The following is a 142,756-nucleotide window of genomic DNA, read 5'->3' as shown; positions in this document are numbered from 1 at the left end:
TTATACATTTTCTAAGTCCCGTCTTAACAAAGTATACCTCTATATAAGAATAATTACATCTTAATAAAATATATACATGTATTTTGTAAATTTATTTATGTAAAACTAATAATTTTATTTTAAATTATAATACATGTATGAAATTATATTTACTCTAAAATATTTCTATTATGATATAGTATTAATGATTATTTATTGTAATTATTATTACATTGATATTTTTTAATTTTTAAATTTTTTTTTTCTAGTGTAACTCTATTTAGTTATAACCTCTCAATTAGAATATAATTTACTTAGTCTCAAGTGTATTCTTTGATAGAGGTTCTACTGTATATATATTATAAGGGTCTCCTTCTCTTATATATATATAGTACACAGCTTACACTACAAGAAATGTCACTTTTATCAGTACAGTTCGTTACTGCGCTGGTAAAAGTAACTTTTATCACCGCATTTCGCAAACTGCGCTGACAAAAAAATCAAAGTTTTACCAGCATATATTTGCAGTGGCTAAAATCTAACTTTTACCAGCATATTTACGTGCTGGGAAAAGTCTTTTTTGCCAGCGCTTTTTATTTTATGCTGGCAAAAGTTCTAATACCAACATTGATTTCCCAATCCCCTTTTGCCAACACATCATGGATAAATTCTATTTTACCAACGCAAGTGCTGGCAAAAGTATCATTTCTTGTAGTATTATATATATACATATATATTAGAAGGATTTTTTTTTTTTTTTTGCAAACCTATAGTGTGTTTAATATATAACACATCACAAACTAAAAATTTTGGGGGCCATTCCCCTGCGAGAGATAGTGTGGTTCTACCGTATTCAAAATTACTACAAAAATTTTTACTTTTAGTCATAATAAAATTTGTAATTAAAGATAAAAAAAAATTGTGGCTAATTATAAATTATTATTATTATTGTATTGTGACTAAAAAATCTGTGACTAAAATAATTAGTTATAAAATTACGATTTGTTGTGATTAAATCATGTGTTTTTAGTCACAATAAATAAACTAAATTAATGACAACTTATAAATAAATATTGTGTTTTAGTTACAAGTAACTTTTTGTTGTGACTAAAAGTCACATTTACTCACCAAAAATTTATATTGTAACTTTGTCACTAAAAGTAACAGTTTTTTATAGTGAATTTGTAATAATTTAAGATGTTAAAAATAAAATTTAAGTAGTTATGCATATGCGTGGTTATTTTATTTTATATGCATGTGAATTAGACAATTCAACTTTATTTTTTGTATGAGGAGTGCTACCGTAATCAATCTCTTGTTACAACCTCTTAGTCAACTTCCATACCCGAAAACACATGTCGGAATATTTTTTTTCAATTTTTTTCATGGTATATACTCGTTATGCTTACAACATTATCCCTACAAATTTTTGAAAAATTTTGAATATTTTACAATCCCGAAAATACGTTTAAAGTTTTTTAAACACACGTGGTAAACTGAAATATCAAGAACTCTATTTTAAGTACGGTAAACTATTCGGAATTTTTCAAAAATTTACAGAGATGATACTGTAACTATAACGAATACCGCTATGGAAAAAAAAAATAAAAATATTTCGACATGTGATTTCGGATGTAAAGGTTGACTAGGTTGTAATAGGAGGTTGTAATTAGCACTCCTCTTTTGGTATTATAAATTATTTTAAATTTCTCTAAACTTTAATTAAAACAACTATAATACATATTATTACATAAAAAAATTAAAAACTTTAACTATTCAGAAAATACAAAAATAGTATATCAGCGCAGTACTCATTGGGAGTCATAAATATTTTTACTTTCGTTGAAGGAAATGTGCAAGGTTTTCTTGAAAATTAATTTGATATGTATTATGTTCAATTCGTCTGTCCGATATCGGCTATATCTCCAATATATGTAATGTTGATTTTTTATTTATCTATTTATTTATTTGGCAATGTGATATGTCATCTACGTGTAGATCAATCATATATATCTGTCACGTTCACTATGCTGATTATGATGAAGTTTGTTTATGTAATATATTTATGAATACAAATGATGATATTATAGGAGAGGGCAAGGATTATGATGAAGTTTGCAGATTTGATTGAGGAAAACATTGAGGAACTAGCTAGTATGGACTGCCGTGACGGAGGAAAATTATTTAGTGTGGGAAAAGCTATAGACATACCTAATGTGGCAAACACCCTAAGGTACTACGCCGGTGCCGCCGATAAAATCCACGGAGAGGTGCTCAAAATGTCAACTCCATTTCATGCCTACACATTGCTTGAGCCCATTGGAGTTGTGGGACACATCATCCCTTGGAATTTTCCAAGCACCATGTTTTTCACCAAGGTCAGCCCTGCCTTAGCCGCTGGCTGCACCATGCTCATCAAACCCGCCGAGCAAACTCCTCTTTCAGCTCTCTTTTATGCTCATCTCGCTAAGTTGGTACGTATATTTACATATTTAAATACAATTGATATGTACAGTTTAAGTAATAGTATGTGCACCCATTACACAAAGTAATAGTTTGAGTATGTAATATGCATATTTTTTTCTTGCTGGGGTACCACATGATAAAGTTTTATGAAGCAGTTATTGTCCCTTTAATTCATGTCATGTATTTCAATTATAATCTTATATATTTAAGCACCATTATCTTCAATAAAAGTCCTATGTTGCTCTTATTATTTGTTTTTCTTTTTGGGTAAATTTTATTTTTGTCCTTACATAGTTTCATTTTTACCAACATCAAATTTTTACTTAATTTTTATTTTTACTCTCATAAACGTTATATATTTTTTCAATAGAAATACTTTTCATTAATACCCTTTGAAAATAATAAATTTTATTTTATATAAATACTATTAATGGATTTGAGTGTATATTTTAAGTATTATTGCTCATTTATATATTACCATGTCAAGCATTATAATAATCCAACTTATCGATTATATATAACAATAGTAATAATATTAATATATCATGTGAATTATACCATTTATTATATATATAGGCAGGTATCCCAGACGGGGTGCTCAATGTGGTAAATGGATATGGACATACTGCAGGTGCTGCCATTAGTTCTCATATGGACATTGATAAGGTAAAACATAACTACATATATTAATTGATTGAATATAATATGTATATAAATACAATTAATGATGGTTTCATGATGATGAATAGTGTGTATATTTTTATAGGTGAGTTTTACTGGGTCTGGAGAGATTGGGCGTGAAGTAATGAAGGCAGCAGCAGCAAGCAACTTGAAACCGGTATCACTAGAATTAGGAGGCAAGTCACCACTCATTATTTTTGATGATGCTGATTTAGAAATGGCTTCTGAGCTTGCTCTTGTAGGAATCCTATTTAACAAGGTATTAATTTCATCACTTACACTTGCATACAATTATACTATATATTTTGTATGATCTTTAATATTTCATTTTAATCAAAGGGAGAAATATGTGTGGCAAGTTCTCGTGTTTATGTTCAAGAAGGGATTTACGATGAATTGGTGAACAAATTAGTAGAGAAGGCTAAAGCTTGGTCCGTGGGCGACCCTTTTGATCCTCAAGTTCGTCAAGGACCCCAGGTATATATACTGATCGATCTTAAAGATAATGCATTGTGTATAATGTAATTTTCTAAAACAAGATAAAAAAAAACTCATTTATTAATAATGTATACTTTCACCATTTGTAAATATTGTAGCCGAAAATACCAACAAAAAAATTATTAAAAAACAAACCGTTTATATATGTATATATATATATGAATAAAATCAATTCATGCAATCGCAGACAAACTTTAATAATCGAATATGTCTAGCAAAGAAATCCGCAGTTTAATTTACAGGTTGCTTAACAAAATGTAAAAACTAAAATCAGAACACAAATCAAACTATAATCAGATAAGATTCTACTTCAGCTCGCTTAAAACGCTGAGTTCAGCAAAGCTTCCTTCACGACAAGCGCCTCCGCCCACCGAATTTCGCGCCGAAGTGAAAAAAGAGAAAAAAAAATGAAACAATAATATTATAGTATTAATAATCATTAATTAACTTCACAATTTCACATTCTTTGGTTTCAGGTTGACAAAACTCAGTTCGATAAAATTCTGAGATACATTGAGAATGGCAAGAGAGAAGGGGCCACTTTATTAACTGGTGGTAAGCCAATAGGAGACAAGGGATATTACATTGAGCCTACCATTTTCACCAATGTTACGGTAAGTTTGTTCATTTAGTTCATTTAGCTAACAGTACTATTATAATGTATAAAATCATCTAATTAAGTAATATTTCATGACGATCAGGAGGAGATGCTGATTGTAAAAGACGAGATATTTGGACCTGTTATGGCACTGATGAAATTCAAGTAACAATTTTCTTCTATACTTTCAAATTTTATTAGTTTATTAATTAATTAATATTCTAATTGCCAATAAATATATATGTATAGGAGCATGGATGAGGCTATAAAGTGTGCCAACAATAGTAGATATGGGCTGGCAGCAGGAGTTTTGACTAAAAACTTGGATATAGCGAATACAGTTTCGAGATCAATAAGGGCGGGTACCATATGGATCAATTGTTACTTTGCTTTCAATGACGATTGCCCTTTTGGTGGATACAAAATGAGTGGGTTTGGAAAGGACTTGGGCTTGGATGCTCTTCATAAGTATCTTCAGGTTAAGTCCGTCGTCACACCCCTATATAACTCTCCTTGGCTTTGACATTTAAGCTAAAATAAATAAACATAAAAACTCCAATAAAGGGCATTTAATGAGAGTTATTACTGAGTGTCATACTTCTGTTATATAGTTTGACTGCAGCTGTTTGTAATGTGCCCAAAAAAAAATAGAAAACTTGTAAAAAGGGTTTGTATAATTTGCTGGTTAGTTAGTTGTACTATATAACCATATATGTGTGTACTTATGCAAATTTTAGTAAAAACTAATATTTTCCTAATTTGTTGTCAATTATCTAAATATTATCATAATGACAGAAACCAGCTTGCATAGTTATTACTAGTGCTCTATATTTAAGTAAATATTATTCAACATGTTTGCCAAAAAAAAAATTATAGGAGAATTTTATATTACAATTCGGATTTTTACAATATAATTAAGGTGGCGTTTGGTTGGATGTAATGAAATAAAATAGAATAGAAACAATTTTTATTTTATTTTTTAAAAAATATTGGAATATCATTCAATGGAATGATTTTTTTACTATTTTAATGAAACTACTATTATATTTTAAAATGAAAGTAAAAGATCATTTCAATAAATTATAAGAAAATTTTAATAATTTTTTTATTAATTTTGTTATATTTTAAATTTTATTCTATTTTATTGTCTTTTCATTCCTCCAAATTAAATCACACCTAATTTTTATTGTGTTGGGTTTTATGCTCTAAATAAAACTCTATTTCAATGTAATCTCTATCATTTAAATATCAATAAAAAAACAGAAGTATTTTCATCACTTATTGTGTCATTTGGTTCATGTTATCATTTATTTATTTATTTGATTTATAAATTCATCCAAATCCTTATCACATATATGTTCTTGTTTATTGTGTCGTCAGCACAGTAGAAAGTAATCAAGATTGTGTGATTAAATATATATATATTCCTAGATTTATCAGTACACTGGGTTTAACTGATATGATAATCTACAACATAGTTTACTTGCACCTTGGATAACTATTATATCCTTTTCAGGACATTGGTTAAAGTAAAGCTTGGGTTGGATGCATGGAGTATGCATCGGAAGGGACCGATATTGAACTTTGAATCAAATATGTTAAACTTACCGTAATATCTATTCAATTCAATATCACCTAGTTGATCCTAGATCAAATGATCTTAATCCTGACATGGTTAGGTTCGATCTCAAGAGTATTATACATGTTCTTTGATTTGTTAGTTAAGCTTACTTTTTGGTCAGGATGGTACGTACATTTTGGGAACATGGTAGTGCAATTGAGTGGGAGCTAGCACTAAACATAGATATGGAATCTATAGCTTCTATCAGGGAATAGAAGTGAAATGATGACACTACAAAAAAACCCATTTTCCCTGACTACTTTGTTGGTCATTAAAACTCATTAATTAGTCACCCAAAATATTTTATGACTAATTATTTTTAGTCGCCATTTAGTCGCTGAAAGTCGGTCGTAGAAGAGATTTAGTGACTAATATATTTAGTCACGAATAATGTTATTTTCTATGACTAAAATTTAGTTACAAAATATATTGAAGTTAGTCACAATAAGATTGATAAATTGGTCACATAAATACTAATATGGACTTTCAACCACCAAAAAAGTAAACTTTAACAACTAAAATTTAGTCATGGAAAGTGTAATATTTTGTGACTAAATAGTTTAGTTGGCAATAATAAATAAAGAATTACGTAAATTAATTATTCAGTGACTAATATTTAGTCATAAAAACTAATTTATAATTTTTTTTTTTTTAAATTTAGAGTATATTCATTTAAAGTATATATTAAAAACAAATTATTCAAAGCTATTTTTAAATAACATTATACACATTTATTCATTACATAAAAAATTACAATGTCAATTATAAAAATTTCAGTTACAATATAATTCTTGAATTACATTGTCCATAAACAGTAAAACAACAAACTGAATGAATCAGAGTTACCAACAAAAAAAATAAAATAAGCTACCCAGTATAAACTAAATTAAATGAACAACAAAGAAACTAGCAATGCAATAAACAAACAAAAAAAAAAAGTGAAGGCACCTGCCCCTCAAACTCTTAAAACATTCTCTGAGGAGCTGGATATGTAGGCATGATCTGTGATGCCAATATTGCTTGAACTGCTTATTGGGAGTCACTTTGAAAGATGATCTCTAAGCACCACAAGTCCACAACCATGTTGTATTTTTATTCTCAAAGTCAACAACTGAAATTTTGAAAAAATTAAATATATATATATACATAAATCTGTTAGTAAATATCTATGAAAGAAAATAATTGTCGATATAATCATTAAGGCACTCACATTGAACAATAAATTTATAAACTACAATAATTTATCACAAAATGAAAATTCTTGGCTGTTATGCTAAGACTTTCAAAAATATTGTCTCTATACCAAGAAAGGGTATTCCTTTTTATAATGTACTAATTTTCGAGTAATATTGCCATGAATTAAACTTACCCTGCAACACTCTTTCATGCAAGAGATGCTGTCTTGACATCTCCATTGGCAAGAACTACCTGGAACAAAATGGCCTAGCATTAAAAATTTGGGTATCACAACGAAACAGCTACTCAACATTAAGCTTTAATTAAATGAAAATTAATATATAAAATCAAATCTAACTACCTTAAGACTAATGACATTGTCAAGCATTGTTCCATACCTACAAGATTAAAAAAATTCATTAAACTCACTCACTATTTAATAGCATCAAAAATGTGTCCTGGCATCTTGTTCCATACCGACACTAATTGATTTTTTGCTTCAGTTATGAAACGAAGCGAAAAAAAATTAAACCATTGCACCATCACCACCATATTACTAAGAATTATGCAATTAACATATATACAGATTTAAACCACCGTACTGCCATTCAAACCCATAATACACAGATTTATACCTGAGTTCATCAACTTTTAACAAGACCATAAACTATAGAGTGGATGTGCTTCTCTCATAAAATAACTATACATACCAGAGCATTACTTCATAATATCAACAAAATGCATGCATAAAAGAACATATATTATAAATGGATATGGGTTCTCAAGAAGTTTCAGCAAAGAAATTAAAAATAAAAAATAAACTATTTATTGTTAAGACAAATTAAACAAAGAAAAAGAAAATATATCCAAAACTAATTTATAAACAATGAAGACAATCTTTTTTAGACTTTGTAATTATAGTAGGTGATGATACAGCTAGTATCAACTTCCTTAACAGCTCAGAAAACACATTTGTTATGCTGAAATTTTCATTACTCTCTTTGTCTACTTCACTATAAAGTTGCTGAAGTTGTTTTCCAGCATGTAAAATTGCTTAAATAACTGCAATGAACTACAAAATTCAATAACTAAACAATTCTCACAAATTAATTGATATCAGGTGCCCTTCCTAAATTTTTGAAAACTAAAGCAAGATACAAGCCTTACCCGGTGCCTAAGAAGCCTTGAACCAAATATAGTAAAAGTGTGATCCATGGACTGCAACAAAGAGCCCAATTCGGACCAATCATTGTTGTTCTGCAAAATCTGAAAGGGAAAGGAATTAAAGGATGAAAGCTAAATATAAGACATCAAGTTAAGTGTTAAATAATTGATTAACATAATTTGTTTTAGATCCCAGGATTGTATAAGTTGTGAATGAGAGAAGATAATATGCATTATTATTTGAAACAATTTACTGTAAACCAAAGACAATTTTAAAGCATACCACTAGAGGCTGCAGTTAGTAGGTAGGAAGATTGCCGATATTAGCAATTCACAGTCCAAACCATCATCATGTGGAAACTTCAAAATAGAAACAATGTTTATAACATAACTAATAAAAGAGCATATACCTCCAACTGTTGAATTGCATTGGCAGATAGGGTCATCTCGAAGTTGTTGGATAAGGGCCTAAAAGAAACCCCTTGAGAAAATAACCTTTCAAAACTAAATTGTTTTAGATAACGAATAGTCAAGGGTAATGCTTGGATGACCAAATCTGTCATGTTCATGTTCCCCTTTAAACATTATAACAAAAGATAGCAAATGGAATAAAAATAAAGTTTAATAGTAACTAATATATTTGAACAAAAAAAAGACCATGACAAATTTTTAAGGCAAATAATTAAGATTTTGTAATTTCTTACACATGACAAAGAGCTATAAATGTAGTTTCATAATAATTTATAAGGATTAAACATTCAAGAGATATAATTAACTAGTGAAAGATCTGTAAAAGAGAAATTATAAAGAAAATAATAGACTTAAAAAACATAAAATTAGAGATTGTTCATGAAAATGTAAAGAATTTCTTGCCTCATTCGCTGAAATGACAGTCTCCCTTTTTTGTCACTTCTGTTTTTTGGTTTCAATCATCTAGTGGATTACAATCATCCATTTTTTCATATAAAGTGATAACTTCAGCTAGTGCACCATCATTCATGAAGCAATCTCATGAGATACGCTCTAGACGAACATTTAAAGAAGGTCTAGCATAACACAGAAATAACTACACGAACATATAATTATTCTTTGACTCAACCTTAGTTAATAAAAGATCACATAAACACAATAAAAAATGTCTAGACAAGGCATATAGTTCAATGATATGTTCCATAAAGACCATAAGACTATTAAGTTAATTACATACTATTAATAGGCTATAAGTTATCTCATCTCAATCTTATATAGTCATCTATTAATCTCATATAGCCATCTATTAATCTCATATATATAGTCATCTATTAATCTCATGAAGACCATAAGACTATTAAGTTAATTACATACTATTAATAGGCTATAAGTTATTCTCATAACTTTGAGACCTATCAGATTTATACTCCACAAATCTGTACAAGGAAATTTACAATCACAATGGTTAGTTTTGTATAATGAATATTTATTGAACAACTAAAATGCAGCCCAATATAATATAATATTAGAGGAAATTTAGCTGATAATATGTAAGATTTGAGTAAACTAACCTTACAAACTTAGCCACCTTAGAGTTCATAACTGATAACTTTACAAAAGATTGCAGCCCTGCAAAAGGGTCAATTTGAAATTTAAGATTAATATGTAAGAAAAGTGAAAACAGAACATGTAAGTATATGCAAAAACTCATATAACACAAGATCAAGCATCTTTAAATTGATTTGTATGACCATTGTCATAGTCAACGTGTGAAAGTCTTGTTTAGAAGCTGATTTAATTTTTAATTTATTCCAACCACTTTCCTCTACACCTAATTAAATTAATCCACAAAATGAATTTTTAACCATATCATGGATCACTTAGTACTACCTACCTAGCTACCTTGCTAGTTTTTTTCTACGGTCAAATTATTAATTAATATCAAATTAATTCATCAATACTGACCAAAAAAACCAAAAATAAATATTAAAGACATTGTGATACAAGAGTGAAGCTTAGTGTTACAGTTTGGGAAATAAATGAGTAGAGATTGCAAAACAAAGTTCGGGGAACTACTTACCCATGCCAAAGCTTGAGATTGGGAGCAATGGCGATGTTGATGGTGACGACGATGATGAGAAATTGAAGAGCGACCGGGTGAAGAGAGATAGATCAGAGAAACGAGACTTATGCTTTCATCAAATTAGAAATTGAAATTATTTGTCAAAACATTATTAGATATATAACAAAATTGTTGTAGTGGGCGTGCGAAATCTAAGGGCCAAGAGACGGAGGACACGGGCTGGGTGCGAAATCGACCCTAGACAGCCAAAGAATATGGTGCGAAATGGCTGTGAGAAAATGAACCTCTTTGGTTCGTTTAGGGTTCGAATGGGGTTGGAGTCTCCGAATAGAGATAAGAGTTGGGGTTGGGCCACCGTCGCCGTTGTGTGTGAAGCAGAGGTTATGGTTGGGTGGGTTGAGTCTGTCGGGGTGAGGATAGGTGCAGAGGGTGAGCTGAGCTGATGAAGTTGTGAGAGAAAGCTGAGACAGAGTTTAATTTGGGGAAGAAGACGAGAGAGAGTGCTAACTGTGCCATAGAAGGCTCATTAAGGTAGTTAATGAGGGAATTGAAAATACAGAGGGAAAATTTAGAGTTTACCGCCAACAATAAAATTTTTAGTAAATGAATATTGTGTATCAGTTTGTTTTTAATAATGAATAATTATATTTTTTAAAAAGAAATAATTATATTATTTGTTATCTTTATATATTAGTTAATATTTTAATAAAAATATTTTCATATTATATTTTCATTATATTAATAATATTAATAAGAGTGTTGTGATTTAATGCCAAGATTAATTAAAATTAAATATTGAAAATAAATTCAACTTAAAAATTATAATTCAATTTAAATTATTTTGCAACAAAATTTTAGTAGCAAAATTAATGTACTTAACTATTTGTTATGATATTTTGTTAGTAAAATTAATTTTTTTAATTATATATTTGCTACTAATTCAATAACTATATACATATTTTATTTTAAAAAATATAATTTATAATAATCGTACATTTTTTTAAGGATTAAATTTGTAGTTGATATATTCAATATAGTAATAAGTAATCTTATGTTTTAAGGTAACTTAATGATTACTTGGTACATATAAATTATTAACACTTGTAAAAATAAATTATTTTAAGACTAGTATATTAGTTGTAAAAGATCATTAGTTTTTAATGACTAACTATTTCGTCACAAATTTTAAAATTTTTAGTGACTAAATAATTTTAGTCACCAAAAATTATTAGTCTCGCTACTATTATAATTTGGCGCCAAAGACTAAAATAGTAAGTTTTAGTGACTATAAATACTATTTTAGTCACTAAAAATAACAAACAGTGACTAAAAAATTGGTCATTAATTTTTTTGGTTCTAATTAAACATTGTCTCATGACTAAAAATATTTACGACTAAATATTAGTCGCAAAATCTAACTATTAGTGACTAAGTTAGTTTAGTCACAAAAAATCTAGTCGCTGAAAACTTATTTTCTTGTAGTGTGATTTCCTTCGAGCTTGGCTAAACAGAGATGGCTAAGTGAAATATCATTTATAAGTGGCTAAGTGTTTTAAGGATAGAATACATTGAAGGGTGTAACGGTAAATTAATCCCTATACAATGTAAATCATCTATAGAGGATCATTGATTATTGGGATTATAACAATGGATAACTAATAGCGTATCTATATCGTGGAAAATATAGAGCGTTCTATATAACTGAGAGTGCAATTTCAAGTTCTATGGTGGATGCAACAAGGAATTAATAAGTCAGTGAATTTACTTGGTAAATTCTAGAACTGCTTATTGGAAGCTCAGATATAAAGGCCCATGGTCCCCATACTAGTTGAGACAATACTTGTAAGACTCAGTTAATTGATTTTGATTAATCAATTATAATTCTAGAATTAGACTATGTCTAGTTTATGAATTTTCACTAAGCAAGGGCTTGATTGTGAAGAAAGAGTTTCTAGGGTTAATTTGTTAATTAAGAGACTTTGATAAGTCCAATTAATAAATATATTAAATGACAATATTATTTAATAATTAATTTTTAGTTATTAAATAATTAGATTTGGCATTTAAGTGGTTATATTGAAAAATTGGCGTTTTTGAGAAAATAAGATGGAAAAATGAGAAAATGACAAAATTGCAAAGTGGGGCCCAATATCCAACCCATGGTCGGCCACTCTAATAGCAATTTACCATTTATTTTTTTCATTATTTTAATGCTAATTAAATCTAACATAACCCTAGGTGGTTTCCTATAAATAAGTAGTGATGACTTAATTAAGGGAAAAGATGATGCATCTCATTCCTTCAGTAAAAATTTCAAAGCCTCCTTCACTACCCTAGCCGAAACCATCTTTCTCTCTTTCCCTCTTCAAAACCGAAGCCACATAGTGAAAAGAGTGAGTGCCCACACACACTTTGCGCTCATACTTTGCGCTCTACGTACATGATCAAATAAATAAGTTTTTCTCATATCTACTTGATATATATAGGGTTGGCCCTAGGCATAGGCCAGCTAGGCCCGTGCCTAGGGCCCACACCTTTCGGGGGCCCAAGATAAAAAAAAATTATTAGGCTTTTATTTAAGTAAAAATTAAGTAAATTGTAAACAACAAATATTCATACCTTAGTTGGTTAAGGTGTATGGCATATTATACAATGTCATGGGTTCGAATCCCATAAAACTATTTTTCAAAAAAATATATATTGCTAATTATCAATAAATTAGCAATTTATTACTAATTTGAACAATGATCATTTTCTTCCCTTATAATAATCATTTTCTTCATATATTGTTACATCATAAATAGGATCATTAGAAAAATGATCCGAGTGATAACCGTCACTCGTGGACTCATCCATCGCCTCTGGATTTGGACCAGGCTTCTAAGAATACCGTTTCCTCTTACTTTTCTTACCCTTAAAGAGACTTCTTAGCATTTTATTCAATGCTCCCCTTAGTTCTTTTAGTGTTCTTTTTTTCTTTTCTTCTGTTGGTTTTTGTACATCGTTAAAATTAAAATGAGGATCATGTGATGATGAAAACTTCATATTTTGCGTTCTACGTACATGATCAAATAAATAAGCTTTTCTCATATCTACTTGATATATACACAGGATCGGGCCTAGGAAGAGACAGGCTAGGCCCGTGCCTAGGGCCCACACCTTTCGGGAGCCCAAAATAAAAATAAAAATTTAGGCTTTTATTTAATTAAAATTAAGTGTATTATAAACAACAAATATTCATAGCTTAGTTGGTTAAGGTGTATGGCATATTATACAATGTCATGGGTCTGAATCCTATAACACCCTTTTTCAAAAAAAATTATATATTTTGAAGGGCCCAAAAATCAAATTTGCCTTAGGGCCCATAAATTTTCAGGGCCGGCCATGCTCCCTTTATGTATTACAATGTATAGAACTAAAAAATATAAATTAACCAATTAAATTATCAATAAATTACTAATTTGAACAAAATTACATAAAAAAAAAAAAAAAAAAAAAAACTAAGACTATTAAGAAAATTTTAAAAAACAGCTAAAAAATACTTTATATTATAACAAAATTTTATTTACACGTTCAGTACCAAAATAATTTTCTTCGATCTTGGTTATTTAAATCACCATCTTGGTTGTCTAGATCGCCAACTGGGAATGAAAATTCCTTAGGAGTAAATTCAAAATTATGATAATCATTTTCTTCATATATTGCTACATTATAAATAGGATCATTAGAAAAATGATCCGAGTGATAACCGTCCCTCGTGGACTCATCCACCGCCTCAGGATTTGGATCAGGCTTCTCAGAATGTTGTTTCCTCTTACTTTTTTTTTACCCTTAAAGAGACTTCTTAGCATTTTGTTCACTGCTTCCCTTAGTTCTATTAGTGTTCCTTTTTTCCTTTCTTCTGTTGGTTTTTGTACATCGTTAAAATTAAAATGAGGATCATGAGGTGATGAAAACCTCATACTTTGTGTTCTACGTACATGATCAAATAAATAAGTTTTTCCCATATCTACTTGATATATATACAGGGTCGGCCCTAGGCATAGGTGGGCTAGGCCCGTGCTTAGGGCCCACACCTTTCGGGGGCCCAAATTAAAAAATAAAAAATTATTAGGCTTTTATTTAAGTAAAATTAAGTGTATTGTAAACAACAAATATTCATAGCTTAGTTGGTTAAGGTGTATGACATATTATACAATGTCATAGGTTCGAATCCCAAAACACTCTTTTTCAAAAAAAAAATTATATATTTTGAAGGGTCCCAAAATAAAATTTTCCTTAGGCCCATAAATTCTCAGGGCCGGCCCTGATTATTCAAATGGTGGTTTGGCTTGTATTTTGGCTGTGGATGGGTTTTTGGGGTGGTCGGAGAATGGATGGGTTGCTGTGCAATAATGCACAGAGGGAGAGGTGCGATAATGAACAGAGGGAGAGGGTGGGAGATGCAGCTGAGAGGGAGATGTGGCTGTGCGATAATTTTAGGTTTCAAAATTAGGTTTTTTTTTTATTTTGAATTTAATTATGTCTTATATTTATTTATTTCAAAATTTATTTTTTTCTTAATTTTAAATTATTTTTCAAATAATTATTTATGTTGAGCAATAAATTTGTGTCACGTGTACACTGTGTACACATAGACATTTTAACATAGCACTTAACACCTAAAAATGGACGGAAATGTTAAACTGCTAACAGAACACGAGTTTTGGGGGTTTTACCACCAAAATTTTAGAATGGGGGTTAGTTACAATAAACTAAGCACTTATGGAGGTTATGCCGCAAATTACTCTTTCTTTTAACATTCCAAATCCCAAACAATTAGCAAAAAAAAAGCTGCAAACCATATTCAAAATCTTGGTGCTTCTTCTCTCGTTCAGATTTGGGGAAAGGGATTGAATAGCTCCAACAACAAGAATCAGATCTGGTTTGACCTTTGTTCCCTCTTTTTTCTACTCTGGCTACGAACCAAATAGCTCCAATGATTTGGTCTCTCAATGGTGTTCTTCCACCTGGTTTTATTCATGGCGTAAAGGAAACAAAAAGTGAATAATAGGAACAAGAAAACTAAATATGCTCATGGCTATTTAGGGAGGGAGTGATGGAGGGTTTTGGTAAAAGAGAAGGGGAATGGTAAAAGAGAAGGGGAATCACTGCCAAGAATGAGGCCAAGTTTAGAGTGGGTTTTGGGTCTTCGGGTTTGATGGAGGATAGCTACGGGGAGGGTTTGCAGTGGGTTTTGGGTCTTCGAGTTTGATGGAGGATAGCCACGGGGAGGACCGACAGCAGAAGATGGCCGCTGCGTAGGGAGAGATGGAATGACTCAGAGTTGGCGCCTGCGTGTTGTGGGGCTTCGGAGTCGGTGGAGGAGGTCGAAGGAGGAGGCGTCGGGATAGATGAAGAAGAAGAAAGAAAAGAAAAATAAAAAGAAAAAAATATGAAAATATTATGAGGAAAGAAAAGAAAAAGAAAAAATATAATTGTTTTTTTTAATGGTTTATTTTTTAATTTTAAAAAAATAATAATTACATAGATCAATAAAATTGTGCATCGTGTATACTGTGTACACGTAGACATTCTAACATGACACTTAACACCCACAAATGGATAGAAATGTTAAATTGCTAACAGAACACGAGTTTTGGGGGTTTTACCACTAAAATTTTAGAATTGGAGGTTAGTTGCAATAAACTAAGCACTTATGGAGGTTATACTGACTCAAGAAAATATTAATTTACTAAAATCCTAATAAAATAGATAAATAGCTAAAAAGTGATTATAGAGGATGCCACTTCATTTCATTTGTGTTTTCCTTTATATTAATATATAGATTGTACAAAAAAAAGAGGTTCATATTGTTGGGCCCCGCTCTTCCACCTTGTCGGGCCGCTACCTTATCTTGACTCCCACATTAGTATGATATTGTCCGCTTTGGGCCTAAGCCCTCACGGTTTCATTTTTGGGCACCTTCCCAGAAGGCCTCATACTAATGGAGTAGTGTCCATCTTTATATACCCATGATTCTTCCTATTCCTAGCCAATGTGGGACTTTGGTTGCATTCCCAACAATCCTCCCCTCAAACATAGGACCACATACTCGTGGCCTCCCCTCCAGCGAAACTACCTTATGCCGCCACTATCACCAAGGGAACTCGCCGCCTGACCATCACCTTTGTCAGGAAGACTTTCGACACAGGTCCTAACATCGATCTCTCCATCTTGTACCGTCGTAATCATCAACGAGACACGCCACCTGACTACCTCCATATCAGATAGACTTTCGATACAAGGCACCATATAGATCTTCAATCGCGAGGTCATCACATTGAGGGTATCTTTCAGAAATCGCAAATGCATCACACTATCCTAGCGCTTGAACCTTTGGCTCTGATACCACTTGTTGGGCCCTGCTCTTCCACCTTGTCGGGCCGTTACCTCACCTTGACTCCTACATTAGTATGATATTGTCCGCTTTAGGCCTAAGCCCTCACGGTTTTATTTTTGGGCACCTTCCCAAAAGGCCTCATACTAATGGAGTAGTGTCCATCCTTATATACCCATAATTCTTCCCATTCCTAGCCAATGCGGGACTTTGGTTGCATTCCCAACGTACTCTATAAACTACAACCTATGGGCTTTATATGAAAGGGAAAAAAAATAACATTATCTATATACGAACACAGTTTCACTCGATAAAATTTGAAAGATAAGAACACAATATATCAATTTAATATACATTTAAGTCGAAAGAAATAATAATAAATTTAAAATTTATAAAAAAAAATAATAAAAAAAGTTATTAAATTCTTTGTATATTACATTGATGTGATTAAAGTTGTACATTTGGATCAGATTTTTTCGCACGCTACAAAATTAGTACGAGAACAAGTGCACGATATGAAAGAATATGAGATTGGACCCAGTGTGGTATGAATAAATATAGGTACAAGCACGACACGAATAATATAGGCTGGGAAATTTAATTTTTTATGCTTACATGTGTTTAAAATTTTTCCCCTAAACTCATAATAACTAATATTTGTAGGATATGACAATTTTTATGATATCCCTAAAATACCCACCATTTACATCACCCCCATTTACACAATCGGACCTCCCTCATTGGACCCCATATCAGACACAATCAGACCCATCAATCTCCCCCATCGGACCCCCCATCGGACTTACGTCTCCTACCTCGCAAACTTACAGATTCATTAACCTCATCGGACCTTGCCCGGATCACAGATTTGAGATTCTAAAAAACGAAACACGGACTCACCTTTGACATTGTGCCCGATCTGGTTGGGGGTGCATCGTGGGTCAGTGGGGGTCTACGGGGTAGTTTGCCGTGTGTTGGGATGTTGAAAGGGCTGGTTGAACGTATCGAGAGAGAGAGAGAGAGAGAGAGAGAGAGAGAGAGAGAGAGAGAGAGAGAGAGAGAGAGAGAGAGAGAGAGAGAGAGAACAGAGGTGTAGAGAGAAAAGTGGGATTTGAAAAATAAGAGGAGTATTTTTGGGTTTAATGTAAAGTGGACCTATTTTTAAAATTTTGAAATGTATAAGTTTAGGAAATTAATTTCCTCCATTAGTATGTATAAATAATCAAATTTCTATATAGGCTTAAGCACGACATGACATAAAAAGAACGAAAGCACTATACAAAAATACGAATTTCTTAGCATAGAAGCACGACACGTAAGCTCGACATAAAACACTAATTTAAATCCATAAAATAATTTTTTATTTAGGCATCCATCTACTCTTTTATATAAAAGTGCTTTATTTAAATGTATTTTGTTATTAATTCATCTACTTTTTCATATAAAAATATGACACGAACATAATTTTTCTTATCGAAATTATGTTAAATTTTTTTTTTTTGGCTAAATAAGATTATGTTAAATATTATGTACAACTTTATGTGAAAATTTAGTAATGGACCACAAGTGATATTAATTTAATTATTAAACATGTAATTGTAGTTTTTTTTTTTTTTTTTTTTTTGTGATTTTGAAGTTAATTTTAACTGAAATAATCTATTTGTGCTTTAAAATATAACTAATTTAAAAAGTAAAAAAAAAATGGCAATTTATTATACACCTGTGTAGGCCCATTTGATAAATATGAATTGGTCATTTCATATAAAACAAGCTAGCCCGTTTAAGTCTGATACATGTCTGATCCAAGAATAATTTGTGTTTATAGGCGAGGCTAGACTTACTTTAAAAATATGGATTAAGCTCTGTATTTTGGTAATTAAAATTACATAAAAAATATAAATATTGTCCACATAAATAAAGTGTCAATTTATATTTTTTATACAATAATTTCTATATTTTTATATATATTTATATTATTATGTGTTTATAAAATTAAATTTTAATTTATTGTGTAAATTAAAATGTATTTTTATTTATTTTAATATAAGATTTTTTAATTTAATTTTTTTTATAACCTGTATATTATAATTATTTAATTTATTATATATAAATTTAATGAAAATATTATTATTTTTAATTAATTTAAATAAAGAATTATTAAAAAAATATTTATTTTAATAAAAATTAATATAATAATAAAAAAATATATTTTTAATAATTTTTTACACTGTGTGACACCAAATAATTGGTGAATATATTGGAGATGCTCTCAGACAATGAAGTAAGAATTATTCTATTATATCCAAAGAGGAGAGACTTATTCTATTCTATCCAAATCAAAGATCAAATCAACGCACAAATCTTCGATTAAGATTCTGGCAAGATTACGATTTATTCTACTATATCCATATCGTTACAATCTAATTACTTCCATTAACAGAATCTTAGATCTTTAGCAATGCTTACAAAGAAAAACTATAGTTATATGTACTCGAAAAAAAAAAAAAAACATAGCTATTCGAATTTCAAGAAATTCACAATTTTGTCTTAACATCACGTTGATCGATCGTAACTCATTTTCCAATCTTTCCCCTGAGCTTGACGCCAAGAACCCTTTCCATCTTCGCCAACACGGCCTGGTTCGGCACAGCTTTACCATTCTCATATTCCTGTACCACCTGAGGACGCTCGTTGATTTGCTTGGCCAAGTCACCCTGGCTCAAATTCTTCGCCATCCGCGCTTTCTGAATCGCTAGCCTCACCTCGGGTGCCACCCGATTCAGAGCTGCAGGCTCGGTCCCTTCTTCGAGCTTCCTCACGTTGACGACTGGTGCGGCGGTGGCCTTCTTGTTGGCTCCGGCATCAAACTTCTTGATTGTCTGAACAGCGGCGCCTGATCGGAGTGCACGGTTCACGGCCTTCGGGTCTCGTAGATCCTGAGCCTTCGGCTTAGACTTGTGGAGAACAACTGGCTCCCAATCCTGAGTTAGGACTCCGGGATTTCTGCTCGGCATCTTTACTGGGCTTGTGAGAGATGGGAAAGAAAGCTTCTTTTCCTTTTTTGGGTTGAAAGAGACGAAGTTTTCTTGCAATTTACAGAGATAAAGCTAGAGAAAGGTTGAGAGTGATTGAAGAAGAGGAAGGAAATGAAAGGGGTTTATATAGCGGACGGGGAATCTGGAAGGTTCTTCAGTCTCAACTCTCTCTCGAACCTTCTCTATAATTCTCTGTTTGGGGGTTACGAAAGAAAAAGGCGCGTAAAACTATCAGTCGAATCATAGTAACGTGGCCATTTTTGATTGGCTATTTTATTTTATTTTTTCTAGAGGAAAATAAATTGGTCGCCAAGTTTTATTCTTGGATCCCAAGCTTCTTCTACTAAGAAAATAAGAGTTTATATATATACTAGAACAAGGCACGTATAGTTAGGTGCTCTATAATTTAATTGAGAAAGATTCAATAAATAATCATATAATTGAAAATAGTTTAAAAACTAATTTTAATTAGTGTGTGGGATTATTTAAAAATCAATAGTGAAAAGTCAAATTTAAAATTTGCAGAAAGAGAAGAGGAGAATGGAGATTAGCTTGGAATATATTTAAAAAATAATAATGCTACACACTTACTACGGACACTTAACTCGAGCCGGTAATAATAAAATTATAAAGAATAGGGGTAGCAGGCATATAACTGGACATATGAAAGAAAGAATATAAAAAACAAGAAATATGATAGCTTCCAAATAATATTATAACAAAGCAATGTTCTCTAAATTTATCTTAATATCATTCTTTTCTTGAAGCCTCTCATCAATCTCATAGCACTTCATGATAGATTCAACAAAATATATGTGTTTATGTATATTTGGATTCAACAAAATATATGTGTTTATGTATATTTGTTTTGAGCAAATCAGTAAACATATATTTTCAACAAATTAACCCGGTAAACTCAAGATCCACATATATATAGCTAAGTATTCAAATACAATTGTAAAATCTAAACTTAAAACAAAATCAAATGGACAATTCATGCTCAACTAAAGCTATATATATACTGTTATAACTACATCAATCCAAATATTCTTACTTGGTATAACCGAATTATAAAAATTAAAAAGTATATAATTTGAGATATATAGACTAAAATCATCCAAATAAACAAATAAATTAGTTACACATAGAATTATAAATGATACTTTTTTTAGAGTGTGTTTGAAGCTTATGTGAAATTTTTTGGATCTCTTCACTACTATTTTTAATGTCTATTTTTTTTTTTGTATAAATATATATATAGGCAGCCGATTTTGTGCCCATATGTGCAAAACACGGATTGCAATCTGTGTACGGCAGGTAGGTCCCACGTTAGAATAGTTTTAATTTTTAATTATTTAATTAAGTTGGCAACCGGTTATTCTAGGTTTGGTAACCGGTTGTACATTTGTATTTTTAATTAAAAAATAAAAAGGTACAATTTAATTACTGTTCACGTCAGTTAAAGTAAGAAAAAGTACAACAGCTTTACTGTTCGTGGCAGTTAATTGTACAAATATACTGTAGGCAGTGGGTCCATGTTGTCGGAGTGGGGTTATTTTGGTATTTTACATCATGTATGTAATTTTGGAATTGTAGTTGAGTACAAAATATCACGTACCGAGTACATTAATTGTTTATGCATGCTGTTTAGTAAAATTAGTGTACAAAATATCACGTACCGAGTACAAAATATCATGTACAGAGTACATTCATTTTTGTTTCGTAGTACATTGTTAAGAATAATTTGTTATAAATTATGAAATTATGTGTTGGTATATATTGAGTTTTACGTTGGTGTATTATTTTTATTTTTATTATTGTGTATAAAAAAAATTAATTACTATGGAAATTTTGACCTTATAAGATTGAATTTTCTTGGGTAAAATAATTTATTTGTTCATTAATTATAAATTTGAGATTTGTTGAGATAAATAGCTTAAACACGACAAACATAACATGAAGTATATAAATGTAGAGTTTTTGAAGCAATAACTAGAGTCATAAACCTTAAAACATCAACGGTTAAAAATAGCTAGTTATATATATGAATGACCATAGTATGATTCTTGTGTGGAGGAAGGCGGTTCAGGGAAATACGCGTTGGAGTGTTCATTGAATGAGTCAGTTGTTGGTTGATTGTGTGCTGACTGTTGCCCCTGAGATCCAGTATTCTGTTGACGGTTTGGGCACCGCCGATAATCATGGCCTGATGAGCGACAAATGCGACAATGTCTTGAGTTTCTTGGGATCTGCTCCCCGTTCGGTCCTTCCCTTGGATTTCCCGTACCCTTTGTTCTCACAACTTCAGGGTCTTTAATAATGTTGGGGTTGTTACGATATCTTCCAGGTTGTGGTGTCTGTCCTTCTGGATTGGAACTCATCTCAAATTCTTCCTTGAACATTAGAGTTAGCCGTTCAATCTCTTCCTTTGCACGCGTGTACGAATCCTCTGTTTTTGCTGCATAGAAAGTGAAGTTATAAGTTAATGAGCTGAGAGATCCAAACCTAGCCATCTCATAAATGTGCTGTTGTTCTTGTGCCGGGGGGTTAAAATGTAGGTGAAGATTTGTCTTCGCGGATTTACTCCATCGCTTCATGAGAAGAGTATTAGGTATTCTTCTGATGTTTAATCTTTTCATTGTAGCCCATAAATGTCTACAAGGGTACCCCTGACTTTCATATAGCATGCAGCTACAGTGTAGTGCTCGTTGGCTTCACAGTAATGAACTCGGTATCGGACTTCCGGATGCTGAAACTTTCCAATGGTGTATATCTGCCACTCTCCTTCTTGCTCCTGACTTATGACAAAATAATTATTCTCTAAATCAAGCTGCTCAGCAACCTTGTGGTACATAGTTCTTGTGTAGAATTCAGCACATTGGTTGTAGTACGTGTTCAAGCATGTAGGATTAGGTGGGTGAGGTCGAGTGCATCTGCTTTTGAAGTCGTTTGCAGTCTCGTTGTGTCTAAGCTTTGAGACTGTCATATCTATGGTTGTTACAAATTCACGCAAGCAATAATTATTCTCTAAAAAAATTTTTAGGGCTGAGTTGATCGATTCGCAACGTTGTGTGGTTCTCATTCCTGCAACGAATAAATAAGTTTCTGCCCACTGTTTTCTTGTGTCGAATGTTGTTTGGCACCATTCATTATCTGTTAGTTGTTGGGTTTCGACGACGTCTAACCATCTTGCTTCAAAATCCTCCTCCTCGTAGTAGTTGTACATTAGATCTTTAAATCTTTTCAAGAAGATCGGATCTTTAACCTTTTTGGAAGCATTTGTATTGAGATGCCAAGCACATAGACGGTGTGTAACATCAGGCATGTGTTCCATGATGGCCTGTTTCATGGCCACATCTTGGTCAGTAACTACAACATTTGGCTTCTTATCTCCATGGCATTCGAGAAATTTTTGAAGTAGCCAACGATAGGAAGGAAGCTTCTCGTGGAGGAGGAGAGCGAACCCGAAGATGCATGTGTTGATATGGTGGTTTACGCCAATGAGAACAGTGAGAGGCTTATTGTACTCATTTGTCATGTAGGTGGTATCAAACCCTAGTACATCCCGAAAAGCCACATAGTCGACACGTGAGTTTCCATCTGCCCAAAATAAGTTAGCCAATCGATTCTCCTCGTCCACCTGATATACAACGAAGAAATTTGGATCCCTCTCTACGAGACAATCAAGAAATCCCAACGCTCCTTCTGAGTGCGTCTCTATCTTTTCTTCTCGCTTGGCACCAGCAACCCTGTTGTATACATCTCGAAGTTGACATGGCATTCTCTCGTAACCTCCACTTTGCAAAGCAACATGAGACATTATGTTGGCAGTTTTAATTCCAACGGAGTTCATCGACCTAACTTGGGCAAGCAAGCCATCGGACACTACTCGGTATGATCTCAAAAATTGTACCTCACTTGATGAAGCGAGGTCGTGATTGTGTATTGTGCTGAACTCTTTGCATTTCCAAGTGTTAGACGGTTGTGTGAGTAAAATACGTAATGCTGCCTGACATCCGGTTCTAGTGACATCATGAGGTCTCTTTTTTCTTTGTCTTTCCGTTATTGTGATTCTTTTGTAACCCTCAGAACAACAAACCCACCTGCGCATTACGATGACTCCGTGAGAACGTCGTACATCATCTTTTCTTGTGCCGAAACCCATCCGTTTCGCGTACATTTCGTAGAATGCTTCCCATTTTCCCAGTTTGTCGAGACTCTTGCCTAGGACGTCACATATTTGGATCTCATTCACTAGTTTTGTGATGTTTAGCTCTGCTGTTATGCTTTCCCATTCGTAGGTTTGTTCCTCATTCATGTTCTCTGCTTGAGACTCGGCCTCCATATTGTATCTGTTTGAATTAACAAATTAAATGATAAAGTTAATAGGTAAGGAATGGTTTTCGAGAAAGATAAAAAAAAAAAGGACTTACTGATAAGTAACCAATTGTTCCTTCGACGTTAATGTACTGGAGTGGAGTTACAGTGTTTGATTGTTATTGATATCCAAGAATTAGAGATGAAGAGTAAGGGAAAGATAGTGGTGAGTCGAGTGAAATTAGATTTTATGAGATTGAATGCCTCAGATTGTAGAGTAATATGGGTTGGTGATCACATTTAAGTGTGTTGGGCTGATATTAATGGGCCTTTGAAATATTGGAAACTCTATTCCACTGTCTTCGTACTTTTGAACAGTGAAATAGTACAATTACATTTACTTTTGAATAAATTAATTGGAAAATAAGGTTATTGTATGATTTTTGGGTTTAGAAATTTTGTTGAGTTGTATGGGTTGGTGGTAACATTTAAAATTGTTGGGCTTATATGAATGAGCCTTTACCAACCTTTTTTAATGAATTAAACCACTTCGTACGCCAGGAAAAAAGTAATAGTACATTTTTTTATTTGTGGAAAATAAAGATTGAAAAGTAAGGATGTTTTTTTTTTGGTTGAAGTGATGACATTTTTTAGTAGAATGGGTAGTTTGTCCCATTTATATATGTTGGGCATTTCTATATGTTGGGCTGATATTAATGGGCCCTTCACCTACATCTTCTTATGAATTAAACCATCGTTGTACGTTAGAACAGTACCGTAGTACATTAGGTTTTTTGGGAAAACGGGATTGATGAATAATGTTGACATTTGACCATACTACGTACGCCTACACATGTATTTAATTGTGTAATTCAGAAATTTAACCACCCCTCTTTTGACACATCAGATGTGCCCAATGGAGTACATCCCAATAGAGTACAGCTAACTAAAAAACGTACTATAGGGTTATTCTCCACGACTTATATAACACACTTGAGACGTTTTCCAATCCAGCATCAAGTTTATAGAGAAATTAACTTGTAATTTAGTTATTAGCATTACATATATCAAGTATGAGTTCAGGTCCACACTGGGTTATTTTCAATGGACCAAATGAAGGTATCTATAGTAGGTACGAAGATGCTGTAAGCAAAAACACTACTTCTGATGCGTCCATAAAAATAATTCGTTATGAATCTTTCATAGAAGCTTTGTCTGCTTTATGTCTACATGGAGAAACGGGACAATGCTTCACTGGGCAGCAAGTTAGAGAACTTTGCTGTGTTAATGAGTTTCCCTGCATGTGGGATTCTGATGATGATAATGATGAAGAGGCTATCCTTAATTCTGTTTGCTCACTGTTTGATGAGGGTGAATGCTCTGGTGCAAATAAATCACCCGACCAGGACAATGTGAAAGATTCGACTGACAAAGGTGAGGACCGAAATGGAGATGATATAGAAGTTGGAGACAAAGGAGGAGTGGATACTTCTCCCAAAAACAGTAAATGATGCACTGTGTTAGTGTCCAAGTTATGTTATTTTATATTTTCAAGCTATAATGTTGTACGATCAGTATTTGTTATGAAATCTGTACTTTGGTTTATTTTGGAGTATTAATGTCACTTTCCTCATTAATTAATTGTCGAATTAAAAGTGAAGTGAATCATTGTGAAATCACAACTGCAAACAGAAAGCAAAAAAAACTTAAAATAATATAGTAGAGTTACAAACAACTACATCTATAATGGAGGTAAGTGCTTCAATTTCATTAAATGGCCTAACAAAAAGTTGATTCAACGACCATATGAGATGAGTTGTAACAAAAGTACAGTATATATGTATAAAAAATACCAAGATTGAAACCGAACGGATGTTCAATCAAGTTTTATAACTTGAGGGAACTTTCGTTGAGACGGAGGGCTATTGTCTCTGAACGGGGACTTTGGTCGTGAAGGACTTTCTCTTGGAGTAGTGTATGGTGATTCTTGTTTTACATGAAGTGGGTAGTGGGGTATGGACACCTCGGTGTAGTCGAGAATGTCATCCATGATACCCTCTAATTTTTCTCTTGAAGTGTTGGCTTCTTGCATGGCGTGGGCTGAATGGTACAAGTGTTCCGCCAGTTTGTATGACTCCTGCTTGGCCTCCGTGGCTCGTAAATGAGCCTTCCTTATAAGTTTTTCGTGTTCGTGGAGAACAGACTCGAGCCTTGCACAGTTAGGACATCCTGACATGGAGGCTGAACGGAGTCTTGGACTCCGTGACGGTGTACCTACGGGTCTTGTGGAAGAAAAAGGATGCGGTGGGGATTTTGGAGGACTTGTTTCAAAAGGATTGAAGTTTTGGTAAGGGTCCATTTGATTTAGGAAATAGTAAAACGGGGTTTCGAAAAAATGCTTAGTTTGTATAACCTAACCTTTACTTATATAGTGGTTTGGTGGGTTGATGTACACGTGATTGGGTTCATGTAATAATAATGGATTTTTTTTTCCCAATTAAACCATTTAATAGTTAATAAATTTTGACAATGGTAATATCCACTTACGACAATCTCAAAAATCCCAATTTACCCATTTAGTTAACCAATTTTAATAGAAGGAGAAGGTCAATCAAATCCAAACAAAATCTAAGTAATATCGGGAAAGTACTATGTGATGTGACATTTTTCTAATTAAAAAAAAATACGTACGGTTTTATGATTTAAATAATAATTTCCAGAATTAAAGTAAAAATAAAAATGTCACATCACCATCTTGAAATAATAAGTACATGGTTTAAATGGTGAAATAAAAATGTGATATGACATCCACTCATTTCAGTAGTCAATAATTTATTAAAATTTGACATCATAATCGTTGTTGGGACCACTATCATAGTTAATTAACTTAGTTTTGTTAATTTTGTTGGGTAATACTATCATAGGGACTACTATCGTATTAAAGCTGACCTAATTCAGTTGTCCAAATTTTAATAACAAAAATGTGATATTAGTATATTAGAGCCCAACAAATATTAAATCTCCTTAAGTAATATACGTAGATTTCGTGTTTGCATATAGTATCTTAATTAACTCAAATCAGGGAATCCCATGAGATCTGCATGTACTGAGTTTGATTTGACGTTACACTGTGACATCTCTGACGTACGTTATTTAAAGTATAGGAAATATTTCATTTAACGTCAGTGAGTACACTGTGGGACGTAGACAGAAAATTAAATATTGATAAGACAACAATTGGTTTTTTTAGTGAGTATGTAGAAATTAAAATTAGAGGAAATAGTCCATACTTGGTTAAGAAGATTACAATATTTGGACAATTTTTAAATAATTCCCAACAATATAAGAACGTGGACTATTAAGAATGGGTAGTAGTCCAAATTTAGTACAACTCCTAAATAAGAAATGGTTTAAACTGTATTAAAATAAGTATTTTACGAATAAATATGTCCGAAATTATAGTTTACATTTGACAAAAAATTCTAATTATCTCATTAAATTCAAATATTGAGTAAACATAATTGCACCATACTGTATTTACGATGTCAAGTACTGTGCACATATATTGATGTACGTTATTTTCAAACTTGAACTTATTGAGATATGGGAGATCCAGCTTCTGCCGTACATTGAAATACGTCCCAAATATATTTGCTAATTAATTTGTGGGAACCACATTACAATTTTTCACATCTTGATTACAATAAAGTATTCAACATTACGAATTTCCAATATTAAAAGTGAACACCCAACTACCATTACCATGAAGATGTTATGAATCCGTGTTGGTAAAATTAATATTAACTATTTACATTTAAAACCTGATTTGACTAGACTGTACAACCTATCAATGAAGATGACTTTGTCAATGCATTGGAAAAAGGCATGTGAAAAACCCAACCAAATGGTGATGTGAGTTCAAATTTCAAATGAAATAATATTTAAAAATAATAATTAATGATTTCGAAGGTATTACTAATTACTTGATAGTTATATGTCATTATTTTACTAATTTTTACCATTAATCCGTATAATGTCACATCAGTAGGGTGTACGATGTACTTTGAAAACCCTAGCTGATCCACTTATTTTATTATGGAATTATTTTTTAAAATCTGACATTGCAAGTGTTGTTCATAACTTATTGGAAATAGTGAAACTCAATGGCACATATTCGGTCAACATAGTTCCATTCCAAATAAAATTTAAGTTTACAGTTACAAAGACATACACAATAGAACAGAATTTGTACATAACATAGTTCTATCCCAAAATAAATTTAATTACGATGTTTTTTACACTGAAAATATAGGTTGTATTGAGATATACTATAATATCGGTACTGTTATCACATGATGCTTTATATGACTCATGACTTTAGTTTTCCACCCCGCGTGTCGATTTTGGTCCAGTGTTTGGCGCACCGACGGTAGTGTCAAATATGATAACACTCATCCCTCGATGGCCTTGTGGACTGCGGGAGGTTGGGTGAGGTTCGGTAGGATGGCATATTTGGCGGCGTCTCAATTAGTTCCGTGCAGCCTAATCCACCCATCCGAACCCTTCGTCCACATTACCTGAATATACATGTAGTACGTACATAAAATTTCTAAGAATCAATTTGTAATAATATACTATTGAAATAAATAGACAAAAATAGTTGAGTTATTACCCAGAATTGTTATGAGATGATTGATTGAATTGCTGAAATTTCCTTGATGCACCTACAACACACGGTTGTAGTGCATACCAATCCTTCTGTTTACACATCTTCACTTCGGTGCAACAACAATACATAATTTATTTTTTCATATATTATCCCTACACATATGTCTACAGGAAGGGAGTGAGTTCTCTAGGAAAGAGAACAATACTAAATTGAGGTGTGAAGGAGTAAGGACAGGTAGAGGGGTATATATAGTACTTGGGGATGTGATTGTGCTGTGTAGTCTTTTGAAAAATTAAAAAAAAAATTAATACAAACTGGTACGGCTAAAGATGGGGTGATATGACACCAATATAAACCTGATTTTGTCAATGCATTGAAAACCGTTAGTTCAACATACCCAACAAACTAATAAATTTTCCTTGAAAGACGTAAATTGAACCAACCTATTGACCGGTTTTGTTATGGTTTGGTTCAGTTTGTACGTGTAAGAAATTAGTACAATTTGTGAGAAAAATAATTGTTATTAGTTTGTATTAGAATACTAATTTCCAATAATCAGTTGACATGTGTACGATGTATTACCTTCTTTAATAAAATAAAAAATATTTATTTAAATATACAAACCTTTGAAGTCAATATGAATGAAAATAATGTTTTAATTTAAATATACATTTTGAATTTTGACTGGGTTAATATCAATGAAACTTAATTTTTGTCTTATGTTAATAAAAACTCCTACAGTACATATGATGTGACATATAACTATGTAAAACTCAGCCAAGTACGTTTTTATAATAAAATAATAATTTCAACACTTAAAGTAAACAACAAATCCTTGAAAACCCTAAAAAACGATTTTAAATAAATGAGGAAGACCTTTTTTGTATTTTAAAATAATAAACATTTTAATAATATTTTCCCATCACTCCATATACAGTCAAATCAGTAGGTTGTACTATACACTTGAATAACCTAAAATAAAAATTACGTAGAAATCTGTCAAAACTATAATTAAATTATTCAACTAATTCTGTTCGTAATAAATTTACAGAATTTATTAAGAAGAAAATCAAGTAATATAGTACTATTTATTTTTTTGATCTAAGTCAAATATTGTATGTATATTTTGTAGTACAGTTTTCTTAAAAAAAATTATTTTAATAATTAATTAATATCTCATTGATTGGGACAAGATACCGTAAAATACGGTTGTTTAATTTTTGGTATTGTTTATTAGTGGATTTAATATAAACCAGTTAACCATGTACATCTTCAGATTGAGCGTCAAATAAAAATAAAAGACAAATTATGCAACCAATTAATTATCATAATTATTTTAGTACGTAAATTGATTAATTATCATTATTATTTGATACTGTAAACATACATTGTATTGAGATGAATTTGTACATATACTATAACATCGGGACTCTTATTACATGAGGAAGCAATTTGACCTAAGACTGTAAAAAACGCTGACATTTGCCTCCCGCATATCTTTTCTTCAAGGGTCTGGCGCACCGTTGTGTCAAATATTATAACACTCATTCCTCGGTGGCCTTGTCCACTCGGGAGGTTAAGGTTCGCTAGGATGATATATCTGGGTGGCCGTTTTGGAAGTAGTTCCCTCCACCCTACTCCACCCATCCCAAACCTTCGTCAACATTTCCTGAATATACATGTACCACATACATAAAATTTTTAAGAAACAATTTGTAATATTATACTATTGAAATAAATAGACATAAAGAGTTGAGTTATTACCGAAATTTGTTATGAGATGATTGATTGAATTGCTGAAATTCCCTTGATGCACCTACAACACACGGTTGCAGTGCATACCAATCCTTCTGTTTACACATCTTCACTTTGGTGCAACAACAATACATAATTTATTTTTTTAATATATTATACACACGTCTACATATAGGGAGTGAGTTGTCTAGGATAGGAAACAATACGAAATTGTGAAGGAGTAAGGAGAGGTAGATGGGTATATATAGTACTTGTGGATGTGATTGTTGAGTGTAGTCTTGACAAAAATTTAAAAATAATAATTAATATAACCCTAGGTACGGCTACAAATAACCTAAAGCTATTTATTTGACTTTTTCAATCCCTTGAAAAACGTAATATCAACAAACCCAACCCCCTACTAACTTTTCCTTGGAAGACGTAATTCGAACCAATATGCATGCTCGGTTTTGTTCTGAATTGGTTGACTGTGGTAAACAAAAATTATTTATTTAAATAAGGTAAATGTTGTTCTCATTGTTATCACATGTAGCAACAAATATCCTAATATTATGTCCAAATAAACATGTGTGGCCAAATGAATAAGAAATTAAATTAGGATGTTTACTAATAATGAAAACTCAATATTTTTTTAAATACGATTTTAATATTTCATTAAAATATTATTCGTTGGAATAAATATTGCAATAATTTTTGTAAGATTACATTAACGTATTAATCGTTGGAATCAAGATTATAATAATTTTTTGAATACTATATAAATATAGATATTTAATAACAAAACCGTTTAATGTTATGAATACAATAGTAGTTTGAGACAAGAAGTGACTCTAGTAATAAAGTCAGGAGAATAGTGAATCCGGTACGCTTCATGATGAACTGAGTACATACTCAGCCCAAACAACCTAAATTAATAGTGTGACTTCTGCCATACTGCATCGGTGTCACTCGGTACACGAGTGGTGACACGAGTACTTACTGTGTGTCACATTAACCAAAAAACACCGCCAGTAACAGTGTGAGTGCTATGAACGGTTGACTGTCGCTCATTAGAACCCTAGCCCGAGAGGATGTTCAGTGAGTTCGTCATGAGGATAGTGACTCCGGTACACGAGTGGTGACATGAGTACTTACTGTGTGTCACATTAACCAAAAAACACCGCCTGTAACAGTGTGAGTGCTATGAACGGTTGACTGCCGCTCAGTAGAACCCTAGCCCCAGAGGATGTTCAGTGAGTTCGTCATGAGGATAGTGACTCCGGTACACGAGTGGTGACATGAGTACTTACTGTGTGTCACCTTAACCAAAAAATACCGCTAGTAACAGTGTGAGTGCTATGAACGGTTGACTGCCGCTCATTAGAACCCTAGCCCCAGAGGATGTTCAGTGAGTTCGTCATGAGGATAGTGACTCCGGTACACGAGTGGTGACATGAGTACTTACTGTGTGTCACATTAACCAAAAAACACCGCCAGTAACAGTGTGAGTGCTATGAACGGTTGACTGTCGCTCATTAGAACCCTAGCCCGAGAGGATGTTCAGTGAGTTTGTCATGAGGATAGTGACTCCAGTACACGAGTGGTGACATGAGTACTTACTGTGTGTCACATTAACCAAAAAACATCGCCTGTAACAGTGTGAGTGCTATGAACGGTTGACTGCCGCTCAGTAGAACCCTAGCCCCAGAGGATGTTCAGTGAGTTCGTCATGAGGATAGTGACTCCGGTACACGAGTGGTGACATGAGTACTTACTGTGTGTCACCTTAACCAAAAAACACCGCCAGTAACAGTGTGAGTGCTATGAACGGTTGACTGCCGCTCATTAGAACCCTAGCCCCAGAGGATGTTCAGTGAGTTCGTCATGAGGATAGTGACTCCGGTACATGAGTGGTGACATGAGTACTTACTGTGTGTCACATTAACCAAAAAACACCGCCAGTAACAGTGTGAGTGCTATGAACGGTTGACTGTCGCTCACTAGAACCCTAGCCCGAGAGGATGTTCAGTGAGTTCGTCATGAGGATAGTGACTCCGGTACACGAGTGGTGACATGAGTACTTACTGTGTGTCACATTAACCAAAAAACACCGCCTGTAACAGTGTGAGTGCTATGAACGGTTGACTGCCGCTCATTAGAACCCTAGCCCCAGAGGATGTTCAGTGAGTTCGTCATGAGGATAGTGACTCCGGTACACGAGTGGTGACATGAGTACTTACTGTGTGTCACATTAACCAAAAAACACCGCCAGTAACAGTGTGAGTGCTATGAACAGTTGACTGTCGCTCATTAGAACCCTAGCCCGAGAGGATGTTCAGTGAGTTCGTCATGAGGATAGTGACTCCGGTACACGAGTGGTGACATGAGTACTTACTGTGTGTCACATTAACCAAAAAACACCGCCAGTAACAGTGTGAGTGCTATGAACGGTTGACTGCCGCTCATTAGAACCCTAGCCCGAGAGGATGTTCAGTGAGTTCGTCATGAGGATAGTGACTCCAGTACACGAGTGGTGACATGAGTACTTACTGTGTGTCACCTTAACCAAAAAACACCGCCAGTAACAGTGTGAGTGCTATGAACGGTTGACTGCCGCTCATTAGAACCCTAGCCCCAGAGGATGTTCAGTGAGTTCGTCATGAGGATAGTGTCTCCGGTACACGAGTGGTGACATGAGTACTTACTGTGTGTCACATTAACCAAAAAACACTGCCAGTAACAGTGTGAGTGCTATGAAAGGTTGACTGCCGCTCATTAGAACCCTAGCCCGAGAGGATGTTCAGTGAGTTCGTCATGAGGATAGTGACTCCGGTACACGAGTGGTGACATGAGTACTTACTGTGTGTCACATTAACCAAAAAACACCGCCTGTAACAGTGTCAGTGCTATGAACGGTTGACTGCCGCTCATTAGAACCCTAGCCCCAGAGGATGTTCAGTGAGTTCGTCATGAGGATAATGACTCCGGTACACGAGTGGTGACATGAGTACTTACTGTGTGTCACATTAACCAAAAAACACCGCCAGTAACAGTGTGAGTGCTATGAATGGTTGACTGCCGCTCAGTAGAACCCTACCCCGAGAGGATGTTCAGTGAGTTTGTCATGAGGATAGTGACTTCGGTACACGAATGGTGACATGAGTACTTACTGTGTGTCACATTAACCAAAAAACCCCGCCAGTAACAGTGTGAGTGCTATGAACAGGAGGATAGTGACCCCGGTACACCAATGGTAACCTGAGTACTTACTGTGTGTCAGAGATACTGATAGTAACAGGATGTTCATTGTTAACTGTGCGAATATTTTTGAAACAAGGATGACATTGTTACCATAACGAACCCCCCGTGAAAAATTGTAAATTTTTAAAAAATATTCCAACATGTAATTTTCGGCTTCACGATTTAGACTATGATAGAAACAGGATGTTCATTGTAGACAACACTAAACTTTTTTTTTTCTTTTTAATAATTATATAATATTAAAAAAAAAACTAAATAATTATAAAGAAATATTAATCAAGACTTTTATAAATGTATTTGTTTGTATTTTTATATTTTTAAGTGTGGTAATAATGTATTCGGGTGTTTACAGTGCGGGTAGTGTAGTTTTTAACCTTTTTTTTTTAAACCAATCTATACATGCGGTTTTTCCAATTTCTCAAACCGCACTCGCACCGCGAAACTAAAAATCGCAGAACTCGCACTGCGGAAAATGGTGCGATGCGGTACAGTTTTTTCGATTTGGACTATTACCAATAATTAAACTATCACAAATACAACAAAACTTGAGCAACATTTGTCAAAAATTAAATTTCAATCAACGTAAATTAAAATATTTAATATTTACTAATATTATTTAATGGATTTAACAAATATTTAGTATTCAAATATGGGACGTACACTGTTCACTCGATGGACCTTGTCAATTCACACAACACTAAAATATTATTTTAAAAGAAAAGACTGCTTGTGACATGACATGATACACTTCCCAACGAAACAATCAGCCATGCCCTATTATGTTGTACGAATTAGGTTTTGAAATTGAGGTTTATTTTGGCACCAAGATTGATCAAGTTAAAGGTGAATGTTAGAAAATTTTTTAAAAATATTCATTTTCCCACCACTAACTCATTTGGAACAGCCTATATATAAACAGGTGCCCCCTTTCCTTGTGAGTAACACACATTATCTCCACCATAGTTAGAACAAAAAAAAAAAATTGTATACCTCACAAATTATAGTACATCGAACATGGTGGCTGGTGGTGGAGAAGACTCATGCGGGTTCGATGGGGGTGGTCCGCCTTGGAGAAATTCACTTCAGGGACACCCCCATTGCTACTGTGGTGATCTAGCTTATGTTTGGACTTCTAGTAGTAGAGCAAATCCTGGTCGTCGATTCTTCGGATGTCCACACTATGTAAGAATTTTGTCTTTTTAGATTCAAAAGTACTTCTCATTTATGTTTTCTGTACTTAGGCATGTTGGGTTTTATGCCCTAAATAAAACTCATTTCAATATAATCAGATTTACTTATTAATATAGATCAGAAATAACATTTAATGTTGCATGGTTCACATGATTTATTTCATGATTATATGTACATAATGTATAAATTCATCTGAAACCCTTTTCACATACTTGATCATGTTTATTGTGCCGTCAACACATTGGAAAGTAAACATGACTATGTGAATAAAGTTTCCTAGATTTATCAGACATAGGGTTTTACTGATATGATAATCTACAACAGAGTTTACTCGCATTTGGAGAAGTGCTATGTTCTTTCCAGAGCATTGGTTAAAGTAAAGCTCAGGTTGGATGCATGGAGTATGCATCGGAAGGGACCGATATTGAACTTTGACTTAGATTTATTAAACTTACCGTAATATCTATTCAAGTCAATATCGCCAAGTTGATCCTAGATCAAATGTTCTTAATCCTGTTATGATTAGGCTCAATCTTGAAAGGCTATTCGTGTTCTTTGATTTGTTAGTTAAGCCTACTTTTAGGTCAGGGTGATACGTACATTTTGGGAACACGGTAGTGCAATTGAGTGGGAGCGCTAACATAAACATGGAATCTATAGCTTCTATCTGGCGAATAGTAAGCAAAGGATGATCTCCTTCGAGCTTGACCAAACGAACATAAATGGTGGAGTACTCATTTCACATAAGCTGAAATATCATTTATACGGGGTCAAGTGTTTTAAGGAATAAATACATTGTAGGGTGTAACGGTAATTTAATCCCTTTACAGTGTAGATCATTCATATAGAGGATCATTGATCACATTAGGATTATAACAATGGATAACTAATGATGTGTCTATATGGTGGAACATGTAGAGCATTCTATATACTGAGAGTGCAATTCTAAGTTCTATGCGTGGATTCAACGAAGAATTAATAAGTTAGTGAATTTTAGTGCTAAATTCTTGATCTACTTATTGGAAGCTCGGTTATATAGACCCATGGTCCCCGCACTAGTTGAGATAATACTGCTTGTAAGACTCATGTAATTGGTTTTGATTAATCAATTATAATTCTCAATTTAGACTATGTCTATTTGTGAAATTTTCACTATGTAAGGGTAAAATTGTAAGGAAAGAGTTTTAGGGGCATATTTGTTAATTATGATACTTTGTATGGTTCAATTAATAAATATGATAAATGAAAATATTATTTAATAATTATTTATAGTTATTAAATAGTTAGAATTGTCATTTAAATGGTTGAATTAGAAAATTGGCATTTTTTAGAAAATCAGATGCAGAAAAGATAAAACTGCAAAATTGCAAAAAGTGAGGCCCAAATCCACTTGTATAGGGCCAGCCACTTTTGTAGGAAATTTAAACTGATTTTTTCATTATTTTAATGCCAAATAATTCAAACCTAACCCTAGTGGAATGCTATACATAGATAGTGAAGGCTTCAGGAAATTTACACTTAAATTTCTACACTACTGATTCAGAAAAAACTGAGCCTTCTCTCTCCCTATCTTTGGCTGACCCTTCTCTTTCTCCTTCCCTCTTCAATTTCGAAAATCTTAGTGTGAGAGTAGTGCCCACACACAACAAGTGATACCTCAATCATAGTGAGGAAGATCGTGAAGAAAGACTTTGGAGTTTCAGCATCAAAGATTCAGAGAAAGAGATCCAGGTTCAGATATTGATAATGCTCTGCTACAGAAAGGAATCAAGGGCTAGATATCTGAACGGAAGGAGTCATTATATTCCGCTGCATCCAATGTAAGGTTTCTTTAAACTTTATACGTGTTTATTTTATCGTTTTAGAAAGTTCATATTTAGGGTGTTAATCAACATACTTGTGAGTAGATCTAAGATCCTGGTAAAATAAATTCCAAAAACTGGCCTCAGATCCATGGTAATTGATTTACTTGCAAGAAATTTGGACTTTAAAACGATTGTTTGTTTGTTTTTGGATGGTATCATGTTGTATTGAGTGTTATTTGATGATTGATTGGTGTTTGTGAATTTTAGTTAAAAATAATTGAATATCTGTTTCTGGAATTATTTTTATTGGATAGTATGGAAAAAATTAAGCAAGTTACTTTTTTACAGAACTCAATTTTGATTTAATTTGAATTAGTTATGATTTTTTGAAGATTCGAAAAAATCGGAGTTGTACTGAAATTTTCCTGCGATCGCGAAAACTGTCCGTACAACTCAATTTTTTTCGTTTTTCTTCGATTTGTCATGCTTTTTCATGGAATTAACTTCCGATTTTTTGTTTAGTTCTATATTTATACTATTACTATTCCTAATTCAATTCTAATTATCATTTTGAATTAATTTAATATTTTTAAAATTTAATTCAAGATATTAGTGTAATTTGAATTTAAAAATAGTTAGTATCTATCTTATTTGCTTAATAATCTATCTTATTTTTAAATTTGATTATATCTTATCTTATTTTTAAATTTAAAGTCAGATTTTAAATATTTTCAATTTATTTTTTTTTAAATAATTTGACCTTATTTAAATTTAAAATAAGATAACTATAATCATGTAATTTTAAAAAAGATGTAAGATATTTTGCTAACTTTTAAATTTTGTTATTTTATTTATTTAAATTACATTTAAAATCTGAAAAAGATATTCATTTATCTTTTTTAATTTTTTATTTAATTTTTATTTATAAAATAACATTTAAATTTTAAAAGTAGTTAGCAAATTTTGAAATGATATTTAGGTTAGTTGAAACCTAATTTTTCAAAATTGTAGGTTTAATTTTAAATTTAAATTTTAATTTAATTTCGATTTTTTTTTATTTCAAATTTTTTTAAAATTTTTTTGAATTTTTTTTTAAATTAATTATTTAATTTCGAAATTAATTATTTAATTTAAAATTAAATAAATCCTACATCCAACTATCCAGCTAACCTTGTTGCAGAAGTATGTGTTTTAACTTGTTTGTAAGTTTTCAAAACCTATTATTACTTGATTGCAAATAGCCATGGTTACTTTTTGCCAGATCTAATGATCTGATGGCTCCCTTGGTCAAGATAATAATTTGTAACAGGTATATTTACAATCTTCTTTCATCTGTGTATGACCTAGCAACATGATAGGATCCATCCAAAGAGTGCCTGTGTGAGCCTATGTGTTTAATTTTATTATAGATGCATATAGGTTGTTGTTGCTAAAATAAATTATCATAGTTCTTCATAGAATTTATTTAGGCCCATTTAGTTTTTGGGTCTATTCAATTAATAACAGTTGTTCATTTTAAGGTTAAATTCCTCTCTTTTGGGCCTTGTGTGAGAGTTGGGAGCCATAGAAGTGGGTACGACATACTGAACCCAGCACCCCCTCACATGAACAACCCCAATTGTGAAGGCCCATTTGCCTGATTTGAACAACTGTACTAGGTTAATTACACTAGTTTAACCTAATAAAATTGATTAGCAACATAATTAATTTCATTTATTTTTTTTTTGAAATTAATTTAAGAAAATCATAGTTTAAAGAATTTTATTCTAAGCTAAACTATGTGTATTTTCTTGTATTTAATTAAATATAGAATTATAACCATCTAGATTCTTTCTGGAGCTTAATTTAAATTTTTCATTAAATATTCCTATTTAAGTTGATATTTAGTTATCTACAACTAACCAACTTAAATCTGAATATCTTTTGAATTTTAAATTTCAAAATTAAGTTGAGGAATTTTAGGCATTAGTTATTAAGATTCTTTAGATATTTTTTAAGTTAATATCTTTTCGAATATTAACTTAAAATGGAATATTTTAGATATTTTTTAGGTTAATATCTTTTCGAATATTAACTTAAAATGGAATATTTTTGAATTAAGTGGTTACAACTTAATTTTTGATATTTAATTAAATTTAAATTTGAAAATATTTAAGTTCTAGATTTTTTCTAATACAACTTAAATTAGATATTTTTTCAAATTTTGTGGAACACATACTTAGTCAAATAAGATATTTTCTAGATAGTTATTTCTAGACTACTTATTATTTCTAATATTAAATAGGAAAATATTATACATTGTGAAATTAATTATTTATATAATTAATTTTGGTACAATTTATTTTAAGTATATTTTTTCCTAGTATTAAACTAGAGATTAATAATTAACCCTTCTCTACACTTAATTATTTATTTCTTGAATTTAATACATTTAATTAATTTGAAAATTAAATATCTAAGTTGATTTTCATCATGATACTTAAATATTTCTTTTTCATGATACTTAATTAAATAGAAAATTATTTTTAGTTGAAATTTATTTTTTCAACTAAATTTAAATAATTTTCAAAATATATTTTTTCTTTATTTTATTAATCAAATTTCGAAATTGCATTTCTTAAATGCTGGAATTTCGAATTTTATTTGAAAAATAGATTAAAGTTGTAAATTATTTATTTTAATTTTGGACCAACTTAAATCAATGATTTTTTCATTTATTGATTAAATTAAAATAAATGAAGTAAAATATATTTTTCTTTATTTTATTAATCAATTTTCGAAATTGCATTTCTTAAATGCTAGAATTTCGAATTTTATCTTGAAAAATAGATTAAGTTCTAAATTAATTATTTATTTTAATTAATTCTTGGATCAACTTAAATCAATGATTTTTTTCATTTATTGATTAATTTAAAATAAATTGAATTAAAGTATATTATTAGAAATTGAATTAATTAGTCAAAGAAAAATCTAGATAGATGATATTTTTGCTTGAAGTATTTTTCTAGTGTATTTAATTAAATAGAAAATTAATATTTAAGTTTATTTTCATCATCATACTTAAATATTTGAAATTTTTCTTATATATTTAATTAAATAGGAAAATTATATTTTTTGTTGTAAATTAATTTTATTAATTAATTTTGGGCCAACATTAAATTAGAATAATTTTTCCAGGATTAATTTTTTATTTTAACATGCATTTTCGAAAATTGTCCTAGAATACTTTAATTTTTCGAAATGCAATATATATTTATAGAAAAATTAAATTTGAGTTGTAAATTAATTTAAATTAATTTTGTAACAACTTAAATTGAATATTTTTCTAAATATTTATTGGAAATTATACCTAAGATGGAAATAATTCATGTTTTTTTCATATCCATCTAAGTAAAATTTATAAATATTAAATTAAAATTTATATTTAGAATTTTTCATTCTAAATTGGAAAATTTAAATAAATATATATTTAAAATAAATAAATTAAATAAAGAGAATCAAAGAAAATACAACTCACTTTAAATAATGAGCTTGATTATTATTAAGATATTCGATCTCCATTGTTGGTCTTACAAAAGTTAAATGTTTTCAATATAACCTCGAGACGCTAGACTTCGTCCCCCTATGGATGGTTATTCGTTGAACGCATTTAACACCGTAAGATTTCATTTGATAAGTGTTTTGTGAGTTTTCGTCTTTATTTAGACTCTCCCCTACGGTGACTACTTAGAGATAAACTCATAAAACATGAAACAATGGTGGAAGCTCATAAAATAAGAATAACCTTGACTCTCGCCTACCGGGACAACGTTGGATTCTTATTTTGATCGAATAAAAGGTTGCTAGAATGGTTTCTATTTTAGATGAGCTGACAACTCTATTCAATAAATGATACTTTGACTCTCGCCTACCGGGACACTGTATCAGTTTGTTGAAAACCTTGGAAATTATTTAGGATTGTATGTTTTAGTATTTTCACTAGTCATTCCTACTTGCTATATGTTTATAATTTCTAAATTGTGTATGAATTTATATTGAACCATGTTATTTTCTGTTATTAAGTTGTAGTTTAATTTCGAATCTTCATTGTTGGTCTAACATGTTTGTTTTTCTAATGAGATAAATCCCTAATGGATTTTCACCATTAGACATACATAATAGTGTAAGATCTCGAAAGATAAATATTGTATATGCAACATCTAGTTGTTCATCAATTGATGACACCTTAGACTAGTATTTTTACAATATGAAACAAGAAGATTACATAAATAAGATTACTTTATCTTTCGCTAATCGAAGCATCGTTGGATTCTTATTTATAAACGAAATTATCCTAATTCCTCTTAGCTTATATATATCATTGGATGAATTATAATTCACGAATTAGACTAATCAATTATGATATATCATTGATGAATGGTCAATAATATATCATTGGATCCTAACCCTAGTGGAATGGTCTATAAATCATTTCATGTCATTATATTTTCTCTTAAGAAATTAAATGACACATATGATTATAATCCTGAAATTCTATTCACAATTGATATAAATCTTCAATCTTAGAAATCTCCTACTTGTATGGGCAAATCTGACTTAGAGTTTGTATTAATAGTGCTGGTCCAAGATAGAATTACTCATTATATTTGGTATAAATTTAAGTCTTTGACTTTAATTTTAGATTCCAAATAGAAATTTTCTTATATTTCTAATTCCAGAATACAATACAGTTACACTTTCTCAAGTGTTTAATATCCATCTTCTATTAATGGATTAAAACTGTATGGAATATGAGTTAGGTATTCTGTGACCAGGATCCACTTGCAGTATTCTAAGAACTCGTTGATGTAACTAAACCTATGTCATCAAAAGACAGTACCATTTTCTTTAATCTATGGCATTTGTATCTTGTTCATAGTGGATTTGACAAGATCAATCTCTGCAAAGAGTTAATGTGCCTATATCCACTGAAAGTAGTTCATCTCATTCGCAGATGGATGTACATTCAGGGGTGGATATGAGTTTTTCGTTGTATTCTTAAAACGATAACTCTAGATTATACCTTTTAGCAAAGAAATTTGAAATGTTTGAAAAATTTCATTAATTTCTAGCAATGGTTAAAACCATTAAGGTAAGTGGTTAAAGATCTTGCGAACTGATAGGGGTGGAGAAATAGTTAGTAGATATACAGTTCAAAGATCATTAAATTGATTTTTGAATTATATCCAAACTTACCTCCCCAGAAATTTCGAGTTGCATATTGATGATTAGTTAATAGTCGTTGCCTAAATCCTTCTATGGTAATACAATTTCCGAATGATGTAATGGTTGGGTACTTAATGTAAATCATTACTAGATTCATGGATGACCTAATCAAAATCTTAAGAAAAGCTAGAACTGTTAACCATGGTTTGTTAGCTATTCTAAGTGATTAGGGGTGGACCATCCCATTGTCAATAGATAAGAAAGTGTTTGTTCAAACAAATACTACTTTTCTAAGATAATGACTAAGTCTGAAAACAAGTAGCAAATAAAGGAGATATTTAATTCTTGATTCCAAAAGTGTTCTATCATCTTATTTGATATATGATGATCCCACTGCCTCTGTTGTCTTGTCACAACCGAAGAGATCAATACCATTTAGTTTTCTTAGACATAATTCACGGTACCTCGTCGTAGTGGGAGAGTTTCTAGGAACTCACCTTCTTATGACTTGGGAGACACTAGTGAGTAAAATCCATTGTGAGTTTAAACAAGTAATGGGTTGTCAAGATAAGAAACTAAGAAGAAAAGCCAAAAGAACTATGGTTTAATCCATTCACATGGAATAACCTAAAGTTTTCTATTACAAGGACATAAAAGGAAATTTTCGTATATAAGTCCATTCAATGGACTTAACAAACTTCCTGTTCCTAGTATTATAGGTTTGAGTTTATCTAAACCTATGGCTTGTGGTATACCTGGTAATTACTTACTCTAAAGCAAGCAACTTACTTTAGTAAGATGCTGAAGCGTTTTCTTTCTAATGGAAATCTATAGAAGCTTCACAACTTCTTAGGCATAGATTTTATTTATCTAAGGAAAAGTCTCAACTATTCCAGAAAAGATAAAGCCATGAAAGAATTTCTTATATCAACAGTGAGAGGTCTTAGATATGCTTTTGTATGCCTTAGACCAGACACCTGCTGTTGAGTGGGAGTAATGAGTAGGTATCAAATTAATCCAGGAGAAGAACATTCACTACTACAAATATGGCTTTTCCCAACAGTTTATAACTGTCTTTTACACAAATTCCCATCGGTTCCTAAAACCGTTGGCTATTTGGGTGTCATAAAAATGCAGAACTTTAAAAGACAGTTTATAACTGTTGGGAAAAGTCACTTTAAATGATGGTTTATAACTGTTGGGAAAAATCACTTTAAATGACACTTTATAACTGTTGGGAAAATTCACTTTAAATGATTATTTATAATTATTGACAAAAATATTATTTCAATTAAATTAAATTACTTTTTGACGTATATTTTTAAATATTAAATATATATAATTATTTTAATTTTCATAAAAAATAGTAATTAAAATAAATATATATTTTCAAATTTAAATATAATAATTCATTAAAAATAATACCAAATCAGACATTATTACACTTGATGAAAAAAATTATATTTCAGAATATCCATAAGATACAATTCAAAAAAAATATACAAACTCAAAATAAATAATAAATATAAATATTACAATTTAATCTAAACAAAAATTATGTATACTAAAAATAAAAAATCTGCCAGCAACGAAGACCAAGACAGCGTCGTGTTGTCTCTTGTGAAGTGTTGATCATGAGCTTTGTTTCAATGGATAATGAAACACCTAAAAAAAGGCAAAAAAAAAAAACCTTTACATTAACCACTTTAAACCAAAAAAGCTTGGTAATCTCTTTGAATGTTCTAATCGAATGAGCCAATTGAAATTCTAAATTTTAATAACATTTACAGAAATTTAAAACCACTAAACAGACTCTTTTACATTGGTGTGTGTGGAAAATGAAAGAAAAAATAATGAGAAGTAGAAAAAGAATTTACCTGATGGTGATGGTGAAAAGTGAAAGGAGGAAACGAATAAGATAAACAAAGGGGAGCACATAGGCAATGGAGGAAGAGGCACATGCTATGGTGGTATATGGGCTTTAGGCCCATGATCAAAAAACTTTGTATTGATGGACCTGGTTGATGAACTTGTGTGCCCCAAAGACGACGACTCAACTAGAGACGTCGAGATCCATGGATTTCATTGCCGGAGACTCGTCCGAGAAAATGAGAGAGAGAGAGAGAGAGAGAGAGAGAGAGAGAGAGAGAGAGCGAGTGACCCTGGCGATAACCCCGAACCAATCCTCACCGTGCAAAGCTCGTCGCCATCCCCTCCACCTTCTCCTGCGACCGAGAGAGAAACTTTGAGACTTAGCTTTGTTAAGAGAGAGGGAAAAAAGTGATGTGCGGCAAAATATGTTAGAGTTAGTGCGGTGACTGAGAGAAAAGTGTGTTAGGGTTAGTTTTTTAGTTCTTTTTTGTTTAATAAAAATAAAAAAAATATATATATATTATAAGATTAAAAATCTGATGTATAAATAAGATATTAACTTATATACACAAGTCTTTAAATTTAGAACTTACACGTCTCAAGTATTTTTTTAAAAAAAGTTATGTAAAAAATATTTTCTAGATTTTTCTTTTTAAATTTAACAAAAATAAATAAAACAAATTGTATATTTAACCTCCAACTTTTTTTTTTTAAAAAAGAAAACTCTATAAAATATTTTTCCAGTCTAATACAATAATTTATTATTTTCAATTTAGTTTTTCACATTAAGATTATACTTTTATATATATACTCTATTTAATTTTATCTTTAATTAATTATTTTATTATTTATTTATTTAAAATAAATTTAAAATCTGATAGTAAATAACATGCTAAAAAGAATTTTTTGCAACAGTTTATAACTGTTGGGAATACTAAGTATAGCCAACAGTTTATGACTGTTGGGAATACTAAGTATAACCAACAGCTTATAACTGTTGGGAATACTATGTATTCCCCACAGTTATAAACTATTGGGAATACTAAGTATTCCCCACAGTTATAAACTGTTGCCATTCTTTGTTAGCTTTTAAAAAATTCTATTTAGCATTGCCCACGGTTCTCCACTGTTGGCATTGGTTTTTCCCAATGGTTTCTTTGCTTTGTTTCTAAACTGTTGGGAAAAACCTCCACTTACTTTTTCCAACGGTTTTTATATTTGACCCTCTTATTAACCGTTGGGAAAAGCCAATTTTGTAGTAGTGATTGGAAGACAATCAAGTAAATCTTAAGATTAAGAAGAGGAACTATATGTTAGTCTATAAGAGTGTGTTTAAAACTCTTAGACTACACCATATCAGATTTCGAAATTTTCCTTTGTGCTAGAAAATCTTTCTGATAAGATGGTGGTTACTCTGGGGGTGGAATAATGATTTTGGAGAAGTGTAAAAAAACTATCTGAAGTCTCTAGGTCTACCAGAGAGAGACTGAATGTTAAAGTTGCAGGAAAGATATTTATTCAGTCTAACGAAAGTTCTATACATCTTTGGCACCATTCCAAATTGCCTTAAGCTACTAGTGTTAATTTCCTGATTAACCAAAAGTAGTTGCCAAAGGTATGTATAGAATCCAGTATCCCAAGAGAGTAGACATATAGAGAGGAATTTCACATTATCAATAATTTTGTGATTAAGGAAGAGTAATAGTGGAGAAAAGGTTGTGATTGACTCAACCTTTCAGATCCTATTACGAGGAGTTTACTACTACTAGACTTGATTTGTATATCAAGGAGTTGAGATTATTTGAAACACACTTTTTGTTTTATATTAGTGCAAGTGGGAGTTTGTTGGGTTTTATGCCCTAAATAAAACTCATTTCAATATAATCAGATTTACTTATTAATATAGATCAGAAATAACATTTAATGTTGCATGGTTCACATGATTTATTTCATGATTATATGTACATAATGTATAAATTCATCTGAAACCCTTTTCACATACTTGATCATGTTTATTGTGCCGTCAACACATTGGAAAGTAAACATGACTATGTGAATAAAGTTTCCTAGATTTATCAGACATAGGGTTTTACTGATATGATAATCTACAACAGAGTTTACTCGCATTTGGAGAAGTGCTATGTTCTTTCCAGAGCATTGGTTAAAGTAAAGCTCAGGTTGGATGCATGGAGTATGCATCGGAAGGGACCGATATTGAACTTTGACTTAGATTTATTAAACTTACCGTAATATCTATTCAAGTCAATATCGCCAAGTTGATCCTAGATCAAATGTTCTTAATCCTGTTATGATTAGGCTCAATCTTGAAAGGCTATTCGTGTTCTTTGATTTGTTAGTTAAGCCTACTTTTAGGTCAGGGTGATACGTACATTTTGGGAACACGGTAGTGCAATTGAGTGGGAGCGCTAACATAAACATGGAATCTATAGCTTCTATCTGGCGAATAGTAAGCAAAGGATGATCTCCTTCGAGCTTGACCAAACGAACATAAATGGTGGAGTACTCATTTCACATAAGCTGAAATATCATTTATACGGGGTCAAGTGTTTTAAGGAATAAATACATTGTAGGGTGTAACGGTAATTTAATCCCTTTACAGTGTAGATCATTCATATAGAGGATCATTGATCACATTAGGATTATAACAATGGATAACTAATGATGTGTCTATATGGTGGAACATGTAGAGCATTCTATATACTGAGAGTGCAATTCTAAGTTCTATGCGTGGATTCAACGAAGAATTAATAAGTTAGTGAATTTTAGTGCTAAATTCTTGATCTACTTATTGGAAGCTCGGTTATATAGACCCATGGTCCCCGCACTAGTTGAGATAATACTGCTTGTAAGACTCATGTAATTGGTTTTGATTAATCAATTATAATTCTCAATTTAGACTATGTCTATTTGTGAAATTTTCACTATGTAAGGGTAAAATTGTAAGGAAAGAGTTTTAGGGGCATATTTGTTAATTATGATACTTTGTATGGTTCAATTAATAAATATGATAAATGAAAATATTATTTAATAATTATTTATAGTTATTAAATAGTTAGAATTGTCATTTAAATGGTTGAATTAGAAAATTAGCATTTTTTAGAAAATCAGATGCAGAAAAGATGAAACTGCAAAATTGCAAAAAGTGAGGCCCAAATCCACTTGTATAGGGCCAGCCACTTTTGTAGGAAATTTAAACTGATTTTTTCATTATTTTAATGCCAAATAATTCAAACCTAACCCTAGTGGAATGCTATACATAGATAGTGAAGGCTTCAGGAAATTTACACTTAAATTTCTACACTACTGATTCAGAAAAAACTGAGCCTTCTCTCTCCCTATCTTTGGCTGACCCTTCTCTTTCTCCTTCCCTCTTCAATTTCGAAAATCTTAGTGTGAGAGTAGTGCCCACACACAGCAAGTGATACCTCAATCATAGTGAGGAAGATCGTGAAGAAAGACTTTCAGCAAGAAGGAGTTTCAGCATCAAAGATTCAGAGAAAGAGATCCAGGTTCAGATATTGATAATGCTCTGCTACAGAAAGGAATCAAGGGCTAGATATCTGAACGGAAGGAGTCATTATATTCCGCTGCATCCAATGTAAGGTTTCTTTAAACTTTATACGTGTTTATTTTATCGTTTTAGAAAGTTCATATTTAGGGTGTTAATCAACATACTTGTGAGTAGATCTAAGATCCTGATAAAATAAATTCCAAAAAGGCAGCCATGATAAACTAATAGGGTTATTTTCAACTCAGGAGAACGATGAAAGTCGAGGATGTGATTACTTTTGTTGGATCGATAAATCACATGTTAAGAGAAGTACAGATGCTACACCTGGATTGCGAAACCAAATCAAGATTTTGGAAGAAGATAAGAAACGCAATGAGAATGTTATTAGAAAATTAATTTTTATATCATTTTTATTTGCCTTTTCATCATTGTCCAACTTATATTGCGTTAAAGATATGGGTTGTCGGAAAATGCAAATGTTTTGTATATCTTATGTTTTCAAAACTTGTTTAACTTAATTGTGTAGAACTTAATAGATGTGTGTGGATGATGGCGAAAATTACATTTGGTATGAAGTACCCACTACGTTCTCAAAATTAACATTTGGTATAAAGTACCCACTACATTCTCGAAATTATATGTTTTCTACATTTCTAATTTCTGTAGCAAATTTCCTCAATGGGTTCAATGTGAAGTTGCAAAATTATATGTTATTCACATCTTCGTATTTGTTATGTGAAGTAGCGCAATGAGAATGTTCTATATTCCATATTTTTCCTCATTATTATGTTATGAAAAACCAAATTTAAGGGGGCTATTGTCTATTTACATTTGGTTAAAGTAATGGGAGTTGATATGGTATGGTTTCAATCTTTTTTTTTAATATGTTCTCAAAACTCAGTTTAAAGTTGAATGAGTACAAAGATTTGGTAAGATTTGGTAACTAACATCAAACAATTAACAAGTCACCTTTGTCATTATTTGTAATGTCATAGTACATGTGTTTTGAAAATTCGGTTTAAACTTTAATGACTACAAAGATTTGGTAAGATTAGGCAACTAACATGATTTCCTTCAAATAATTAAGAAGAAGTCACCTCTTAACCAAAAAAACAAATAAAGAAAATTAAGAAGTCACCTTTGTCGTGATTTCTAATGGTATAGTACAAATCATAAAGTTTTCGGGTTAAATAATTTCTGTGAAGTACAATCAACTACTTCTGAAGTATGGGTACATTGTAAGATTGTTATGGTGTGAGTACAAAGATTTGCTAAGTATGGTTTAATATATTCTCAAAACTAAAATAAACACAAGTCTGTGAACATAATAACAAGTTCCAAACGTCAACTAATAAAAACAGATGTCTAAATCCAAATGCTCCCAAATCCAAACTAAACAACACACAAATAACACAACCTATGCTCCCAAATCCAAACTACACAACACACTAATAACACAACCTATTAATAACACAAGTGTTTTTTACAGACTATTCACCATATGAAATCTTAGTCTTGCTAGACTGAAACCTAGGGGAGGCTCTTGACGGGGGAAACATGTTTGCATGGCGAGACTTCGCTGTACTGAACCGAGGATCGCGTGGAGACTTTGACGGACTACGCAAAGGGGCCGAGGATGATGCAAATGAGCTGCCTTGTGCAGCCCTACGATCTTCAACCACTTTGGTACGAATTTCATTTTGTTCATCAGTTATGATCCTCGCAGCGATTTCCAAACGTGCCTCAACCGGGTGAAACTGTGGCACAATACAGAAACAAAAACAAAAACTTAGAAAATGTAATTAACTCTAATCAACTTGACAGTAAAACACCGAATAAAATTTAAATTACACAACGTTAATCTCAATCAAACTTGCGTACTACATTCTGAAATAACTAAACAGTGGTATACCTCATCAACTACTTCTTCCTCATTGGCCACAGCCTCCATGTACTTCATGACGTATACACCGCAATCTCGGTCATTGTCTTGTTGAGGAAGAAAGCGATCTTTCCTGTCAATTCCGAAATCCACGAAAGTCACATTCTTCGACCTATTCTCCTCAAACAAAAGGTCCAACGTCGACAACTGCAAACGTATACAATTAGTTAGATTCAATGAAGAACGAGTTCACATCAAACAATGAAACTTTGCAAGTTTACCATTTCTTTCGTAGCCTCCACACGATACTTCTCATGCATTGCGGTGTGTAGGGAGTCCAGAAATGAGACAACCTTGGACTTCATATTTACTTCGGCACCAAACCAATGTGGTGCACCTACTAGAGTCAACACCGGCACAAACATCTACAATTGAATAGAGGAACAATAAAGTCAAAAATAAATTGAAATTACAGACCATATAGATATTCGACACTACAATGACCAATATGCATCGCTAACATATCTCAGTTTTCAAAATTACAATTAAGAACGACCATGTGTATATGATGAAGTACCTTGACGCATTTTTCGAAGTTGTCTTCGTAAAACAGTTTTGACCACTCCCGGTCTTTCGCAATCCTCTTCACATTAAACGAACCGAGAGTTTTTTGCTGCAAAAGCATTGTTCATCTTGTCAAGTAACAGAAATTACAACCAAACTGAATTACAAAATTAAGCAATTACCGAGATGCGAGTGGGCATGTACCAAACACGAGGTTGGTCAGGTAATCGACTATCACGTTCGTACTTGTTCATTAGTATAGAAAAACAGTCAATGATCTGCAACAAAATGAGATATGATTTACACATGTACAATAAATGATACATATTTAGTTAATACTTTGACACTTACGGATCCCTCAACTTCTCGCAACGGTCGCAACGATGCCATGCACCTCCTATCCACTTCAAACTTTCGAAATTTTGCAAGCACATATCTGATTCAATTGTAATCAATGTAACTGTTATTAAAAATTTCAACAAGTATATCATAATGAGAAATACGAAAATAACATTTACTTACCTCGGATCTAATGTGTTGCTAAAAATAAACTTGTAAAACCCATATTGGTTACGGGGGATCGCTTCCTTCGTCTTGAAAGGCCCGACAACAGTTCTGCCCGACTCAACAAATTGCTCGTACGCCTTATCGTTGAAGTCATCCTCAATTAAAGGCACATTCTCTGACTGTGTCTTCTTTGATTTGACGAGGGTTTTGCCTTTATTCCAGAAAGATGCCACTTCGACTATATCAAAGTCCTCATCGTCGAAGGTCTTATGTGCAGCACCTTCATCTTCAACAGATTTTGTAACAGATAGTGAAGGCGTACTTACAGATTCCACCACATTTTCGTCGGATAGACCAACAACATTAGTCTTCGAATGGACAGGGGACTTCAATGGGGACTCCTCCACGGCCTGGCTGCACTCCGCCTTCTTCCCCGTTTCCGCAGCAGCATCCTCCTCCAACTCTCGGTCAATACCACCTACACCTTCTCCTTTGTCCATAAATTTCAAAGAAAATGATCTCAACTGAGACTTTAACTCATTGGAGAAGTACTCCTTCAACTCGTTGATAGAGCTGACAAAGTGGTCACTGCTCTTTCTTCCTTCCGAGTCGGAGTAGTAGTTGGGCAGTATTACAGGATTCGAAGTGAGCGTTATCTGTTAAACATAACAAATTTAACAAATTTAATTTATCAAACCCAAAATAATTAATATCAACTGAAATCACATTACCACATTATAACCAAAATTCGATGTACCTTGTCGCTGTTGGGACCCCCATTGTCTTTCACAAATTTGTAAGCGGACTTACATTGTTTACTACCCCAAAAATCAACGGGGAGCACTGTTCGGTCGACATATCCAAAGTTCCACTCCACGTGAGTCAAGTACACCAACTGTGACAAACAAACAATGTATTAGTAATACATTCGACTAATAAATCACAATATTATATTATAAACTTAATAAACACATTTACATAAATGAAAGATAACAAAATCAATGTACCTGGAGGAATAAGGTGCAGCCAGACACATTCTTCGTGGCCTTATTTCGGAATCTGAAAATTGAGTTCATCAGATACCTGAACCCGGCAGTTGCCCCGTTCTTGTGGCGAATGTCCCTGGTAACCATAAGGGAGTGCAAGTACCCCGAAGTGATATCGCAGCCCGTTTTCAGCGCAAGGACTGTCCCTATGACCACCAAAGAAAATTTAATCAAAAATAGGTTGTCTGCCTCAACGCACTCCAACAAAGATTTCTCCAACCCTGTCAACGACACGGTGTACTCGACAATGTTCAATATCTCCTCCAGATATCGAGTGTCACTATCACCCTCGGTGACTACAGGATCCCCTCCGTCGTCCACCCCCATAACATCTCCGGACATCGCGGCAGATAAGTGAATTTTCCTCCCATACAAATCCAGTATGCTAGTGGTTGGGTCAACATGTTGTTGGGAATTATTTTACCAGGATCTTAGATCTACTCACAAGTATGTTTATTAACATCCTAAATATGAACTTTCTAAAACGATAAATTAAACACATATAAAGTTAAGAAAACCTTACATTGATGCAGCGGAATAAATGTCTCCTTCCACTCAGATCTCTAACCCTTGATTCCTTTCTGTAGCAGAGTATAATCAAGATCTGAGCCCGAATCTCCTTCTTCTTCAAGCTTTGATCCTTCACAGTCTTCCAATCTATGATTGAGTTACTGCTTGCTGTGTGTGGGAACTTACTCTTTCACTAGGGTCACGAAAAAGATGAAGGGAAAAGAGAGAGAGAGATTTCGGCCAAGGTAGAGAGTGAGGAAGGCTCAGTTTTTCTGAAGAGAGAAATTTCTGTCAGAAAGCTGATCTGAAAACTTGTATTTTGACTGAGCCATCACTTTCTATTTATAGGCAACTACTAGGTCTAGGTTTAGAATTATTTGGCATTAAAATAATGAAAATAATAATTTGAAAAATCAATATTAAGTGGCCGGCCACATGGTGTTATTGGGCCTTACTTAATTTTGCAATTTTATCAAATTTTATCTCTATTTTCTCAAAAATGCCAATTTTCCAATTCTAACCTTTTAAATGCCAAAACTAATTATTTAATAACTAAAATAGATTATTAAATAATATTGTCATTTAATTTAATTATTAATTAGACATATAAAGTCTATTAATAAATAAATAAACCCAGAAAACTCTTTTCCTTACAATTTCACTTCGCTTAGTGAAAATTCATAAAATTAGACATAGTCTAACTTTAGAATTATAATTGATCAATCACGAATCAATTAATGAGTCTTACAAGCAGAATGTTCTCAACTAGAATGGGGACCATGGATCTATATGCTGAGCTTCCAATAAGTGAACCAAATTTACCAAGTAAATTCCTACTTATTAATTCTTCGTTGAATCCACTCTTAGAACTTAGAATTGCACTCTCAGACTTATATAGAGCATATTGTATGTTTCACGATACCAATATACTATCTCATTTAACCATTGTTATAATCTTATTGTGATTTAAAGATCCTCTATATAGATGATTTACATCGAGATGGGATTTCTTTACCGTTCTCACCCCTCAATGTATTTTGCCCCTTAAAACACTTAGCTACCTGTAAATGGTGTTTAGTGATCTAATAATTAGTCAGTTAAACAAGAGCTCATCCATTTACTTCTATTTGCTAAGCTCGAAGGGAATCATCACTTGACTTCTATACACCAGTAGAAGCTATAGATTCCATATTTATGTTCAGCACTCCCACTCAATCATACTATCATGTCCTCGAAATATACGTATCACCCTGACCCGAAAGTAGGCTTAACTAATAAATCTAAGAACATGAATAGCACTCCTGAGTTGAGCCCAAGCATATCAGGATTTAGATTCTTTTAATCTTAAGATCAACTACTGATATTGACTTGAAAAGATATGTATAACGGTAAGTTTGTAATATCTTAACTTAGTTGCAATATCGGTCCAGTCCAATGTATACTCCATACATTCGAAACTAGTATACTTTACTAATGTCCTGGAAAGAACATAACACTTACTCCAAGTGTAAGTACACATCATCGCTGATTATCACATTAGTGTAAATCCAATAACACTGATGAAATAGGGACCAAAACTTTTGATTCATATGATCACAATCACATTCCATTGTGTTGACGATACTGTAATTGTGAATAAACATATGATCTGGATTTGACTGATTTTGTGTGTATGAATGTAATAAACATATTAAACATGTTAAACCATTAGCATGTAAAATTCATGCAAACATCAATCACTTCAAATTTCTTATATTGATAACTAATCAGATTGTAAAGAGTTTTATTTAGGGCATAAAACCCAGCACATGTTTGATTAACCAACTCACTAGTCGGGTGTCAACGTATGGTGCATCCTCTCTGATGAATGATCCAAATCCAGCATTTTGGATCACATCTTTCTGCTCCAGGTTCAGGTTCTTGCAAATCCTGATTAAACGGTTGAAGGAGCATCGACCGTACACAGATGCTTCTTCACTTTCAGGAGCAGCCTCTTCCTCATCCACCTCCACTTTCTTCCCCTTGGCATCAGCTGCCTTTAGTTTCCTCCCCCTTGTTTGCACCGCCTTCTTAGCGAGATTTGGGTTAGGGTCATAGCTTCTCCACTCAGACTTCTCCTCGTCGGTGAAACCTTTATATTGCACTTTCAATTTGTCGGTAGCCTGTAATATGAGACAAACTTACATCAACTACAGAGTATATGGAAAGAATCTTAAAGTATGTCAAACAATTACGATGAATTACGGACAATTGACATAAAAAAATTGAGTAACAGTCGACATCAAACCTCTTTCTCAGTTAATCCCTTCTCAGCTGCTCGAAGGGCTTTGTAGTTCGCATTGCTACATATGGACATAATTTTAATCAAATATATGTAATAAAATAAATGTAAAACATCATTCACACGAGTAAACAACTATCCATCATTCAAAACTTACAAGAAATTTCTCCAAGCAACCGCATTATCGTTCGGCTCGGGGGTGACATCCTTCTTTACGGGTTCAATTCCCCCTTTCCTTTTGCGTTTCCCAGCCATGTATGGTGAACCTAACCAAATTAAAGATAAACAAATTTAAACGTTAAGGACTACATATTTCAGCAAATACACTATATAAAAATAAATAATTGACCAAAACACAATGAAAATCGTGCATTGTAATCACCTAAAATCACATCAAATCAACTTAACCATTCGGCATTGAAAAAAATTCAGATTTCAAACACACATTTCATGCTTCTTGCATGTTACCCATTAAAGTACATTAAAATGATGTGAAACTCTTTTCAACTAAATGATTTCCACAACCAAAACAATGAACAAAACAACACTTAACTACTAACTCCCATAACTAAAAAGTGGTACAAACGAGTTGGTACAATCCGTGAGAACCAAGAACATAAAGCACACACATGAATAGACAAAATTCCCCCAAACTTAACCAATCTGGGTACCTTGTACCTCTTAATTCATAATGAACAGAGTACAAAACCAGCTGGAAAACATTTAATATCAGAATTAACAAAACAATGCTTCACTACTAACTGTCATAACAAATTTCAATAACTTCTCCAATAATTCATATACACAAAAAATCCAAACTGCCATAGTTTTTATCAATAGTGTATCTCATTAACTCATGAATCTTGTGTCTAAACCATCCAATTTTTCAAAACAAATTCATAACAATAGTAAAATCCAAACTACAACTTCTAATTAAAGTACAACAATCACTCACAACAGATAACAAAAAACATCACATTTGGTAAGTAACAATCTGAACTAAAAAATTTAAGACCATAGTTTCTTTACCTAACTCAACACATGACAGCCATCACCATTCCATTGTTTTCCTTACTTTCAAAATTTTTTTTGGGTCAATATAGGGCAGCCCACGGTAAAACATTTGGGTAAAAAAAATACACACCAAAATGACCAAACACGTGAATCCAAAACACTTTCACAATAAAATTACCAAATTACCAAACAAAATTGATTTTCAAAAACAATTATTTTCCAGCAACACTATACATACCAATGTTTACATTGCTTTTCTTTCTTTCATTACATTCTTTTCTTAAAATTGTTTCACTGTATTAGGATTGTTAATCCTTCTGTTCATGATTCAAGAATCATGGCAGTGACAATGGTGAAAACAGAGAACGAAATCCAATCTTCAATAACTGAATATATTGACTATTATTGCATATATTCAGAGTACAATAGAAGAGTACTTTATATATTCATTACACACCATAACAAAAAAAAATTAAATGCAATCTTCACTAACTGAAAAATAACAACCACTTACAGTGATGAACTAACTCTAACAGACTCTGAACAAAGACCCTTAATACACAGGAATAAATTAATCCAAAACACTTTCACAATAAAAAAAACAAACAAAAACTGTACACACATGTAACTTCGATTTTCAGCACTCTCAGAATAAAAATCTTATTCACGAAGCAGATTTAAAGCATGTAGAAAAGATTAAAATTACTCAATAAACAAAAAATGGAACACAAAAACAAAATAAAATGCACATACACGGTTGAAGAACAACACTTCTCTTTACAAAAGTTTAAATCTTTCTTTAACAATGTTAGACAATTTTTCACATCCCCAAACTAAAGAACGAACAAACATGCAAAAGAAGAATAAAATTGGTACATTCGGAGAAACTTACTTGTACACCGAGGTCGGAGACGGAGCCGGAGAACCAGAAAATAAAGTACAGTAACTCCGAACGTACTGCAGTTTCCTCCCCCAAATTTAAAAATAATTTTAATCACTACAACAAAATGTGAAGAAGAAGAAGAAGGAACTGTGAAGAAGAAGAAGAAGGAAATGTGAAGAAGAAGAAGAAGAAGAAGAAGAAGAAGAAGAAGAAGAAGAAGAAGGCAATGTGAAGAAGAAGAAGAACGAAATGTGAAGAAGTGTGAAGAAAAAGCAAATGTGCCCTAAATACCCCACGAACCCACTATTTAGTGACTTTTCAAAATTGGTAACTGTCACCCGTACATCAAACGTCAAACGTCAATCGGTGTCAGTTTTTTAAAAATTAATTAATTTAAAATACAAAAAACCAACCGGTTACCATTTTCCCCCCCTAAATACCCCTACTTTAACCCCAGCCATTAGATCATGCCCCAATTCAATCCAACGGCTACAGTACAATCACAGATTGTATTCCTTGTTTTGGCATAACGGGACCAAATCCCTGTATATAGAAAAATTATATTAAAAAAATGAAAAATATACGTAAATATATTTTATTGGTGTTATTTAAATTCAAAATAGTATAGTAATAGAGAAAATTTAGAAATTAAATTTTTAGTATGAATTTTTATTAACACTCTTCAAGAACAAGAGAATTCTTTGAATACAAGTATATCTCTTGCAAGTCTTCTCTCAATGTTTTTACTTTTTTTTTAATACATATATATACATATGTATATCTTTTTTTATTTTACTTTCTAAGGTTAGGGTTTTAATTGTTGTAAGATTCTCCACTAATTCTAGTATGTGCTAGCTTTAATATGGTTCATCTTGAACTTGAAAGCTTTACAAAACAGTAATGTTTATTTGCTATTTTTTTTGTAGAGCGAAATTGAAATATTTTTTATTTAAAGAATAATACTTTTTCCTTTCTCAAAAGACGGTACTATTTCGTACAATATTGAATATCAAAGGATCACAAATGAGAGATATACGTATAAGATTAGGTATGTATATTTTGTTGATTTAATTAAATTCAAAATAGGATAGTAAATTTATGTTTTAAATAATATCACATGAGAACAATATATAATATTGCATATATATAAATAATATCAGTTCAAATATCAAATATGAGTTTAAATGAGATTTTTTTTATTTTTATTTTATTATTTTATTATATATAAATAATATTTTATTATTTTATTAAATATAAATAAAAAGTCACACCCATGAATTTCTCATAAACCAAGAATTCAGTTATATAGACACACTTTATATAGAATAGATATATATATTTTTTTTGAGAAATGTATTTTCTATTATAAATACTAAATGCTACACGTCTGTTTTGTCAGTTTATTTTATATTTTATTCTAAACATATAGGTGCAATCTATGAAATTGGTGAGTTTGGTGGGTTAACCGCTCAAATCGACAACTAATGTTTTTTTACATTTAATTATTATATTTAATTAATTTTGATGATAAGAAAAATATATATAGAATGAATTTAAAGTTTGAATCAACTACCATAAAAAAATATAGTAGTTTGAATTTTATATTTTTTAAATGCTTATGTAAATTATATGATATGTTAATACAGTGGCGGAACTATGTTATTGGATGGGGTGGCCATGGCCCCCCCTAATATTTTGGGGAATCATTTTTTATATATTTATAATTTATAAAAATTAAATTTAGTTATTAAAGAAATACAATTAGTTTAGTTTACCTCAATGTACATAAATAAATGGTGTATTATTATATAAGGTTGTATAGGTGTATTCTATTTCTTATATTAATTTAAAGGCTATGTGTAGAATTTGTCCCTCGAATTAATACGGTTATCAAATCGTCTTTTAAATTTATTTACTATTCCCTTTGAACTATGTCACAATGCTGAAATATAAGTCTTCTAATAAGTTTTATCCAATGTTGCTAATAAAATAGTAATGAGAATTGTGTGTTATTGTCACATAAGTGCCACAAGTATAATTTAAATAAAAAATAATTTAAATTTAAGAAATTTATTTTCTTATCAATAATTTTTAAGAAAATTTAAGATTAATTTATTTTTATTCATATAATTTAGGGTAAATACTATTTTGGATCTTGTATTTTGTAAAAAGTTACTAATTGGACTTTCTATTTTATTAAATGATAAATTGGACCCTATATTTTTTGAAAAATGTACAAATAGAACCCTGAATTAATTTTTTGTCAAAATAAAACTTAATAATAATCTAATCTAAATATGTTATAACAAATCTAGTTACATTTTTTGTATCTGTTTGTGTTAGAAATTATCTTAAAATTAATTATATTAAAAAATAAAATTGTTAAAAGAGTTCAGGTCCTATTTTACCATTTTAGAAAATATAGGGTCTATTTTGTCATTTAACAAACATAGGGTCCGAAATAGTATTTATCCTATAATTTATAGGTAATAAGAAAATATTTTTTAAAATTTTAAATTAAATATGTGACACTGACAATAATATATCAAATACATTGACATGTTTTAGTAGAAAATTTTTTAAGGGATATGATACGATCATTGATCATTGTAATAATTCAAGGTTATAAAATTTTTAAATAGCCTAATTTTATTATTATTTTCTAAAAAGAAAAAGGTAAAATTACAATTTTCTTGACCTTCATGTTTGGCCCCTCCTTGGGTCTTTGTCTAGTTCCGCCACTGTGTTAATATATATATATATAATAAAACATATATACACATATATATAAAACTCTCTTAATTGGGTTGGTCAGTTTAATTCGGGTTGAATGAGTGGGTTGGTATTATTTTCAACCCAACCAATATAAAAATTAAACGGGTTATATTTTCGTCGGGTTATTTGGTTTGCATTATTTGTCTAGTTATGTCGGTTTGATTTGAGTGGATTATTCGATTTGGACTGTTTACAAAACTTTATGTACAACCCTACTAAATAGGTGTACATAAAACTTAAAAAAAAAGAAGTGAGAAGAATCGCAATCTTATCATAGACTTGTACCGTGTGTGGACCCAAGAATTTTATTTAAAATGAAGACACAATGAAAATTAAATTGAAAAAAAGAAAACATATTAATGTAGGAGAAAAATACAAAAAAATTTCTTATTTTTCTTTTTTCATTTTCCTTTTGAGGAACCATTATTTATTTATTTTTAGCTAATTAAAATTTTTGTCCCTAAATTTCAACAAGTACCAAATTATATCCCCTAAATTTTTTTTGTCGTTAAAAATTTCCCCTGAATTATTGAGATTGTTAGAATTAAAAACATCTGTCTAATTTCATTCAATTTTACTATTTCAGTGATTGTTTTTGTACTAAATCATGCTCTCAAACTTTGATATCTAGCAAATCATGCCCCTCAAACTTTGACATATACTAAATTATGCCCCTGAACTTTCATTCATATTAATTTTTTTTTTACTAAAATTGGACAAAAGTCTTTAAATTCAACAATCTCAATAGTTCATGGAGCATTTTTAACGACCTTAAAAGTTCAGGGGCATGATTTTGTACATGTCAAAGTTTGGGGGAAAAAAAATCATAATTAACCTTTATTTTTTAATTAAAGTATTGGCTAATTAGGATTTTTCCATCCGAACTTTGACATGTACCAAATCATGCCCCCTGAACTTTTTTGGCCGTTAAAAATTCCCCCCGAACTATTGAGATTGTTAGATGTAAGGACTTTTGTCTAAATTCATTCAATTTTACTGTTTCAGTGATTGTTTATGTACTAAACCATACTCCCAAGACTTTGATATCTGCCAAATCATGCCCCTCAAACTTTGATATGTACTAAATCATACCCCTTGAACTTTCATCCATGTTAATTTTTTTTTTTTACTAAAATTAGACAAAAGTCCTTAAATCTAACAATCTCAATAGTTCAGGGGGAATTTTTAACAGCCAAAAAAGTTCAGGGAGCATGATTTGGTACATGTTAAAGTTTAGAGAAAAAAAAAAAATACTAATTAGCCTAAAGTATTTATATATACATTACAATGCATAAGACCCCACAACATCTTTGGCCGTTTACGTTAGGTTAAAGTGGTTTTATTTATTTTTACTCAAAACTTTTGAGTTTAGATTCCTGAGACTAGTATGGTCTGGGTTTGTATTTGGGTTCTTGAATTCAAATTGGAGATTGGGGTTTACATTGTATTACAATTTTTAGTTATAATCATTAATACAACACATTAATTTATTTAAATATAATGTTATTTATTATTAAATACAGTACGACCTTTATACCACCTACCAAACGAACCTTAAAAGTATAAATAGAAGTAGGGTTAGTCATCAAATCGCTCAAAAAAATATGGTTTAAAATTCTTTGGGGAAATTGCGGTGCGGTCGCGGTTTGAATTTTTCCTAAATTGCGCGGTGAGGTGCTGTTTGCGGTTTTGAATTGTTAATATGCGGTTCAAACTGTACTGCACCGCATATAATAATAATACTAATTTTTATATTTATTTAGGTCCAATATGTAAAGGCCCACCAAAAGCCTACTAATTATTGTATTGTTAAAACTTGAATTTTCTTTTTTCATATTTATTTTCAAGTCTTATGGTATTTTTGACAAGCGTTACTCAAGTTTTGTTGTATTTATGATAGTTTAATTATTTGGTGATAGTCAAAATCGCACTACACCACACTATTTTTTTGCAGTTTTTTAGTTTTGTGATGCACGTACGGTTTAGGAAATTAGAAAAAATGCATGTGTGAGTTGATTTAAAAAAATAATCAAAAATTGCATAGAAATGCTAAAAGGTAACAGTGGTGCTTATCACCCTCCTATATGTAAATATCTCTATTAATCAAATTAAGTATTGAGTCGTATATAGTTTAGGGTGATTCTACAATACACCCCCTAAAAAAAGATGTACTGATGCACCCTTAATTTGTTTCGGCATCCAGAAAAAGTTTTTAGTCTAATTTTTTTTCATATCCATGTACGTTATAGCTATTTAAGATATCCTACAAAATTTTGAAAAATTCGGAATAATTTACAATATAGAAAATAATGTTTAAACAGTCTATTTTACACGCGTATAAAATAAATTAGTCACGCGTGCAACACACTGTTTGAACATAATTTTCGGCGTGTTAAACTTTTCCAAATTTCTTAAAATTTTGCAGGATGTCTTAAATAACTATAACGTACATGACCATGAGAAAAAATTTGACTAAAAAATTATTTCGGATGCTAAAACAAATAGGGCTGCATCAATATATTCATTTTAAGGGGGTGCATTGTAAAATTTTCCTATAGTTTAATATATAACCAATTGTAAATTTACATGTAGGATCAGTCGTATATAATACGGGTGTCCAATAACAAAACTCAAAAACCACACCAATCGCCAACACCCAACAGTGCTGAATGAAAGTGTAAAATTACGAGAAACGAAGCGATGGAGGATCAGTCGGGGTATTTTCGGCTTTTAATTGCTGGAGAACCCCAAATTATTTGGCGCCAATTCCACAGGTCAATATATCAAAATAAATACTTCTTTGCCGCCTTGGCCACAGGTTTCATTTCTCAGCTTCTCTAAAAATGCAGCGTCAGAAGACCATCTTCTCCTTCTTCCAGAAACCCGCGCCGGTAAACCCTAGCTCCGGCAGCCAGCTTGTCTCTCAAGTTCCGGTGACGGAATCGGCTTTGGAGATCAAAGGAACCGACACTCCGCCGGAAAAAGTGCCTCGTCAGATTTTCCCGGCGAGTTATGTCGCAAATGAGAGCAAAACCGATTCATCATTGTTCTCGAGTATTATGCATAAGTTTGTGAAGCCTACTGAACGGGAGAAGCTCTCCAAAAGGTAAAGATTATTCGATAATGGATGTCTTTAGGGTTTTACTGTGATTTTTTCTACCTTTGGTGGCCTATTTGTTATTGTTTATACTTGCTTTCTGTTTATAGTCAATACAGCAATGAGAATTACGGAACGAATTTATGTTGAATACAGAATAATACGACTGATAATATGGGCACAAAACTCTTGAGTCTGGGAACTGAGTACCAAATCATCAGAGCCCAAATTCGTTATTGGATAACCAATCGTTTTTTCCCCTTCCAAACTATATATGTTAGTCACGAGAATTCTTCTGTTTGGTATGATTGATCTCGGTAAATGACATTTTTACATGCTCCTGTGATGGTTAGGTAGATGTGCCTCTGTAACATACTCTATCGGTATATGGGTTTTCATTTTGAATTTAACTTTATTTATGTAATATTTTCAGGAACAACTCACATGGAAACTCCGTGGACAACTCTATAGTTTCTGAACAGTCTATTAAACCCAAGCAATTGTCTGAACCCGGATTGGCTTCTCAGCCTTCTGGAGAGATCGGTGTTGTGAAATCCAATGGGAAAGCTAATCAAATTTGTACCGTGAATATTGAAAGTGATGATAATAATCTTGGACCAGAAACACCAGGAACACAACGTTTTGTTCCAAGATTGAAGCGAATTCAAGATGATGTTCCAGCGTCCAAGGATAAGCATGACAGATTGCTGAGTTCTAGCAAAAAACTAAAACTTTTAGAGGAATCAACAGGTTTGAATAGAAATCGTTTGGAAATATCTGAGACGGCCAGCAAGTTTGAGTGGCTTGATCCATCTCGAATCAAAGACGCTAACGGGAGGAAGCGTGATGACCCTCTTTATGACAGTACAACACTTTATATACCTGCTGACGCTTTGAAGAAAATGTCTGCATCACAAAAACAATATTGGAATGTCAAATGTCAATACATGGATGTCATGCTTTTCTTTAAAGTGGTCAGTTAAGCCTGCTTTCTTTTTTCGTGCAAGTATTGCTATATGTTTATTGGCTGAGTTTATACTCATATTTATTAAACCAAGGCACAAATCATACTTTATCAATGCAGCCAATAGTCATGTTTTAGTTCTTTGTTTTGCTACTGCATGTAATTAAGGCCATTACATACTGTCAAATGCAGGGAAAATTTTATGAGCTGTATGAAATAGATGCTGAAATAGGTCATAAGGAGCTTGATTGGAAAATAACACTAAGTGGAGTTGGAAAATGCCGGCAGGTACCAAATATGAATCTTGTTTTGTTTTAATCTATGTACTTTTATTAGCTCATGGATATGACCTAAATGTAATTTTCCGGCATTGAATATTTTGTGATGTTTGTTTAGGTTGGGGTCCCTGAAAGTGGAATTGATGATGCTGTTCAGAAGTTGGTTGCACGCGGGTAAGATAATGAAATTAATTTCTAAAAATAAATTGCAACTACTTTGAAACAAGTACAAGATAAACAATCTACTTTATGTGATTGCATGCAGACTAAGTACTATCTGATTGGTGCTAGTTTGATGTTTGAGTTAGTTATTATCTTAAGACCTCTTATAAGGGTGATAAGCTGTTGTTGAAAGCTCAATCTCTGATTGTTAATGTGATTTTCGCTGCTCTTACATGTCATATGATGCATTTTCTTAACGATATTTTTATCTCTACTTTTTGAAGGCATAAAGTTGGCCGAATTGAGCAGTTGGAAACATCTGGAGAATCAAAGGCTAGAGGTTCAACTTCTGTAAGTTTAATAGGCCAATTAAGGGGCTGATCCCAGTGTACAAAGTTCCTGTTTATTTGGTTTTATAAATATAATAATTTATAATTTGCTGTTTTTTTCTTAGTTTGCACTTGTAATTATGATCTCCTGAACCAGTTCTTTTACCACAAAGTTTTTAACTAAGTTATACTAATCTCGCTCTGAAGTCTGTTTTATCATATTTCTTAGATAACTGCTAATTTTGATTTCTAATACATAATTTTAGGTAATATCAAGAAAACTAGTTCAGGTGGTCTCACCATCAACTGCAACTGATTGTAATATAGGACCTGATGCTGTTCATCTTCTGGCGATAAAAGAGGTTTGTTATCTCCCAAATCCAGAACTATTTTCGTATTATGTTATCCAGCCAGGTCATCTCTTAGAAAGTTTCTTTGCATTACTATGATACTATCCACGTGCTTTGTTTTTTTTTTGTTTGAATCTATATCAGTGATAATTAGTGACAAGTTAACAGGTAATATCAGAAGGTTCTATTTGAACAGTTAGCTATATTTTATATTTGTCTCCCCCCTAAAAATTAAGAGGCTGCAAATTCTATCATATTGCTCACTCATAAAGAATCCAATTGCAAATCTTATAGGAGCTAACCATGGGATGATCACTTCACCTACTCCTAAAGAAGTTGAACAATTTGGAGTCCTAAATAAAATAGTAAATGCAATGGTTTAAGGGACACTAAGCCAACTTTGAATGAAGTAGGAAAGATATTTAAGAACACTTTTCATAGTTCTTTTGCAATTTTTACATGTGGGAAGAAAAAGTTAGAAATTCTATGAATTTCCTAGTAAAGATAGTCCTAATTAAAAATTGCTTTTCATCTTATGTTTGCTAATTAAGTAGTTTATCTTGAAACCTTTATATAACATTGTTACATATTCTCTTAAATGTGACTTGAAAGCAGCTGACAACTATTAACATTATGTGTATGTGTTGAATTGTATCTTCAGGGTAAGTTTGAGCAGGAAAATGGGTCAACTGTGTACGGGTTTGCTTTTGTAGATTGTGCTGCTTTAAAATTTTGGGTTGGCTCCATCAAAGATGATGCATCCTTTGCTGGTTTGGGGGCTTTATTGATGCAGGTATGTTCTGTTAACATTCTGCATGCTGACTACATTGTTTGTTTCAATCAAATTCAAAGCTTCAAAATTGAGTTAACTATCTCTTTTGGATTTGACTGTAGGTGTCACCTAAAGAAGTTTTGTATGAAAGTAGAGGTGAATTATTTTCTCAAACCAGCCATCATCTGTCCCTTAACTATTTCTTCCTTATTTTGGTCGTTATTAGCCATTTTTGAAGTTCCAACAGAACTTTGAATGTATAGTTGAGAATATCGAATATGTATTTCTGCAGGGTTATCCAAAGAAGTTCAGAAAGCACTCAGAAAGTATTCTTTAACAGGTCATTAGTCACAACTCCTTTCTAATTTTGCAGATGTTGTGCTTATACATAAACACATCCATTTTGTAAAGTTCGACTATTTCACTAGAGTAATATTCTTCTAGCAGTTACTCTAGTGTGCTCTACTTGACATATATGCTCTTCTTGTGTGCACAGATATTTTCATTACCTAGCAGTATGTGTATTTGCGTGTTAAATACACAAAATATACTATTTTAAAAAAAATAAAAAAAAACATAAAATATACTTAGTGTAATCAGTTAATTTAGATTTTGAACACTTGTTTTGAAAATATTAGAATGTTGTCTTTTTGTATTGAAACTTGTAATTAAATCAATCAAATTTTGTCTGCAGGTTCTTCATCTCCACAATTGACTCCAGTGCAGCCAACTACTGATTTTGCAGATGCTCCTGAAGTAAGAACCTTAATTCAGCTAAAAGGTTACTTCAAGGGGTCTTCAAATATGTGGGATCAATCTCTTGGCAATGTGATGCACCATGATATAACTTTGTCTGCTCTCGGGGGACTTATCAATCATCTTTCTAGATTGATGGTGAGTTTTGCCCTTTGCGCTTTTATGTGTAGTTGCTTAATGCAACCATGCCAATCCCGTTCAATGACATTAAATAATTTGTATTCAATGATGTTTTCTATTTGTTGTTGTTGTTTTCAAACAGTTAGATGATGTTTTACAAAATGGGGATGTATTACCATACCAAGTGTATAGGGGCTGCCTCAAAATGGATGGACAGACACTGATAAATCTTGAGATATTCAATAACAATGCTGATGGTGGTACTTCTGGCAAGTGCTTCTTATGCTCTTTATTTTTTAGCATTATTCATTTGAGATTATTCCCTTTTCTTTGATTTGGGGTTTTACATTGCTTTATTAACATGGTAATTAAATTTTCAGGTACATTATACAAATATCTTGATAACTGTGTGACATCATCTGGTAAGAGGCTGCTAAGGAGGTGGATCTGCCATCCGCTGAAAGATGTTGACAGAATTAATTATAGGCTTAATGTTGTCGAAGCTCTAATGCAACATCCAGAAATTATGCTAGTTGTTGCTCAGTATCTTCGGAAGCTTCCAGACCTGGAAAGGTTGTTCGGACGGATTAGGGCTACTGTTAAGTCATCAGCTACTTTGTCAGTACCTGTATATGGAAAAAAAGTGCTGAAGCAGAAAGTAAGTCTCTAATTAGGGAAACTTTTCTTGAAGGATAAGAGGGTAAACTTGTGCAAGAAAATTTTATTCCAGATATCCATCAAGTCTGTTAACATCATTTTACTCACACACTCTCTAGTTATCCACCCCTAAGACTCCATTTCTTTTGTTGGATTTTCAATAAATGAATTTATGGTAACTATATCTTGTATTATAGTTTTGGTGATGTTGTAAGCAATGGTATAAGTAAAGTGAAGTTTTCTTGCTGGGGGTAATGTGTATTCTTTAAAATTTTACCACACTAATTCACTAGGGTTTCTTGTTGCTACTTTTCTGCTTATTCAAATATTGGTTATTCATTCCATGTTTCAACTGATGCATAGTGCAGCACTGAATTTTTTACGTGTATGATAAATGAAATCTTCTGTTTTCTAACAAATAATTTTATTAATTATATTTTTTTAATAATAAAATCTTTTTGTGTGGTGCAGGTTAAGGTATTTGGGACTCTAGTGAAGGGTCTCAGGGTTGGCTTTGATTTGTTGTTGTTATTAGAGAAGGAAAAAAATGAATTTTCTCTTTTGTCAAAAATATTTAGTCTTCCTCATCTGAGTGGAAGTGGTGGGCTTGATCAATTTCTTTCTCAATTTGAAGCAGCTGTTGATAGTGACTTTCCTAATTATCAGGTCTTTTTGCATTTCTGATTTATTCATTTTTTTTGATTAGCAGTTGAATATGATTTTCATAAGTTGCTGTTTTTCTACTTTTGTATTGTGTGTAACTTCCTATGATTGTCTATGAAGATGGAGAGAATTAAGTAATTAGGGTGTTTTTTTACATAAAACTACCATTACTTTGTATTAAGGACAAGGGGAGTAAAAATCAATTCTCTAAAAATTATTTCTACAACTCAATGACTTGAATCAATTTTCTAAAAGTCAATTCTACACCTCCATGACTTGTCTTTCTCGTGAATTGGTTTCTTAGTCTTTATGAAATTTTTGTAAGGATTCATTAAGCCTGTGTTATGCACATACTATTGCTAACTGAGCTGCTGCAGGTGTTATTTTGTATGTTCACCTGTATAAATGCATATTTCAGCATTAACAGCTGGGTGTCTCCGTAAAATTTTCTGACACTGTCTTTGGTTTTGACACCAGAATCATGATGTAACAGATAGAGATGCAGAAATTATCTCTATTCTGATTGAGCTGTTCATTGAGAAAGCGAGTGAATGGTCCCAAATTATCCATGCTATCAACTGCATTGATGTGCTAAGATCCTTTGCAGTTACAGCTAGCTTTTCAAGTGGGACCATGTCAAGACCTGTCATTTTGCCTCTAACAAAAAATGTGACTTCAAATGGAGTGGCCAGACGTCCTGTACTTAAAATCAAGGGGTTGTGGCATCCATTTGCATTTGGAGATAATGGACGAGTGCCTGTCCCAAATGATGTAGTTCTTGGTGAAGATGCAAATGGTTATGGTCCACCCACGCTGTTATTAACGGGACCTAATATGGGTGGTAAATCAACTCTCTTGCGTTCCACGTGTCTAGCTGTTATACTGGCTCAGGTTTTTCTTTGTCCATTTTGTCTTTGACCATTGGAATAAGCTAATGTTTGGTCATTTTTTGTACTAAAATTTTGATGATTTGATGTCTTGCAGCTGGGCTGTTACGTGCCTGGTGAAATGTGTGTTCTCTCACTTGTGGATACTGTATTTACAAGGCTTGGTGCAACTGACCGAATCATGACAGGCGAGAGTAAGTTCTTGTTTATCAAAACTGAGACTCTTCATGATTTATATTTTATACCTGTCCTTCTAGTCTTTATTACATCTTCTCTTGTCTTAATATAAAAGTAAGATGAGAACCTTTTCATTCTTTTGAGATGGTTAGTTGATACATTGACCCTAGTGGCTTAGGAGTAAAATGAGAACATTATATGTCACGCACATGCTAATGATTTTATAGGTTCTGTAGCAGTGGTGCTGGTAGATATGGTGGATGGGTGGGGGGTTTATTAAGCGTGAAATTGCTTGAAGTGATGATAACGACGGTCTTTTCCTTTGATTTTGGGTTGTTACAGTTACTTGGTTATTGTTTTGAAGCAATCTTACCGATTGCATGATATAAGTAGTTTAAAAACAATTAGTGGTAGTCAAGTGTGGTGCGTAGCAAAGTGTATTTTTGTGCCTTGTTTTAAATTTATAGAGTTCATCTGAAAACAATTGACAACTTTTGTTAGGTACCTTCTTTATTGAGTGCACAGAAACAGCATCGATACTTCACCACGCAACTCAAGATTCTTTGGTTATTCTTGATGAATTGGGCCGAGGAACAAGCACTTTTGATGGATATGCCATTGCCTATGCTGTAAGAATACTTTCTTCTAACCACTGCACAAGGTTATATAATTTTAAAATTACAACTATGTGCACACAGACAAATACACATACCCTGCATTCCATCTAATTATAGATGATGATTTTTTCTCAATGGGAAAAGAACACGCCTTCTACCATGCTTGATGAAATCTAAGCAATTAATTAACTGTGGCCTATATTACGAGTTTGGATGTTACTGAAAAAATAAGCTCACATTTGTTTCAGGTATTTCGACATCTCATTGAAAAAGTCAATTGCCGATTACTCTTTGCAACTCACTACCACCCACTGACCAAGGAATTTGCTTCTCATCCACATGTCCTCGTTCAACATATGGCCTGCTATTTCAAGCCAAAATCTGAATCATTTTCCCAGAATGAGGATCTTGTTTTTCTATACCAGCTCACCTCAGGAGCATGTCCAGAGAGCTATGGCTTGCAAGTGGCAACCATGGCTGGAATTCCGCAGAAGGTGGTCAATGCCGCTTCAAAGGCTGGCCGAATAATGAAGAAATCAATAGTTGGAGATAGTTTTAAGAGTAGTGAAGGGAGAGCAGAGTTCTCAACTCTCCACGAGGAGTGGTTAAAGAGTCTTATGAATATCTCATTGGTTGGAAGTTCTAAATCTCCTGATGAAGAAGATGATGTTTTTGACACTTTGCTTTGCTTGTGGCACGAGCTAAAGAGCTCGTATCGGTCGGGGCAAATAAAGTAAAAAGGCACGTTTCTTTGTCTTTTTTTTTGGTTAATGTAAATTTGTAGTTCTCATTAATTACGAGTATTAACTATTAAGACAGCTTTGATACGAGAAATCATAATCCTACCACTGCCTTTGTTGCGTTTGTTTTTCTGGTTGAGAAAATAAAAATGATGCAACGGTAATAAGAATTTCATTTTTCTAATAGAAAAGTAATGATAATAATATCTCAAGCACAGCGAAAGAGTTGTATAAATTCATTCTGTGGGAGGGTCAGAAAACTAATTGGAAAAAGTAAATTTGAAGAATCATTGGATTTATTATAAAGTATTAGTATTTAGTATTTATCCAAAAAAGTAAGAAAGTTCCGTTTGCTGAAAAAACAGAAGGCTAAGGACAAGGAAAGGAAAACAATGTTTCATGTAAAAGAAATGAATACATCTAGAAAATTCCGTGCCACGAATCTTGAACTTTTTCAGCATATTTCCACGCTGCTCATGATTGTTAGCTTTATAATTTAACTAACCGAAATGATAGTGATTTGTATGAATATAACAGTGTGAAACTGTGATAATGATATGACCACTCTTAAACAAACTCCTTCAATCATGATATATTAGAATGCAAGCAACCAAAATGCCATATTTTATCTTAACCTGTGACTTTGAGTTCTTTTTAAAAAAAAATCATATAGCCTATAAGCTCTCAAAATTCTCAATCACCAATCTCTATGATCTCCCACTTTTGCACATCATGGCTAGAAGAACAACACGAGTTCTTGATCCAATCTATCTGATGAACACAGCTGAGATATTCAAAGAGTCAATCAGAGTCATACTTCTCTATCCAACTCAGTTTCATTCCATATCCACCTTCCTTTTTTCTCCTCTACCCATCTCACTTTTCATCTCACACTTTCTCATCCACCATTTCCCCAAAATACCTTCATCAACATTTACTATAACCCACAATTTGTTTGGTCCTCTGCCTACCATGCTCTCCAAAACCATAGTTCACATCATTATATGCTTCCCTTCATCTATAACTTTCTCTCTTCTAGGCAGAGCCGCAACAGTTCAAGCAGTCTCAGACATTTACAGCAGAATAAGTATTGACGGAAGAAGATTGCTTATGAGAAGCGGTTCGGCATGGATTAAGCTTCTCCATACAACTTTCTGGGAACTTGTCATAGTTTTTGGCCTACTTGGAATTTTCATTCTCAGTCTTGTAATAGTGCCAAAGATATTTCATGCATTTGGTATTTGTTCAGAAATATTTGGATTCTCGGGTGTCCTTGGAGTCTTAGGGATACTCTACTGTGTGGCATTTGCACATGTTATGGTTCTGGGGAACCTAGCTAGGGTTATATCAGTACTTGAGGGAGAGTGTTATGGATTTGAGTCATTGCTGAAGGCCAAGACTCTCATGGAAGGTAGGCGACAAACAGCTTTGGTCATAGCTTTGTTGAGCAATGTAGGTTTTAGACTAGTTGAGTGTGTTTTTGAGTTCAGATTGTGTAAGGGGATTAATTTATGGGAAGGTCCTATGTTGGTTTCCATGTATTCGTCAGTGCTTGTTTTTGAGACGGTCATGAATGTCGTATTCTATTATTCGTGTAAATCTTTTGATGATGATCAATAACATAGGCTCAAGACTTTACTATTTCATTTTAATTTTCATGTTTTCTATTTCATCTATCTATGAATTTTGCTTATGAAAATATGGAAGCTTAATGAAGAAAAGGGCACATCGGCAAAACCTTTAGGCTCTTTAATATTGCCAACTTACCAGGATTTTAAAGTTGCCAAGAAGCTATTGATTGAATAATAAATTTTTAAGAAAAAAACTATAGTGAAGAAAGTAAATACATCATATATTCATATGACACGATATAAGATTACAAATGGGGTGTACATATTATCACCGTTTGAGCAAGTCTCATCGTTTCGCTAGGCAAAGCCCTTCCTTGACCACAATGCAGATGCTTCTTTCACCACAGCAGTTGTGACAAAATACAGATCACCATGTTTCTCTGGGCTCAAACTCCTGATTCAAAACAAGATTGTTTCATTTGAAATTGATCACAAGTAAAATCAGGACTAATCTGCATAACTCATACAGAATTGGAACAAGAAAAAAAGTAGATAAAATTTCATGTAAGGCATTATTCCAATACTAAGTGTGAGAAGCTTCAGGCTGAGCAATTCAAGCCTTGTGAACGTGGCCATGCTTGTGTTGTTGGTGGCCAACACCACATGCCCAAGAAACAAAAGCGTGGAGGGTGTTTGACACCATAACTAAAAAATTGTCCTTTCTGTTTTTAAAAACTTTTCTAGCTAGACTTGATAATAATATGTATCAGCAAAGTTAGCAGAGAACTCGTTTTGACTCTCAAATTATATATGCATTTCTGCTCCCCCAAAAAACAAAAGAATGACTAAAAGCATAACTTCAAATGAAAAAAAAAAACAAATAAAAATGACTTGACCATCCGTTTCAAAAAGAAAATCACACTGCAGTGGGGTAGAAAGCACTCGCTACATCAATAAATAAGCAATGTCCAACAAAAACAAGCATTAAACCAATGGGAGTTGTGGCATGATTCATAACAATAAGCACCTAACAGTAAAGTTACTAGTTTAACTCCAATTCTACAAGAAGTTTGGCATCTTGTACTTACCGGCGGCATTAACACCTTGAAAAGAAAAAACAGATCATCGTTTCCTATAAGAGCTTCATAAGAAATAGACACCATGGTCAATTAAAACCATGAGCCTAAATGATCCCAATGTGTAGATATATAAGACCTGACGAGTAATCAAATATCAATACTATGTAATTTCAGCAAAACTAACGTAGTAATAGTAAGTATGACTGTATGACCATACTACTTACCCGTATCAGTCGCTAAAGTCCTCAGCAGAAGCACCCGTATCCTGGTCTTCCTCCACCACCGCCTCAGCCTCAGCCTCAGCCTCACCATCATCGTCATCTTCTTCTTCTTCAACATCATCTTCTTCTTCATCATCATCATCATCATCATCATCATCATCATCATCATCATCATCTTCATCTTCATCTTCTTCTTCCTCCTTCCGGATTTTTGCAATCTCAGCTTCAGTCTTCTCCATTATCTGCTTCTTCTGCAGCTCCAATTCTTTAGAAAAATCCTTCCTCAACTTCTCCAACTCCATCATCTGGTGCCTCTTGCTATTCTCAATCTTCCCATAAATCTCACCAAACTGATTAATTGAATCAGTCAACACCTTAAACGATTCGGAAGAGGAAGACCCTTTATCCGAATCTCTCCCACCTTTCCCATCCTCAGTTTCATCCTCAGACGCCTCTGATTCCATAGGACTATCCCTCATCTCATCAAACCCATCCGACCTATCCAAATAGACCCTTGTATTCATAAACACAAACTCACCCGAATCAACCCCACAAGCAAGACCATAGTCCTGTCTTGGAGAAGAAGCCATTAACATATCTATCTTCTTAAAGAAACCCCATTTGCTAGATGTCAATCCCATTTGCTCCATTTTCAACTTCTCCTTCTTGTACTTGTTCTTCAATAATTCCAACATATTTCGGCACTGACTCTCTTTCCTCTCAATCTTCGAAGCCTCAGAAACTTTCTCCGCTACCTCTTCCCAATCCTCCGACCTCAAACTCTTCCGCCCCAGTTGAAGAAACCTATTTCCCCAAACCTCCAACAGCACAAACATTCCATGCTCAGTCCAATCATCATCGCCAACCCTAGAGAAATTTCGACCCGAATCCGACAGGCTGACCCGAGGAGAGAACTCGTATGCCGAAACCAAATTCTTCAGCCTTCTTTTCTTCGGATGCCTCAAGAAATCTTCCTCCTCATCGAAATTACGACTACCCCCATTTACGTTCCCGTCTTCGTGTTCGGTTTCTTCGTTGAGATCATCCATTTCGTCATCTTCATCATAATCGTGGTTGAAATTGGCAATTGGGCGAGTAAATGGGATGTTTCGAGTACGAGTCCTTTGCCTTTGGGGGTTAGAGTTAGAGTTAGAGAAACCATATGGAATTGGAGTATAAGATTTACGAGGGTACCTTGGATTATCGTCGCCAATGCCTTCCATCCCCGAAAAATCAATGAACACTAACTCAGTCAGACTCTCCAAGACGATTTATCGAATCAAAGATATTTCTTTCGAAAATATACTTCTTTTGGTAAAATCATATATACTAAATACGACACGTCGTTTCTTATGAGTCGGCTACTGCACGTCGTTTGATGTATCACCCCTGTATTTATTCTTACTATTATTAAATTCATCATATTGTTGTAGCTTGTAATGTAGTTTTAATTTTCTTCAAGATTGAATTTGAACTTGTTGATACTTGTGTAGTGTGCATGCGAATCCCTTGTGTGGTCTGGGTAGTTTGAAAACCATTAATGTCGTTCGGTTCTCAAGGAAAAGAAATAATAATAACAATAATAATATTAAGATTAGAGAGGTAGTTGCATGAGAAAGTCATGGACACCATGAATGCTTGTACATGCAATGCCAATTGACCCAATCACGTAAACCGGCATGTAATTAAATCGACCTAGATTGCATCTAAAGAAAGCCATGGTGGTACTTGGTAGTGGTCTCTCCAACTTCCAACAATCTCATTTATTTACTTATATTTTGAATCTATACATTGTGCTCTATATAAAGCCATGCTACATCAAAGAGTTTCAAGCTTCAGAAATATATTTCATGCAAAATAATGGCGGGGATGGGGAAGTTGGTGGTTTTATGGGTTGTCTATGTATTGGTTATATTAGCTTGGGATATTGGTGTTGAAGGAAGGAGGCTGGAGGAAAAGAAGGGCCGTGGCTCTGGCCCTGGGGAAGTGAAGAAGCCAGAGTGGTTTTTCGATGGTTTTCCGAGCTGGGGTGGCGGCAAAGGATTGGGGTTTGGGCATTCTATTAGTTTTGGCAAAGGTTACGGGTCCAATTTTGGTTTTGGATCCAAACCTGGGTTTGGTTTAGGAAAGCCTGGTTGTTTTGGGAAAGGCAGTGGTGTAGCAGGTGGCATTGGCAGCGGAGGCGGCTTTGGTGGCTTTGGCAGTGGGGGTGGGTTAGGTGGTGGCATTGGCGGTGGGGGGAAGCCGCATAAGAAAAATGATGACAAGAATCATCAAGCTGGTGGTGGACTAGGAGGAGGCGTCGGCAAAGGAGTGGGAGGTGGTGCAGGGGTGGGTGGTAAGGGCGGTGGCCGAGGTATTAGAGGTGGATTTGGTGGAGGAATTGGCAAAGGCAGCAGTAGTTCCGGAGGAGGGATTGGTGGTGGGCTTGGGGGTAGTTCTGGCGAAGGGGGTGGCATTGGATTTGGTGGAGGAATGGGGAAAGGGATTGGTGGTGGGGGAGGTTTTGGTGGCGGCGGTGGCTTCGGTGGAGGTGTTGGTGGCGGCTTTGGAGGAGGCACCGGTGGAGGTGGAGGTGTTGGTGGCGGTTTTGGAGGTGGTGGAGGCGGTGGAGGCTTTGTTGGTGGCAAGAACTAGTGCAGCTGAAGCTAACATTAGTATCAGTACTAGAAAGTTTTTTTTTGTTTTTTATGTGGTCTACTAATACAAAAGCTGAAATGAAGTATCTAATATTGTTGTCTTAGTAGTAGTAAGCTCAGCTTTGTTATCTTCTGTTTTAACGTCAGTGTTATGATGCTATGCTAATGTGTTATTAACAAAAATGAACTCAACATATAATATGTCATAACAGCAATTTGAATCAAAAAATTATGCAAAAACAGTTTGTGCGCTGTTTATTAACGAGCGACTCTGTTTTTCTCTGCTTTTCATTCATAGACGGGCAGTACGCATACAATGTTGTTTGATTGATCCATACAAATATATCTACCATTTTCTAACCTGTAGCTGTAAGCCTGTAAATGAGTGTGTTTGTGAATTGTGAGTAAGTATACATATGTGCACAGATTCTCTTTCCATATTGTCTCAGTCGTTTTTTAGGTACTCTGCTGAAACTCATGTCATTAAGCAGAATTCCATTCCCACGTACTTGTTTGTGAGAGGGTAGTATTAATTACGATCCACTTCACATCTCGATTATGGTAATGCTTCCCATGATGATGATATGTCACTCACAGCTTCTTCTACCGTCAAATATAGTCCCTTGGATCCAAATGAATCCATTATCTTTGAACAGTGGAGCTTCTCCATTACACTTGCCGCAGGGTTCACCAAAACCATCTACAAAGTCCAAATCAAAGCTACATTTAATATATATACTTAAACAAGCAAACTACTCGTATTCAAGTGTCAATCTCAATCTTACCTGGAGAGATTTTTTGGCTAGAGTCATTTTAAGTTCTGATACAAGTTCAAGACCATTGGTATCTATATCTGTTACAGCTGAAAAATACAAGCAAAAATGAATCAATGGTAAGATTTGGTTGTATAACTAACAGGTTAATAACAAAAATATAATTACATTACCAGTCATATCAATGATTAAACATTTCAAAGGTAACTCATTGTCTCTTAGAATCCTTTCTTCTTCATCTCGAATCCATCTTAATATCCTAGAAGAAATAAAACGAGTCAAATGTCAAATACAATTTCAAAATTTACCATATATGCGAAAAAAAAACTTTGTAGTTTGTAGACAGCAAATTATACATAATGAATAATCACAAGTGTAAGAGAGTATATTACTATAGTTGGAAAAGTTGGAAGGAAGGGAGGAAATTACTATTACTAAGTACTAACCTCTCTTGGAGGTAAGTTGAGTTAAGAAAGTAGATGGGAGATTCAATTCCCAAAATGAGGAAGGAAGGAACTCTTTTGGTATCTGTGTAACGATAAAGACTGTTGTAGATTTGAGTTCCTGGTATGTTTCCCAAAACTATAGTGTTTGGCCTTGCCAAGTGTAAAATTACCTTGAACACTGAAGCTCCAATCTACAAATCCCAAAACAGAACAGTTAGATATCAAAGAAAGTAATGAAAATTTTTGTTTGATAACTACTATATTTTAAAGAGAGTAAGACAATGTAGAAGTATTACAGCAACAAGAAGGCCAGTCTGTACAGAGACGAATAGAACACCAAAAAATGAACAAGAACAAGCCAAGAAATCAAGCTTGTCAAGCCTCCAAAGATTGACCATAGCCTTAACATCGATCAGTCCAACAACAGCCGTTATGATAATTGCAGCTAATGTCACATCTGGTGTGTGAATAAATAGTTGCATGAGAAATAGCATAGTCACAAGCACAACTATTCCTGTCATAGTATTTGAGAGTTGTGTTCTTCCTCCTACATCGTAATTTACCGCAGACCGCGAGAATGAACCTAATATAATTGTCAAGATTTTTGAGTTAAAACATTGATAATGTGTGGTAATTTAATATCATATATAATATGCATGATACATGATCTATACACACTCCCAATTGATTTTGAGACAGAACCTAATAGTTATTACCATACATCTCATCCTATTTTACTTTTTCAACCATACTTCCACATTCTAACATCAAATTTGATAGTGGATATGATTAAAAAACTTTGAGTACATATCTTCATATATATATATATATATAGAATTATATTGTATTATCACCTGTTGTTACAAAGCATGAACAGCAAGCACCAGCTATATTCATAAGCCCAAGTGCCAACATTTCTCTATTCCCATCAATTTGATAGTTTTGCAATGAAGCAAATGTTCTTCCAACTGCAATTCCTTCCTATTGATTGAATCCAATCCAAACAGCCAACAAAATAGAAAGTTTAAAGTGTATACCACTAAGATCAAAAATAATATTTGTGAAAATCTCAATATATAATTAATGAATCTTGGCCATTTAATCTCATCAAAAGAACATACCAACAAATGGACCCTCATTTGGAACCAGTACTTCCAAATGGTTGAACATATGATCTAATATTATGTATTAATATACAAAAACATTATAATTATAGGAATAAAAGAGTGGAACGTACTGCAAGAGATAATATGCCGGCTAAAATGCCTATTTCGATAGCACGACCCATGTATGGATCAATTTTGAAGTACAATAAGTTTGCTGAAGGAGGGTTGATACCATTTGGAAGCTTACCAATCTGCTTATGACAATAATTAACCAATAAACTAAATGGGGTTAAAATTTTATCACTATTTATAGTATATTTAATACAAGTATACAAGTATCTGCATAAATATAATTAAGTGTATATTTAAGATCTTGTTGAGTTAGTTCAGTCATTTTATCAGTAACGTGGTGAGCAAGGTTAAATATTAAATGGAGGAGTAACATATTCTTACTTGCCTTAGGAACATGTTTGAATTTCGTTTGGAGGATAAATGCCACGAGAGTTGAAAAAACAACAGAAGCCAATGGTGCAGCTGCTGAAACCCAGAAGAACTTTGGCCATTTTGAGCTCTGGTATTTATAAATATATAAGATATTCAAATGTATAATAAAGTATTTACACTTGCTCTGAGCAATAATATGAATATAAATAGTAACTACATCATTACTTACAATTCGTTTTGCTCCTAGTAGAAATGTCAGGAAACAGAAACCCATTATGATGATTTGGCCAGACCACTGAAAAATCATAAACATTTTTATTAGGCCCAAAAAAGAAAATAATTAGGAAACAATTAATATTATCAAGTAATAAAGAAATTGAAGCACCTCATTTCTATATTTGAAGAGAGTGGAGATTACAGGAAGTAGTTGCATCTCATTAGTGGAGCGAGTTAACCCAAGCAATCCTTGAAGCTGCTGGAGTGACACAAGGATGGCTACTCCAGCCATAAATCCAATCAGCGTTGCCTTTGATAGAAAATCAAGAATGAAGCCTAACCTAAAACAGTCATCACCTCAACACAATAAATAACTCTCTTATATATTCATTTTTTTTAATAATATTTATTTCAGTTCAAAATATATATATAAAAAAAATACATTTATCTTATTTTACCAAAATACAATTTCTAAATATAATATTATTACCTAAAAAGGCCGAAAGAAGCTTGAAACAAGCCAGCAAAAAAGGTAGCTGTGAATGCAAGTCTGAGATGGAGATGTGGTTCACTAACCATTTGGCTAATCATTGTCCCCATCACCAATGTTGCCGTCGACGTTGGTCCTACCGCTAAATGTCTTGAACTCCCTAGAATCGAATATATCACCGGTGGCACAAAGCTTGAATCTAATCATCATCATCAACACACAAAAAAACTACTAATTAAGAAATGATAATTAAGAAGAGAAGAAAATGTTTAAATTAAAAATAATGAACTCAACTCACATAGCCCAACTATTGGAGGCAATTTCGCTAGTTTAGCATAGTTAATACCCTGAAATAATAATAATAATAATAGTAATAATGATCATCAAAGAATTAATATAAATTAATTAATTAAACACTATATATATTATATAAGTAATAAGTACCTGTGGGATGGCCAAACTAGAAAGGGTGATGCCAGCAATGAGATCAGATCTAAAGAGGATGAAATTGTAATTAGGCAACCATTGTAAGATATAGAAGAAGCTCCGAATAGCTCTGTACAGTTTCTCCCGAACTGTAAGGTTTTTGAAACTGAAAAGAGGATCATCCGGGAAGAATATCTCAAACAATTTGTGCTTAAGTTTCTCACCACTTGAAAAGAATGGTGGTAAAATCACTGGGTGGATCATCCTTTCTAATACTACTTGTTGCCCGCCCTCCATATTTATCCTCATCATCATCCTATTCCTATCATCATCATCTTCATCACTATTGTTATTTTCTCTTATTTGATCTAATAATACTCCTTTCTTCTTATAATCACGATCATCATGATCATGATCATTACTACCGACTGGTATTTTCATTCTTCTACCTTTTTCTCTTTTAATTTGTTTATTTATTTATGAATATATATTAGTCAGTTCGATCAAGTGATCATATACGTATATAGCTAGGAGGAATATATGTTAGAAAAGGAAATTATATATTAATTAAAGTATCATTATATGATCAGACAACAGAGAGGAACTACTTGGCTTACTTAATACTTGGTTGAGAAAATAATTAATTGAGAAGAGAGATTAGAAAGATATGTGGTATAGTATAGACATGCAGTTATAATAGTACTTGGTTAAGAGTTAATTCTTATTTGGGGGAAAAAGCTTCATCTGCATGGTTTTTATATGAATATATGTATACGTACTCCAAGACACGTGCATATATGGAAAGCATTATACTTATATGGTAACGTGGTGTGCATATTCATTAAATATATGATTTGTTCTTATCTGAAATTATACTAATTTCATTGTTTTTTATTATTATTATTATTTTGTACGGTTGGGGAATATTTTTGACCAGAGAAATAAATGCCTGATTTCTACAAAGGCTTTTCAAAGTGTTTTAAGACGAGATCCGTTTATTTAGAAAGCATTAGTAGTGTTTTAAGGTTTCTTATTTTATATATTTTTATTTTTAATCTAATTGAGGCGAGTTTAAGTTAATTATGAATCATATCGAAGAAGATTCTAAAATGATTATGCTAGAAAATAAATATTAAACTAAAAAAGCCAACAGACATATAACCGGAGCTACTAATTCTTTTGTGTTTTATTTTATTTATTTAAGGATATTGGTTATAAATTATTATTATTATTATTATTTACCGAAATTTTCATAAACTAACTAAACAAGATCTTAAGAAATAAATAAAGCAATAATAAAGAAGACAAAATTTTTTATGTGATTTAATCGTTAATGAACCCTAGTTCATGAGTAATGACTATATTGACCTTGAAAGACTTATATGATATTTTATAGTAATAGTTACAAGAATACCCTAACTCTACCTAGAAGAAGAAAGCTTAGAGGAAATTCAACAGAGCTTTGGCTATCTATCTTTCGCTCTCCCATTTGAAGGAAAATGAAGAGATATTTATAGGCTAAGGTGCGGGTATAGACATGCCCATGACATGCTTGGATTTTTCCAATAAGTCTACTATTGGGGTAAAATACTTGTAAAGAATTGACTACCCAGAAGGTTTTTGCTCATGTGGAAAGGCAGTTGGACAATGGGGACTATTGTTGGCACATGACACGTGTCACCAAAAATTTTTACCTTGAAAAGAAGACGCCTAGACAAACCATCAAGCGAAAAGGTGGGGTGTGCGCACTACCATGGTCTAACGCAGGGGACAAGATCTGATCCTATGTCAGAAAAAGGAATAACCGTGGCTAGGACGATTTGGGTCTCTCTTCACATTAGACGTTGGACTTCTTTTAGGTAGTTAGTGTCCGTGTTGGACTCTTTGGGTGCCTTCCAGGTGTCGGAGGGACACATGTGGAGCTTGACTTTCTTCGAGTTCTAGAGAGACAGTAAGGCTTCTGGGTCTCGAATGGCAATATGCTGCGGGACAAGTCTTTGTGCAGCCCTTGGGCTCAATCTGTTCCCGATTTTTGTATAGCTTCTCTGCAAACCCTGGCTAATTAAGGAGACTTAATTAGTGATCCTTTAAATCGATACTACTCACTTTTATGACACGTTCCTCTATTCGAAAACACAAATAACATTTACCCCCAAGCTTTTGTGAATCTTGAGTGGCAGAAGCTTGCAACCTTTTTTCGAACCATTGAAATATAATGTGACACATAGGGACTTTTGAGAATATCGAAGTATCCTTTCTATCTGGCCTTAAGCAACTAAAAGGTCAAAAAATTCTCTACAGGGTATAACTTGCAGTTTACGCGTCTAGTTTCTTTAATGAGTATGTAGACAATACGCGTTTGCTGAGAGCGTGTTTTCCATGGAAAACCCTACTGGCATTAGGGTCATTGACGTGATAACTCTTTAATGCACACTGCGCTCGAGGCATGTAATGATGAAAAGCGAGTGCTTTGATCGAGGCGAGGGAAATTAAATGCCATCTTTTCACTTCCTTAACCGTTAGATCGCTTTGAGTCCTTTGAGAATGAGATTTGGGCCGTCAATTTTCAAATTGTGTGGATTGATCTCGATTATAGATAGACACGAAATAAGCCATCTTCCTCTTTTTACCATCTCACGTTTTCAAAATTTCTTCATTCTCAACATCCTCGAACTAGAGCCAAAGCCCAGACCGAGTAACTTTAAAGTTTCTCAAACCATTACCAGTGAATGCGCGAAAGCTTTGACACTCTCATAAATTTCTTGCTACGAATCAGGACACGACATTTCCCACATGCTTTGCCTCTTGACCTTGACACCATTCACCCCCAGCCAAATGAAGGGTTCATTGCAGAAGTAGTCTTTGATCGCATTATCGACTGGCCAAAAGGTTTTTGAATCACCATCAACGATCATTCTCCTCTTCTGAGTCGTATCACAAGTATGAATTTCAAAACTGGTCAATATTCTTGATTTTATGCTAGGATAAAATTGTATTTTTGAGCTTTACTCTGAATTCCCTCGCATGCGACTGCCTAGAGAAAAAATTTAGGATGGTGTGGTAGTGAATCGATTAGAGTGGATAATGTTGAATCATGAGCGTATTTGCATGTTTCTGGAAAATTGGTGATAGAATATGAACTGAGCTTGAGTGGGAAATTTTTGTGAAACTTTGGGTTAATTTCGCCTCGGCCTGCCCATCTGGAGTTGTTAGGGCTCTAAATGGGCTTGTTCTATTCATTTTTCTTTAGGTTCCTAGTCACTTTGAGGTATCATTTTGCGAGGATGAAGCTTTTCGAGTGATGAGTCCAGTGGAGACCTCTCCAAGCAATTTTAGGGGAGGCTTTCCCCAATACTCGCACGGTCCTTATGATATTAGGTATTTTAATTGCTAGGTTTCTCATTTCTTTTTATTTTCCAGTGACTAATTCAAATGACAAGTTCAACCTTAAGGCGGGCAATATTGAGGATGCACAGACAATGACATCTGCAGTTTCAACATGACCCCATCCTTGAGGTTATCCTTGAGGATGCCCCAACCGCGGAAGCAGAGAGGATCAGGGGCAAAAGGAAAGACCAAAGCTTCACTTTCCGCGCCTATTATTTACAATGACTCCATCTGGGAGATGGATCAAAATACCAATAGCTTCAGATCCTACAGGATGATGGAACTGTACATAACCGAAGCGAGAGTTCGTAACATTCATGGACTAATGTTGCATAGACTATCAATGGCGAAGCAGTCGGCCTCTCGAAGCACCAACATGTTCAATGCCTAAAGCTTTATTTTTAAGAAATTTTTTATGTATGTTTTTAGATGTTTAAAATGAGTATTGAAAAAAAATTACAATAAAACACTAAAATAGTGTCCAAAAGAAAAAGTCAAAACTGTTAGAGATTTTATAACAATGGAAGAAAATCAAGATTTATTACAACTCTATTGTAAAATAATACAAGGACTAAAATCAGAGATTGATTAAATATATGTTACAATACATATATATACACTATATATATTACATATTTATATATATGAAAGGTAGAAGAGAAGATTACAACACATGTAATATAATATATGTATATATATAACAAGAGAATAATATATATATAAACACTCACTCACAACCTTGAGTGTAGATTAGTGGGGATCACCATGACTTGAACAAGGTATTACACCTTTGTCCAAAAGCTTATTTCCCCCTATCTCTAAGCACTAAGGGAACTCTCTAGGAAATATCTTTGGGAATTATCAAGCCTTTAGGGTTTTCTAGCAAAGTGCTTTCTTGATAGAAAACTTCCTCTCCAAAATGAGCACCTTAGACCTCTTTATATAGTGTTTAGGATATCACCATTTGAAATTCAAACTCATAACCCCTATAGATGTTATGGACTCAAATGTAACTCTTACACACACCATAACTCCTATAGCATTAAGAATTTTAAATAAAAGTGTGTAACATCTTTTACACTCTTAATGTTGGTGATAACGGTGGAGGTTACTCATGGTAACAACTCCCCAAATGTTACAAAAAGATGACAACTAATATAGTCATATGTTACATATTATTAGTTTATTACACATATTTAATCTATATATTATACTATTATAAATAATATAACAAAAACACTAAAATAAATTGCAAACCTACACTACAGAAAACTAATAAAGTCACTCTTCATCCACTGTAATAGTACCATGGCTATCGTAAAAATTCGAAACATCTCTAAAAGTGTAAATCATGTATGCAATGATGAATATTTGATTAATCCAATGACAATTAACTAGAAAGTCACGACAAAACAAAATGAGATTATTGCCTTTAGATTGATTAGTGTCACATGATAATGGCAACTCTACCTATAGACTAGAGATTCTAAAAAATAAGTTCAATGAAGTCATGGTGCGACAGGAATTAGATCATGCTCTTATTCAAAGTAGCTGAGACTTGAAGCATGCATACCCAAAGGAATATCAGGATAATATGGAAAAAATTCAGAATCAATAAAACAATTTCTTTTTATTCCGTTGATTTGATTATATGGGCAAGGAAAAACCTTATGATATTGTACAAACTAGAATACAAGTGTCAGCTACTGTACTAGTATACTGTATTTTGCATGCTTACCCTTTCAACCGGGCTCTGTACTGAAGCTAAATTGAATCAACAAATAAATTTATCACAACAAGAGAGGGAAAGAGATATTGTAATAATGATTAATATACAAAGCACGCCATTGGGTACATTTTTAGTGGTACGATTCAAGCTATGCAAAAATTTGCTGAATGACCATCTCAGCGTTCCCATTGTACTGAGCAAGAAGATGAATAGCATCAGCCCTTGGCAATGCCAGAAACTCCTGCATTGATCCAAAAATTATATAGTTTACTTTAAGCCAACTTCTTCTGTGAACCAATATTTTTGAACGAAAAAATTGTATTGTAAACATATTATTCTACTCTTTCTTTTTATGAAACATGACTCCTTACCTAACCTTACAATATTTAGAGACCAAAAAACTATAGCGTGGTTCCTTGAACTTTGTAAGAGCAAACCATACTTGACCATCAAAATTAGGTGACGAGGGGAAAGTGATAAAAGAAAACTACACAACTTTCTAGACTTCACTTAGTTACCACAACACTAGCTGACAAAAATCAGGTGTTACTTTAAGGTTACTTCTACAATTCAAAGGTCCAATAAATATTATTAGAACATTAAAACTATGTTACGAAACAAGTTCTACAACCCCATTCTAAATAAGGCATGACAATATGTGAAGAGACATATTTCAAGTAGAGTTCAACCTAGTAAGAATAGAAATACTTACCATAACTTTTAAAATTGCATTTTCATCACAGACCACATCTCTAGAGGACACTTGAGTAGGACTGCTACCATCTTCTGACATCCTACTACTTGAAGATTGAGTAACCTGGGGTGATCCACTAGAAGACCCGTCCGTAGCCATCTTTGATGTAGCAATAGTAGTAAGCAAAGAAGGATTGGCTTCTTTCAAGGAATCAATTTGTAAAAGATTTTCAAAGCGATCTTTGCACATTTGAAGTTTAAACCACTCATTATGTGAGTGAAGGGTAGTTCTAATTATTTTCATAAGCTGCGGTTCTTCGATTCCAAGTCTCTTAGCAATTGCAACCTGCCAATATGAATATGTTAATAATATATTAAATTATGAAAAAAGAGAATAAAAAAGCCTTGTAAAAACACAATCTTAAAAGGCTGTTGGCAATTTCCGAGTCAAACAAATAAAAATTGAAGGAGAAAAGCATTCTTAAGGAGGACTTCTTAATGGGCAAGAAACACTGAAAATAAGAAGAGAGAACTAATTAAAATATTAATAATGACCAGGACCCAAAGTCTATCAGAAAGCTATCACATGCCTGGAGTGAACTTGAAAGAGCATGTAAAGGCAAGCCTTTTCTGATTGCATCCTCATTAGGCTGGAGCAATGCCAACAGAGTCTCCTTCAAAGGTTTCAGTAAAGTTGGATCACTAGAAGCCAAAGGACCTAAGTGGGAGCATGCCACCCTCAGAGCACTGGAATAATCTCCAGAACTCACCAACTTCAGAAATTCAACCTAGATTGTTGAAGGAAAAAAAAAGGCATTATTGATAAGAATGATTTCAATAAATATATTTACAGCCACTTAGACGATACCATTGGCAATATAAAATCAGCATACCTGCTTAAGCTGGAAGAGCAAAGTAGGATTTTGCACAAAGAAGTCCAAATCTAAAGCATTAACTTCTTCAACAACCTCTGCAGCCATTCCTTTACTAGCTAATTCCTTCACCCCAAGCAGGATCTCATATCTATCCTCCCTATTGTTAATATCTAACGGAGAATATCTTTCCAAACTCTGCCCAAAATATTTTGTTCAATAAAACCATCAGGAGTAAGAATCAATAAATTGACATGAAATAGCAATAGCTACTTCTCACTCCCCATAAACAACCAAACAATTACCTGCTGTTCTCGAGAGATGTATGCATTACTTGTGCTAGGATCTTGCTTACTAGATTCATCTGAAAAAGTGTTTGAAGTATGACATTCATCATGTCTTCCCCTCCACCGCTTACGTTTACTCCTTTCTCCAGCACTGACTCTGCTTCTTTGCTGAATTCTTAAATTTTGAGGTCGTTGAGATCCACTGGTGCTACAGTCTTCATGAAAGGAAGTTGGTTCACGAGCATATCTTACTTCAACATTAATTCCTTGCATGTTAGTTGCTTCAACATTCTTTTCAGGTGAAACATCCATCTGTTCATCAATAATGGAGGAATCATCCTCAGAATTTTTACTGGCACTACAATCCACATCACCAGTTAAATCTCTTGATGAGCGAAGAACAAGCACTGATTGATCAACTTTCAACTGTTTGGAAACAGGTTGATTTCCTGACAGAAGGCATAAAAGATAGTTATAGTTTCATAAGACATGATCAGAATTCAAAAGGTTAACGAGAGAGGAAGTGAAAACATTTTAGCAATCAATAAAACAAAGGAGAAAAAGCTTTACTCACCAGATGGGGGTGCAACAACAGAATCCACAATGCCCCTATAAACACAATATTCATGTACAAGCTCATCAAGCATTGTGACATCCAATTTCATCCGACACAATTCATTCTGCAAAGTCATGACAAGGTTAGTGATTTCAGCCAACTATAGGCGATAGGTTAACACATACTATTATGCCACCTCAGAGAAAAATCAAGATCAGGAAATTAGAGGGTTCTAGCTATGTACACAAAATCTCGTTTATGAATAAGTTCAACTCAGATGAACTCTTATTGCCAGACAAACCAACACTGCAAACAATTTTGTGTGTTGTCGGGAAGAAGAAGACAACTAGGGAAGAGGGGAAAGGAATATTACTTAAAGATGTTGGCTATATTTCAAATCAGGCCTCAGAGAACACTTCTATGCCACCTAAGAGAAAAATCAAGATCGGGAATTTAGTGTGTTATCGCTATGTACACTAAATTTTGATTATTAATAATTTCCACTCACATGAACTCTCATTGTGAAGATAAACCAATACCGGAAACTGTTTTGCTTCTTGTTGGGAAGAAGACAACTAGGGAAGAGGGGAAAGGAATATTTCTTATTGATGTTGGCTTTAATTCAAATCAGGCCTCCGAGAACCAGTGACCAATAAGAAAGGAAAAAAAAAACTATCTGAAAGCAGCTAAATAAGAATTACGAGTACAATGTTTGGTATTCAATAACCTGAAATGCCTGGAATAAGTCACCCTTTGTAAATCTCAAGCTATCAACTGCTCCTTGTCTTGTAAGTTCTACAGCATGCGCAAGAGCTTGAATGTCCACCTGATTTAACAAGCAATCATGCAAAAGTAGAGTTGTGTAAAACAGATACCCATACTTGAAAGAGTAGAAACGAGATGCTAAATCCTCACTACAGAAATGACAAAAAAGCAAGAGCATGTATTGAGTCTCTAGGATAATGAAGTTGTTATCCTACAACACCTAATACGAAAGTTCATGGATCAAGCTACATTCAAAATAAATCACCTCATCAAATGGGGGGGCTTCATATGAGCTCTCTTGAGGTGTTGCAGGAGGGTCACGGTCCTCAAGAAGCAACCTCTCAGTAAGATCTGATATGGGTGAAAATATTCCTTGACGAAAGCAAAATCCTTTATGTATACTATGCGGATGTAAAAGGAAAGAAAAGAAAAAAAAAAATCCAACATAATCAGCAAACTTAGTAAGTTTACAACTGAAGTATAAAACAAAAAAGTACGTAAATCAAAATTTAGTGAAAGTAGGCTAACCTTATCAAATATCTTAATGTCATTGAAAAAAGAGGATCATAAGCATGTAGATGAGCTCTTAATACAGTTGACAATAATCCGGCAATATCAAACCTCCTCCTTTCAGACCACTGAAATTACAGTACATATTAAGTTAAACGAGCTAATAGAGAAATCCTTCTACCGATACATGAAAATAAAAGAAACAGTTAAACGACAGAACTCTCCCAAACTCAGCCAAGAACACTCACACACACCAGAAAATTTTCTCTTTATTTCTCAAAGGCTACTAGTCTCAGTTAGAGACTAAGTCCAACGCATTACAAACACAAAGAATCACAGTTCGATATAACCAATCTCTGAAGACTCTAAAACTGATTAATACGGCCCAACACCACTTATTTATACCCCTAACTAACTAACTACTGCTCTAACAGAATGAAGCTACTAACAGAAACATAACAGCACTTCTAACAATTAAACTAACCCCCTAACAGAAAATAAAACTCAGAAATAACAACAATCAACTACATTGAAACTACTAGGACAATTAGTTATTCATCTTGTTCTGCCTCACATAAGCGAACCTTATGGGCGGTCTATCATTAAAAATCAGTCGCCTACTGGTGCAAGTGGAAACTATGAGTACGGTTAAAAAAACAATACTAAATAAGGAAAACACAAAGACCCATCCTGTCAAAAGAATGTATTACAATAAAATCGTCACCTCATTTGCCACTGGAGAAGTCTGGTCATCTTTGTCATAAATGAAGGCAAGAAGTACATGCTTGAATTCCTCGTATGCTTCCTTAAATTGCAGATAAAGAAATATGTAAGACTCTACAACTGGATAAAAGGATCAATCAAATTCATCTATCACAACTTGCCTGTACTAAAAGAGAGTGGGACAGAGAAAAAAACCAAGTCTGCTTCAATGATAAAACAAAAGCAAGGGACACAAGCATTCTGTAATGAACTTGTCTTAAAGGTTATAAACAGTAAACTAACTCAAGGTTTATAAACTCAGCCCTTGATTTTTTTAATTCTACTTACTAATTTTCATACAATTTTCTCCCAGAAATCCCGCTTTATACACATTAGAAATTTTAAAAACTATTGTTATGGACACAATTATTTAAACTCAATTGTAGGTAACAAAAACCAAAGGATAGACAAAAATAAACTACCGGGTAGGCATCAAGAGCACAAGGAGCAAGAGAGGTCCTCAAGCAATTTATTGCAGAATCACGATCCTCCACAGTTCCTCTTCTCAATAGCTCAATAAATTTCTTCACAGAAAATAGGCGAAAATGAATTAATTGAATCAATCAAAACAGCAAGAGTCAAACTTTGAAATAACAAGAGAGCTATACCTCTAATTGTATAGATAAACGATAATCTTGATTAGAAATAAATACATAGAAGATGGAAATAAAAATTGGATAATTAAGATTTTATGATACTTGAAATAGAAAATCTCCTACAAAGTTTAGTAATTAATGCATTGTAAGTGATGTCCAAAACTTCAGTTTATCATAATTATAGCTCAAATTTTCTCAACATCCAAATTGAAAGTATACAAGACTGATTACCTGCTTATGTAATCGGAAGAGAAGCCTGTGATCATCGAGAATGAAAGGTGCATGTGCTCGAAGGAGATCGATAGCGGTATCTACCTCACCAGTCTCCAAGGACCGTCTGATCTGGCGAATGATTACTCTGGAATGATAAGAGGACGAAGAAGGAAACGGAGATGAAGACGAAGACGAAGAAGGCGAATAATGTACAGACGACGGCGACGGTGAGGAAGAAGAAGAGGGAGAGGAGTCCTCGATTAGGTTCTCAGATTTAGCAAAATCGATGACTAAGGCATCGAGTGCTTCCCAATTAACGGGCGTGGACTCCATTGAACTCCGTTTGGTTCTCGGGAAAATCTGTTAGAAAAGCAAAGAGAGAATATCGCAATTGTCAGGGTAGGAAGATGGAATTTCCTTTTTTTTTTCCCTATGCGAAGAGGATGAAAGGCGGCGATGTGAGGTGAAAAAGTGGATTGGCCATTATATTGTTGGCACGTGTCCATCACGTGTGGTCCGGTAAGACCCTTGTCACCGTGTAAAATGGATGTTTCAAGTTTTAAGTTAACCACTTCAAACAGAAAACTAAAAAGCCAGACACGACATGTCGTTTTATTGAGAATAACCGAACACTCAATTTCATGGTTGAAATTTGGTGTTTTGAAAAATAAAAAAAACATATATATTTTTATTTAACAACTAGTAAACAAATCACGCGCGGTTATATTTTATTAATTAATATTTTATAATTATTTTAAACTTAATAAAAATAATTATTAGATTTTTTTTTTAGGTAGAAACGTTACTTTTGCTCTCATAAGTAACATTTTTTTATACTTTTGATTAGTTAAAATAAGTTGTTGAACATTCTATTAGTTAACTTCAATTTTATTTTCTCAACAAAAAAAACTTTAATTTTATTTTATTTATATTTTCTCTAAATTCAAGTTAACTTTATCTTTGCAAAAAAACGTGAGATATGCCGTTTTTATATTTCACCATTTTCTTAACCTTCAAAATTTTAGTTGCTCGCTTGAATAATTTTGTCAAGATTAATGGAGATTGATACATTATTTTGCTCAGTTGAGAAAAATACTGAATTTAATGGCTCGCGTTATAGAAGTTAATATATATCTTACGCATCAATAATTATTATATTTTTCTTGATCTATATTTTATTTATTCTCAAATCTCTTACATAGGTGGTTGCTTAGTTTAATAAATAGTTTGAAACTTCATAATCATAAGAAAGACTTAATAGTTTTTAAAATTAAGGAGTGCAGATATATTTCTTGGTTACTTCGATAGTAACTGAAGGGTGTTGATGATTTTTTTTGTTTTTATCGTTGGCCATAAAAAATATAATGAGAAAGGAAGATTAGGGAGTTTTATATATTTTCCACTCCAGAAAAAAGCTTCATGTTCGTTGAATTAATGGGCTCACGTGAGTCTCAAAGGAAAAAGGAAAAAAAAAAAAACTCTTTTATGAATTATGTGGATGGACTGAATTATTATTATGTGTTTTTTTTTATAAGAATGTGTATGTAAGAAAGTAAAATAAAATCCGTTATTAATTCTATATGAGATACTCCACCATAATTAAATAAATTGCTACCATTAGATTCAAAATCAAAGGATATAAAAATATCTTCACTTGTGACAACAAAAGTGATGCTCTTACTTAAGGAATATTCAATAATTATTAATTAATTTAATAAACATATATTTATAAAATTAATTTTAAATATATATATCTTTCTACATAAATTAAATTAGAATAGAGAATTTTAGCAATTATGTGTGATTAAATTTATACAAAAAAAAAAAAAGATATAACTATTGATAAATTTATAGGAAACTCATTAAATTTAAAATTGTTGTCATTATCGTATCTCACTTGTTATTATATTTAAAGTTGTTGTCATCACTGTATCTCACTTGTAATCATCACTATCTTGAAAAAAAATATAACGAATGATAAATTTATATATAAAAAAATAGATTATTGTTGGTTTCGATTGTAGTGGGTGGTGTTTATAGTGGCTATGAATAGTGATGGTGGTGAAGAAGAATGAATGAATGAATAAAAAAAAAATATGATATGTTAGGAAAAAAGAAATCAATTTTTTTTTTTATTTTAATTTTTTTAAATTAATTATTTATGTGGATCAATAAAGTTGTGCCACGTGTACACTATATTCATGTGGACAATACAACATGGCATTTCACAATCAATTTTGGATAAAAATTATAAATTGCTAACAGCATAGTAATTTTGGGAGTTTTGCCGCTAAAATTTAACTTTTTGGGGTTAATAGCTAGAGACGTGAAACTACTTGGGCTATGTCGCAATTAACTCTAACAATAATTAAAATGTTACTATAGAAAACTTGCAATAATAATGTTATAGTGCGAATTTTTTGCCTAAAAATACGAGTACAATCTCACTTGACACGTGGATCCAATTCCTAGCGGGAAAAAGATGGTGTGTCAATAACTGCTCTAGTAGAGCTATCCTCACATGATAAGAACTTGTGAGAAGGTGTGACTTAGGCCAAGTCTAGTCGCACACTATGATCATTATAATAAATAAAAGCAGGATCAAGTTAGCACAAGTCACGTGTATAACAATTATATGCGATGAACAACTGTCTTTCTTGTAAAGATTGTGCCTCTATGAGTGATTGGTCCAAATGACTAATGATGACTCGTCTTGAACCCGTACAATTCAATGTTGTCAGTACATGAATGTTCAATAAACGATTGGTATAATTGCGGGAGTTCTATCTCACAAATGACCCTAAGGTTATAGTCCCGAGACTTTATATGCGAGTAACATCAAAGGACTCGCAAGTTCGCATGTTGCTCAAGAAAGTGAACGGTCAATTGCGACTCCTAAAGTCGCATACATTCGAGTATTAATTAAGAATGGTTGAAATTTTTCTCTCATTTATTCTATATAAACGTTTTTTTATCTTAATTAAATGTAATTAATGTTGTAACGGTCATGTCTGACCGATTAGGTTATGTAGTACAAAGGATCACTTGCTTTCTATATAAAGGAATGTTCCAATTTGAATAGGATCGAATCACAAACTCTTGCAAAAGTAGACTAAGCATATTAAGCTCTAACTAAACCACTATAATTCCCTATCTCTTTTATATTTTTGCTATTTTTATTTGTATACTCATTATTTATATTTGAGTATTCGCCATTCTAGGTGGATACTCATAATTCTACAAAAAGAGTGTTCTTGTTTCTCTTGAATACTCGCACTAATTTGGTATTATCTATTTTCCTCCGACAATATTTAACACAAGAAGGAGGGTCCTTTTCAGCAATATTTTGTGATTTTGAAGGAAGATCACAATAGCTACGAACCAGAATAACAACAAAAACATCAACGAGACCATAGTTTTTCCCAACCATGGTGGAACTCGGGTGAGAACCCCATTATTGACACCATTTTTGAAGGAATTGGACGGACTAGCACCATCCCCCAGAATTTGTTCTTAGAATTAGTCAGAGCCTCAAGAGACACGATAACTCATATGGCGACTAATGGTCATTTCCCACCAATAACACCTACTCACACTTGATGAGGGTATGGTGCAATTATCAACTGCACAATATACAACTATATAAGAACAAATGCGAGTCCTGCCAGCTGAAGTCGTAGGAATGCCACGTACCTAGAACATTATCCCACTGCGTGAACCTACCAATGTACGAAATACTAATAATGAAGTACGTAATCATGCTACTAGACATCACGGTGAATGTGTTTGTAAGTATTATGCAAGAGAGCAATTGAATGAGCATAATCCATACGCTCCCGACTTGAATCAGCCACCTTGAGTCCTTACATGTGGAAAGGGACATGTTGTTCTCGAGGAAGATCAGTGACGAGATTTAAGATTTTGCTCACCACAGGATATTCGCAGAAGTAGAAGGGAAGAGAGGTATCGCGAAGAAAAAGACAATGATCGTCACAATCTTAAAAGTGGCATTGATTGAAGAACCCATGAGGAGTATGATTTTGAGTCACTTTGATCTGATAGTCGCACTCCTAATGTGTATACCATATCAATATCAGTTTTTATGCATCTTGAAGGCAGATGCCACGTCCAAAGAGGAGATCTACGAGACCAACTGAATGAGGCTTTCCTTGTGTGATCACCCGAAGTAGAAAATTGCACAAACAACATACATCGACGGGAGCCCTATGATTCCCAAGCAAAAAATCAAGTCCTCCCTCTCGCAAAACAACCTGAGGTAATAATTAATAATGTTGTTAATGCTCTAGTCAATCTAGTTACCACACTAGTCAATCCACTTGGTGCACCAGTCAACCTAGTTATTACACCTGTCAATCTTGTCAATGTTCCTGTTAACAACATGAATATTCTTCCTGATCTCGCGACACCAACTAATATCACACCTGGAGGAGTAGATTAGGAAAGTTTCCTAAGAGCTCTGAGGATGGTCATAAAATAAAGGAAGCTCTTCTATAAACTACATGAGACGTTTTCATTCACCGTTGAAGTGTGATAAGCTCAAATCCCTAAGGATTTTTGCCTATCCGAGTCGCTCAAATACAAAGGTTTGACTAGTCCCATCGACTATTTAGATAAATTTATTACTATCATTGTTGAATCGATTTTTATTATTGTTATTATTAAAAATAAAAGTAATAATAATACATAAAAAGAATGAGTCAGAATGAATCAAAAGAAAAATAAAATATTATTTTTAATTCTTCCACTATTCTCTCTAACTTCCCACTTCCCACTCTCACCACTTTTCTCATAAAGTAAAAAAAAATAGAGTCTATAAAGAGAAGAAAATCAGACCAAAAAAAAGGCGAGGGTATCGACACTTTGCAAAGAAAAGTAAGAGAAAGAAAAGAAAAGAGAAAAAATCTATCATTGTTGTTCTTGCAATTGCTCAGAGTCTTCAAGAGTAAGTACTTATGGAATCCATCCAATCCTTTTTCAATTTTATTTTGCAATCCTTCTTCTCTTTTCTCTTCTCATCTATGGAATACCCTCATTTCATAGATGAAAAAGGAATGCTCTCATTCCACAAAAATTAAAAGATGCTCTCATCCATGGAATACTCTTATTCTACCAAATTTAAATTTATGGAATGCCCTCATTCCATTAAATTTATGGATGCCCTCATCCAAGGAATGCTCTCATTCCACAAAATCAAAGGATGCTCTCATCCATGGAATACTCTTATTCTACCAAATTTAAATTTATGGAATGCCCTCATTCCAGTAAATTTATGGATGCCCTCATCCAAGGAATGCTCTCATTCCACAAAATCAAAGGATGCTCTCATCCATGAAATACCCTTATTCCACCAAATTTAAATTTATGGAATGCCCTCTTTCCATTAAATTTATGGATGCCCTCATCCAAGGAATGCTCTCATTCCACAAAATCAAAGGATGCTCTCATCCATGAAATACCCTTATTCCACCAAATTTAAATTTATGGAATCCCTCTTTCCATTAAATTTATGGATGCCCTTATCCAAAAAATGCTCTCATTCCGTCAAAATTTAAATTTATAGAATTCTTTCTTTCTATTAAATTTATGGATGCTCTCATTCAAAAAAAAAATATCCTAATTCTACCGATCAAAGGATGCCATCATCCCGCAAAATTTATTTTCTTTTAACAGTTGAACTAATGTACTGCCAAAAGAAAACCAATACTAATTTTGGTCAAAGACAGTATAATTAATCGAAGAGAATAAATCCATATCAATACTGAATGGCTCTAAATTAAAATTTTGGCTTGGGCAAATGTCTCGCAAAAAAAAAAAAATTCTTTCGTGAGTCCAATTACAAAAATTGAGTATATAGTAGTATATATATATATATATATATATATATATGATTTTATATATATACCACAAGAAGAATTGTATGACTTGGGACAAAAAGAATTCTAATCATGTAATACACATACAAATAAATATTGTATATATATACGAAATATATATATTTATGAAATGTTAGTGAGCTGTTTTTATCAACCCTAACACTCACTGTGTACCAAAAATAAAAAGGGTAGTAATTCTTTTTAATTAGAAAATAAATATATATTTATTTTCTTTTTTTTCCTCAAATATTATTGAGTGAAATTCCAAAATATAAAATTTAAATTACTTTCCTAAAGACAAAAAATCTAGAGTAGTTTTAAATTTTATTGTACAATTCTCGTCAAAATAGGATTGTAATCTAAGTGATCTCTAATCTTATTAAAGTGAGTCCAAAAGTTTCCATCCAAACTAAACTCAATTTCCTAAAAGAATATATGATCACAAGATACAAAATCTTTGAACACATATGAACTACGTTCGATTTGATCCCATTTTGAGTACGTAGGCAACCTAATTGCTAAGATTAGGTACAATCACAAATCCTGAAAAATTCTAAATGAGGTCATTAACCTCATCAAATTCCAAATGAGGTCATTCACCTCTATAAAATTCTAAATGAGGTCATTCACCTCAAAATTCTCAAATGAGGTCTTTTACCTCAAAAAATCTCAAGTGAGGTTCTCTTATCTCAAAATGCTAAATGAGGTCATTCACCTCAAAATGGCAAAGTGAATTAACTTTCACAAAGATTGTTGGAACTACGTTTGACTTGATTCCTATAAAAGGATACGTAGGCAACTTAGTTGCTAAGACTAAGTGCAGTCGCCGATACCGCAAAAATGGTATAAAAATACAAATCTTAAAATTCCATAAAAGGTCATACACCTAGGAATTTTTCCAAATTTTCAAAATAGCAAATGATTCCTGAAAGTGGTCATCTACCAGAATCCTTATATCCAAATTCTAAAATACCGCATTCTGAACTACAAGTGGCTTGATCCTTCACAAAGAAGGTATGTAGGCAGCTCAGTTAATTAAATTGACTGAGTTCAGCTGCAATTCCAAATTTACCCCAAATTTCCCAAATTTATTTTAATTATTTAATGTCATTGTAATTGGAATCAAAGGGTATTTTCTTTAAATAAAAGGATTGTAATTAAGAGATTATTCTTATAATCTTGGATGAGTCGAACTTAAATTAATAAACTCTTATGCTATAAATTCAGCATAGGTGAAATTGTGTTTTGTATTTATTTTTAATATTCTAAATGTGAAATTTTTGCTTAACAATCATGGAGGTCGATTAGGTCCCACAATTGGCCAAGTGTTGCATCCTTGCCGTAACCTTGGAAGATAACGCACACGAGTGGTTTAGCCAGTTACCCGAAGCCTCAATTTTTACCTGAGAGACTTTGTAGACTTATTCTTGGCACACTTCTAGGCGACCATGACCTACAAACCACTATACACAATGCTGTCCAACATTAAACAAGAAGAAGGTGAGGGTTTACAAAGTTATTTCAAACATTTTAATATATAAGTAACTAAGGTCGAGAAAGCTCCCGAGTCTTCTTTTGTATACATGTTAATTACAAGTGTATTACCTTGATTTGATTTTTGGAATACAAGCATGATGACTTGAATCTTTAGTGGCGTTCTTCACCATGGTCGAGCTCCATAAGCAGATAGAGAATTCCCTCTCAGAGTTTGAAAAAACAAAATAAAAGAGGCAATCTCTAGGATCAAAAAATCATACTAGAAGTCCTCGACAACAGAGTCGAGAGGATGCAATCCCAAGAGACGCAGCCTAGCAAGACGTCGTAGTCTGAAATTAGCAAAATCTCCTACTCGAAAAGAAAGTCCCCCAAACGCAAGAGAGGTCCTCGATTTGTCAACTATACTGAGTTAGCAGTTCCCCGTGACCATATTTATGCAATCGAAGAACACAAATGAGTTTTTTAAAAAATCACCACCCATCAGGGGCAACCGCGACAAGAGAGACACGCGAAAATTCTATAAGTATCACAAAGATATTGGCCACACAACTCTTGAATGTTGGGTCTTACATGATGAAATTAAAGAGTTGATTCGTCAAGGAATATTTGTCAAATATAAGAAGAAGAATGAAGTACGGACAGATGATCGAAATCTCCAAGCAAATAATGGTGGAAACTGTGACGAGAAGTGAGTGGCTCCATGGCTCCTTGCAATATTCTCACTATCATCGGAGGCGCGCACATTGGCGGAGAATTGAAGAAGTCGCGTGAAAGATATGCAAAAGAAGCAAAAGAGAAGTTGTTGACCAATGTCAACAACCTCAACGACAGATCGGTCAAATTGTTCAAAAAAAGAATGCAATGACATAATCTTCATGAAAAACGATGCCAGATGGGTGCACCATCCACATGTCGATGCATTAGTGATAGATGCGAATATAGGAAGGGACAATGTACATCACATTTTAGTTGATAATGATAGCTCAGTTAACTTTTTCAATTTATAGGCTTTTATGCAAATGGGGTTGTAGAAGAAAAATCTCAAACCCATCACATCGAGTATTTATGGCTTTGCAAGAGATACCATCCGAATCAAGGGTATGATAAAGTTACCCATTACCCTTGGAACTGCACCAATAATAGCGAGATCTATGGAAGATTCCACAGTGATTGGTCAATATTCGGCGTACAACGCAGTTATAGGAAGGCCAATTTCAAAGATGAATTTTTTTACTTCAATTTATCATCTTACAATAAAATTTCTTACACCCACTAGTGTAGGATTTGTGCGATGAGTCCAGTCTAACTCATAAGAATGTTACAACCTAGCGATCAAGATCGCAAAAAAGAAAACATGCAATGTCATTTATATGCTGGAAGCTCCCCTGAATCGAGGAAGTTCCACATGTCAAAAGACTCAATCTTAATCCATGGGCCCTCAACTATTCCAACATTGCACAACCAGTTGAAGAAACTATTCGATACCTACTGACTCTTCTGACATTTTAAATTTTTTAAAAATTAATTCTAAACTAAACATACAGCAACGAGAAAAGCTTGTTACATTCTTCAAACAAATTTTGGATGTTTTCACATGGAAACATTCAGATATGGTAGGATTATCTGCGATGTCATGTGTCATCGATTGACATTGACCCAGATGTGCAAGGATACAGCAGAAACACTGTAAAATGGACTCCGCTAGGTACTAAGCACTTAAAGAAGATGTTCACCTTCTACTCGTGAGTGGCTTCATAAAGGAGTCATTTTACCCAAACTGGTTAGCTAATCTCGTCCTTGTTCCCAAGCCTAATGGCACATGACGCACATGTGTTGATTTCACAAATCTAAACAAAGCTTGTCTGAAAGATAACTTTTCTTCGCCAAGCATTGAACGACTTGTTGATGCAACTGCAGGTCATGAACTTCTCAATTTTATGGACGTGTACTCAGGTACAACAAAATCCCAATGGAGCATACCTCCTTCATTGCAGATCGAGGTTTGTATTGCTACAAAGTAATACCATTTGGCTTTATTAATGCATGTGCAACCTATCAGCAACATATTGACATGATGTTTACTAATTTAGTAGGAAAAACCATGAAAGTTTACGTCGATGACATGCTTGTCAAATCCAAACAAGAAATTGATCATGTCGCACATCTGGACTCGATGTTTAGAATCTTGCATCATTACAAGATGTGACTCAACCCAGTGAAATGCATTTTCGGCATGGGATCTAAGAAATTTTTAGGCTTCATGGTGAACCAATGAGGAATTGAAATGAACCCTGCAAAAATCAAAGTCTTAGTAGAGATGGGATCTCCAACTAAGCCTAAAGAAGTTCAAAGCCTCACTGGCAATGCCGCAACTTTTCAATCATTTTGTTTCTGATAAGTGTAGATAATTTTTTTGAAATTTTAAAGGGAAACAAGAAGTTTTAATAGATTGACAAATGGGAAGAGGCTTTTTAGGCTTTAAAAACGCACTTGGAGCAGCCTCAATTCTCTCCAAGTCTTTGCCTGGAGATGTGCTATCTATCTACCTCACAGTATCAGATTATGGTCTATAGACTATGTTATCTATGCTATCATAGAATTAATAAATATGATTATTTAGTTGATGAGATTCAATAAATAATCTAATTTATTAGAGCTTGGTATTATAGGTCTATAGTCTCTAGATCACCTCTATATAACACTGTCAAGGGTATGGATGACACAAGACAATGATGTTTAAAAAAAATCTATTTTGAATTAGCAAAATAGTAATTATTTATTTTGTAATAAATAATTTTAATTTTAAACTTATTATTTAAATAAATTGGAAAACAAATATGTTGTCAACAAAAACACATTCTTGTAGTAATTATTACAAGGTGGTGTCTACCACTGTGTTCTGGCATATTATTACGCCTACCACACCCCACTAAATTTATTGTTGGATTAATTAATTAATTAAAATGGTAAAAATTTATTTAAATTTAAATTTAAAAAATAATTATAAATATTTAATATGACTAAGATATTCCCTCAAAATAGTTGAAATATTCTCTTGGCCATTAAATATTTAGTTTAAACTTAATATTTAAATTTAAAGTTAATATCTATAGCAAAATTAATTACAGATATTTATTCAATTATTTAAATATTATTATTTAATATTTAATTTAATAAATATCATATTTAACTAAATTATTATTATTATTATTATTAAGAAACTTAAAAAATCACTTTATCATTTTCTTTCTAAAAAAAATGATGTGTTACAAAAACAAAAACGTGATCATTACTATGTAATATGTATTCTATTAGTCCACACTAATACTAATTCTTATGTGTTGTAGTTGATCTGAAAAATAAGTTTCATTACCGTTCCAAAGTTTCAAACGATAAATATATTTCTATTCATGTTATGGTTCAATGTTTATTATCAATGTAAGTTTTATCATCACCATGTAGACTAATGAAATTTTTCATGTGTACACAAGTGTACTTATCAGCAATTAATGTTGGCACTTAACAAACAAATTTAACAGAGTAGTAAATAGTATAACATAACTAAGGTTTGAAGAGTTTTACTAAAAAAAAATCAGTTTGTAAGGTGAAGTGTTACAAATCATATAGTTTGTGTGGTTTTGCCACTAATATCTCTCGAGAATATGTCATTGCAAAACTTCAACTGTAAAGTAATTGAAGAAGCTTTCTTCCATTAAGAAAATAAAAAATAAAAATTGAAGGGGCTTTCATCAGGAGATCTAATTACAGTGTCATAAGATATCAATTCCTCTCTTTTGTGCACATACAGAGATAAATCAAGCAAGGAATTATTTATATTTTTCCAAAGTCAAATTCTACAAATACCGTTGGACTAAGTTCCCTATCAAAGTCAGTTGACTCCTTTCTTTTCTCATCTTCCTCCCTCCCTATCAGTTTTTGCCGAAACTTTAAATAAAATTTTATAAATTACAGCATAACAAAGACAATTAAAACAAACATTTAGAAAAGAATGAAAAAGAGCATATACCTGTTTTATGAACACAATAATGACACAAATATACAGCTAACTGTAAACAATTATCTAGGCTTCACCAATAGGCTTAAAATTTTCAAGTTGAGATTTCAAAAAAGAATGCTCATGACGCATTCTCTCGAGTCGAGCCTCGACCATGTACATCTCGTCTTTGAGGTGATGCATTCGCTTTTCCAACCAAATTAAAGCTTCAGATGATAATCTCCCACCACCCAATTTGCTGTCCATGCCCATATTGTACTCTGCTGGTGCGTGTACATGGATGTGTTGGGGTCTAGCTAAAAGCGCAAGTATGCTCAACTGAAAAAGGGAAAGAAAAAAAAAACAATTAGCTTACTCCCAAAAGAAATTAAAAGTAAAATACTGGTTTCGGTAAATACAGATCTCACATTTTCCAGAACAAACACATATCACTAGCATACTACTGCTCATATTGTTTATAAACAGCCATACCTGCATTAGAAGAATCACGAAAAAAATGATAGCCACGGCTAGGGAAAGGTTGCTTTGAGTTTTCATGGATGAATACATTCTCGTCATAAATTCTGTTAACCACGATACAAAAGAGGAAACACCGCCCAATTTCGCTTGACATAGACTGTTTACATGGCGGTTAACAGCAACAAAATCTGAGACATTCTGTACTCTCAATTGTTCACTGGATTCATTTATCATCTCTGATGATTCCAAATGTTTTGCTTCTCTTTCAGAGGGTACTTCACTAGTTGGAACAACAGTAGCCACAGCATTTTCTTCTGCACAATGAAGGACATAATAAACATTAACATAAATTAAAAATATAATTGTATCAAAAGGCTTTACAAAAACATCATAATTTTGCTCTTAAGCAAATCAGAAGGTGCACACTGAGAACTCTCCAACTATGCAAGTGTATAACAGTCAAAACCTTTTTGTTTTGCAAGGTTCTTCTTCTTTAACAGCTCATGCGCCTGAAAGAAACAACAATTTTACATCCTTAATCAAGTGGAGCAAAGTCAAACTATAAACTGAAGGTGTGTTAGAGAAAATTCGTAAGATGATAAAAGAGAGTAATAAAAAAGATACCATTTTTATCCAGGTTCCATAAGCTTCTCGACATTCTTCTAACGTAGATTGCACTATTTTGCCTGCAATTATTTATCCCCATTAAAAATTGAATGAAGCCACAATAAAATTGGATTTCTAATATCAAGATTATTGTAATGTAGCCCACAATCAAAAACTGAATGAAGCCCACAATAAAATTGGATTTCTAATATCAAGATTACTGTAATGTAGTAAAGATGCATTCATAATTTGACAAGAATCGATTGGAAGTCCCTGAGAAATATACAGCTTGCAGCAAGGCTAATAGTTGTCATAAACAAACAGTTATTGAAGCTAAAATCGTCCAAACAAACACACTACACTACCCTCATGCAAAACTATCAAAGGTGCTTATACACAAGACACTAACCAAAGTCTAGAGGACTTGTGCTTGGAGTCTAATAATCTAACAGTTATAGTCACTCAGCTTTCAAAATTATCCCATATTATCCTACCATAAATTGTCGTTTTATAATGTATTCAAAATAATTTGAAAGGGAAAATCACTTTGGTCTCTCCTAAAGAGCATGTTAATCAATCAAAACAATAAGTACTGGTAGAAGAATACCTTTCCAAACAGTTCTCTTTGAAAATGCAACATTCAAATACACCCGTAAAAAGCAGCCTTCTTTTGATTCATCAGCATCTCTCTTCACATCCCAGAGCCCCTGATTAAATGTGGGATAAATGGATGTTATAACCAAACTATCGTGAGAGTAACAGTAAGCTATGGAAATATTACGTTAAAGTTGAATATAAAATAAAAACAAAAAACAGGCACGCGCACCCACACAAGCAATAATGAGAAAATAGGTTATCATTTTCTGTTTCAAGAAAAATAAAAAGTTACATGTTGACAGTTAGTAAAATTATGATGAGGAACTCATATCAATATTCTATCATATTCAAATTACCAAATACAAAACTCAATTTCGGATTAACTTATCATGAGCTATAGTAAGTTCATAGTCCCAAAGGATAAATCAGTTTTATAATCTGGAGATCTAAAAAAGGAAAACACCGTTCAATGCTTTAATGACAAACAATAGAAGCATTTTTAAATTAAAAAAGCTTATGATGTGCACATTTTTCAACCACGTAAATTGAAACAAGATTAAGACACTTTCTTATATGAATACCTACATCAACTTGAAAATAAAAAATATAAAAATAAAAGTGACAAGTACCTCAACATGAAAATAATCTCCATAAGGAACATCACTAACTTCTTGTGATGTCTCAATAACCAAATGGCTGCAAATCAAAGATAAATATGTTAAGAAAACAGCAAAGCTACAATCTACAATAGCACCATGTAAAAAAAAATATTTAGCTTTAAAAAAAAATTACCACCGCAGAGAACATAAACAAACATTGACTTCCACATAAGCATCACAAATTGCTTAGAATAGATAGCTATGTCCACAATGTCATTGTCAATCAAATATATTACTCATCTAAACTCAAACAAACCATATTGTTTGACAAGAGAACATTATCCAACTTATAGTTGAACAGCATTAAAAAACATTGAACTTATAAAAAGAACAGAAAAACATCCTGAAGAAAATACATCAAGAATGCTCAAACTCTAAAAAAGAGACTCAAACTTCTTTACTGCAGGATTGCTACAAATTAGTGAATCCATATCCATATGTTTAAACATACTTAAAAACAGTATGATTAAGCAAAAAGAAGAATTATAAATCAATGTTGAATAAGGAGAAAAGGTCAACCTGCCAGACTTATTAAGTTCAATTCAAATTATTTTTAAAAACCAGTACCTGTTCTTATATAGCCGGAACTTCTGGGTTTCCTGACAACCACCAAATTTTGCACCTTTGCAACATCAAAAATCAACACACAAAATGAGACACAAGACAAATAAGCCCCTGCATACGCTTGACACTTAAAGTTGAAAGATCTGTGGGCCATACCAAAGTACAGTTTTATTGGATGCAGAAATGATACATCGCGAGCATGCCCAAACTTGTCATGTGGATACCATGTATTGCATTTAAACTCTGTAAAGCACAAGAGCAATAAATGTATCAAAACTTCACAGTAAGGAGAGCCTAAGAAAATGGCATTAAAATTATTTAATTACAAGCTGCCTACCTTTGTCTCCACAGTTACTATGAAATGATTCAACAAAACTAACTGCATCATCTGAAAAGAAATAATTAAAGAAGTCCTCGACTTTTATCTGCACACAATGATTGAGAGTGTAATTATCATTAAACTTGTTAAATTACAATTAAACGTAGGCATTATTTGCAATTGATCAGAATCCTACCGGAAATTGTGATTCTGCAACCATTGTATAACCTTCTGCAACTGCAATAAAAGAGTACACACATATTAAGGCCATATACTAAAACTATGAAAATGGCACGACTTCTATAACTCAACTAAAATGAATAAGTGAGATTATATCTCCCAACAATATTTAGAAAAGGATTTGACTTGATTCTCATATATATAGCTTTAACACTTGAGTATGTTCTGAAATTTTGAAATCACTATTTCCTCTAAACATATAGGAGCTGGTTCAATGGACACACATTTCTACACAAATTATTGTAACATGTTAATCTAAAAGTTGATGATAAAAAATTACATTTATATATAAATATATATGAGGAAATTTTTATTTTTAGTTTTAATAAATTTCAATCATCAGATCAGCTCGATCTAACGGTGTTTATCTTATAAAAATTTGTATAGAAATATTCGTCCATTCAACATATCACAAATATATATACACATATAAATTTATATAAGTTAGCATGTGAAATGAATAAGCTTTAAAATTACTCTCTTAGAGGCTCTTCTATAATTTGCATGAAATATAACATTATAAATCAACTTGACCATAAGATGGACAATGTGTTCCCGTAGATATATACGGACAATAATTGTCGTTGTGTTTCTATATTAGGAAGCTCAACTAAGAGTAGAGAACCGACAACTATGATGGTAATGTTACAAAATCTAGACTAAACTCACTCTTGGGGGCTTCACAATCCTCCTGCTTCAATATAGAACTGGTGGTTGAAGATGAAGACTTAGTTTCCGGAACTATTACTATATCCTGTTCCACAATATCCTGCAGCTCTGCAATTGTTGTCGTTGCAGCAACATCTTCAACATTGGAAGGAGCCACAAAATCTTGTACAATTGAGATGTCTAGCTTCCTAGCTCATATAGGGTAATACCATTAATCTGTTATCATCAATATTTCTTTGGGTAATAAAAGAATAAGTTTATTATCTCATAATTATACCTATTGTTAGAATCCACTTCATCAACTGCCTGAATAATGCTAGTGACTTCCTCAATCACAACTCCATTCTCTTGGCTGCTGGCTACAGATACTGAATCCTGATAATATAGGAACACACAATAATGTTTATCGTTTTGCAATAGTTATTATATATGAAATTTAAATTTCTATAAATGAGATGAAAAGAAAAAGGGATAAGAATCTTTAAAAGTCTATCCAAAAGCTAAAAGGTACAAAAACTTTTGTACACTATCATCCAAATTCCTAAGAGTAAAAAGAAGAGCATCTGTAAAAAACTTTTATCCACCAAAATGCACAATACTTTTTTAGGGGTTAAGAAACACCATTAAGAAAAATGAACTCCTGACATATTTCTACGGCATTAATTTAATTTCAACATTGCTTGATATTACCCCCATCAAATATAAAGCTAAAAAAATGCAAAGTTGAAGAATTTTAAAATATTTAACAGCTCACACTCAATGAGAAACGAGATCAAAAATGAAAATTAAATTAATAAAACACCTGATCTGTAATTAGTTTGGCGCCATTACTATGTTGCAACCACCCATCATTAATAAGCTTGAAAGCTTCATCACGAGAGAGAAATGACCCAAAAAAGTACTGCCAATTAAAGAATAATGCAAATCATCATAGCTGATACTAAAATGAAAGAGCATGACAAATAGAGGCTGTAGTACAAGGTCCATGAGAGCCAATTAAAATATTAACATAAAAACTCAGCACTACCTTTTTGCTTCCTGCATAAATTTCTATGGCATTAGGGAAGATGCCCGCTGTCTTTGCTCTTCGTACACTTGTCACTTCGTGGAATGGGATCATTTTCTGAAGCATGACCCACAAGATTCCCAATAATTAAAAACAAAGTTTATAATGTATTGCATGTATAAAAATAAACAATGACAGTAAAAATGTCAAACCAGTATAAGGTACCAACAAAGTCGAGCACTTTAAAAGAGTTAAGCTGGCTGTTGGCAATGCAAAAGCTAAATCATTAGACAGGACAGCAAATGTAGAAAACCTTTTTCTATGCAGTTATACTATCTAGGGTTCTCTGTGCAAACGTAGTACTAAATCTAGTGCTCACAATTTTGTCCATTGTCCATTTGCTGGGCTTTCATATGGTCAAGAATCAAGATTACTAAAAGAATTTGACGTAAGTATGCTTATTGCAAGAATATTGAAGAGCAGATGGGTGGCCAAGGTGTTACTGGTAGCAAGCAGAAAAATTTATGGAGCATGGCTGTTCGGTCATATTTTGGGGCTGTGTGCTTAAGACAACTAATAGGAGATTCATTTGGGATAGAGTGAAATTCTAGGTGGCTAATTTGGTCTTTAAAAACTAAAACTAGGCAGTTCAAAGCATTATCTTTCTTGGTACTAAATAGCAATTGGCACCCACGGTTGTAACTTATAATGATGTATTACAAACTTTAAATAAACTATCATTTATTATTTAGAAATTCTTGAAACAACCAAGCCCCAATATAAATACAGGACAAAGACACTCAAGTATAAAATAGTTACAGAATTATTGAAGAATGAGTTCATCATCGTACCTTGGTTTCATACCCGAATATGTTAGAGTAAAAACAAATATAGTGAACAAAAAGGTACATATGGCCCTACAACAGATAAATATAAGTAGCATTAGGAACCAAGAAATAGAATGTTAGAAATTGATTGCACAGTATATAAGTCAAAGAGACGTAATACCTGAATTAGTATATTTTCCTGGAACGCACAGTTAAAATCTTCAATAAGTACCTGTGAAATAACAGAGACAATGTGTTCAATTAAACCAGTAACATACAACCTTCAAAGCCTTGAGCATGTGTACAGTGTACTCACTTCTTCAGGAGGAAGACGAAACAATTGGCGATACTCTTCACTTCTTAATATAGTTGCAGTCTGACACAAACCAAACAGGAACTTTTAATTAAATATGAAAAACGAAATCATTTACTGCAACAAAAAGAAAGATCCTAAGCCAATTTTTTTTCATACTACATTCTTAATCTAAGAAAAGTTCCAATATTCTATAATTCCAGAATAATTATTCCAAAATTTCCTCTCATAATTTGTATAAAAATAAAAATTGAGAAATTTCACTACAATGCAAGAACTCAGAAGTCATTTTCAGTTGCACACAAACAAGCAAAACAATAAATTCGAACGCATACAACTTCAAAATCCAATTCCGACAACAATTCAGACCAAAAAAAAAAAAACAAACAGCAACAACAACTGAATTACCAAATGACCTGTAAATCATCGCGATCAGGTGTGGCGGGAAGAGAGGAGGAGTCGTAGGCAGTTTCGGAGGATAATCGCGAGGGCGAAGGCTCCATAGAAGACGGCTGCGACGGCTCTTTGATGATCTCGGAGGTACCGGCCGCGGAAGCAGAAGCCACAGCCATGAGAAATTAGGGTTTAGGGCTGAGGAGAAAGAGAGAGAGAGAAGGCGGTGGCGATGGTGGTGGTGGTAGTGGTTTAGAGAGAGAAAGGTCGGTTGAGTTTGTTAAGAGTCACAGTTGGCGTTGGCAGTGGTGTTTGGTGTGCGAGTGCCGAGTGGTTGTTGAAATGAAAGAAACTAATAGAAAGAAGCGAAAGACAAAAGAAAGAAAGCCTTTTTTTCAGTTTACTTACTTTATTTGCTTTGCTTGCTTATTAATTAGTCACGTTGACATTTTTTGACACGTGTCATGTTCTGTGTGTTTCTTCTCACGACTTTATTACACTTCACACTAATACACCACATACATATATGTTTTGCAAAGTTTAAATGAGCTGTATTTGGATAGCGTGATTGGATAAAGACATACCATTATAATTATTTAATCGTCTTATTACAAAACCATATCCTTTCTTTCATTTTATTTTTTTCTTTTCTTTCCAAAAAAAAAAAATGGAATTTAAAGATTGGCTTGGACTGTTGTTCAAAATAAGAAAAAAAAATTGATTTTGGATTTAAAATATCTTTGTCAATATCTCTCTTCTTTCTCATTCTCTATTTATCTTTTCTTTTTCCTTTTTCATTCAATATCATCTCACCTTCAAATCAACTAAAAACTTATTTTAAAATTAGCATTGATAGATTTATCTTTAAAGCATGACAATATACACACTTTTGAGTAGAACCATTTTATACTTTTGTGTCATTCATTCCTATAAAATGGATGAGATGTTAATTTCACAACGGCTATCGATGATAATAAACTAACTTTGATGTTCTTTATTGATTTTAAATTTGATAGCTTTAGTGATATGATTTATGTGGCATTTTATGATTAACCTTACTTTGCAAAATAAATAAATTGACCGACTTCAATGAGTTTTTTAGATAAACATAAAATTTACGACAGAAAAAAATTTGATTGATTTCAATAGATTGTAAGAACTTTGTGATTTACAAAGTTTTCGAGCAAAAGAAGAAGCAGAAGAAGATGAAGTGAAGAGAGTGAAGAGTGGAAAATGTAAATGAATTGTTGAATCTTAAATTGATTGGCATTGGTTTTATTTATACTCAATGGTTATACGAGAATAGAAACTATTGATATTACACGCCTGTAAAATAGCAGAACAAGAAAGTTTACAAACTCCTAACCAACTTTCTGTTATTAATTATACTAGCTGCTAAAAGCTAACTAATTTTATACTTTCACATTCTCGTGACAGTGGTATAAGTCATATGTTAACTTGTCATGTAAGTAGACAAAGGGTGTTGGCTTGCTTAACAAATATACCAACTGAAGTATCGACATATCTAACATCGAGTTGTTGAGCCCGTACTTTAACACACACGAAATGAAGGTTCACTTCAATGTGTTTAGTACGTGCGTAAAACACTGAATTAGATGTCAAAGAACAGGATTGTAAATTATCACAATATAGAATAGCGCATTGAGGAAGAAACAATCCAATTTCTGAAAGTAGAGATTGTATCCAAATCGGTTTAGCTGTGGCTAAAGCAAGTGCTTTATACTCGGATTTGATATTGGACCTGGCAACAACCTTTTGCTTCTTAAAATACCAGTTAACTAGGTTGCCTTCCAAAAAGATACAACAACCAGAGGTAGATTTTCAATCATCATAACAACATGCCCAGCTCGCATCTATGAAACTGTAGATTAAGTCTAAAGCTAGGGTTGAAAGTTAAACCTATATCGAGTGTTACTGTAAAGTACCTCAAAATTCTTTTGCAAACATTCTAATGTTCAGAGGTGGGAGATTGCTGAAATCGGCTCAATCTATATACAACAAAGACAATGTGAGGTCTTGTCAAGATAAGATATTGAAGAGCACCAAGTACACTCTTCTACATATTGGGGTTTTGCATCGGTGAAGAGAGAATTTGGTGGTGGAAGAGATGGTCAATAAGGTCAGCTCTAAAAGTAAAGTTGGAAGCTATTTGCATGGCCATGATGCGAGCAAAGGAGTATAACTAGAACGAGGTTAAGCCTCTTCATCAAAACATCTCACATCACATGTGTTGCAAGTGTTATGCTTGACAAAGCTTAAACTAATCGAACTTTTACTCATTCGGTTTTTTCAAACATATTTTTCAATTACTTGCATTAAGATGATTTTTTTTTTTAATAAAGGTCCCTCGATGCATAGAAATTCAGATTTCCATTAGTTTATCTCACTCGCTAGTAGATAAGGACCACAAAGCCAAGAAAATGCAAGGGCTTCTTACTCTTATCAATTTTTTGGTAACTTTATTATCATTACTGGTTACTACTACTAATGACGTTTGTGACTTTAATCAATTACTACCATTCTATTCTTATTTCCTTTTGTTCTTAAATGGAGAATCAAGAGGTTAAATTATGTTCCCCAGTTCCTCCAAAAAGCATAAGCAACTTCATCGAATCAACATGGCAACTTTGCAACGACATTTGATCTAATTCACCACGTCTTATTAAGTACAATTTTTCTTATATATCTTAGAACAACGCCTAATTTTTGCCAGTAGCATCTGACGTGGCAGGACCAGATCCATTAAGATAGATCAAATTCAGAGATACATCAATATTCATTGATGTGCGATTGATGATGGTGCCATAATAGTCATATTCATAATAGTTGCAAATGCTATGTACATACACACACACACACACACTTTTCTTACAGACCTTGTACAAACAGTAGCAAAGGATTCTGACTGTTGAGGTCCACGATAACCAAACATACCAGAACAAATCAGACACAAATGGTGATGTTAAGATTAATTAAGACCCTAGGAGTAAGAAACAATGGACCACATATAGTCTGGAGATGTCGGTTAGATTTTATGTTGCTAAGTTCATATATAGTCTGGAGGTGTTGGTTTAGATTATACAAGCAGAAGAAGTGATCACTCAACTAACTGTCATTTTTTAATCTGTGGATGAGAAGAGAAGTCAGTCAACCTTGCTCTTTGTATGGGGTCCAAATCAGCTTGCTAACATCAACCTCAAGACCCCCACGACCCGCTGCTTTTAGATGACGATCCAAAACCTTTGGATCTGCACAGATTACATGCTGCCCCTTTCTGTACTGGATCAATTCTAAGCCTTGTAGTGTTGTTAATATGTCATCTGCCTTAATGGCTGTCATGTCACTCAGCTCCTGACAAAATTTAGAATCAAAATTGTGAATTGTGATGCTTAGCCACACAATAAACCCAAAACTTCAGAATATCATCATCATAGTGAACGCTCGTGGAAAATAAATGGCCAAAATGCGTACCTTGATAGAAATATTGGCCTTGTGTTTTTTCAAAATGTCTAAAAGTACCCTAGTCCAGTATCCTCTGTAGCTCAAAAGACCTAAATCAGAGAGGGGTCTTTCAGGTGTGCCAACTTTACCTTCTTTCTTGGAAAGTTCATATGCTGCCCAATGTTAGATGTATACTATTAGTAAATATAATCACAAGGGAGGGAACAAACAGCACTTATACCCCAAAATATACAATATACATTAATAATAAAAAAAAAAAATACATAGTTCTTGGTTAGACTTCCAGCTCTATATAGAATAAATCAAAAGAAAAATATACATATATATATATATGTAAATTATTATGAGTTGTTACCCACATTCAATAAACATACATACAAACATGTAAGTAAATGAGCTAAAGTATATAGTATTTTTTTAATTCTATGGGAGCTCATCGTTTTGACCATTTTCTGGGTCCCTTAATCTGGAGAAAAATCCTTAATATGTGGGAGAGAGCGTTTATGATTGCCTACTTGGATTTCTTTTACCAAAGTTCAGGACTTGTGCTTTGATTCACTATCTACTGTAATTAGAATAATGTGGTTTAAGTTACTGATTTATTTTCTTGTAGCGAGGTAGAAGATCCCAAGTCCTCCCCATTTCTTAATTTCTTCTTATTGCCCACATCTTCAACCTATTTAAATTTAAGAGGAATGATGACTAAATTGCTACTAAGGAGCAACAGTAACAAACATCTATGAGGCGTGAAGGAGAACCTTTTAGATCTTCCAATATAGAAGCATATTTCAGAAGCACCCAGTACTATATGTTGTGCCAAGATTCTAATAGTGAACATTTTCAAGATATGGCAACAGTAAAATAAAAGGCTTTAAAATGATAACTTACAGAAGGCAATCAAAAACTTTCCATAGCCTTTCCTTTGATAAGGTGGAAGCGTAAGAATGCATGCCAAATTATAGGACTCCTCAGAATGCTTCTCCTGCACCAACATGTACAGAAGCAAAATATTAATTACTTTAAATAAAAAATAAAACTAGACAAACCTGCAGAAGCATAGACCTGTGAGTACATGAACAAATACTCAAAAACTTGTTTAAATATTTTGATTAGTTCAATTTGGGTTAACAGGGATACAAAAAAATAAGTAATACAGTAATTACAGTGACTATGTGAAAAAAGAAAGCCTTTTAACGGTCATTAGTTGAATAGAGAAGCAAGTGATGCGGTATGGTAAGATTATGCATCACAAAACTCTAACAGATAAAATTTATGAGCAAACACTATAATACATTTACATAGAATCTTTAAACTCTAATAAAAACTGTTCTTTTCTTTTTTATAAGAAAACATTACAAAGTGGGAAAAGGTAAATAATATCTTAATAAGAAAGATAACAAATTCATACAAGTATATTATGATTTTTTTCCTTTCTTCAGAAACTTAAACCCCAAACTAATCAAACACATTTACTCGCACAACAATTTAAGCTAACCTCAAGTGGCAAGATCAATACAAGTATAACATGCATAAAATAGCTCTAAGCTTCTGGATAGCAACCAAGCGAGTTCACTTACCTTGGAAAAATATCCAACCATGTGACATCCCCGATCATCACATTCACATAAAACATAAAAGAGAAAGAGGTCAACATCATAGTAAAGGGTCTTGTGATCAAGAAACAGTTTTGCCAAATAACAAAGGTTCTGCCCATAAACTTTGTTCTTCTTGCCATCAACCTGTTTCAGTATAATTACATAACAATATCAGCTATAAACTTGTACTAGTGGAAACAGAACAAGAGATCTTTCAAAGAAATTGTATGAGAACAATGATTAATATAAAAACACACTGGCAATAGTAAATAAATCATGTCAAGTTTATTAGAGTGACCAAACAGTTTTGGAGGTAGTTTATTATTATAACATTAACATAAATATTATGTAAGAGCAGCTTACCTCAAACATTGAGAGTGTACCACTTCGATAAATCTCATCACCAGGGGGATGCTTGAGATCACATTTCCTCTTCATAGTAAAAATTTTAAGGGGGGACAAAAAACTCAAAATTAGGCAATGTAGTAACCAAAATTGACATATATATATAACAATTTAGGACAAGGACATTAACATGGATTCAATTCACTACACAATCGTTGCATAAAGCGCTTTATTCACAAGCAAGAAAGAGGGAATAATTGAACAAAAGCTCACCATATGCCTTTGAAGCTGCTCTTTGCGCTTCATGAAATTGAGGCAAAACTCACAAAAATACAACTTCAAACAATCATTGTATTCTGGTGGAAAAGGGGAGAAGTACCATGTCTCAATCTCATATCTTCCAAGTTCAATAGTTGCTATATTTTTCACTTTTGTGAATTCTTCATGTTCACGTAAGCTGGCTGCATCAAGCTCCTCATGTCCACCCTAAATAAACAAAGGACAGCATCGATAATACTAATCTTATAGTTGCACGATGACAACAGATAGAACCCGTACCGACATCACAAAATTGACCACATAGCTGATAGGGGATCTCAAATCAACCAAGTGTAAGTATGAGATTAATTCATAACCACTTGGAACACCCTACTTAAGTGATTGTAACAGCTAGTATAAGAGGCAACACCCTCTGGTGGACCAACAACACAAAAAGGGTAACCTAGGTATAGTCACCTACATGTTCACAAAGTGCACAACCATTGTTATCAACTCTATTAAAAGGAATATTGTTAAGATTCCACATACACATATCAGGGCTTAGTTTGTTGTTAATAAACAAAACCCTCATCCCATAAACATAGGCTAGTATTTTGGCAGGGATTTCAACATAAGTAGTTGTCACACACATCAAGCTACTTACAACTTGAATAAAATTCCAAAATGTTTTGATTGTGATCGCATTCACACATGTATGCAACTATATGATTTTATTTATAAGGGAAGAACCTTATATGTCAAAAACAATCATATCTTGACATGATAAGTTGACAATCATATCTAAGACTGAGCAAAGAGTGAAGTGCTACTTAGTTTCACTTCAAGCCCATAGCACAAATGTGTTGGTACAAATCCAATTAAGTAATTAACACTTTCCTTCCTCTCCTCTTCCCTTTTACCTTTATTCTCATACTTCTTTTAATTTGCTCTCCAATAGCCCTCATCTCCCATATCTTATTTGTTTTTTAAATATAAAATTGGGAAAGAATATACTCTTCATCTCAAACCTGCCTAACCTATGAACATGATATCCTAGCAACAAATATGAACCATTAAAAAGAAATGATATCAAGTATGAACGAAACACATATCCCGATTACATACCTTTCATTAAAACTATAACTTGTACATACTACATACCTCTATATGTGTCTCGTCGATCTTTCTCTTTTGATGACGTGTCATTTTCAAGCTTGTAACCTTAAAACAAACAAACACAATTACCAAACAAAAAGGCCTTAAAGCACTTACATTTCCAGTCTCTCAATTATTTAAAAAGGAAAAAAAAAATGCAAAACATGAATCCCACAAAAAATGACATGAGGGGAAGCCTTTTTTGCTAGAGAGCATATTACCTTGTCCTCTACTTTCTCATCTACAACAGCTTGTACTGAGTCTAGATCTAGTTGTTCAAGCTTCACCCATTCATCAAGCCTCCTATTAACTAACAATGCAAGCAATAAAGGGTTAAGATACATATAAAATTAAACAAGCATATGAATGGCTATTACATGAAATTATCATAGGAACAATACGACCTTATTAAATCATAATAAAAATAGGCATATTGAGATATCACTAACTATCATTGGAATTTTAACTTCAATATAGTTTTTGCCCTTCCCAGACAGTGGTAAAAATAGTAGGATGTAAACAAGATAATAAACAAAAATGAGATCAACCAGCAAATAAACCACACTGATTTAGCGTGATTTGGGCCAGGGTAGCAATCTATCTTTTCTTTCCCAGCTTTGTTAACCAATTTATCCTACAGTCAATCACGCTACATAGATCTCCTTTAAAACAATAGAATAAGTAAGACATACCCTAACAAATCCATATCAGCTATTATTCTCAATAAACATTACAAATTGTTTAAGCTGGTAATTAAAAATTCCAAAAATCAATACACGATGGCAAGTAGAAACTTTGTCAATTTCTTCACACCTAAAGCAATTACAAGAAGTGTTCCACACGTTATCTCAACCAAATTTTGAGATAATAATAGGTAAGTTCCTTCTACAATATTCTTCTTTATACACCTTTGAACCTTCTTCAATTCAATGTATAACCTTCTCGTTGGACACTATCAATAATATAATAACAATTTAAAATGGTCCAAAATTTACCAGATTGACCATTACCTCAATTTCACATGTAAATGCCAATGATTTCTTATAATAATCTAAACAACTTTCTTCATTTCCTTATAACCAAGCTTGTGCATCACTTCAATGTCACAATCCTGGGTTCTACCTAAACTAAAACTTATCATCCAGAGCAGAGCACTACAGCTACCCCGGCCAAATGATTTCCAATAATGAGAAAATTTTCACAACACATTCAAGAGGTTGCAAACCAAATTAGTCGAGTACAAATTATACCTAAAACAACTCTTTTATTTTAAAAATAAAAGCATAAGCTCAAACTTACATTCAGTGTAATGGACGTAATACTCATAATCGTTGGGAGCCGTGTAAGGAAGTTTCCGACGTTCAATGACCTTTACAGGATGGTACTTATTGTCCCTCCAACGGCACATGACGTTTGTGCCGACCTCCAGGGGAAGCATGCTGGTCTTGCGCTTTTTCAAGGAGTCGTACTCCATCGTCATTTCCTTATGAACAGGCGGATCACCATCATCACCTGTGGATTTGTGGATGGCGTCCGACTTACCGGCGGCATTAGAGTAACTGCTCTCCGCTTTTGGTGGATCTAAGGAACCCATCGTCTGTTTAAAAAATAAATTAAAGGAATGTTTGATTTCAGATGAGAAATTTGTGTTTCTATGCTTCATAATGAATACCAAAACAAACAAATACTCATAAGTTTACCACATAACAAAAAGATGCCATTGTTTACCACTTTTCCAAAAGTACCCATATCATTTGTTTTCTCCCTCATTCTCTCTATCACTCTTTCTCCCTATTTCTCTCATCCTAAACCAATTTGACCATCACAGCAAGTTGACCACCAGCTCAAATAGTTTGGCGGTAGCATAAGAAGATATAATTTATAAAAAGTACCTCATCTCCTTTCTCATGTTTATAAATTGAATTAAGTTTCCATACTACAACTAGAAGGGCAAAAAGAATAAGTAGATAAAAGCTTTTGTAGGGATTAGATACGTAAACCACAAGTAATTGAAAGATTAAATGTAGTGCTCATATATGATATTTCAAATAATAAAGGCAAAAAAAATGGATAAAGTAAAGTTAGTATAATGTAATCAGTCAATAGAGGCTAATTCAAGGTCACCAGAAGTCAGACAAATTTCTCATTTTGTGAGAAGTGTTTAGAGATTTAAGATAAGAAACAGAAAATACAAATAGCTTTCTTTATTTCTCTTATTGAAAAACTTAAATCTATCAAGAAATTTGAACCTAACAAACCAGCAGTATAGTTCAATTTGACAAACAGATCGGTACCACTACAAATCCATTACAGGGGCCTGAAGTTAGAGCAAAACCAGAAACACTAGCATTTTAATCATAAAAGAAGAGCAATTAAGAAGGAGATGTTTTCACAAACTACCATATTAGCAACAACAACAACAAATTAAAGTTCTTTGACTTCCAATCAAAAAAATTCCTTAAAAACAAAGAGTAAGAAAACAGAATTAACGCAAATGAGAGATTTGAAGAACACAATTATATACATATAGCCAAATCTTAAAGTAGCTTTCTTCATAGTTCATATCATGACCATAAAACTCATCAATTCTACAAAAACCCTCATACAGATGGAGAAAACTAAGGCTAACCAAGATGAAAACAAGATAGAAACAAAAAAAATATATATCATCTTAAATTGAAAACAAGATAGAAACAAAGAAAACATATATATCAAAACTCATAACATTCTCACATTCTCAGATTATCATAGAAAACAAAACAATCTTAAATGTACAATCAGGTTCATACATACATAATATATAAATATATATATTTATAAACAAAAAGAATTCTTACTGTAATCTAAATTATCAAATGTTGAACTTGAGTGTTGAGTGAGCAATTTCTCTATCCGAGGGTCTGAATCTGATCTGATGAGTGATGAGATGAACAAAAAATATGAGAAGAGAGACAAAGAGGGTGAAAATAGAACTAAGAAGTACATAGGGAAAAAAACTGAAAAATATTCATATTTCAATACAGTTTACGGGTTTTGTGAAAATCGTGACCATATAAAATTCTTTCTGAGAACTTAAATCATTTTCTTCTAACGAACTATTTGGCAAAGAAATCAACTCATTAAGTTTAACAGAGCAATCGAAAGGTTAATTCAAACCCTTATATTATTGCTATAACATATTATTCAAACGTTGCAAAGAATGAAACAAATAATAGAAGGAGTTGGTGGTAAAATAATTCGAAACCACCTGATCAATGGCCCAATCGAACCCGTTAGAATGTCGAATCTCTAAGTTTCCAGCAAACTCCGAACTCACGGCTCACAGATCTTCTTGGCCTCTAACCGCCTGGGTCGTGGTGTCGGGCGAGAGAAAAACGCGAGGAAGAAGGAAGCCGGGTTTCAGATTGTGTTCTGAACAAGGATTGGTTTGGACCGTAAATGGCCGGCGGTGGTGAACGGAGAAGAAGAAGCGGTTGAGAAGGAGATAACGGGCGGAAGAGAGAGAAAGAAATAGGGTTATCTTAGTAAGGGAAATTTAAGATTTCATACTAAAATGTCACAAATGGAACAAAAATGAATGAGTTTTTTTTTTCAATAAAATCTTTCTAATTTTTACTTGCATACAATCCTCTAAGCTTAAGGTGCTGTTTGGTAACATTTTTGTTTTTTAATTTTTTAATCACAAAATGAAAGTAAAACTTTTGTTTTTAAAAATTTATTTTAGAAAAACAAAAATGCGTTCTGTAACCACTTTTGTTTTTCAATTTTAAAAACAGAAAATAAAAGTGTGTTCTGTAAAGTTTAATTTTATTTTTATTTTTATTTTTTGATTTTATTTAAGTCATGTCTAGGTCCGGAGTCGAATTTGGGTTTAAGTCAAAAGTCGATGTAGCGTCAGGGCCGTAGGGAGGGGATTTGGGTCCGGGTCTGGTCGTAATCCAAAAGATTGATTAACAAAAAAAACTGTTTAAAAAAATATTAAAAGTGATTTTTTTAAAAAAAAAAAAATTTTGATTTCTAATTATAAAATTGAAAAAGTAAAAACAGTTTTATAGAACATGTTTTTGAAAAATATTTTCACTTTTCTACTTTTAAAAACAGAAAACTGATTAAAAAAGTGTTACCAAACGCCACCTAAATTTTAGCTTTCAAATTCTCTAAACTACTGAACTAGTAGCAAATTAAGGTGTTATTTAGTTAATTGTAATTATAAGCGGCTTGTGTGTACACTCTTATATACGTAACACGTTTATATTGGTACACCTAATATTATTATTTAAAAATTATTTTCAAAATTTATTTTAAAATTAAATTAAATCATAAAAATAAAAAATATTATAAATTTTGAAATAATTTATATACTTTTAAAATAATAATATATTAGGTGTACCAATATAAATTTGACCCATGTACAAAGTGTACACATAAGCCGTCTATATTGGCAATTAAGTGTAAAAAATAGATCACACCTTATATTTGCAAGCAGTTTAGTAGTTTGAAGGTTTTAACCGTAAAAAACTCAAAATAAATCCACAAAATCAACATAGGTTAATTATTCTTTAACTGGACAACAAACTGCGGTACGCATGCGGTTATATTTTAGGGATTTTTTTATTTTTACACTTCAAAATAATTTTTTTTTGCATTTTTACGAAATTTCACATAGAAATTTTATAGCAACTAATGGAGCAACTTAAATCGCAACAAAAATTTATATAGCAACTCAAATAGAAACTGAAACCACCAGAGAAATCCAAACAATAAATTTAAAAAAAAAAGAGAAAAAGTTACAAAATAATATATGGAGTAATTTTCCTATATTCTATTCAGTGATAATTAAATTATAATTTTTTTAAAAATATTGATTTTTATTTATAGAATAAACCTTATTTAATTTATTTCTTTATTTTTTTAAATTTCTTTTTGTTGCTCCAAAATTCGCCCAAAATACGTGGACCAGTCAAGAGGGGACACGTGGATCAGATAACTTGGAAAGATTTGCTAAGTCTTTTTATGCCACCAGGAAGCGCTATTAACATGGGTCCCGGAGGAGACACCCGGAGTACAAGTTACTCCCGGAAGCTAGTATAGCGTGAAGGCCCTCCGGGATGTGTCAGGTCTCTCCCGAGAAATCAAGTCGCATTTAATGCTGCATGGGAGGAAGCGTGTTGGGACTGTAACACGCAATAAAGTCTGACGGCACAACCCCCAAACAACAGCGCTACAGTAATGATCATTTAAGTCTAGCGACGGCTATTCTGCGAAGAGTCACATCAATCATAAGACAAAAAGGACATTCTCCATAAAAGCCCTACAGCACCTAGGGATTTGACCATGCATCACCCATGGTATATTCATCGGAAATGCCCAACTTTATGGATACTTACAGATACATGTGTAAGAACAATTCTAGGGATTACCCCACCAAAAACACTATAAATACCCCCCCAAAGCTCATTTAAGGGGGTCGGAGAATCTTGGTTGCAAAAGAGCAAGAAGAGAAAAAAACTCACCAAGAACATTCTCTGTATTTAAGAGAAAAACATTCTCTCAAGTGTAGAATCTGTATTAAATACATCCATTAATAGCAGTGGCTCGTGGACTAAGGCTCATTAACGCCCCAACCACGTAAAAAGTCTTCATCTCATTTTCTTACAGCTCATTATTATAATTATATTTTAACAGTTGCCGAAAACCTCGGTCAACATTTTGGTGCTTTCATTGAGAGCTGAGGAAAGCTGCTTCACAACAAGCATTTAACTTCACGATAATGGTGGAGACAAGAGCTACACGTCATCCTCGCCCTCTAGAAGACGCTCAAGATCCCAATGAGGAAGATGTAGCCTCAAGGGCAGCAGAGGAGTCCGAGGAAGAAGAAGAAGGAATAGTTCCCGATGAAAACCACGAGGAACACCTCGACGAGTACGCTTATGATGATGGAAGCTACCAAGAGCTGGTGCTCCTCAGACAAAAAGCTATCGATCATGAAGCTGAGATCGAAGCTCAGAAAGTGCAAAATCAAAAAATGCATGAAGTGATGCTAGCCATGCAGAAAGCCATGGAGGCAGCTGGCATTCACGTGCATCCTAAGGCGATGGCCGCTGGACTCGACGGGGAGCCAGCGACGTCTTCGCCTAATTCCCGACGAAAGGCCTAGGGAACCTAGCCCTATAAGGCACCCCGCCGAGGAAAACCAAACAAAAAACCCTACTTCGCCCCCGGTCGAAAGAAAAGGCGCAGGATCCGCGTAAGGTCCGCTCGGATTTCCCTAAGGGAAAGGTCCGAGAGGGGCAAGCCCCAAAGAGGGAGTCTTGGCCCTCGGGATCGAGGGGACCGAAAAGCGTTTCCGTGCACCGGGAACCGGGGGCGAGAGGAAGAGGAGGACAGAGATGTCCACCCATTGATCCGAGAAATCAAATCAATGGGAATCAAGGTGACCTCCGGGATCACCTTGACCAAAAGATACGGACCCGTAGTCTCCTCGGGTGCGTCAGAACGAAGGGATTATGGCGAGAACTTGCCATACTTCGAAAAGATATTGCCCGAGTCTCCCGGAGGCGAAGGGAGATGACTCCGACTCGGACGGTGAGGATCGGGAGCCTTGTGCCAAACATATCCCGGAGGCGGAGCTCCCTAAAAACTTCAAGATGCCCGAGATGGCGGCATATGCGGGAACTCCGACCCCAAAGTGATCACTTGTCACGATTCAACCGAGTCATGACGAGTCATGCGGGTCGGCAATGACGCCAAATGCCTATGCTTCCCCCTCACTCGAGCGGATCGGCGGAGGAATGGTTCAAGAAATTGGAACCGGGATCGGTAGGATGTTGGAACAAACTCCAAACCAACTTCCGGAGACAATTTGTCGCCGCGGGAAGGTCAACTTGGAGGTTAGTGCCTTGACCAACATCAAGCAGCGCCCACCGAGACCTTGAAGAATTACATCAAGAGGTTCCGAGAGGAAGCCTCAAAGACCAAGAAGGTCGACGACGGACAACGGCTTGCGCTTCTCCAGCGAGGAATCCGCACCGGACTCCCTTCGGAACGAATTACAACAAGAAGGCGCCGCTAGCCTTCGGGACTTCCGAGCGAGTCCAAAAATATATTAACCTCGAAGAAGCCCGGATCGTGGCTTACGGAGGCTATTATCCCACGGGATAGCGGGATACATGCCGGGAGTATCGCCCTCGGTCGTCCCGACCGCGACCCCTCCGATAAGTGGCATACGGTTTTCGCTACTCCGGATACGACGGTGTGGCCAAGCTTTGCCTCCGGCATCTTCCCATTACGGCAACCCGTCCGGGGTGAATGGACGGGCTCCTTCACAGCCGCCCCGATCGCTAGCTTAATGTGCCCTACCCAGGGGTCGAGAAGCAAAAGGTCTTCCAAGGGCAGCACCCGAACGGGAGAGAAGCGCTAAAAGAAGGGGTACACACCCCAATACACCCAGTACACAGAGCTCACGGACTCTCAGGAACGTGTCTATTTTGCCACAAGGCAGAATACGCACTACCGGAGACCCCAGCCATTGTACAGAGACAGCTCCCGGAGAGATCCGAGTAAAAGGTGCGAGTACCACAACGACATTGGCCACAGCACCAATGAGTGTAAAAATCTCAAAGATGAGATTGAGAATCTGATCCGTTTGGGCCACCTCATGAGTGGATCAAAAATAGGTTACCCCACCTTAACCGGGGCGGGTGGCGGGGGGTATGCCTTCGGGAACACCGGGGGTACGGCAGAGTATTGCCTCCGTGCTCCGCAGTGACGCCCGGCATATACCCGGACTACCGCCCCGCCTAATGGACGGGTAGCCATGATCTCCGGAGGTCCCCATATCGGAGGAAACACTCGAAAGGAGCGAAAGAGATATGCCGAGGCCGCAAGACACAGTGAGGTGTGGGAGGTCACTCAACTCCCAGCTCAAAGGCCTCGGCTAATGGACCAGCCCATAACGTTCACGGAAGAAGACACCAAGACGGTGCGTTTTCCTCATCACGACCCGCTGGTCATAGAGACCCCCATTGCAAATAAAGTGGTGGCTAGGGTCCTGATTGACAATGGAAGTTCCGTGAACTTGCTCTTCAAAGAGGCCTTCACTGCGATAGGATTGACCGACCGGGACCTCTCTCCTAGTGGATCGCAGCTCACAGGGTTTAACGGGACAACGCTAATCCCGATGGGAAAAGTCAGGCTCCGGTTACCTGTGCCGGATACCCCCCAAAGCACATTCAAGTATTGCACCTTTGTGGTGGTAGACCGTCCAACGGCCTACAACGCAATCTTAGGCCGACCGCCCTCGTCGACTTTGGTGCAATAACTTCAATCCGACACCTATGCCTAAAATTCCCTACCCAGGAAGCCGGAGTCGGAACGGTGAGGGGAAATCAAGGAGAGGCCAGGCAATGTTACAATGTTGCCACCCACTTGCCAGTACTCATGGTCCGGGGGCCCCCCGAAATAGAGAAGGCTGAAGAAGACGAGCTGGATCCTCGCATAGGATCCGAAAGGGTCGTAGAACCAATGGAGGACGTCGAAGAGATACCAGTGTGCGACGACGACTCCACCAAAGTACTCCGGATAGGGAGAAGCCTAGATCCGGAGGAAAAGATAAAATAATAAAAACAACGAAGGGCGCCATCGACATTTTCGCATGGCGCCAAGAAGACATGACCGCATCGGCCCCTCATGTCATCACCCATGTACTCAATGTCAACCCGGACATGCCCCCGTACAAAGAAAAGAGACGCCGCTCGACTCGGTTAAAGCCGAGGCCTTAGAGAAAGAGGTGGATAAACTTTTGTCCAATAGCATGATCCGCGACGTATACTATCCGGAATGGCCGGCCAATCCGGTCCCGGTGCCCAAGCCAAACGGGACTTGGCGGGTTTGTATAGATTTCACGGATCTAAACAAAGCTCGCCCAAAGGATCGCTTTCCGCCGCCCGGGATCGACCGGATGGTGGACGCCACCTCCGGATTTAAACTGCTATATTTCATGGATGCCTATGCTGGGTACAACCAAATAAAAATGCATACGGCAGACCAGGAGTGCACTAGCTTCGGGGCCAGATAAGGGGGTATACGTTACCTAGTCATGCCTTTCGACCGAAAAACGCCGGAGCAACCTATCAAAGAATGGTTAACCGGATGTTTAAAAGCCTCCTGGGACGAAACATGGAAGTATATGTAGACGACATGCTCGTCAAATCCAAAGCATGCAACAGCCATGCAAGCGACTTAGAGGAATGTTTCGAAGTCGTCCGGAGATACGGCATGAAACTCAACCCGAAAAAATGCACCTTCGGGGTCAAGTCGGGAAAATTCATGGGCTTCATAGTCAGCCAAAGGGGGATCGAGGCGAACCCGGAGAAAATCCAAGCTCTCCTGGACATGCCATCCCCCAAAAAACATAAGGACGTGCAAAGTTTGACCGGAAAGGTAGCCGCACTGAGCCGCTTTATCTCACGGTCCACGGACAAGTGCATACCCTTCTTCAACATACTGAAGAAATGCCAAAAGTTCGAATGGACGGACGAATGCGAGGAGGCATTCAAAAGGTTAAAAGACCATATGGCCAAACCTCCTATCCTATCAAAACCCGTCCTTGGAGAAGACTTGTTCCTTTACTTGGCCGTCTCCGAGCATGCGGTCGATCGCATTGGTCGGGAGGAAGAAAAATTCAGCACCCCGTGTACTATGTTAGTAAACGCATGGTAGGGGCCGAGACAAGGTACCCGGTTATTGAAAAGTTAGTATTCTGCCTCCTGATGGCATCACGGAAGTTGAGACCATACTTCCAAGCCCATCCGATCAGAATTTTGACCAATCATCCACTCCGGCAAGTTCTCCAAAAGCCCGAAGCATCCGGAAGACTCCTCAAGTGGGCAATGGAGCTGAGTCAGTTCGACTTACATTACGCGCCCCGAATTTCCATAAAAGGCCAAGCCTTGGCGGACTTCATCACCGAATGTAATGAAGCCGAGGCAACAGCCAATACACCGGAGCCACCCATCCCCACTTGGAGAGTATTTGTGGATGGAGCTTCTAATGAAAACGGTTCAGGAGCCGGAGTGGCTATGATATCACCTACTGGGTTGCGGCTCCAGGCAGCACTCCGATTCAACTTCACAGCTTCGAATAATGAAGCCGAATATGAGGCCCTGATAGCAGGGCTAAAATTGGCTAAAGCTGTAGGAGCCAAGAGGGTGGAAGTCTACAGCGATTCTCAGCTGGTCGTAAACCAAGTTTCCGGAGAATACCAAACTCGCGGCGAGAGGATGGCCGCGTACGTAACAATAGTCCGAGAACTGCTCCACGAGTTCACGGACTATAAAATAGAAAGAATCCCCCGAGAAAAGAACGCTCACGCGGACTGTCTGGCTAAGTTAGCCTCGGACAGCGAAATCGAAGAGCTGGGGGTAGTACCAGTGGAACGTTTGGCAGAGCCAAGCATCAAAATAAAAGAGACCACACAAACGGTTGGGCAAGAACCCAGCTGGATGGTCCCCATCATAAAATACATAACCACAGGTGAGTTGCCCCAAGAGAGGGCACTGTCTCGAAAGATTCAGTATCAGGCTCATCGTTATGTAATGATGGATCAAATTCTCTACTGAAGAGGACTCAGCATGCCTTATTTAAGGTGTGTATTGGACCCTGAAGCTAGACAAATCATGCTGGAGGTCCATGAAGGGTTCTGTGGAGATCATACGGGAGGACCCAGCCTCTCAAAGAAAATATTGAGGTAGGGATACTTCTGGCCAACAATGAAAAAAGATTGTATAGACTATGTCCAAAAGTGTGACTCGTGCCAAAGGTACGCGAACATACCGAGAGCTCCTCCAAATGAGATCACTCTGATGACCGGCCCCTGGCCCTTCGCGGTCTGGGGCATAGATCTCGTCGGGTCTCTACCTACGGGAAAAGGAGGAGTAAAGTATGCAATAGTAGCAGTGGACTACTTCACCAAGTGGACAGAGGCTGAGCCTATGAAGACAATAACCGCTAAGAAGGCGTTGGACTTTGTTATCAAAAACATAGTGTGTCGATACGGCTTGCCTCACAAGATAGTCTCAGACAATGGAAAGCAATTTGATTGCGAGGAATTTACTGACTTCTGCAACCAACACGGAGTGGTGAAAAGCTTCTCCGCGGTAGCCCGGCCTCAGACAAACGGCCAGGCGGAAGCAGTCAATAAAATCCTAAAGGTCACCTTGAAAAAGAAGCTGCTGGCCTGTAAAAATAACTGGCCTGAAGAATTGCCAAGGGTATTGTGGGCCTACCGGACGACCCCCAGAACCACAACCGGTCACTCGCCGTTCTCAATGGCGTACGGTTGTGAAGCAATGGTCCCGGTGGAAACATTATTCCCATCCCACAGGAGGACGACTTACGATCCGGCCACCAATCAGGCCCTGCTCCAAGAAGCTCTGGATCAAGTCGAAGAACTCCGGGATGAGTCCCAAATACGGATGGCCGCTTATCAAAAGAAGGTGACCAAGTATTTTAACTCCAAGGTTAAAAACAGAAAATTCGCTATTGGGGATATGGTCCTAAGAAGGGTTTTCCCAGCCACCCAAGAACCCGGAGTGGGGGTACTTGGACCAAATTGGGAAGGACCATATGAAATCGAGGACGAAATCGGTTCTGGCACTTACAAACTAAAAAGAATGGACGGAACTACTGTCCCGAGAGCCTGGAATGCCGATCACCTCAGAAAATATTACCAGTAGCAAATTAAACTTAGATTTTGTTCAAAGGGTTTGTACCGTCCAAATGTATGCCTCCTTTATAAAACTGAGTGCCTTAAAAACAAAGTTTCTATGCCACTCAGGGGGGTACTAGGGTATACCGCACGGACAAACAAAAACAATCTAAGTAAAATATCCTGACCCAAAGGGCAGGTCAAGCTAAGTAAAATATCCTGACCCAAAGGGCAGGTCAAGCTAAGTAAAATACCCTGACCCAAAGGGCAGGTCAAAAAATATGCGCAAAAATAAAAAGCGTAAGTATAAAAACCCTGAGCCAAAGGACAGGTTGAAATATATAAGTGTGAAAAAAGATCGCATATATATATAAATAAAAAAAAATATCCTAGCCCGAAGGGTAGGTCATACACATGTAAATGGCCCGGGGACAGGCCTTAAATTGTCTCCCCTTCAAATAAAAGCTGCCGCCTGTATGTAAATTGTTCTAAGGCAAAGCAAGTGTGTACAAAAAAAAAGTTATAAGAAGAACGGGTAAAATCCGGGTCAATAATATGGCAGCTCAGTCAGCCCGCGGCGGAAGACGAGGTCCAATCCGTGCCTCAAGTTCAGCATCAAGCCTCTTCTTCTTTTCCCGAAATTTGGCAATCATGTCCTCGGGTTTGGGATAAAAAGTAAGCTTGATACTCTGATCATTGGTGGCCCAAGCCATGTAGACACCATCATCAAAGCGCTTCGGGCACCGGGCGCAGGAGATAGGAGAAAGGAGCTCGGCCCTCTTGGCCTTCCTGGTAGACTGATCTTTGTAGTCCCGAAGCTCTTTCAACTCCGCAGCTAGAGCGGCCTTGGATTCGATATCCGACTGGTGAGTCTCCTCTAGAGACCTCACCTTGGCGGCCATTTCATCCAAAGCCTCCCTGGCCTCCCGAAGATCTCGCCTGGCCTTCTCGGCAGCCTCGGTTTGAGCCCTTAGTTCCTCCTGATGATGGGCCTCCATCCTGCCTCTCCGCTGGGCCTCGGCCTGGATCATGGCCTCCGCCTGAGCCTCCCTCCGGATGGCCTCCTCCTCCTTGGCCTTGGCCTTCTCTTCCTTGGCCTTGGCCGCTGCTTCCTGGCGCTCGCCAGCCTCTTGGTAGATCTGCCTCTCCGCTGTGAGGTCTTGGAGGACCTTCCTGACGTCGTTCATGTCCCCAAAGTCGGACAGAGCGAAGCCATGGTTTATGATGTTCCTGGAGAGGCGACCAGCCTCAGCAGCAAGCTGAACCATAACGGGGTATAAGAAAAAATTTCTCAAAGGAAGAAAACAAAATACAAACAACAAAAAGGAAACGCAAAAATTGCATAGTACTTACCACCGTGAGGGAATGGCTGAGGTCCTGGACCTGGAAGATGGAGTTCAGGGAAGCGCAAGTGGCGAATCGTTTGGGCGCACAGCGTGTAAGCTGAGAAGCGAACTCACCGGTCATTTCCGCGGCAAAGGGAGCCAAAGTGGGCCCTAGGAGGGGACGGAACCAGTCCGTTAAAGGGTCCAGGTTGAGGTTCCACGGATCATGATAGTCTAGATGGTTAATGCTCGCCTCAACCTCAGCTCGCAGAATCCTCCTAAGGGCCTCCACCTCGGCATATCCCCGGGAGTACTCGTCCATAGCGTAGTTGTGTTTGGCTATGCGAAGCTCCTGCCTCACCTCATCCCCCGGAATCGGGGTAAGATCAATGTGAGGAGGAGCAGGATTTTCCTCCATCGGAGAAACCCCGCCGTCTAGGCCATGAGCGGGAGTGTCGGCCCTCCGAGGCCTCTTCGGCTCGTCCTGGGCAATCATCTTGCCCTTACGCTTGCGAATCAGAGCCACTTCAGGCTCCTCCTCGTCCTCCTCTGCTACCACTGGAAGGGCTTGAGGCTCTCCCGGTACTTCGGCGGCTTCCTCCGAGAAGTCCCACCCTTTTCCTTGGCCTTCTCCCGGAAGCACCTCCTCGTCATCCACTAAGTCAATGGTTTCGGGAGGAGCGCCGGAAGGAACCTTCAAGGAAGGAGCCGGGGGAGAGGGGGTGAAAGCCGGAGGAGCCACCGGAGTATGGACCCCGGCAAGCTGTTCCAGGATGGCATCCATGGAGGTACCTGTTCCAATAAAATAAGCAAGTGTTAGAAGTTCGTGAGAAACTGCTTACAAAAGGTGCAAAGAAATAAACTACTCCTACCGGACTTCCTAATTCGGCCCTAGCAAAGTCCCGAACTTTAATGCCGGCGGCATCATCTCCAAGATAACCGTCCGAGGGCCGAAACCGGTGGACGCTATGTAAGCCGACGGACCTAAGGGAATAGGTTCGGAGGGCGGGGCCCATCCGGGACCGACCTAGGTAATCTCCTAAGTTTGTAAAATAAAATTCCTTCAAATGATCCCCCCACCGGGTCGACGGCATCCTAAACCTACGGAGGCGCTCGTCGAACCCTATGGGCCTACGACTGGTATATTCATCAACGGAAGGAACATAGTGAATTATCAAGGGAGACTTACCACCAGCACCGGAAGTGCTAGCACCGGGAGCACCCGAGTTTGGTTCGGGGACTGAAGGCTGAGGCCGGGAAGTCTGGTTCTCGAAGAACCTTCAAGACGAAGGGGCCCCCGGCGGAAGGACCCCCAATCTCTTCTTGAAGAATCTTGTCAAAAAATTTTGCCTCGGACTTCCCGCCAATGGCTTGGCTCCTTCGCACCACCGGACTCCCCACGCGAAGCCCTCTCCCGCAGGCGGCTGGGCCTTAGAATACGCCTTCTCCTGGGCCTTCCGGTAGAGATAATCTTGGTACTTCTTCTCTGCCGTGGCAATGAGCTCATCCCGGAAGGCCTTCTCCGCAACCGGCGCCCTCACATTAGGGCAGATGACCTTGGAGAGGTTGGAGTCATCCACGGATTGATGAGAAAGGATAAGTTTAGCCTTCGCAATTCTCCGTGGTGACTGTGCCCCCGACATCGAGATCGGCATGGTCGTAGGAGGCGAAGGCTTGGGCCCTTCGAAGGAAAGCCTGAGTGGGGAGCGTCCGCTGGTAAGGTGGGATCCGCACCCACTCCGTGAGAAGCTCCGGGTGGTCCACGGCCCTGAACCCGGACGAGAAGAAAAATCGGTGGCGGTACTCCTTAACATGGGTCTGCCTATTATACGGAACCATCCCCTCGTTAGCAGGGTGGATCCGGAACCCATAAAAACCATCCTTAAGTTTGTCCCCTTTTTTGGGGACGGATACAAGTTCATAAAAATATAAAATTTCCGCCGGACTGGGAGACCCCCAGCCGCGGGCGGTGTAAAAAATAAATAAGCCTGAGAGCAGGCGGTAAGCTTGAGGAATAAGTTGGTATGGCGCAAGGCCGACAAATACAAGAAAATTAACAAAATAATCCTGGAGCGGGAGCATGGCACCGGCCATCAAATGGGTCTGACTCCAAGCCCCGAAGCCGTCATAGTTGTGATTGGGCGTCTCCGAGTCACGAGGAGGCCGGTGGAACGTCCCTGAGGTAGAGGGTTTGATCCCAGCCACATTAATGATGTTCTCCAGCTGGTGAGGGCAAGTCAGGGTCGATCGAAGCTCGGCCGCTTCCCAACCAGTGGCGCGGGACTTGTACCCTTCCTGGGCAACAGGTCCCAGAGAAACCTCCTCCAGGGTGGCTATGTTTTTCCCCTTCTTCTTCGAAGATTTCGAGCCGTGCGGACATTTTATGTTCTGAGAAAAACAAAAATAAAAAACCCAGCAGTTAGGCCCCATACCAAACCCTAAATCAGGAAAAAGGGAGTGGGGGTCCCCTAACCGCTGGAAAGAGGCCCCCTCCAGACACGTGTCACCTGGGAAACTCAGGAGAGAATCCCTGAACAAGTGTCGGGTGCAGTAAAATCGCAGAAAAGTGGTTTTGCAAAAAGAAAAAAGAAAAGAGAAAAGCCTTCCTATGCCCTAAGCAAATGCTAAACGAAGAACACATGGCCTCCTTCAAGCAAAGCTGTATGCCTATGACAGAGGCATGACAATGGCGACTCTACAACTAACACAGTAAACATAAAGCATAACTCGAAGAACTCAAACACTCACACACCCAGAAGTCTCTAAGTGCGAACCCAGAAAACAAACAAAGTAAATGTAAGCATGTTATTATTTAAAGATGCAAGAAACTTACAGTTGATTGTTGAACTGGGGTGCCGAGTATGGTTGAATGAGAGTTGAGAGGCACCGGCAAAACCAGAACCTTTGGAAAATTAAAAGAAGTGTTTAAGTGTTGAAGCAGTTTGTGCTACTTTGAGGAATTTTCTCTCTGAGAAATTCGAGCAGAAATGGCAAGGAATGGAAAGTAACCGAAATGAAGGAAAGGTGGTGGCTTTTATAGGCAAAAGTGCATGAGAAACAGGCGTCTTCACCTACCAATCGTACGGTGGGGGAAACGCGCGATCCGAATTCCCAATAAATCAACGGACCAGATCAATCTACCATTAAGGCGGTGGAAACGTTTGAGTATCCGTCTGACACCATCAATGCGCCGCATCAATCATGGGGCGTGAAACGAATCGACCTCTGCAAAAGTGAATCGCCGCATTTAATGCCATTATTAGACACACCTTCACGCGCCCCCAAGTCATATCAGAAGACCGAGGAGGCGGCTGGAAACATTCCTGTAAACAAACATATTGCTGCATTAAATGACATCATTTAATGTGCCCCCACGCGCTCGAGGCTCGAGCTAGGGAAACGAGGGGTCAACCGGAGACACTTGATCAAGCCTTGGTTTATTTTTACTAAGTAAACAAGGCTTGGGGGGTAAATGTTGCTCCAAAATTCGCCCAAAATACGTGGACCAGTCAAGAGGGGACACGTGGATCAGATAACTTGGAAAGATTTGCTAAGTCTTTTTATGCCACCAGGAAGCGCTATTAACATGGGTCCCGGAGGAGACACCCGGAGTACAAGTTACTCCCGGAAGCTAGTATAGCGTGAAGGCCCTCCGGGATGTGTCAGGTCTCTCCCGAGAAATCAAGTCGCATTTAATGCTGCATGGGAGGAAGCGTGTTGGGACTGTAACACGCAATAAAGTCTGACGGCACAACCCCCAAACAACAGCGCTACAGTAATGATCATTTAAGTCTAGCGACGGCTATTCTGTGAAGAGTCACATCAATCATAAGACAAAAAGGACATTCTCCATAAAAGCCCTACAGGACCTAGGGATTTGACCATGCATTACCCATGGTATATTCATCGGAAATGCCCAACTTTATGGATACTTACAGATACATGTGTAAGAACAATTCTAGGGATTACCCCACCAAAAACACTATAAATACCCCCCCAAAGCTCATTTAAGGGGGTCGGAGAATTTTGGTTGCAAAAGAGCAAGAAGAGAAAAAAACTCACCAAGAACATTCTCTGTATTTAAGAGAAAAACATTCTCTCAAGTGTAGAATCTGTATTAAATACATCCATTAATAGCAGTGGCTCGTGGACTAAGGGTCATTAACGCCCCAACCACGTAAAAAGTCTTCATCTCATTTTCTTACAGCTCATTATTATAATTATATTTTAACAGTTGCCGAAAACCTCGGTCAACACTTTTTGATAAATTATATATCATTTTATTTATAATTGTTGACCGAGATTTTCGGGAACTACTAAAATATGATTATAATATTGAGCTGTAAGAAAGCGAGAGAAGGATTTTTACGTGGTTGGGGCGTTAATGAGCCTTAGTACACGAGTCTTTGTTATTAATGGATGTCTTTAATACAGATTCCACGCTTGAGGGAATGTTACCCTTATAAATACAGAGAATGTTCTTGGTGAGTATTTACTCTTCTTGCTCATATGCAACCCAAGATTCTCGATCCCATTTAATGAGCTTTGAGGGGGTATTTATAGTGTTTTGGTGGGGTAATCCCTAGAATTGTTCTTACAAACGTATCAGTAAGTATCCATAATGTTGGGTATTCCCAATGAATATACCATGAGTAATGCATGGTCAAATCCCTAGGTGCTGTAGGGTTTTTATGAGGAATGTCCTTTTTGCCTTGTGATTGATGTGACTCTTCGCAGAGTAGCCGTCGCTAGACTTAAATGATCATTACTGTAGCGCTGCTGTTTGGAGGTTGTGCCGTTAGACTTTATTGCGTGTTGTAGTCCCAACACGCTTCCTCCCATGCAGCATTAAATGCGACTTGATTGCTCAGGAGAAGCCTGACACCTCGCGGAGAGGCTTTATGTTATGCGAGCTTCCGGGAGTACCTTGCACTCCGGGTGCCTCCTCCGGGACCTATGCCCAGGGTGCTTCCGTGTGGCATACAAAGACTTAGCAAATATTTACAAGTTATCTGATCCACGTGTCCCTGTTCGATTGGTCCACGTATATTGGGTGAAATCAGGGGCAACATTTACCCCCCAAGCCTTGTTTACTTGGAAAATAAACCAAGGCTTGCTTAGGTGCCTCCGGTTGACTCCTCGATTCCCTGGCTCAAGCTCAGAGCGCGTGGGGCGTATTTAATGATGGCATTGAATGCAGCAATTCGCTTCTTGCAGAGGTGTCTCCGGCCGACTCCTCGGTTTCCTAGCACGAGCTTGGGGCGCGTGAGGATGCATCTAATGACGGCATTAAATGCAGCGATTCGCTTTTTGCAGAAGTCGATTCGCTTCATGCCCATTGATTGATGCGGCGCATTAATGGTGTCAGACGGATACTCAAACGTTTCCACCGCCTTTATTGCAACTCAATCTGGCCCGTTGATCTTTGGGTATTTGAATCGTGCGTTTCCCCCACCGTTCGATTGGTAGGTGGTGACGCCTATTCCTCATGCACTTTTGCCTATAAAAGCCACCATCTTTCCTTCATTTCGGTTACTTTCCATTCCTTGCCATTTTTGCTCGAATTTCCCAGAGAGAGAATTCTTCAAAAATAGCACGAACCTTCTGAACACTTTGCCATTTTTTCCCAGTTTTTCCTTGCTTGCTGTTACCAGTCCTCTTCGTCTTTACTCGACTAAAATCAGGACCCCCAGTTCAACACTTCACTGTAAGTTTCTTGCATCCTTTGGTAATGACATGCTTTTACTTGCTTTGTTTGTCTTTTCTGGGTTCGCATTTTGAGATTTCTGGGCATGCAAGTGTTGAGGTTCTTCATTTATTCTGTTTTGTGTTTACTGCTTTAGTTGTAGGATCGCCATTATCATGCCTCTGTTATTATCGTGCATTTTCGTTGAAGAAAATCATATGTTCTTCGTTCAACGGTTGCTTAGGGCATAGAATGGGGTCTTTTTCTTTCTGTTCCCCTTACTGTGTAAAACCACCTTCTGCGATTTTACTGCACCCGACACTTGTTCAGGGAACCTTTCTAGGGTTTCCCATGTGACACGTGTCCGGAGGGGGCCTCTTTCCAGCGGTTAGGGGACCCCCATTCCCTTTTTCTTGACTTAGGGTTTGGTATGGGACCTAACTGCTGGAATTTTCTCTTTCTTTTTTGTTTTTCACAGAATAGAAAATGTCTGCCTCTGGTTCGAAGTCCTCGAAGAAGAGCGGGAAACGCATGGCCACTTTGGAGGAGGTTTCCTTGGGACCCGTTGCCCAAGAAGGGTATAAGTCCCGAGCAACCGGGTGGGAAGCGGCTGAGCTTCATTCCACATTAACCTGTCCTCATCAACTGGAGAATATTGTGGACATTGCTGGGATCAAACCTTCCACTTCGGGGACCTATCACCGGCCACCTCGCGACTCGGAGACACCTAACCATAATTACGGCGGCTTCGGAGCCTGGAGCCAGACGCACCTGATGGCCGGTGCCATGCTCCCACTTTCAGGACTATTTTATTAGTTTCCTTGTTTTTGTCGGCCTTGCTCCATACCAACTCATTCCTCAAGCTTATCGCCTGCTTTCAGGCTTATTTATTTTTTATGCCGCCCGCGGATGGGGATCTCCCCGCCCGGCGGAAATTTTGTATTTTTATGAACTTGTATCCGTCCCCAAGAAAGGGGACAAACTTAAGGACGGTTTCTATGGGTTCCGGATCCATCCCGCTAACGAAGGGGTGGTTCCGTATAATAGGCAGACTCACGTCAAGGAGTATCGCCATCGCTTTTTCTTTTCCTCCGGGTTCAGGGCAGTGGATCACCCGGAGCTCCTTACTGAGTGGGTGAGGATCCCACCCTATCAGCGGACGGCCCCTACACAGACCTTCCTCCGGAGGGCCCAAGCCTTTGCCTCCTACGACCACGCCGATCTCGATGTCGGGGGTTTGGTCACCACGGAAAACTGCAGGAAGGCCAAACTTATCCTTCCGCATCAATCCGTGGAGGACTCTAACCTCTCACGGGTCATCTGTCCCAATGTAAGGGCGCCGGTCGCGGAGAAGACCTTCCGGGACGAGATTATCGCCACGGCAGAGAAAAAATACCAAGACTATCTCTACCGGAAGGCCCAGGAGAAGGCATACTCTCAGCCCCAGGCGGCCTCTGGGAGGGGACTTCGCGTGGGGAGCCTGGTGGTACGAAGGAGCCAGGCGATTGCCGGGAAGTCCGAGACTAAATTTTTTGACAAGATTCTTCAAGAAGAGATTGGGGATCGTCCTGCCAGGAGGCCCCTCCGTATTGAGGATTCTTCGGAGAGAAAAACCCCTCGGCCACAGCCTTCGGTCCCAGAGCCAAACTCGGGGGCTCCTGGTGCTAGCACCTCCGGTGCCGGCGGTAAGTCTCCTTTGATAATTCGTTATGTTCCTTCCGTTGGCGAATACGCCAGTCATAGGCCTGTAGGGTTCGACGAGCGTCTTCATAGGTTTAGGATGCCATCGACCCGGTGGGGGGATCGTTTGAAGGAATTTTATTTTTCAAACTTAGGAGATTTTCTAGGTCGGTCCCGGATGGGCTCTGGCCCTCCGGAACCTATTCCCTTAGGTCCTTCAGCTTACATTACGTCCAGCTGGTTCCGGCCTTCGGACAGCTATCTCGGAGATGATGCTGCCAGCATTAAAGTTCAGGACTTTGCTAGGGCCGAATTAGGAAGTCCGGGTAGGAGTAGCTTATTTGCTGTATCTTATGTAAGTGGTTTCTCACGGATATCTAACACTTGCTTATTTTTGTGAAACAGGTGTCTCCATGGATGCCATCTTGGAGCAGCTTGCCGGAGTTCACACTCCCGTGGCTCCTCCGGCCTTTACCTCTTCCCCCATAGCCCCTTCCCTGAAGGTCTCTTCTAGCGCTCCCCCTGACACTATTGATTTAGTGGACGACGAGGAGGTGCTTCCGGGAGAAGGCCAAGGAAAGCAATGGGGCTTCTCTGAGGAAGTCGCCGAGGGTGCGGGAGAGCTCCGGGCCCTTCCGGAGGAGGCTGAAGAAGGCGAAGAGGAGCCTGAGGTGGCTCTGATTCGTAAGCGCAAGGGCAAGATGATTGCCCAGGACGAGCCCAAGAAGCCTCGGAGAGCCGACACTCCTGCCCGTGGTCTTGACGGCGGGGTTTCCCCCATGGAAGAAAATCCTGCTCCTCCCAACATCGTGCTTACTCCGGTCCCAGGGGATGAGGTGAGGCAAGAGCTCCGGATAGCCAAGCATAACTATGCCATGGACGAGTACTCCCGGGGGTATGCCGAGGTGGAAGCCCTTAGGAGGGTTTTGCGGGTTGAGGTAGAGGCGAGCATCAACAACCCGGAATACCAAGATCCGTGGGACCTTAACTTGGACCCCCTATCGGACTGGTTCCGTCGCTTCCTTGGGCCCACCTTGGCTCCCTTCGCCGCGGAGATGACCAGCGAGTTTGCTTCTCAGCTTACCCGATGCGCGCCTAAACGGTTCGCCACTTGTGCCTCCCTGAACTCTATCTTCCAGGTCCAGGACCTCAGCCATTCCCTCACCGTGGTAAGTACTTCGCAATTTTACTTTTCCCTTTATTTTTTTTGGGAATTTTTCTCTTACACTTGTGTTATTGTTCAGCTTGCTGCTGAGGCTGGCCGCCTCTCCAAGAACATCATAAATCACGGCTTCGTTCTGTCTGACTTTGGGGACATGAACGACGTCAGGAAGGTCCTTCAGGACCTTACTGCGGAGAGGTAGATCTACCAAGAGGCTGCTGAGCGCCAGGAGGCGGCTGCCAAGGCCAAAGAAGAGGAGGCCAAACGGAGGGAGGCTCAGGCGGAAGCCATGATCCGGGACGAGGCCCAGCGAAGGGACAGGTTGGAGGCCCAACACCAGGAGGAGCTGTGGGCACAAAGCGAGGCTGCTGATAAGGCCAGGCGGGAACTCCGGGAGGCCAGGGAGGCTTTGGACGAGATGGTTGCCAAGGTGAGATCCCTAGAGGAAGCTCACCAGGCGAACATAGAGTCCAAGGTCGCTCTAGCTGCGGAGCTGAAGGAGCTCAGGGACTTCAAGGAGCAATCTATCAAGAAGGCAAAAAGAGCCGAGCTCCCTTCTCCTGTCTCCTGCGCCCGGTGTCCGAAGCGCTTCGATGATGGGGTCTACATGGCTTGGTCCACCAACGACCAAAATATCAAGCTTACCTTCTATCCCAAACCTGAGGAAATGATTGCCAAATTCCGGGAAAAGAAGAAGAAGCTTGATGCCATGGTAGAGGCACGTATCGGACCTCGCCTTCCTCCGCGCATTGACTGAGCTGTTGTATGATTGACCCAGTATAACCAAGATTCCACCCGCTTCTTTTATTATTCTCTCTTTTTTTTTTCTTTGTACATATTTGCTGCTGCCTTGGAACAATATATATAGGTAGCAGTTTTTATTCGAAGGGGAGACAATATTTTTTAAGGCCTATCCCCGGGCCATTTATATGTATATGACCTGCCCTTTGGGTCAGGATATTTTATATGTGATCTTTTCTTTTGTCACATACTTGTGCTTTTTAACCTGTCCTTTGGATCAGGGTTTTTATACTTATGCTTTTTATTTTTGCGCATACTTTTTGACCTGCCCTTTGGGTTAGGATATTTTACTTAGTTTGTTTTTCTGTCTGTCCGTGCGGTATACCCTAGTACCCCCCTGAGTGGCATAGAAACTTTGTTTTTAAGGCACTCAGTTTTATTTAACATGCAGAGGAGGTATACATTTGGACGGAACAAACCCTTTGAACAAAGTCTAAGTTTTATTTCGCTACTGGTAATATCTTCTGAGGTGATCGTCATTCCAGGCTCTTGGCACGGTGGTTCCGTCCATTCTTTTTAGTTTGTAAGTGCCGGAACCGATCTCGTCCTCGATCTCATATGGTCCTTCCCAATTTGGACCAAGTACCCCCACTCCGGGTTCCTGGGTGGCTGGGAAAACCCTTCTTAGGACCATATCCCCAATAGCGAATTTTCTGTTTTTAACCTTAGAGTTAAAATACTTGGTCACCTTCTTTTGATAAGCAGCCATCCGTATTTAAGACTCATCCCGGAGTTCTTCGACTTGATCCAAAGCTTCTTGAAGCAGTGCCTGATTCGTGGCAGGATCGTAAGTCGTTCTCCTGTGGGATGGGAATAATGTTTCTACCGGGACCATTGCTTCACAACCGTACACCATCGAAAAAGGCGAGTGACCGGTCGTGGTTCTGGGGGTCGTCCGGTAGGCCCATAATACCCTTGGCAATTCTTCAGGCCAGTTGTTTTTGCAGGCCAGCAACTTCTTCTTCAAGGTGACCTTTAGGATTTTATTGACCGCTTCCGCCTGGCCGTTTGTTTGAGGCCTGGCTACCGCGGAGAAGCTCTTCACTACTCCGTGTTGGTTGCAGAAGTCAGTAAATTCCTCGCAATCAAATTGCTTTCCATTGTCGGAGACTATTTTGTGAGGCAAGCCGTATCGACACACTATGTTTTTGATAACAAAGTCCAATTCTTTCTTGGCAGTTATTGTCTTCATAGGCTCAGCCTCTGTCCATTTGGTGAAGTAGTCTACTGCTACTATTGCATACTTTACCCCTCCTTTTCCTGTTGGCAGAGACCCGATGAGATCTATTCCCCAGACCGCGAAGGGCCAGGGACTGGTCATCAGGGTGATCTCATTTGGAGGGGCTCTCGGTATGTTCGCGTACCTTTGACACGAGTCACACTTTTGGACATAGTCGATACAATCTTTTTTCATTGTTGGCCAGAAGTACCCTTGCCTCAATATTTTCTTTGAGAGGCTGGGTCCTCCCGTATGATCTCCACAGAACCCTTCGTGGACCTCCAGCATGATTTGTCTAGCTTCAGGGTCCGATACACACCTTAAATAAGGCATGCTGAGTCCTCTCCGGTAGAGAATTTGGTCCATCATTACATAACGATGAGCCTGATACTGAATCTTTTGAGACAGTGCCCTCTCTTGGGGCAACTCACCTGTTGTTATGTATTTTATGATGGGGACCATCCAGCTGGGTTCTTGCCCAACCGTTAGTGTGGTCTCTTTTATTTTGATGCTTGGTTCTGCCAAGCGTTCCACTGGTACTACCCCCAGTTCTTCGATTTCGCTGTCCGAAGCTAACTTAGCCAGATAATCCGCATGAGCGTTCTTTTCTCGGGGGATTCTTTCTATTTTGTAGTCCGCAAACTCGTGGAGCAGTTCTCGGACTATTGTTACGTACGCGGCCATTCGCTCGCCGCGGGTTTGGTATTCTCCGGATACCTGGTTTACGACCAGTTGGGAGTCACTGTAGACTTCCACTCTTTTGGCTCCTACAGCTTTTGCCAACTTCAGCCCTGCTATCAGGGCTTCATATTCGGCCTCATTGTTTGAAGCTGTGAGGTCGAATCGGAGGGCCGCCTGGAGTCGCAGTCCAGTCGGTGATATCATAGCCACTCCGGCTCCTGAACCGTTCTCATTAGAAGCTGCGTCTACAAATACCTTCCAGGTGGGGATTGGTGATACTGGCGTATTTGCTGTTGCCTCGGCTTCGTTGCATTCAGTAATGAAGTCTGCCAAGGCTTGGCCTTTTATGGAAATCTGGGGGACGTAGTGCAAGTCGAATTGACTTAGCTCCATCGCCCACTTGAGGAGTCTTCCGGACGCTTCAGGCTTTTAGAGAACTTGTCGGAGCGGATGGTTGGTCAGAATCTTGATCGGATGGGCTTGGAAGTAAGGCCTTAACTTCCTTGACGCCATCAGGAGGCAAAATACTAGTTTTTCAATGACCGGGTACCTTGTCTCGGCTCCTATCATGCGCTTACTGACATAGTACACAGGATGCTGAGTTTTCTCTTCCTCCCGGACCAGGGCAGCGCTGACCGCGTGCTCGGAGATGGCCAAGTAAAGAAACAAGTCTTCTCCAAGGACGGGTTTCGATAGGATAGGAGGCTTGGCCATGTGATCTTTTAGCCTTTTGAATGCCTCCTCTCACTCGTCCGACCATTCGAACTTTTGGCATTTCTTTAGCACGTTGAAGAAGGGTATGCACTTGTCCGTGGATCGTGAGATAAAACGGCTCAATGCAGCTACCTTTTCGGTCAAGCTCTGCACATCTTTATGCTTCTTGGGGGATGGCATATTCAGGAGAGCCTGGATTTTTTCCGGGTTTGCTTCGATCCCCCTTTGGCTGACTATGAAACCCAGGAATTTTCCTGATTTGACCCCGAAGGTGCACTTCTTTGGGTTGAGTTTCATACCGTATCTCCGGACAACTTCAAAGCATTCTTCTAAGTCGCTTGCATGGCTGTTGCATGCTTTGGATTTGACGAGCATGTCGTCCACGTACACCTCCATGTTTCGTCCCAGGAGGCCTTTAAACATCCGGTTAACCATTCTTTGATAGGTTGCTCCAGCGTTTTTCAGTCCGAAGGGCATGACTAGGTAGCAGTATACCCCCTTATCGGTCCTGAAGCTAGTGCACTCCTGGTCTGCCGTATGCATTTTTATTTGATTGTACCCAGCATAGGCATCCATGAAAGATAACAGTTTAAATCCGGAAGTGGCGTCTACCATTTGGTCGATCCTGGGCAGCGGGAATCAGTCCTTTGGACAAGCTTTGTTTAGATCAGTGAAGTCTATACAAACTCGCCAAGTCCCGTTCGGCTTGGGCACCAGGACCGGATTGGCCAGCCATTCCGGATAGTACACGTCGCGGATCATGCCGTTGGTCAAAAGTTTATCCACCTCTTTCTCTAGAGCTTCGGCTTTCACCGAGTCGAGCGGGCGTCTCTTTTGCTGTACAGGAGGCATGTCCGGGTTGACATTGAGTACATGGGTGATGACATGAGGGCTTATGCCGGTCATGTCTTCTTGGCGCCATGCAAAGATGTCGATGGCGCCCTTCAGTGTTTTTATTATTTGGTCCTTTTCCTCCGGGTCCAGGTTCTTCCCTATCCGGAGTACTTTGGTGGAGTCGACGTCGCACACTGGTATTTCTTCGACGTCCTCCATCGGTTCCACGACCCTTTCGGATCCTACACGAGGATCCAACTCATCCTCTTCAGCCATCTCTGGCTCAACGGACTCCCGGACTATAAGTACGGGTAGGTGGGTGGCAACATTATAACATTGCCTTGCTTCCCCCTGATTCCCCCTCACACTCCCGACTCTGGCCTCCTGGGTAGGGAATTTTAGGCACAGATGTCGGATCGAAGTGATTGCACTAAAGTCCACTAGGGCCGGTCGGCCGAGGATCGCGTTGTAGGCTGTCGGACAGTCCACCACCACGAAGGTGCAATATTTAAATGTGCTTTGGGGAGTATCCGGGCACAGAGTAACCGGGAGCCTTACTTTTCCCATCGGGATAAGCGTCGTTCCGTTAAACCCTGTGAGCTGCGACCCACTAGGCGAGAGGTCACGGTCGGTCAAGCCTATCGCGGTGAAGGCTTCTTTGAAGAGCAGGTTCACGGAACTCCCATTGTCAATTAAGACTCTGGCCACCACTTTATTCGCGATGGGGGTCTCTATGACCAACGGGTCGTGATGAGGGAAGCGCACCGTCTTGGCGTCTTCTTCCGTGAACGTGATGGGTTGGTCCATCAGCTGAGGCCTTTGAGCTAAGAGTTGAGTAACTTCCCATATCTCATTGTGTTTCGCGGCCTCGGCGTATCGTTTTCGCTCCTTGCGAGTGTTCCCTCCGATATGGGGACCTCCGGAGATCATGGCCACCCGCCCGTTAGGCTGGGGCGGTAGCCCGGGAATATGCTGGGCGTCACCTGCGGGAGCAGCTGGAGCCAATACTCCTGCTGTACCCCCTGGTGTTCCCGGAGGCATACCCCTAGCCACCTGACCCAGATTAAGGTGGGGCAGCCTATTCTTGATCCACTCATAGAGGTGGCCCAATCGGATTAGATTTTTGATCTCGTCCTTGAGATTCTTACATTCATTGGTGCTATGACCAATGTCGTTGTAGTACTCGCATCTTTTGCTCGGATCTCTCCGGGAGCTGTCTTTGTACAACAGCTGTGGTCTCCGGTAGTGCGTATTTTGCCTAGTGGCGAAGTACACACGTTCTTGAGAGTCCGATAGCTCCGTGTACTGAGTATATTGGGGGGTGTACCCCTTTTTCTGGCGTTTCTCTCCCGTTCGGGTGCTACTTTTGGAGGACCTTTTACTCCTCGATCCCTGGGAAGGGCCTGTTAAGCTAGCAGTCGGGGCAGCATGTGAAGGAGCTTGCCCATTCACCCCGGACGGGTTGCCAAAATGAGAAGATGCTGGCGCCAAAGCTTGGCCCTGGCTATACCCGGGGGTAGCAGAGAATTGTATGCCACTCACTTGGGGAGTTGCGGCCGGGGTAGTACCCGAGGGTGATACTCCGGACATGTACCCTGCTATCCCGGTGGGATAATAGCCTCCATAGGCCATGATTTGGGCTTCTTCGAGGTTGATATACTTTTGGACTCTTTTCTGGAAGTCCTGGAGGCTAGCAGCCCCTTCTTGCTGCAACTCATTCCAGAAGGGAGTCCCAGTACGGATTCCTGCTTGGAGAAGTGCAAGCTGTTGTCCGTCATCAACCTTCTTGGTCTTCGAGGCTTCCTCTCGGAACCTCTTGATGTAATTCTTCAAGGTCTCAGTGGGCAGTTGCTTGATATTAGTCAAGGCACTGACCTCCAGGTTGACCTTTCTTGCGGCGACAAACTGTCTCCGGAAGTTGGTCTGGAGCTTGTTCCAACAGCCCACGGATCCTGGTTCCAGCCAAGACTCCCTTTTTGGGGCTTGCCCGTCTGCGGGTCTTTCCCTTTAGGGAAATCTGAGCGGACCTTTCGCGGATCTTGCACCTTTTTCTTTCGCCCAGGGGTAGAAGTAGGGTTTTTTGTCTGATTTCCCTCAGCAGGATATCTTATAGGGCTAGGTTCCCTAGATTTCTGCTGCTGGGAATTAGGCGAAGATGTCGCTGGCTCCCTGTTGAGTCTAATTATTATTTTTTATATTTCTATTTTTATGGGAAAATTATTTGCCACTTCTGTGTCTTTCAAAAAAAATTGTTGGCATCAGTTTAGTTGGGATTTGAACAATAATCTCATTTTTACTTATACTAGTGATCCTTGGCTTCCTAATGAGGACAACCCTCATGTTACCTCATCTCATCCTACTCTTATCGGTCAAAAAGTGAGTTGTTTATTGGAAGTGAATGACAAAAGATGGGATGTGGAAGTTATTGCTGATTTATTCAATAATAGAGACAAGGAGTTGATTTATAAAATACCTATATCTGCCACTAATGTGACAGATAGTTGGTATTGGAGTAAGGAGGTCTCGGGGATCTATTCAGTTAAGTCGGCTTACAAGTTAATTGTAATGACCGCTCTAGTAATGTGGATTAGTAAAAGCAATTAACACTAATTTTTATTATTTTATCATTATTTGTGAATTAATTTAATTATGGACCCCAATATTTAGAAATAAATATTAGAGTTATAATTTCTCAATTTCGGAGATTTTATTAAACTCTAGGGGTATTATTTAGCTTATATGTAAAATATGTTATTTTTGTAATTTTGTTCGACGACAACGGAAAATGCGATGGATGGCTAGATTGATCTCATGGGTAAGTTTAGAACCTTATTTCAAAGAGGGAAATATTTTGGAGAAAATAAATTGTCGGAATTCAGCGGGGTTATGGATTTTGACCATTTTACCCCTAGCTTTTGAAAAGCCTTAGTTTTTGGGTTAAGGGCATTTTAGACATTTTGTTTAATGGTGGATTAGGTGGCTTCCATGAGTGAGTGACACCTAGC

The 142,756-nt window shown here is 35.8% G+C and overlaps 14 protein-coding genes and 2 long non-coding RNA genes across 22 annotated transcripts in view; 4 read left to right on the top strand and 12 right to left on the bottom strand.

The window, feature by feature from the left end:
* LOC115705056 (aldehyde dehydrogenase family 2 member C4) overlaps positions 1-4,910 on the top strand; it is a 7,423-nt gene extending 2,513 nt beyond the window's left edge. Inside the window, exons 3-9 of the mRNA XM_030632296.2 lie at positions 2,070-2,453; positions 3,022-3,111; positions 3,212-3,385; positions 3,466-3,603; positions 4,101-4,238; positions 4,326-4,387; positions 4,472-4,910. Coding sequence (XP_030488156.2) covers positions 2,070-2,453; positions 3,022-3,111; positions 3,212-3,385; positions 3,466-3,603; positions 4,101-4,238; positions 4,326-4,387; positions 4,472-4,745 — 1,260 coding nt within the window. The 3' untranslated portion in view covers positions 4,746-4,910. The remainder of the gene's footprint in view (positions 1-2,069; positions 2,454-3,021; positions 3,112-3,211; positions 3,386-3,465; positions 3,604-4,100; positions 4,239-4,325; positions 4,388-4,471) is intronic.
* Positions 4,911-6,672: 1,762 nt separating this feature from the next.
* LOC133030311 (uncharacterized) lies at positions 6,673-10,783 on the bottom strand. Its single transcript, XR_009684161.1, has 6 exons — positions 10,234-10,783; positions 8,467-9,782; positions 8,187-8,285; positions 7,381-7,417; positions 7,213-7,271; positions 6,673-6,954 (listed from the first exon to the last, which is right to left on the bottom strand). It is a non-coding gene; the product is annotated as an uncharacterized LOC133030311 (long non-coding RNA).
* An 8,194-nt stretch (positions 10,784-18,977) lies between these two features.
* On the bottom strand, positions 18,978-20,014 carry LOC115707742 (multiprotein-bridging factor 1c). The gene has a single exon (XM_030635783.2). The coding sequence runs from the start codon at positions 19,627-19,629 to the stop codon at positions 19,189-19,191; it is 441 nt and encodes a 146-aa protein (XP_030491643.2). The 5' UTR covers positions 19,630-20,014; the 3' UTR covers positions 18,978-19,188.
* Positions 20,015-22,285: 2,271 nt separating this feature from the next.
* On the bottom strand, positions 22,286-23,995 carry LOC133031989 (protein FAR1-RELATED SEQUENCE 5-like). The gene has a single exon (XM_061105929.1). It carries the CDS (start codon positions 23,993-23,995, stop codon positions 22,286-22,288), a length of 1,710 nt encoding a protein of 569 aa, XP_060961912.1.
* A 19,282-nt stretch (positions 23,996-43,277) lies between these two features.
* On the bottom strand, positions 43,278-44,701 carry LOC133039884 (uncharacterized). The gene is made up of 2 exons (XR_009688828.1): positions 43,710-44,701; positions 43,278-43,497 (listed from the first exon to the last, which is right to left on the bottom strand). It is a non-coding gene; the product is annotated as an uncharacterized LOC133039884 (long non-coding RNA).
* A 3,870-nt stretch (positions 44,702-48,571) lies between these two features.
* Positions 48,572-49,232, bottom strand: LOC115720544 (uncharacterized). The gene is made up of 2 exons (XM_030649688.2): positions 49,149-49,232; positions 48,572-48,993 (listed from the first exon to the last, which is right to left on the bottom strand). The coding sequence occupies exons 1-2, from the start codon at positions 49,194-49,196 to the stop codon at positions 48,727-48,729; spliced, it is 315 nt and encodes a 104-aa protein (XP_030505548.2). The 5' UTR covers positions 49,197-49,232; the 3' UTR covers positions 48,572-48,726.
* Positions 49,233-49,295: 63 nt separating this feature from the next.
* On the bottom strand, positions 49,296-50,115 carry LOC115719300 (uncharacterized). Its single transcript, XM_061118948.1, has 4 exons — positions 50,034-50,115; positions 49,865-49,960; positions 49,696-49,791; positions 49,296-49,543 (listed from the first exon to the last, which is right to left on the bottom strand). Exons 1-4 carry the CDS (start codon positions 50,070-50,072, stop codon positions 49,373-49,375), a joined length of 402 nt encoding a protein of 133 aa, XP_060974931.1. The 5' UTR covers positions 50,073-50,115; the 3' UTR covers positions 49,296-49,372.
* An 8-nt stretch (positions 50,116-50,123) lies between these two features.
* LOC133031749 (uncharacterized) lies at positions 50,124-51,577 on the bottom strand. Its single transcript, XM_061105524.1, has 4 exons — positions 51,197-51,577; positions 50,947-51,084; positions 50,205-50,845; positions 50,124-50,142 (listed from the first exon to the last, which is right to left on the bottom strand). The coding sequence occupies exons 1-4, from the start codon at positions 51,575-51,577 to the stop codon at positions 50,124-50,126; spliced, it is 1,179 nt and encodes a 392-aa protein (XP_060961507.1).
* Positions 51,578-61,340: 9,763 nt separating this feature from the next.
* LOC115705470 (DNA mismatch repair protein MSH7) lies at positions 61,341-69,391 on the top strand. Its single transcript, XM_030632807.2, has 17 exons — positions 61,341-61,804; positions 62,229-62,769; positions 62,952-63,047; positions 63,156-63,211; positions 63,484-63,550; positions 63,795-63,890; positions 64,540-64,671; positions 64,773-64,806; positions 64,943-64,990; positions 65,345-65,544; positions 65,669-65,795; positions 65,907-66,184; positions 66,655-66,849; positions 67,324-67,737; positions 67,831-67,927; positions 68,412-68,539; positions 68,776-69,391. Exons 1-17 carry the CDS (start codon positions 61,542-61,544, stop codon positions 69,262-69,264), a joined length of 3,261 nt encoding a protein of 1,086 aa, XP_030488667.2. The 5' UTR covers positions 61,341-61,541; the 3' UTR covers positions 69,265-69,391.
* Positions 69,392-69,999: 608 nt separating this feature from the next.
* On the top strand, positions 70,000-70,887 carry LOC115703719 (uncharacterized). The gene has a single exon (XM_030630953.2). It carries the CDS (start codon positions 70,000-70,002, stop codon positions 70,885-70,887), a length of 888 nt encoding a protein of 295 aa, XP_030486813.2.
* A 108-nt stretch (positions 70,888-70,995) lies between these two features.
* LOC115705472 (trihelix transcription factor ENAP1) lies at positions 70,996-73,430 on the bottom strand. 4 transcript variants are annotated; one of them, XR_004009471.2, is made up of 3 exons: positions 72,142-73,429; positions 71,927-72,053; positions 70,996-71,350 (listed from the first exon to the last, which is right to left on the bottom strand). XR_004009471.2 is itself a non-coding variant. In XM_030632810.2 (2 exons), exon 1 carries the CDS (start codon positions 73,359-73,361, stop codon positions 72,147-72,149), a length of 1,215 nt encoding a protein of 404 aa, XP_030488670.2. In that variant the 5' UTR covers positions 73,362-73,430; the 3' UTR covers positions 70,996-71,350; positions 72,142-72,146. The 4 variants fall into 4 exon arrangements, 2 of the variants coding, with proteins under 2 accessions (XP_030488670.2, XP_030488669.2); XR_004009470.2 differs by having other exon boundaries at positions 70,996-71,292; XM_030632810.2 differs by lacking the exon at positions 71,927-72,053 and having other exon boundaries at positions 72,142-73,430.
* Positions 73,431-73,968: 538 nt separating this feature from the next.
* Positions 73,969-79,543, bottom strand: LOC115705034 (probable sulfate transporter 3.4). The gene is made up of 13 exons (XM_030632269.2): positions 78,697-79,543; positions 78,551-78,599; positions 78,253-78,451; positions 77,932-78,103; positions 77,776-77,841; positions 77,560-77,673; positions 77,234-77,353; positions 76,851-76,977; positions 76,293-76,579; positions 75,997-76,187; positions 75,724-75,809; positions 75,563-75,639; positions 73,969-75,477 (listed from the first exon to the last, which is right to left on the bottom strand). Exons 1-13 carry the CDS (start codon positions 79,117-79,119, stop codon positions 75,334-75,336), a joined length of 2,055 nt encoding a protein of 684 aa, XP_030488129.2. The 5' UTR covers positions 79,120-79,543; the 3' UTR covers positions 73,969-75,333.
* LOC133031183 (glycine-rich protein 5-like) lies at positions 73,999-74,775 on the top strand. The gene has a single exon (XM_061104751.1). It carries the CDS (start codon positions 73,999-74,001, stop codon positions 74,773-74,775), a length of 777 nt encoding a protein of 258 aa, XP_060960734.1.
* A 4,126-nt stretch (positions 79,544-83,669) lies between the features above and the next one.
* Positions 83,670-89,503, bottom strand: LOC115705903 (uncharacterized). Its single transcript, XM_030633366.2, has 12 exons — positions 89,067-89,503; positions 88,662-88,763; positions 88,202-88,282; positions 87,496-87,605; positions 87,233-87,368; positions 86,930-87,028; positions 86,221-86,326; positions 85,665-86,095; positions 85,381-85,557; positions 85,078-85,275; positions 84,507-84,833; positions 83,670-84,035 (listed from the first exon to the last, which is right to left on the bottom strand). The coding sequence occupies exons 1-12, from the start codon at positions 89,379-89,381 to the stop codon at positions 83,943-83,945; spliced, it is 2,175 nt and encodes a 724-aa protein (XP_030489226.2). The 5' UTR covers positions 89,382-89,503; the 3' UTR covers positions 83,670-83,942.
* Positions 89,504-100,250: 10,747 nt separating this feature from the next.
* LOC115705414 (protein VASCULAR ASSOCIATED DEATH 1, chloroplastic) lies at positions 100,251-107,503 on the bottom strand. Of its 4 annotated transcripts, XR_004009459.2 has the most exons (19): positions 107,130-107,501; positions 106,717-106,776; positions 106,582-106,632; positions 106,425-106,490; positions 105,595-105,690; positions 105,370-105,468; positions 104,845-104,942; positions 104,568-104,755; positions 103,855-103,895; positions 103,677-103,764; positions 103,496-103,582; positions 103,343-103,397; positions 102,746-102,812; positions 102,127-102,226; positions 101,538-101,599; positions 101,380-101,422; positions 100,926-101,227; positions 100,467-100,772; positions 100,251-100,365 (listed from the first exon to the last, which is right to left on the bottom strand). XR_004009459.2 is itself a non-coding variant. In XM_030632748.2 (18 exons), exons 1-18 carry the CDS (start codon positions 107,283-107,285, stop codon positions 100,521-100,523), a joined length of 1,911 nt encoding a protein of 636 aa, XP_030488608.2. In that variant the 5' UTR covers positions 107,286-107,503; the 3' UTR covers positions 100,251-100,520. The 4 variants fall into 4 exon arrangements, 3 of the variants coding, with proteins under 3 accessions (XP_030488608.2, XP_030488609.2, XP_060958920.1); XM_030632748.2 differs by having other exon boundaries at positions 100,251-100,772; positions 107,130-107,503; XM_030632749.2 differs by having other exon boundaries at positions 100,251-100,772; positions 107,122-107,263.
* A 2,421-nt stretch (positions 107,504-109,924) lies between these two features.
* Positions 109,925-117,552, bottom strand: LOC115705510 (histone acetyltransferase of the MYST family 2). Its single transcript, XM_030632853.2, has 11 exons — positions 117,190-117,552; positions 116,780-116,853; positions 115,242-115,539; positions 114,164-114,252; positions 113,949-114,008; positions 112,803-113,015; positions 112,548-112,616; positions 112,167-112,328; positions 111,478-111,571; positions 110,599-110,741; positions 109,925-110,478 (listed from the first exon to the last, which is right to left on the bottom strand). The coding sequence occupies exons 3-11, from the start codon at positions 115,534-115,536 to the stop codon at positions 110,275-110,277; spliced, it is 1,329 nt and encodes a 442-aa protein (XP_030488713.2). The 5' UTR covers positions 115,537-115,539; positions 116,780-116,853; positions 117,190-117,552; the 3' UTR covers positions 109,925-110,274.
* Between the last annotated feature and the right edge of the window lie 25,204 nt (positions 117,553-142,756).

This window comes from Cannabis sativa, chromosome 1 (assembly GCF_029168945.1).
Source record: "Cannabis sativa cultivar Pink pepper isolate KNU-18-1 chromosome 1, ASM2916894v1, whole genome shotgun sequence".
Classification (NCBI taxonomy): domain Eukaryota; kingdom Viridiplantae; phylum Streptophyta; class Magnoliopsida; order Rosales; family Cannabaceae; genus Cannabis; species Cannabis sativa.
Note: the sequence above shows the minus strand (reverse complement) of the source record. Positions and strands in the feature narration are given on the sequence as shown.

What these genes read in the sequence shown, in the direction of transcription:
- LOC115707742 (XM_030635783.2), bottom strand. Translation starts at nt 19,629, where the DNA reads ATGCCGAGCAGAAATCCCGGAGTCCTAACTCAGGATTGGGAGCCAGTT.
- LOC133031989 (XM_061105929.1), bottom strand. Translation starts at nt 23,995, where the DNA reads ATGGAGGCCGAGTCTCAAGCAGAGAACATGAATGAGGAACAAACCTAC.
- LOC115720544 (XM_030649688.2), bottom strand. Translation starts at nt 49,196, where the DNA reads ATGAAGTACATGGAGGCTGTGGCCAATGAGGAAGAAGTAGTTGATGAG. An exon ending in AGGAAGAAGTAGTTGATGAG is followed by an intron (nt 48,994 to 49,148) that starts GTATACCACTGT and finishes ATTGTGCCACAG; the next exon opens with TTTCACCCGGTTGAGGCACG.
- LOC115719300 (XM_061118948.1), bottom strand. Translation starts at nt 50,072, where the DNA reads ATGGCATCGTTGCGACCGTTGCGAGAAGTTGAGGGATCC. An exon ending in ACATGCCCACTCGCATCTCG is followed by an intron (nt 49,792 to 49,864) that starts GTAATTGCTTAA and finishes ATGCTTTTGCAG; the next exon opens with CAAAAAACTCTCGGTTCGTT. An exon ending in ACTTCGAAAAATGCGTCAAG is followed by an intron (nt 49,544 to 49,695) that starts GTACTTCATCAT and finishes ATTCAATTGTAG; the next exon opens with ATGTTTGTGCCGGTGTTGAC.
- LOC133031749 (XM_061105524.1), bottom strand. Translation starts at nt 51,577, where the DNA reads ATGTCCGGAGATGTTATGGGGGTGGACGACGGAGGGGATCCTGTAGTC. An exon ending in GCTGCACCTTATTCCTCCAG is followed by an intron (nt 51,085 to 51,196) that starts GTACATTGATTT and finishes TGTTTGTCACAG; the next exon opens with TTGGTGTACTTGACTCACGT. An exon ending in GGGGTCCCAACAGCGACAAG is followed by an intron (nt 50,846 to 50,946) that starts GTACATCGAATT and finishes TATGTTTAACAG; the next exon opens with ATAACGCTCACTTCGAATCC.
- LOC115705470 (XM_030632807.2), top strand. Translation starts at nt 61,542, where the DNA reads ATGCAGCGTCAGAAGACCATCTTCTCCTTCTTCCAGAAACCCGCGCCG. An exon ending in CAGAAAGTATTCTTTAACAG is followed by an intron (nt 64,991 to 65,344) that starts GTCATTAGTCAC and finishes TTTTGTCTGCAG; the next exon opens with GTTCTTCATCTCCACAATTG. An exon ending in ATCATCTTTCTAGATTGATG is followed by an intron (nt 65,545 to 65,668) that starts GTGAGTTTTGCC and finishes GTTTTCAAACAG; the next exon opens with TTAGATGATGTTTTACAAAA.
- LOC115703719 (XM_030630953.2), top strand. Translation starts at nt 70,000, where the DNA reads ATGGCTAGAAGAACAACACGAGTTCTTGATCCAATCTATCTGATGAAC.
- LOC115705472 (XM_030632810.2), bottom strand. Translation starts at nt 73,361, where the DNA reads ATGGAAGGCATTGGCGACGATAATCCAAGGTACCCTCGTAAATCTTAT.
- LOC133031183 (XM_061104751.1), top strand. Translation starts at nt 73,999, where the DNA reads ATGGCGGGGATGGGGAAGTTGGTGGTTTTATGGGTTGTCTATGTATTG.
- LOC115705034 (XM_030632269.2), bottom strand. Translation starts at nt 79,119, where the DNA reads ATGAAAATACCAGTCGGTAGTAATGATCATGATCATGATGATCGTGAT. An exon ending in CCGGCATATTATCTCTTGCA is followed by an intron (nt 76,978 to 77,233) that starts GTACGTTCCACT and finishes TTCAATCAATAG; the next exon opens with GAAGGAATTGCAGTTGGAAG. An exon ending in TTCATGCTTTGTAACAACAG is followed by an intron (nt 76,580 to 76,850) that starts GTGATAATACAA and finishes CAATTATATTAG; the next exon opens with GTTCATTCTCGCGGTCTGCG.
- LOC115705903 (XM_030633366.2), bottom strand. Translation starts at nt 89,381, where the DNA reads ATGGAGTCCACGCCCGTTAATTGGGAAGCACTCGATGCCTTAGTCATC. An exon ending in GTGCTCTTGATGCCTACCCG is followed by an intron (nt 88,283 to 88,661) that starts GTAGTTTATTTT and finishes CTGCAATTTAAG; the next exon opens with GAAGCATACGAGGAATTCAA. An exon ending in AAGCCCCCCCATTTGATGAG is followed by an intron (nt 87,029 to 87,232) that starts GTGATTTATTTT and finishes TTGTTAAATCAG; the next exon opens with GTGGACATTCAAGCTCTTGC.
- LOC115705414 (XM_030632748.2), bottom strand. Translation starts at nt 107,285, where the DNA reads ATGGCTGTGGCTTCTGCTTCCGCGGCCGGTACCTCCGAGATCATCAAA. An exon ending in AGGAAAATATACTAATTCAG is followed by an intron (nt 106,491 to 106,581) that starts GTATTACGTCTC and finishes TATCTGTTGTAG; the next exon opens with GGCCATATGTACCTTTTTGT. An exon ending in TTTATGCAGGAAGCAAAAAG is followed by an intron (nt 105,469 to 105,594) that starts GTAGTGCTGAGT and finishes TTTAATTGGCAG; the next exon opens with TACTTTTTTGGGTCATTTCT.
- LOC115705510 (XM_030632853.2), bottom strand. Translation starts at nt 115,536, where the DNA reads ATGGGTTCCTTAGATCCACCAAAAGCGGAGAGCAGTTACTCTAATGCC. An exon ending in TCGACGAGACACATATAGAG is followed by an intron (nt 113,016 to 113,948) that starts GTATGTAGTATG and finishes TTGTTTATTTAG; the next exon opens with GGTGGACATGAGGAGCTTGA. An exon ending in AAAGTTTTTGATTGCCTTCT is followed by an intron (nt 110,742 to 111,477) that starts GTAAGTTATCAT and finishes AACATTGGGCAG; the next exon opens with CATATGAACTTTCCAAGAAA.